Source organism: Magnolia sinica, chromosome 17 (assembly GCF_029962835.1).
Source record: "Magnolia sinica isolate HGM2019 chromosome 17, MsV1, whole genome shotgun sequence".
Taxonomy (NCBI): domain Eukaryota; kingdom Viridiplantae; phylum Streptophyta; class Magnoliopsida; order Magnoliales; family Magnoliaceae; genus Magnolia; species Magnolia sinica.
In genome coordinates this window covers 71,153,366-71,263,849 of record NC_080589.1, presented here as the reverse complement: position 1 = coordinate 71,263,849, position 110,484 = coordinate 71,153,366, and the positions used below count along the sequence as shown (strand labels likewise).

The 110,484-nt window shown below is 40.9% G+C and overlaps 4 protein-coding genes and 1 non-coding gene across 10 annotated transcripts; 3 read left to right on the top strand and 2 right to left on the bottom strand.

Annotated features, from left to right (window-relative positions):
• Window positions 1-14,784: 14,784 nt before the first annotated feature.
• On the bottom strand, window positions 14,785-21,082 carry LOC131231492 (splicing factor-like protein 1). 4 transcript variants are annotated; one of them, XM_058227709.1, is made up of 3 exons: window positions 20,945-21,082; window positions 15,412-17,559; window positions 14,785-15,060 (listed from the first exon to the last, which is right to left on the bottom strand). In XM_058227709.1, the coding sequence occupies exon 2, from the start codon at window positions 17,532-17,534 to the stop codon at window positions 15,726-15,728; it is 1,809 nt and encodes a 602-aa protein (XP_058083692.1). In that variant the 5' UTR covers window positions 17,535-17,559; window positions 20,945-21,082; the 3' UTR covers window positions 14,785-15,060; window positions 15,412-15,725. The 4 variants fall into 4 exon arrangements, with proteins under 4 accessions (XP_058083692.1, XP_058083693.1, XP_058083691.1 ...); XM_058227710.1 differs by having other exon boundaries at window positions 15,412-17,577; window positions 20,945-21,076; XM_058227708.1 differs by lacking the exon at window positions 20,945-21,082 and having other exon boundaries at window positions 15,412-18,111.
• Window positions 21,083-22,162: 1,080 nt separating this feature from the next.
• TRNAP-UGG (transfer RNA proline (anticodon UGG)) lies at window positions 22,163-22,234 on the top strand. Its single transcript has one exon. It is a non-coding gene; the product is annotated as a tRNA-Pro (tRNA).
• Window positions 22,235-31,361: 9,127 nt separating this feature from the next.
• Window positions 31,362-33,695, top strand: LOC131231456 (isoleucine--tRNA ligase, cytoplasmic-like). Its single transcript, XM_058227647.1, has 3 exons — window positions 31,362-32,062; window positions 33,287-33,352; window positions 33,486-33,695. The coding sequence occupies exons 1-3, from the start codon at window positions 31,529-31,531 to the stop codon at window positions 33,678-33,680; spliced, it is 795 nt and encodes a 264-aa protein (XP_058083630.1). The 5' UTR covers window positions 31,362-31,528; the 3' UTR covers window positions 33,681-33,695.
• A 1,941-nt stretch (window positions 33,696-35,636) lies between these two features.
• Window positions 35,637-98,524, top strand: LOC131230772 (isoleucine--tRNA ligase, cytoplasmic). 3 transcript variants are annotated; one of them, XM_058226738.1, is made up of 27 exons: window positions 35,640-36,331; window positions 37,556-37,621; window positions 37,755-37,898; window positions 49,775-50,001; window positions 50,759-50,924; window positions 56,493-56,606; window positions 62,064-62,161; window positions 66,537-66,615; window positions 71,511-71,669; window positions 75,110-75,199; window positions 82,702-82,835; window positions 87,171-87,330; window positions 87,763-87,846; window positions 88,013-88,225; window positions 88,322-88,447; window positions 89,702-89,839; window positions 89,933-90,036; window positions 90,126-90,189; window positions 90,874-90,962; window positions 91,060-91,201; window positions 92,141-92,204; window positions 92,286-92,353; window positions 96,657-96,779; window positions 96,853-96,918; window positions 97,559-97,670; window positions 97,774-97,865; window positions 98,206-98,524. In XM_058226738.1, exons 1-27 carry the CDS (start codon window positions 35,798-35,800, stop codon window positions 98,308-98,310), a joined length of 3,561 nt encoding a protein of 1,186 aa, XP_058082721.1. In that variant the 5' UTR covers window positions 35,640-35,797; the 3' UTR covers window positions 98,311-98,524. The 3 variants fall into 3 exon arrangements, with proteins under 3 accessions (XP_058082722.1, XP_058082723.1, XP_058082721.1); XM_058226739.1 differs by lacking the exons at window positions 92,141-92,204; window positions 92,286-92,353; window positions 96,657-96,779; ... (2 more) ...; window positions 97,774-97,865; window positions 98,206-98,524 and adding an exon at window positions 91,417-91,497 and having other exon boundaries at window positions 35,637-36,331; window positions 91,060-91,273; XM_058226740.1 differs by lacking the exons at window positions 92,141-92,204; window positions 92,286-92,353; window positions 96,657-96,779; ... (2 more) ...; window positions 97,774-97,865; window positions 98,206-98,524 and adding an exon at window positions 91,413-91,445 and having other exon boundaries at window positions 35,638-36,331; window positions 91,060-91,273.
• A 1,947-nt stretch (window positions 98,525-100,471) lies between these two features.
• On the bottom strand, window positions 100,472-109,216 carry LOC131231293 (proliferating cell nuclear antigen-like). Its single transcript, XM_058227436.1, has 4 exons — window positions 108,532-109,216; window positions 105,867-106,019; window positions 101,971-102,068; window positions 100,472-100,869 (listed from the first exon to the last, which is right to left on the bottom strand). The coding sequence occupies exons 1-4, from the start codon at window positions 108,848-108,850 to the stop codon at window positions 100,651-100,653; spliced, it is 789 nt and encodes a 262-aa protein (XP_058083419.1). The 5' UTR covers window positions 108,851-109,216; the 3' UTR covers window positions 100,472-100,650.
• Between the last annotated feature and the right edge of the window lie 1,268 nt (window positions 109,217-110,484).

Genomic DNA, 110,484 nt, shown 5'->3' with positions numbered 1-110,484 from the left:
AGATCTCTCCGTTTTTTTTATTCTCTCATTGTTTATCCACTCTTGTGTGAGTGAAGATGGTTGTAACGTTCTACTTCATAGTGGATTATTGATCTGGACGAGGTCCCGTGGTTTTTACCTCTTTGAGGGTTTTCCACGTAAAAATCTCTTGTGTGATGTGTGGTTGATGCTTTGATTTATTTCATTGCTTTATTATTCCATAACTCTGGTTTTTTCTGGAGGGTTAGATCCTAAGGTTTGTTCAAGGCCCCCAACACTCTCCTAGAATCCCTAACCATCAGCTCAATGATCGCAACAATTCAAGGATTATGTTCTTGAATGAGACGCTTCAAAGTCCTAATGGTGGGTAGATTACCCACGCCATGGGCATTCCACACCAAAAATTTATCCATCATGGGCAACATTGTTTTTCACAACCCTTCTCTGTAGATGCCTCAACCTGGATAACCATTCATCCCTGGAAACTGCCCTGCTGGGCTTTTGAGAGATCTCTTAGCCCCTTTCTTCATAGGCAGAATTTGCAAAGAAGCCTCAGCTCTTTTTCTGGTTGTAAAATGTTCATTCAAAATCTCCTGATTTCTATGTGGTGCCTACATCTCGCCCTCCTCACACTTCGAGGTCCAATTAAGAATAGGTACATTAAGAAAAGCACTTCAATAGAAAATTACAGGAACATGAAAGGAACATCAGCATTCTTAGTTCATATTATTTTCGCCCATGCTACATACCGATGGAGCAAAACTCCATGTGTGCTCAATGGTATGTCTGGCAACTCCCCTCCATTATCTCAGTTAGTTTGTTTGCCCTTTGGAACATGCGTGTATTAGTTGGGCTAGGGGTTAGTACTGGGTGCATGGTACTATGTTGACATGTGAGAGTATTATCCATGTGAGACTCTACCATGGCCAGCCAGATGTAGAGCCCAGGCCCTAGCTAGGTAGAAGAGGAAGGTAGATATCCAAACAGTAAATGACCATAAAACTTTTGCCAATCGACCATTCAAAATTGGAACTCGAACTGGGAAAAAGGCTAAGATGGAGGTGGTGGTGTGATGGTGGTGGTGGTGAATTTATGCATGTCATTAGAGAGCAATTAGGAGGTGCATTACATGGAGACATGATAAAACCAATACTCATGCTGCTCTGTATTAACCCCATTGCATGTGCCAAACACATTGATATGTGTGCATGTCACTGTTTCTGTATATTATTTCATACTCCGACATATCTTGAGTCTTGCAAAGCTCTTTTTTTTTTTTCTTTTTTTTTTAAGTTTGTAAAGTTCAATAAAAACGCCTCTAATCCATATCTGCTATGTGCTGTGTCAAGATTAGACAACATGAAGTTTGTGTGGTTATTGAATATATTCTCAGGACAAAATGAGACTAAACTGAGAATATCATAATATTGCGCACAAATGGCAAAAATGTGGTGTCTTGTTACTAAGACAATTTCCTAGTGAACATAGACAAGAAAAACAAATCATTTGAATCACATGTAGACTTTGAGAAGGGGCCAAAACCTCATGAACATATGGAGAACAAAATTAAGAAAATCAGCTGGAACTTAGAAACCATGCATGTAAAAAGGAAAGAATTGTAAAAGCTGAAACTACTCCACATAATAGATGAAGAAAGGTGCCACAAAACCCAAGGTAATATCTATCTAATCCAAGCCTTGAAGTACTCAGACCCAGCAAGATCCAAACCAGGTTAGCTTGAGTAGGCTACTATAGTGCCAGACTTGAACCCGAGCCTTGAACAACCCTACTTGGCCCCCTGGCACACCACAACATGCTCCACTACACGTTACAGACGTGAGTAGAAATATGTCATATCCATGTGAAAGCTGAAAACATCTTCTGAAAATAGAATTAAGAAACTAGAGAGAAGGAATTCTAGGATGCCATAGCCATGTAAAAGTCAAAATATGTTCATTGCAGTTCAAAGACTAGTTGCTGTCAACTAGTCCCCCTATCAGGATCTAGGCTAAGAGGAAAAATAATGGCTGCCACTGTGTACCAACAACCATCATGCTGAGTATTTCAAAGACTGAAACAATTGAAGAAAGAAGTGCCTGAAATGTCCGTTCTATTGGCTTTTATAACATTTAATGGCTGATATAAAATTTTCCGTTAGGTAGTGAGCATTGTTTAGGGTGTGTTTGGTTGCACCAAATCAGAAATTTCATTGTATTCAAAGATTAATCAGTCCAATTTGGTGCAAAACTTCATCATATTCAATGATTAATCAGTCTAATTTGGTGCAGAATTTCAAGATATTGGGTGTAAACAAACACACCCTTAGAAGAAGCCATGTCATGGGAAACCCTTTTTCATTTTCCTTTCCTTTCCTTAGAATTTCTTTTCAACTCAAGCTAGAGTAGAAGCATGAATCCAGAGAGCGACTAGAAGCAGGAGCGTCACCTGGTTAGAAGGATCTTGCAACTGAAAGTGGAATACAACGTAGGATAACCACAAGCCTTGTATGTAGGGACTGACAACAACGTTCTTCCATTGCATGCCTTTTCTCTACCTAGCCAAATACTTGTGCAGATAGCTTCCTTCTTCTTCTGTTAAAAACAGGAAAATTTTGTAAAGTAGGTGCAAGCAAGCCCTCTTTTGTCAGGTTACTCTCCTATCGTGCCTAGAATAAACTTATTCCATTACTACTACTTGTCTTTATCCGTGTGCCCCACCGTGATTTACGGAACACATCCTCTCGGTTTAGAAAATCGGGCTGATCGAATTGGTCAGATATTAAAAATATCAATCCATTTAAAAACTTCAGTGGAACATACCACATGATTTTACAAGTTTTTAAGCATGATCTTAAAAGATGTTGCTCATGCTTCAGTGGGAGACTCACAAGAGTGTGTTAGAGTGTGTGGGTGGTGCGAGTGCGTGTGTTAGAAGAGAGAGAGAGATATTCTACCATAGATCCCCAAAAGATGGACGGACCTGATTGATAAATTACCCTGTCATGTGTACTATGCTGAGATGTCTCTACGATTTCACGTCCTTCTTCCTATTCTACCTAATCTTTTTCGAGGCAAATCTTGACACTTTGGCAGCACGTGAATTTTACAAGTGTCACACGGTACGCACGCACTGTTGGTGAATTTTTCAACGGTAGGAATTTAATCCCACTGTGTGATCCATTTGAGCATTGAATATTCTCTATTTTTAGTATCATAATCTAAAATGATATGTAAAATTGGAAAATATGGACGCCAGTAATAAAATAAAAAATTTAAAAAAAAAAAATCACAAGCTTTTCGTAGATTTCTGAATTTTTTTTATGATTTTCTTTATTACATACATTTAACTAAGATAATGATAAAAACAACTCTTAAGTCACGATCAGTACTTTATGTTGCTAGAGTCAAAGTGGGTGGCTAATTGTTGAGTTCACTTCATCTTTTTTGGCATGTTCACATGAATTCTATAAGCGTCATAAATGGTTTGAATTTTCAAAACGTGTGAAGGACGCACGGATCTCTGACACGTATACACAACGTGCCAAGCACCTACTGCATCTCCCTCGCGAGGCTACCTACGCGCGTAAAGAATCTTTCACATCCAAACGCGATCACACATTGCAATACCGCATGCTTGTGTGAAATCCGAGCTTTCTATCAAGTGGACCACACCATTTAAATGATATTCTTAAATATTAGGCCTTTCGCCTCTTCAGATAGTGGGCCAGTGTACAAATTGGTATGGCAAAAATAAAATATTTTTCAGCCAACAATATCTTGCCTACACTGCGCCTTACCTGACGAGTGAGACAGTACATTTTTAAAAAGTGTGGCAATCGGATTTACCACACGTGTGCCGCATTCAAATGTGCTGTAATGAATGGATGGAAGGTTCTACGCACGTGCGGGCTCAGCAAGATGATTGGATGAAAACTTTAATAATCTAACAAAGCCTTAAAGATGACAGAGGAAATCATGGGATGAAAAGAAGAATAACACAAGAGGAAAACTTTAATATTCTGGGAAAGTGTTAAAGATGATACGCAGATACTTAGAAAGCCCATAAATGGGACATAAATATGTAAATAAAATGGTCTAATGCATGGTTTTCACTTTAACCATCATGAATCAAATATCAAGCTTATATAATATTCTGACTATTGGATTGGCAGACATTTATTGAAGGATTTAAAAAGTATCCAATGATCCTTTTAAAAAAAGTGTCCACGAATCAAAGGTTAGGATATTCCAAAATCTATCTCCTTACAATATCCATTAAATATAAAGCTTATATAATAATTTGACTATTTGATTGGCGGACATTTATTGAAGGGTTAAAAAAGTATCCAATGATCCTTTTAAAAAAAGTGTCCACCAATCAAAGGTTAGGATATTCCAAAATCAATCTCCTTACAATATCCATTAGCACACGAACTTTTCAATTTTAGTTTCATCGAATTAATTTGAGAAAATACATGCCACGTGTATAATTTTAAAGTGCCTGCGTATCCAGCGTCTCATGTGCTGGCTGATGTCATATAACTCCCTTAATGGTATCATTATTCCCGACAAACGCTTCGGTCGGTTGGCGATTTATCTAAATTTTATAATAATGAAGGTGCTTTTTATGTACAATACTTTATTTTCCCACCAACAACTCACTCTAGATAGGGTTAAATAAGGCATTGAAATGTGTTTTAAGAGTTTTGGACGCGGATTGCGTCCTACCCCTGGGCAGGGATATGTGGGGTCCACCATGGTGTAAGTGTTTTATCTATGCCGTTCATCAATTTTTTCATATCATTTTAAGGTATAATCCAAAAACTGAGGCAGGTCCAAGGCTTAAGTGTACCACAAAGCGATGAACAGCATGGATAAAATACTTACTTCACGGTAGGCTCCACAGATCCCTACCCTGACCGATTACCGTCTGGGAGGGGGGAGGACCTAATCCGCGTCCATACAAAATACATACATTAGGGTGGGGCCCATGGTAACGGGTAGGACCAACTTCGGTACAACATTGGGTAATACTAAAATGATCCTATCCTCATGCAGTAGGCCCAATTGTATGTGGGAACGTATGTGCACCACACCATTTCAGATCTTCATGATCCAAACCATCCATCCAAATTTACTGAAAATTTTATGAAATGTGTCTAGTATCTATAGGAATCAAAAGATTAAGTGGACCAAAGCAAACAGATGGCTTTTAATGATCCAAAAACTATGCATATCCACCAACAACTCAGATCCGTGTCGTTTTCCATCCCATCACGAAAAGGGATGGACGTGGATTGCGTAATCCGTCTGGGTAGGGATCTGTGGGACCCACCATGATGTAAATGTTTTATCTACACAATTCATCGTTTTTCTAGGATCATTTTAAGATATGAACTAAAAAATGAAGCAGGTTCACAGCTCCAGTGGACCACACCAAAGGAAGCTACAGTGATAATGACACTCACAGTTGAAACCTTTCTAAGGGCCTCTGTGATGTTATTTTACCATCCAACCTATTCATAAGGTCATGTAGTCATGGATGAAGTGAAAACACAAATATCAGCATCCGAAACTTCTCCAGCTCCCAAGAAGTTTTTAATGGTGGACGTTCAATCCCCATCTTGTGGTCCAGTGAATCACTAGACCTGCCTCATTTGTTGTCTCATAGCTTAAAATAATCTGATAAAAATGATAAACGGCGTGGATAAAATACTTACATCACGGTGGAACCCACAGATTCCTATCCATACGGATTACCGTCCAGGCGGGGGGTAGGAGGCAATCCGCGTCCAAAAGGGTTATACAAAGAAAAGTATGAACGGTGTCGATGAATACCGTTTTTAACGAAGGTGGAGACTATTTCACCATTGTAAAGGACCGCCCGATTCTAACGGCATGACTCTAACGATGAAATTTTAAAAAAAAGAAAAAAACAGTGAAAATAGTAGAACTGCGAGTGAGTGCCGCCTTTGTTGTTGAAAGGACCAAAGTACCGTCGCTTATCAGATAAGCTATCCGAACGCTTGTACTGGATTCGCTCCATTTTACAGCAAAATTAAAAAAGCAATAAAAATATCAACGAGAACAAACACTACTACTACAACAACAAGATACAAACAGCTACAGAGAAAGAGAGTGAGAGAGAGAAAATAAAAAAGAAAACCACAAGCGATAGTTAAAAGAAAACCACAAGATACAAACAGCTACAGAGAAAGAGAGAGATCCTACGCACAAACGCTTACTCTCCATCCCTCTTAACTCCCTTGATGATCAAACACAAGTCATTATCTCCGCGTCTGAAGAAATACATGCGGATGGAATCACCTTCCTCCAATACGTAGTTCTGCATGATATGATTCCAGTTTCCTTTGAGCACGTATTCGTTGATGCTGGAGCACCATTTGATGACCACTTCATACTGCTGACCTGTCAGATCAATGGCCACTACTGGGAGGCCCTTACGTAGACGATTCATCAGCAACACCTCCCTCCCCGTCATTGCCGGGATGAGGTTGGTATTCATCTCCTCCTTGTTGAGGATGACGTCACGACTTAGTCTTTGGTTTGCGTCAGAGATTGTGAGCTTCTTCTCAAGCAAGAAGAAGATATCTCCGCCATCCATCTCGCCATGGGTCCTAATCCAGGGGAACTCGAGCGGCGGGAGCTTCCTTGGCATTCTTGGGTCCTTAGAAGATGAGAGGAGGTTTGGAAAGAAAGATGTGAGGACGTTTAATATTTATGGACGATCAGATGACATTAGGTTATAGATAAGATTTTCATTTGGTCCTATTGAATTAGATATGTTGGACATGTTGGAACCTTTCCGATTAGATATGAGTTTCTTCAACCCTTTCAACCCTGCAATGCCATTGACAAATTGTCATGGTGGCCCCCGTCAAATTATGAAAGGGGGAGTGATGGCTGATATGGTGGTCCCCAGTAGGATGTGTACGGAAGCGGATTGCCTGTTGAGTTAAGCTCTCTGTGGGGGGTTAACCTAATTTATGTATTTTAGCCTATAGTAATTAGATGTTTCTGAGTCACTGGCTTTGGTGGATATTTAAAATAACCAAAATGTTACTATTGTTTGTTTTTTAGCCGAGTCATTGGCATGTAGAGATAGATATTCCTGAGCAGTCTGCCTTACAATCATCGCTTTGGAGGTCATTTAAATTGATCAGAATACCACGACTGTTTGCTTTAGGGCCAAGTCGGTGACATGTAAAGATGAACGTTCTTAAGCTATGGGCAGTCTGCCTTACAACCATCATTTTAGCAGTCATTTAAAATGACTAAATTGCTACCATTATTTGCTTTTGGGCCAAGTTATTGGCATGTAGAGATAAATGTTGTTAATATTGGACTAAAAAGTCTCTTGATATACATTTACATTGATACACCACACTCTAAAACGGTTGTTTAACATGGTATCTAAACGGAAAGTCCTGTCTTCGAATCTCGATAGCATATATTATTCAAAAAGTACGTGCTTCTCCTATTTCACCCACGGGGTCAGGTGGTGTGCTTGACGGGCGGGGTGGAACGCTTGGTACCCAATCATTTATGAAAAGACAAAATAGCGACGCTTGATACCCAATCATTTATGAAAAGACAAAATAGCGACCCTTTGGAACCCAATACATTGAATTTGTATGGTTATTGTAATGTTATTGGACAGTGTGCTTGTTGAATACATTGAATTTGCATCTCTGACTGAGACGGACCAATCACTATACAGCAAAGGAGGAAAAAAGCAGGAAAGTCATGGTTTTGGTACCCAATCATTTATGAAAAGACAAAATAGCGACCCTTTGGAACCCAATCATTTATGAAAAGACAAAATAGCTTTGATAATGAATTTCCCTCACATGTGCACCTATCCTTTAATGATGACTTTCTCTTTCCTCCATGCACACCTACGCTTAATGACTAATGCACACCCGTATATTATTCTCCCACGGGTCAGGTAGATGAGTCAAGGCTCATAATTATTGACTTTGTGAATATTACTATGTTAAATGTCCTAGGGGCTTTGTATAAAATTTTATGATCTAGCCTTCCAAAATAAATCAGAATTATAGGATAATAAAGTAATGAAATAAATTAAAGCACAAATCACACGATACAAGAGATTTTTACGTGAAAAATCCTCAAAGAGATAAAAATTACGGGACCTCGTCCATATCAATAATCTACTATGAAGTAGAATATTACAACCTTCTTCACTCACGCAGAAATAGATAAATAATAAGATAATAAAAGAAAAATGAAGAGATCTCACAGATCATGGGGACGTAGAAGCACTAAGATGTCGAGTACACTGTAGATCACCTCTACGAGAATAACCTCCCTTCCACAAGCTTTTTTTCTCCCTTTCTCTCTTTCTCACCTTTGATAGCCCTAAATCATTTAACAAACCCTTACAAGGCTTTAAAAAACCCTCTTGTATTACCTAGAAAGGCCTTAGGCACTCCTATTTATAGTTTAGGAAACTCTCTTTCACATCCCTTACGAAAGGGCCTCAGATTTCAGCAGTTCGCGCAAGATCCGAACTCAAATCTGCATAACCTCGACTAGTCGAGCAGGTTGCTTGACTGGTCGAGACTGTTTGCTCGACTGGTCGAGCACTGTTCACTCGACCAGTCAAGCAGTGCGGTGATTCTGCTGTTTGTGACATCCGAACCGCACCACATCTCCTCTAACCTGAGGAGGAAAACCTCATCAAAACGCTAGTCCGTGATGATGTGCCACTTATTTTGCATCAAACAAGGTTTTTTAGAAATTCCATACATGCGATATAAATATGTAAATAAAACGGTACAACGTATGGTTTCTATTTTAGATGCATCACGAATCAAATACTAAGCTTATATAATAATCTGACTATTGCATTGGCACACATTTATTGAATGATTAAAAATGCATCCAATGGTCCTTTTAAAAAAAAGTGTACACGATTCAAAGGTTAGGATATTCCAAAATCAATCTCCTTACCATATCCATTAGCACACAAACTTTAAAATTTTAGTTTCATCGAATTAATTTGAGAAAATGCATGCCACGTGCCTGCGTATCAAACCTCTCATGCGCTGGTGGATATCATATAACTCCTCGTAAAATGGCATCGTTGTTGGATTTTTCTAAATTTTTTTGAAGAGAAATGGTCAGGTACAACAGTTCATTTCCCACCAACGACTCATTGCATTAATCACCGCAACCATAAAATAAATGCGGGCTGTATAATAAAGAATACAAGAACGGTCCAGATTATACGAAAATGATCCCATTTGTCAGGATTAAAAGGTCACATACAGTGTGAAAAACTAAGCGGCGGCGATGGATCTAGCCTACTCACCTCGCACGTAGAAACGAGACACATGTACAATATGGGGTCCTCTCAAAGGCGACCCCACTGTATCGACGCCATTTAAATCATACTGATATGACGGTCAGGTTGGTCACACGTGAACGGATGTAATTTGATAGTAGGTAGGTGCTTGTTATCTGAAACCGTCCATATGGTGGGATCCACTGTATACAGATCAAAAGCCTGAAATCATATTTTTGTACCATTCTACTCTCCGATCAGTGGCCATTTATTAGTAGAAATCTGGACCGTCCTTTAGTTTAGAGCTGATCGCCTACAGCCGGCAGTTTGTTAATCAAACATACAGTCATGCTATCTCTGCCGATGTATCATAGGTGGAGGACATCCAAGCCGTGGAGACGAAAGCCACCTTGAAATAAAATACGGCTAGTCCACTCGTCAGCCAGTCCGCACTGTCAAAAACCGATGTCCGCACAGGTATTGAGGTAGAGTGACGAATTCTTGACGCAAATGCACCAAGGAAGGCATAGTCCATGCCCCTCAAATCGGGCCTAGTCATATTCATATACAGGGCATGTCATAATTGATGAGACATGTCTGGTTCAAATAAATTCACTAAATCGCCGCAACTTTTGATTAGGTATCATTATGGAACACGACCTTTTGATATTTATGCAGCGGGCCATCTAGGGAAAACCAACCCCAATAGGTAGAAAACACATCCTTCCAATTCAAAATTACAATTCTAATAAAAATTTGCTATTTTTAGTGGTATATGTTTATTTTAAAATTTTAGATTTTCATCTTTTTAGAAATTATTCGTAATCATACCGGAAATCCTATGGCAAGATTAATCTAGGATTTTCTATTTTTGACAAAACTAACTATTTTGGGTGGGTTTTATTTTAGTTAAATTAGGACTTTTATTAGGGCTTGAGTCTTTCCTATAAGTGGTGTAATCAAACGTTTGAAAATTATTATTAAATAATACAATTCTAAATTTTTATTTTTTTATTTTTTTTCTAATGGATTTAAGAACTACATTCTTAATTCAAGGTTTTACCTACTTGAAAATAGTATCTGCACAATTCAATCAAACACGAGGCCGCATGTGTTAACGAAGGCTTATATTCAGTTAATGTGTGCAATTAGGATAATACAAACTTACCAGAGTCGTACTCAACTTGAGTTCAATTTAATGTTAGTGACCCCTATGTTGAGATAAATTAATTAAGACTAAACTCATAAGATTAGCTACCCTCTCGATCACCAATAGTTACAACGATCAAGCGATTTTAGAATGGTAGAGGTTAATCCTTCGAAATGGATTCTTTTTGCCTTGTGTCAAGGATTTTTATTAGTGATGATAATTTTTGTATTTCTCAACAGAACAACGATAAATCGAACAATTAAAACTAAAGGCTAAAAATTATGGTTGAAAGTTGGGCGGGTTCAACCTGACTGACGCGTGACCGACCCGACATTGGGTTGGGCTCGAGCAGGATGTATTAGGTTTGGTCTCAAGCTTGGGTTAAATAAACACCAACCCGATAAAAGTTTGTTCGGGCTTGGGTTGAAGTCTCGAGTCACCCAACCCAACCCAAACCCGATGGATATATAAGTTATAAATTATAATTGAGTGTGGATCGTCTCTATTGAAGGCAAAAGAAATTCTAATGTCGTTGGGTCTCGTTGGTCCACGCCATTTTCAATGACTTGAGCTAACAAGATACGCCGGATTCCTCTCTCCCAAATATAAATTTTAGCTTGTTTGTTTAGAAAAAATGAAATTCTTTACGATAAATAACTACATATATAATTAATAAAATCATAAGTATAAAAAATACGACGTTTATTGAAATATAACAAACTAATGTAATAACGATAATATGATAATATTAGCATGTATCCACCCGACCAACCCGACCGAGCCCACTTGGGTTGGGCTTGGGTTGAGAATTCCCAACCCGAGGTTGGTTGGGTTGGGTTAGGGTTGAGGTATAGGAACTTTGGGTTGAGCTAGGGTTGAACACCAACCCGCCAGAGTTTCAGCCCTACTAAAAATGTCAATTTTATAAATATGAAATTGAAGCTCATTACAATTGGCAGATAAACAAAATAAGCGGAGAAATAAATGAAAAATAAATACTTGTGATTGCCTATGTGGACAAACAATCGAGGCAGATTGGTCAGTAGAATGTGACTAGGGAGTGGTTTTCTAAGTAAGGACCCATTTGATCAGGGATCCAATGATAGTAGGTCATGGATATTTATATTACTCATAAGTGTACTAGAATGATGGCGTTGGACAGAAGTGATCTAAAGCTAACATAAACTCTAAATGTTCTGCATCGTAACTAGATAGAAGTGAAAGAACTATAAACTAAGATAAGCAGTGTTGAGCTATGTAGGTTGGTTGTGTTTGGTGTGGGCGTGGAGCTTGTCATCACATGCTCCTTATATAGCTTTGGAAGGCAACAAAACTGTTATTAGGTTTCCTTGTTGATCCAGGATCCTTGGAAGTCACAGCACACAATTGCTTTTCGATCATCCGAGCCTAGCCAAAGAGATCTCCGCAGATCGGAAATGTTGTCAGATTTCCTTACTAGTGTGGCTGCAGAGATCCATAGACGTTTAGGATCATATCTCATTAGACCTAGATTTATCTCTGCATCTTTGGTTCCCATCCACTTTGATATAAATTCGGCTTCTCGAACCTTCATAATCGCCACGAGAGCATCGATCATCTCTAGGAGGATCTCTTATTAATTTAGAAGACTGTGAGACAGCTTTGCTGAGCATATCTAGATTAATTTACTATAAGATCTCTATCTCAACGAGTCTTTTATAGTTACATGTGTCATTCATGTTAGAGCTATGTGTCACTTATCGCAATCCATTTTCTATTGACATATGTACGCTTAATGTCGTTCTGCTTCTGGCAAGTGACGTGCCACCAAATGAGGTGAAGTGAAAGATATCCTCGGGATGCGAGTAAGATTTCGTCCATCATTGTGCATGAAGTGCTAACACGTGACAGCATCTCATTGGTCCACATGGATATGTCAAAATATGTATAAACAATGCCTCCATATCCCTTCACATCAAAAGATGTGATGGGAGACATTTGACATTTTAAATTTGGCATTTGCTCCAACGCACGACACTTGGCGGCATGGGGTTCGCGCTCATCCAATGCTCGTCCGTTGTATGCATTACTACTGCATTAAAAATCTCCTACCATGATTACTCGCTTTTAATTTAGATGTGAAACCCGACGGCCATTTTCATTTTTAAACGATTTTATTTCCATTCTTTTTTATCTTTTTTTTTAAACCACCTTTGCCTTCTATTTCTCTCTTCTTTTGTTTCCATTATTTTTATCGCATCCTCCTCCGGTTTTGGGCCTTGATATAAGTGGTCTGGTCATCAAACATCTTGGGGGCTATGTTCTCCTTGACAGTCTTACTCCTTACGAGTCTCCACTTCCCAAGAGATATTTAGTCCAGCATTTCATCCATCTCTCGTTGGCGACCTGACCTCTCTTACTTCTTTCTTTCCTCTATACCTTGAGGAAATGCTTCTTTTAAGCAGTCCCTATCTGAAGTTGTCTTTATGGAATCCTATAGGTTACAGGCACTAGCTTTGGCACTGCCTTACTCTTAATTGGATCAATTCTTTGGTTAGACATGGTTAAAGTCACATTTGAGCAATGTCGGAGAGATGTTGGGATTTTAAATTTCTTTACTTCATCCTGCTATCTCATTTTGACTTGGCCATGCATGCTACCTTATTGGTTGCAGCTATCTGCTTTTGGAGCCGGTTGTCTAACACCTTTCACTTTCCTTGTGAGTTTATGAGTCCCATCATTTATTTATGTTTGTGCCATTACTGGTCTATCAACCATCTGCGAATATGTTGTGCCTTCCAGCTCATGGCCATCTCCTTCCTTCAATGACCAAAATGTCAGTGTTGTTTACAACACCTATCTCAGGCAGGAAACGGGTTAAGGCCATGTTTTCCATCAGGAAATTTCTACCCTCCTTCTGATGTGGCTGGGCACTTGCTCATCCTCCCTTAATTTTTTTTTCCCTCATCTCTAATAAACTCTCCACAAGCTTGGTGAAAAGTATCTTCATAGTTGTGCGGGGCCACTTTGGCTCCTTCAACTATAGCTTTATAAATACTTTCTTATTTTCTGCTCTAGCATCATTGAGCTACTCCCTCCTCATTCTGCTACTAATGGTCATTGTCATTTATCCCATCACAGCCTTTATGAACAGTTGTCCGGGGAGTGCTTGGAATTCTACCTTTTTCGGGTTCAGAAAGTACTTGGATGGAAAATGAAAATGGAAAGTGCTTCTTCCATTTCCATGATATGACTCACGGTCCCCCCTAGTTTAGGTGTACGAGACACGACCCCTTTAACGATGATAATGCTAGTCTTTTATGCCAGTTGAGGGCTACCTATTTGATGTCTTGAAACCCCCCAAATAGAGGGGCTTTCACGGTCCACGGACTTAACATGAAAATCGGGGTTAGTTCTATCCTGCCTCTTTTTGCACTCGCCAATTTGGGTTGATGATAGGCATCCTTCTTCCTTCGTGTTACTTCTCTTAAAAAAACATACACCCTCTCTCAAGGAGGGTATTCCATGTGCCGAAGGAAATCGTGCCCATTTATCAGGATATTAAACATGCAATCCAATGGCTTACTTTTCCGTCTCTCATATCCTTTCATCCACACGCCACTTCTAGGTTCCATGAGGTAGGTGGGACCCGACTGTGGAGACCATTGTGATGTATTTGAATACATCCATGCCGTACATCTATATTGAAAGTTCATTTTAGGGTATGATCCAAAAAATGAAACAGATCCAAATCTTAGACGGACCATAGTATATGAAAGAGTGGTGATTGACCATTAAAACCTTCCTGTGAGCTACTTTGGATCAAGATGATATTTTTGTTGTCTCTTCGTAAACGTGTTTTTGACATTGTCATCAGGTTGGATAGAAAATAAACGTTCTGATGGAATCCATGAAGTTTTTAATGGTGAAGATTCAATCATCAAATATTTCCTGTGGTGTGGTCCACCAAATATTTGAGTCAGCTTCGTTTCTGGGATCACGATGTAAAATGAGCTGTCAAAATGGTTGGACAGTGTGGATTTAAGGCACATACACAACTGGGAGCCCCACAGACAGGGGTCCCACCCACCTCGGTGGAGCCGGGGTCTCACCTAATCCGTTTTTTTTTATGCAAGATTTTTTCCACGTAAAATTCGGATTACCTTCTTGTTGGATTTGTTTGTGCGATTGTGGTTACTTTGCTTGATTCTACTCTGTGGTCTTCCCCAAGTCCCAACATAGTAATCCTGTTTGCATGGTTGAAACAGGGATCCCACTCACTCTTGGGAAGAGTTTCAGGATTCCATTTTAGATTTGCATAAGAATTCCCACCCATCATCAATGAGTGTTGCAAGTTCTTCTAAAACAATTCATTTGCTCCAATGGCTAAAAAAGTCAACATTCTCATTCATGAGCATGCATTTCATGTATAAGATAAGCAGATCTATGCACGTCACTACAGGGCTTGTGTAACATAAGCAGGCATGGTTGCGACATAAGCATGCATTACTAACATCTTACAACCAAAGGAAAGGGAGTTTTGCTTTACAGTCGGTGGCTCGAACAGAAACCAAATGCCAGTGGAGCTTCGAAACACCTTATCTTCAGCAAATCCTGCATAACTTCATAACACAAATAAAACATGATTAAGTGAACCACAAGAAACAGAAGCTATACCAAACACTTGATGTCAACCGTGTGTGATCTGGGCCACTCATCAGATTGGCCCCACCATATATGCACACTGGCCTAGAAATCAGTCATCAGGTGCCACATGCATATAAACAAAATGATTAAAAAGGAATGACCAGAAGACTGCATTTCATGTACATTGTACACTTGATGAGCCTGATCCTCAGGCCACAGCAGATGCTTTGTGACCCACCTGATGAATGTCCACAATCTCACAGCCCACTCTTAATGAGTTGAGCATTTGCATTTCTTAAATTCAGATGATCGACTTTGGTAAATACCTTTGGAGAAAGCAGCTGCCCATTGGGACACATTGGAAAGAGAAAAGCCTGTATCAACTGGGACACCATGATCTACGGTGAAGATATGCCAACCGTCAGACATCTCCTACGTTTGGATCTATCTACCAGAAATCGCCCAACTGCCAAGTGAGGAAGCAGTAAGGACCCAGACAATTAGACCTCTGCTTGTGCTACCTTTACAATGCAAATCCAATGCCGATGGATGGCTGCAAGACTCCAATCAGTATAAAAGGCAGTGACCAAGGATTAGCCAAGGACATGATTTCCATCATAGGTGGATTCTACGGTTTTGGTTATCTTGCCCACGAAGGCGAACAGCTGCCCAAGCTCCAGGAATTTGGCTGGCTGTACATTGGTGGAGTGAGATAAACACATGAAGATGGACAGCTTTTCGGAGTAGTGTAGAATGGCTGATATTGGCAGGGGGAGCTGCTGGGATGATACAATGGTGGCCCACAAGATGAAGGCAACTGTCTGCTGAAAGGTCCAGTTTGCACTGAGTAGACAGGCGAATGAGACGGTTTGAATGCATTGCTATTAGTGAAGGCAGCATGAGATCTTGGCTGCATCAGCGCTGGTGGGCCTGGCCAAGCTGGTTGGTCAGGATTCTCTGGGTGGACAGACATGGGGCCAAGATAAGTCAGCGGGCGACCTGCTAGCCTAACCACCAGTGTCTTCCCATCAATCTTGTGTCCATTCATGTGGGCCGCAGCCTTCGCAGCATCGACAGGATCAGCATACTTAACAAAGCCAAAGCCTTTGCTTAAACCTGTCATTTTGTCCCTGACTAGTTTCACACTGATGATCCTGCCGAAAGGAGAAAACAGCCCGATCAACTGATGATCATCCACAGCCTGAGGAAGGTATGCCACGTATAGATTTGAATCAGCGATATCCTTGTCGATTCTGCTCTCAAGACCAAACTGAGGATAAGGGCTGTAGCAAGGCATAGTACTATAAGCAGGCCGTCCACCAAGATAGCTATGGTGTAGGCTGACCATTTTACTCCCTGGGCCAGATGCCATCGAAGGGCAATCAGCAGTAGCACCACTGCTGTATGTTGAATTTCTACTTGGGCATGTATGTTGCCTGTGCCCCAGCTCACCACACGTTTTGCACACGACATTCAGTTCAGCGAGCTCTTTTAACTGGGCAGTTTTATGCTCATTCGTCACCTCATCAACTGGAACCAGTAGCTTCTCAACCATTCCTACTGCAGCATCCAATGATTCCTTGTTATCTGCTTCTACCAAGACATGAAGGTCTTCATTTTCTGACGGGTCAGGCTTCATGTCCCGCCTATGATGAGCTTTCCCTTCCTTCACTGAGCCTTTCCCCCGAATGAGAATTCTAGCACCAGATTCCTTCTCCAGTCTCTTCTGGGTATTGCCGCGGGGGCCGATTATGAGACCAATGAAGTTATACCCAGGGTATTCTTTCTGTGGTATGTAGAGCTTCTTGTAAAATTTCCGGGGCTTGTAGTTGGGAGGATGTTTGAAAGTGGGGTTCATCCGAATCAATTTCGAAATGATCCGTTGCCTCTGCTGGATGAGTTGTTCGCGGAACCTAACCTCCCTTAAATTTATTTGGGTTCCCAAATGATCATATACTGGCAACGGTGATGGAGATCTTTGTTCTTCCAACCTGTTGTCGAGCACACCCGATCCCTGCAGCTTCCTGTTTATCAGCACAAGCCGCATATTCAATTTACGAATTTCAGTGCTGAAATCAGCTCCAACTGTAGGTTCCTTCACAAAATCAGGAAGTTGTATAGGACCCAGCATTTTTAACTGGTCATCATCACTGGCCCATCTGATCATCCTCCTTTTGCTTCTCCCGTCACCTTCAACAGTGTCCTCATCCCCTACTGGCTGTGGATCCCATCCATTTCGCCTCCGCTTCCCAGAACTCCCTGTATTTTCCTTTCCCTCAGAAGCAGGCCGGGGCACAGATTTTTCCTCACTAGGTTCTTCTCTTGCCCTTATGCTTGCAGAATCAGGTTCCTCAACATTATTGTCTCCTTCTTGAGTATTCAAACCGCCTAAAGCCTTCCGTTTCCCCATGTTTGTTTCATATAACATGTTCACATCTGCAGTAAACATATATACGAGCTCAAACTAGATATCACTGTTGGCATCAGAAATACTAGAATATGTCAAAAAAAACAAAAAACAAACAAACAAAGAGCCAAATAAGAAAAATATAGCAACAAGCATCAAACAAAAATAAGTTAGATTTCATTTAATGCCAGTGCCATTTCTATTTTGGTCAGCACTAGCTGCAACATGTCGGTAAGCCGGTAGTCTTCCATAATCGCATATTATCTTCCAACATTCAATTGGATTATAGTGTGTAAAGATATCAACAAATCAGTTATCCTGTGTCATCTTTGTCAATTGTCCAAATCCTAATCTTGACAATTAAGAACCATGAGCTAGTCAGTTTCAAAGGTTTCACCCAGAATGTAAAGTCTCATTACTCGTTAGTGTTTCATAACATTCATATATAGAGAATATGCCCTGCTTTTCAGTGAAGTGGATTCTGCTACCTTGTCCATATCAAGTTTTGATACTAGGTTCCAGGTTGCACTCACGCTCTGTAACCATTACAACTAGTTTGTTTTGGCCAAGTCACCTCATCCCAAAGAGCACATGTTTTGCTGGGGTAGGGGCAACACCATTCATTAAGAGCACATGTTTTGCTGGGGTAGGGGCAACACCATTCATTCTATGATGAAACTGAAATAACTATTTACTCCAAAAGCTTAAGCTGTTGGAGTGTGGTGTATCAATGTATATCAAGGGATGATTATTGTCGAGACCTTTTTCTTGACTGCTAATTCATTAACCAATCAACTGACCTCAAAATACTTTTTTTTTTTTAAATCTACTGACTTTAAAATTCAAGAATCTGCTCTTCTCAAACTGAAACCTAAAGAAGTGCATTCATAAGCTTAAAAAATCTGTTGTTCTTAAATGAAATTTCCATAAAATGCTCAAAAAATTTTCAAAATGGTTTTTTTTCTAATCAGCGTGTTCAATCGAGAAACGTTCTATTTTATCAGGTGAAAAAAATGAGCAAGAACTGTACTACCACTAAAGGTTAATAACAATGTCCATAACATTCTTGAATAGATATATTCAAACAAAAACTGCACTAACCCTAAAAATGAGGAATATTTCCTTTATCTTGAACTGAAACCTATAAAGCCCATTTTTATTCATTATTCTAAGATGAAATTTCCATAAATTGATATTAAAAATAATAAAAAATAAATAAAAATCCACAAAATGCATGTATTTCAGAACAATGACCAAGAACTCCTTGCTATTCATGCCACCTTTGAATAATTTATATTCAATCAAGAACTTTACATGTCATAAAAGTTTTTTTTTTTTTTCCTCAAATTGAAATCCTAAAAATCGCATTCCTCCTAAGAGCTAAAATGTACTGTTTCTTAAATTGAATTGCAAAAAATAATAATAATAATAATAATAATTTAATAAGTAGGAGGCTAATCATGCATGCGCATCCAGAGATGGGTCCCCCATGGATGTGTGATTAGAGGATCCTAACCATCTATCTGGTGGGATTTACTGTGTATGGTATGGACCACAGCCCAAGAATCATGCTTACCCCTTATTCGTAATCATCTGTTCACTGGCATTCAAACAGTGTTACAAACAAGAAGAAATAGAAGTCCCTCAACCGATGGACTATGATTGCCCAACTGGCATGCTTTGTAAAATGAAGTCAATCCACAAAAGGGCCATCCAGATGGACATTTTGGATCATCTGATGATGCAGCCATGTGAGCCCCATTCATGGACGATCCAACTATCCAAGCAAACATACAGTTTCTTAAGTTTTGTAAAAATTCACTTTCCTCTTATAAGCTAAAATCCACTGTTTCTTAAATTGAATTCCATAAAAACCAAGAAATAGGAGGTTAATCAAGCTTGCACATCCATAGATGGACCCCACATGGCTGTGTGGTTAGAATATCCTAACCATTCATCCGCGGAATTTACTGTATATGGTCCACACCCAAGAATCATGCTTAACCTATATTCCTAACCATCAGATATCCCCAGCATTCAGATTGTTGCAAACAAGAAATAATGAAGAAGTCCATTGATCGAAGGACTAGGATCGTCCAACTGGCACATGTTGCAAGTCCATTCAGGATAGGGCCCACAGATGGACATTTCAGATCATCTGACAATTCAGCCATATGGGCTGATCGGCACCATCCATGATGACCCAAGCAAACATACCAAATGCATATTGTTCTTGATTCCAAAGCAATTAAAAAAAATTACACCAAATTCAAACAAGAAACAATGAAGAAGTCCATCGATCGATGGACTAGGATTAACTGACTAGCATGCTTTCTAAAAATGAAGCCCATACAGGATAGGAACCACCAGATGGACAGTTCTGATTATATATCGATGCATCAATGTGGGAACCATCCATATATGGCCCAAGCAAACATACTAAACGCATATCGTTCTTGCCAAAGAAATAAATAAATAAATAAATAATGCCAAATTCAAACAAGAAACAATGAAGAAGTCCATCGAGGACTAAGATTGTCCGACTGGCATACTTTGTAAAAATGCAGTCCGTCCATGATATGGCCCACCAGCTGCACATTTTTTTTTGTATCATCTACTGATATAGCCACATGGGGCCCATCAATGGATGATCCAACCAAACGTACCCAACACATATTGTTCTTGATTCCAAAGAAAAATAAAAATAAAAGATGAAATAGTGTGCCAAATTCAAACTACAAATAATGAAGAAGTCCATTGGACGAAAATTGTCCAACTTGTATGCTTTATAAAAATGCAGTCCATTCCATGATAGGGCCCACCAGATGGACATTTTAGATCATCTGACAATACAGCCATGCGGGCCCCATCCATGGATGGCCCAAGCAAACACACATCATTCTTGATTCCAAAGAAATAAATAAAATAATAAAAAATGACACCAAATTCAAACAAGAAACAATGAAGAAGTCCACTGATCGATGGACTAAAATTGTCCGACTGGCATGCTTTGTAAAAACACACTGCATACACGATAGGGCCCACCAGATGGACATTTCGGATCATCTGGCAATGCAGCCATGTGGGCCCCATTCATAGATGGCAAAGCAAACCTACCAAGCACATAGAGTTATTGATTCCAAATAAATAATAAAAATAAAAATTACGCCAATTTCCACGAATTTTGAACAAAAGCAGCATTACAGAGGATTCGATTTCCACGAATTCAAAGAAAAAAGGCAAAAAATAAAAATAAAAAAATTGAAGGAAAAAAAAAAAGTACGAACATGAAACGAAGACGGTTAAATCTAAAATCTATGTAAATTGCGCATTTTCTTGAGATTTTTACAGAACCCTAGAAACAAGAAAATTCCCATTTCTAGATTGAGCGATTCCGGAAAAAAAAAAATAGGAAAAAAGAATATCAGGAATGATGTCGAATGAGAGAGAACCTGATTCGAGGTTTCGGAGATCGAGATCGACGAATCGAACGGCTAGAAATCGTTTTCGGATTCGTGCGATGGATGCGGATTTCGCAGATCTTTGGGGAAGTTCTATTTTTTTCTTCGGACGAATGGAATTTTTGTTTTCAAACGAGAACGAAGAGAGAAGATAGTAGCGGGGATTTTAAATTCAGACTCCTGGACACACGTGCCAGTTTGCACACTTGTGTTGTCATCCGGCACGTGCGAGTGAGACGCCGCTTGTTCACACAGAGACACAGCACGTATATACCGCACGTGTGCCACTTTTTCCGCCGATATCTTGCCAATCCTGACCATTCAAATCGTGGGCCATATTTCGTATAGGGTCCAATAAGACGAAATCAGCCTTTGATTTCACGCAATTAATTGACCCTGAGTAGTTGTTAACCGTCCATTCAGTGGCTGCCGATTGAATGGTTAAGACCGTCCAATCGCTGGGAGCGTAGGCTTTTCTTCATCCAGAATGGGGGCCATGATCTGGAAGGATTGGATTTGCTTGCATGTATGTCCTGTGTCCCGTTGACGGGATGCCACGTTTTAGTACTTTGAGTGGAATGAACGGTGGAAATCTGGCCATGTTTCTGTGGGATGTACATTATCCTTCCGTGCATCAGGCGAAGATGGACCAATCCATGCAGAACGCACATTCAGGAGTCCATCAGTCCTGATTATCTCCGGTCCATTCATAGGTCTCTGATTGGATGGTTTAGATTGTTTAATTAGTCAAATTTTCTACGGTCAAAGAGCCACAGTCGAACCAACGTGATCAACGATCCTGATCACAGAGATCGGTACCGTTCATCCTATTTGTTTTGGGCGATCATGTGTAGGTGATTGATCCGCTATTTATCTCCATTGTGATAAACGGTCCTGATCTCTCTTGTGATATGGACCCAAAAAAGTGAGTTTCCAGCGCGTGCCTAATGCGATTACTGTTTGCCGGTCCACTGCACGGTCCCACCATCCTCAACGTTCATTTGGCAGGCTCTAGAAAGGCCCACCCAACGGATAAATTGACGGTTGAGCATGGACCAGGTGGGGATCTTCACCGTGAGCTGGATAGTTCATCTGGTGGGTCCCCTAGTGGATCACCACGACTTGATCCTCACCGTCCATATCGAACAAGGACAGTTGAGCATTTATTTTAGATTCATGAATATTTATTCGGATTTTCTATCCAACACCGGGCGTTTGGTCTAGTGGTATGATTCTTGCTTTGGGTGCAAGAGGTCGCGAGTTCGATTCTCGCAACGCCCCACCCCTTCTTTTTATTTTATTTATTTTTATTTATTCAACGCTGGTTTGCCGGTGTAACTCCGTGGGCCCTCCGTCATCTATGTGTCCTCTCCACGCCGTCCATCCTTTTTAACAGCTCATTTTAAAAGGGCATGAGCCCAAAGTTGAAGCATATCCAAAGCTTGAGTGGGCCATACCATAGGAGACAGTGGGATGATGACATCCACCGTTGAATCCTTCCTAGGTTTCCCGCTCTGAAAAAAGTGAGGCCCACCTTCGGTAATTCATCCCAGGGGAGCAGATTAGGTGTTACCCGGCCTTACTGTGGGGGCCACCTAGATGATGTGTTGTGCATCCATTTATCCAGCCAATTTTACGATGTTTTGCAAAAAATTAAGCAGATAAAAATATCAGGTGGACCACACCACAAGAAACAGCGCTGATTAAATGTTTCACCATTAAAAACTCTAAAGGGCCATCATAAGGTTTTCATAATGTTTATTTGCCATCCAACATGTTGATAATTTCAATAATAACTGGATGAAGGTAAAATACAAAGATTAGTTTAATCTAAAACTTTTTGTCTCACAAAAAAGTTTTTAATGGCTCTTCATCACTATTTCTAGTGGTATGGTCCGCCTAAGGTTTGGGATTACCTCCTAAAATAAGATGAAAAGACAGATGGAAGGTGTGGATACAAATATATGTATATATAAAGGTGGGCATCCACTAAAGTGTTTCTGACTAACAGCTAATCCACTCCCAAATGCAAGGCCTCGCCTGCCAAGACTTAAGACAACGATAGAGAGTTGGGGTTCGTTACCTGAGTTGAGGTAGACCCCGTGTCATGCCCCGAACTCGGAAACCAGGCTCACAAAATTTTCGATCGCCGAATCCGGGGCTAACAGCCTCCGTAGAACCCCATTCTCAGCTCCCGGCACCCATTCACCAGATTCCGATCTTGGGATACTAAAAGGAGGATTTATAATCATCAGTCTGATTCATAATGAGCATAACCAAAAGCATAACCCGCGAACAATAACCACAAGAACATCACCACAAAATCCACTATGATAAAAAACTTTTGAGTACAATGCGTCTGAAAGGGAAAATATAATGTAACGAAAGTAACAAAACTCCATAAGCTTGGCTACACGCTCCAACTACGGCGAGACTATGGCTGCGACTGCGTCCTAGCGTCACCTGCACGCATCAATCATGCATAAGCTTATAGAAAGCTTAGAGGGTGGTGTAAGTGTGTGCGCAATATAAGCGTGCTTAGAATGCAAGGTCAGAATAATGCGGAATCATGGTGATGAGTACATGAATGCAATCAGCCATACTAAGGCTATGCGGTGCAAGATATAAATGTTATCGGCCATAACACGGCCATGCGAATCGAGATGCAACTCAAGCATGCCAATCCTCATCATATATCAGTACAGTTCTCATTCTGGATAATCTCTGGGGTTTAGTATACTCCAAGAGGCACTGCCGCTCTCCAAGCCACACAGTCCAAGTGAGCGTAAGAAACCTCACTATCCGCCTGGCCAATAGTCTGTCAATACCTATCCGGCACGTCGATAGCGGACCCATTCACGAGCTGGTCAAACTCAGCCTAGTATTGCCCCCTACTCTCGGGCGAGTAAGGCCACATCCCTTTCCAACCGACCACGACACAGTGGGAGACGTGGTCTCCTGGTATTCGGCCCTCGTGCGCTCATATATCCACTCGGTCTCGACGTTGGAGTCATCCTCTGGTACCATTGGGTTTAAGAATTTTCACCTAGGGACATCTATAGTGCCCCTATGCTAGAACTAAACATTTCTGGTATCCAATCTAGTCACCCACGATGTGTCTGTGGAGGCTATGGCCCTGATGTTGCTAGGGCATACAATAATCATGATCACACAAATACAAGTGCATGAATCACCCTACCAAACATGCAACAATCCTGCGCGTACCGAGCGCTCATGTGGGACAACTCCGCCTATCAGGAAGCCCATAACAATCTGCCCGAAGGCATATGCTATGATCAGTCACTTCTCATATCAGGTATACATATGATGCGTATGATCATGAATCATAGATCTATGATATACATGTTATATGGTGATGGGCTCTGATCAAAATAAAGATGAGCCTAGACGGCCTATATACTACAGGTATGGGCCTATTAATGGGCCTTAGGAAGAGTCGTAATGTGGACATTTAATCAACATTATCCTCACAATGTGGACATCAAACCAACATTGCTCCTAAGGGACGGCCTTCCATGAATCACACATTACAATGGGCCTTTTGTACATCCTATTGGGCCTCGACCCAATGACCCAAATACATCAAATGGGCTACATAGCATGAGCCCCGTATCTATATCAAGGTGGGCCTCAATGGGCCTCATAATATGGGCCTTATACAAATCAAGGTGGGCCTTGTATGTCTCAAGGTAGGCCTCAACGGACGGCCCACAAACACACCAAGATGGACCTTATCACATGGCCTTAAAATATTTTCCAAAATGATTGGATGGTTTGGATGAAACACATGCATCATGGTGGGGCCCACACTAATAGAGGGTGTGGACTACAATACATACTTAAGTGGGTCCCAAGTAGGGCCTATCATAATGTTTATTTTCCATCCATTCCATTGACAAGGTCACTCAGACCTGGGGCCCACAGTAATATTTATTTTCCACCCAACCTAAGCCCAATGTAATGTTTATTTGCCATCTAACTGTTCATAAGGTCACTTGGACCAGGTAGGGCCCACTGTAATATTTATTTTCTACCTAACCTTTTGATAAGGTCACACGTGACCTGGGCCCACTGTAACGTATATTTGCCACACAACCCGTTCAGGGCCACGTGGACCTGGGGTAGGGCCCACTGGACTGGGGCCCACTGGAGTGTTTATTTCTCACCCAAGCTGTTTATAAGGTCACACGGTCAGGGGGTAGGGGCCCACCGTAATATTTATTTATTTATTTATTATTATTAATTTATTTTTATTTTTTTTGTCATGAGGATAGGGAGCCCACCGTGATGTGGTTCACAAATCCAGCCAACTCATTGGGTGCGTCCCACTTGGTCGAGGGTTCAAGCCAAGTTTCAGCAGCATCCAAATTTCAAGTAGGCCCCACCAAGTGTTTTTATATGTTTAGGCATGTCTTCACACGATTTAAATGACGTGGCCCACCTGAGTTCCATATACGGCTGATGTTTGGGGTGGACACCTGGCCTGTGGGGACCTATCAAATGCATGGTGTTGATTTTCAAAACGCATCACGGTGGGGCCCACAACTGGAGCTGTGAGGGCCAGCCCACCGTCCGTTCGCTAGCGACGCAGGCAGTGCCTACGCGTCCCTGGCATGTCAGCGGCAGCAGCGCTGCCTGCTTGTTTGGTTTTTGTTTTTTTTTTTTTTTTTTGAAAATGAAAAATTCGATGGTTTTTCCCCTGCAGGGCCCACATTAGATGAATCCACTCCAACCATTGGATTCCATGGTCCAATAACGACCAAATGAGTCCAATATGCGGCCTATTTTTGGCGAGAAACATGATCCAGGTGGTTTTCAACGGTAAACACCACTATTTCCTATGGTATGGCCCGCTCGAGAATCGGATTGATCCCAAAAATTGGCTCAACGCCTAAAATGATATGAGGAAGAGGATGGATGGCTTGAATTAAGTACCTGCATCAAGGTAGGGTCGGCATGGATAACCCACTCCAAAAAGGCCCCTTTTTTTGTTTTTTTTTTTTAAGCTTGTAAGTACACACCACTGTCAGTATACACACTCTGTATTGGCCACGCCCGTCCTCATGTCCAGCAGCGTCTCTGGACGCTGGACGGCATGGATGTTCTCAGCATCGTGGTGGGCCCCACATGTACGTGGCCCGCCTGCATGTATATAAATATATAATATATATATATATGTATATTATATAATATATATAAAGAAAGGTGTATTGGATCCATCTGAACAGTGGATGGTGTGGATCATTACCTGCAATAGGGTGGGCCACACCATCTGATGCTGATGGACGAGGTAGATATAACACATATTGGTAGGATCCACACCATCACAATGAAAAGAGAAAGAGAGAGAGAGAGAGAGAGAGAGAGAGAAATATACGGTGAGATAGAGGGACCCCGCCACTATGGGCCCCTCTTGATTAAATCACATACATCAAAGTGGGTCCCACCTACAAGTGGGCCCTAAAATCAAAAATAACGGTAAATTACACACCTTTAGGCCTTCTCCTTGCTCCCTTAGGCTCCTAAGCTCCTTGCCTTCAACTTTGATGGAGGTTGATGGGGTTTTGATGGTTGAGATGGAAGATGAGAAGGTGTAGATGGAAGATGAGAAGGTGGACCACACTTGGGAGGGAGAGGGAAGCTTGGACGTATGGAGTGTCTTGGGTTGCTTGGGAGAGAGCTTAAGAAAATGGAATAAATGAATAAAATAAGAAAAAGAATAGATGGTATGGGGTGGTTTGAAAAATGGGTAAAAGAGGGATGGTTTAGTTTGAAATTTTTTTAAAGAAGGAATGGTGAGGGAGAGAGAGGTTTGACTCGTGGAAAAAGGAGGAGTGGGGTGGTTGTACGTGGATAAGGGATGCATTTATGGTTGATTGATGAGACTTGTTGTAGAAATTTTCTCGAGATTCGCAACGCGTGGCGTTTCTTTGGAATAAACGCAGACCGGCATCTTCTAGCTTAGGTATCGGGTCGGTGCGTGTGTCACGGCGTTGGAACCGCGGTGACGACGTGGTCGCTAAGGTATAGGTTTCAGTTCGAACCGACTTAGGTATGCGGGACCCGGTTTAGGATCGCGCGCAAATGTCGGATACGGTGCGAAGGTTGCCGAAATTCGACCGGAAGGACCGCGGAAGCTAATGGAACGGTACGGACTAGGACACGGGTCTTACACCTCTAGCTAGGGTGACCAAGGTCCAAGCAAATGGGTTATAGATACAGGGTGGGCGGTTTCTCCAACTCGAAGACTAGTTGTCAAGCTGAGCTACCAAAGGACGTGACTCAATAGAAGAGAACTCGCCCCACCAGGAATATCTATAACATGGATGAAGAACCCGAGAGGAAGGAGCTCAAGCCTCGAGCTCCTTGGCATCCTAATCTAACCAAGTCGACCATTGATAGAGAGGCAATACAAAGAATTTTAAGGGAATCCCGCAGAGAAAGATCTGGCCCGATCTCGGTCGAAGATCACTACAAGAAATCTGGGATAAGAATCCTCTCAAAATAGGACTCTGTAGCTATCACATTAGTATATGGAGATACGAACCACCCCTAAACTCTATACGTACGACTACTCTGAACCAGAAGATAGTGGGAGATGTGGGATCTAAACCATAATATGCACCTTTGATCGAAAGGTCCACAACCGACTACCGACAACACCCCCCACGGCCCCTCCTCTCTTACCTAGATTTTTCCAATCCATCGGAAGGCGCACACTTCTACATCAAGCTTATCTGTTTGCCATAATCAAGTGACAGCGGATGGGTGCTTCGGCACGAGGACTCCAAAGGTAAGAAGATATCATGAATTGGGAAGACAATGAAAGGAAGAGCAACAACAGGCTAGCATAGCTCAGACATTTCATAAAGTGAATGAGTAAAAATAGAGGCAAAATCGGGTATTTATAGACTCCCAACATACTGGAGTTACTCCCATACAACACCATGCGTTAGTGTGGGATTAGAAGATGACTTCTTGACTAACGTGACTCTCCATGTGGCGGCACAGGATTTGCCCAAGCAAAGGCATGAGTACTTTGTTGATAACTACACCCCCTTAATTCGCTCAAAATTTGACGCAACATTTGCATTAATGACATGCGTCTCTGTTTTTTGCACCATCAATGATGCCTTTTCAACTTCCGCGCCTCCCGCCGACTGTTCAACTCCCGCCGCCCCTAGCTAGCGAAAAAATCTCGGCTGAGTTTAAAAATTGAAAATTGAAATCTCTCATATATTGACTAGTTTAAGATCTCACTTTTGGTCTCATGCAGCCAAGCTCGAAAAGGGGGGGAGGGCAACTATTGTGGGGAAAACTGGAATGGTCCCTCACATAAGAGGAACGGCCATTTAACTACAAGTGATATGCCTCCAAGCTGAGGTAGAGCTTGAGATGGGGTGAGCAAGGTCAAAGCAAAAGGCCCATCGACACTAGGCGGGCAGTACCTCTAGCTCGAAGACGAGCTGCCGAGCTCAGCCATCATAGGACGAAACTCGGTAGAAGAGAACTCGTCCCGCTGTGAATATCTACAGCATGGGTAAAGAACCTAAGGGGAAGGAGCTCAAGCCCCGAGCTCCCCTACATCTCGAGCTGACTAGGTCGATCACTGTCAGAGAGGCAGTACGAAGAATCTGGAGGGAATCTCACATAGAAGGATCCCACTTGATCTTAGTCGAAGATCACTCAGGAAATCCGAGATAAGAATTCCATTAGAATGAGACCCTCTAGCGTATCACATTAAGAAATTAAGATACGAACTGCCCGGAAGTGTATATACAACCACTTTAAGGAGGGGGAGATGCGATATTTAAACCCTAGTCTATGATAATCATTTACAAGCCTAACTGAGCATCAAAGGCTCTACAACCAGCTATAGGCATACCCCCTGTTGCTCCTCCCTTCTCTGGCTTTTGCCGGTCCATTGAAGGGCACACTTCTACATCGATTTTATCTGTTCACCAATTTACGACAGCAAGAAACCTCATTCCATTCAAGTGGGGTGTGAAAGTTGTTTATCTTTTGCATAAAAGTTTTTCACCTTTTACTCTTTTTTACCTGTCCACTTAACTAAGCCCAACATGGGAGCATCATGCCATGTGTGCTCCATCCAACCCGTGCATTAAGTCAGTCCCACCATAAGGATGATATGCTTAAAAATTCAGACTCATCTGATCATTAGGTAGGGGACACCATAGAAAACAAATGAACTATTAAAAAACCTTTAAATTCACGACTTTCACAGTGGGGCCACCCTTCCTTACGGGTTGCATACCATACGCACAGACGGTGAGCCCCATGCACAATAGGGGTACAATCAGGTGGCTTGAGGGACAACTTGAGCTCGCCCAACCCAATCCAATCCAACCTCAAGGGTACCAAACCTGAACTGTATTCCTACCCGAGGCATCGAACACGATCCCATCCAAATCTTCTTTGTGCTCAACCCAACTCGACCCGACCCGACCCACATAAGTGTGATTAGAGCTGGGCAGAATTCAACCCAATCCGATCCGAACCAAAGGCTAGGATCGGGTCAGATCGAGTAGGCTCACTCAGATCTGATCGTACATCGAGTCGAGTTCGGATCAGTGGCCAATCCGAACCGATCCGATCTGATTGGTGGGCCATGAAAAATGAAAACAGTTTCCTTGATTTGCATTTCTCTCTGCTATGGTCGACCAGAATTTTAGATTAGGGTGAAAATTCATCTCCTGGCGTTTTATGGGATTCCGCGTCTTATGGACCGTTAGGATTAGACGCCCATAACACATGTGCATAGGTGTGCACGTGTGTAGGTGCGTAGGTGAGCATGCCTCTGTGTGTGTGTGGTGGGGGGGGGGGGGCAAGCTCATGGGAACTTCACATGAGGTCGAGCTTTGTGGGCCCCACTATGATGTGTGTCAAACATCAACACCATACATTTGATGGGTCCCCTTTAAATTATGGGATATCCCAAAAAATCAACCGTATACGGAACTTTGGTGGGCCATACCATCTAAAATCATGTGAAGACATGCCTAAAACATATAAAAGCACTTGGTGGGACCCACCTAAAATTTGAATGCATCTGAAACTTGGTCTGACCCCTCATCCAAGTGGGACACATATAATGGACAAGCTGGATTTGTGAAAGACACCTCGGTGGGCCCAACAAATGATTATAAATGTTTTAATGGGACGGTAACTGTAACCCACGTTTATGCGTGAAGCTTTCACGTGGAAGTGGCGGGTAGGTGTACCAACGCGCAGCGCAGGTGATTTGATGTCGCAAGTTCGTGGGTTCCATCACGAGGTATGTGTTATATCCAAACCATCCATCCATTTGGCGGGCTCATCTTAAGGCTTAAGTTGAAAAATAAGACAAATCTAAGGATCAAGTGGACCACAATGCAAAAAAGCAGGGATTGAACATATACAATTGAAATAGAGGATTCGATCCGAACTATACCCAACCCGTCAGGCTCGGTTTTCTTGCAGAGCATGACTCAGTTGGGTCGGGCCAGGCAAGTGTCGGATCGAATCGAGTTAGAGGACCCAAACTCGATCCCGGATCGGATCGAGTTCATTCATAGATTGAAAATATCAGCTTGATCTAAGGGCCTGTTTGGGCGGTGGGATTAAAAGGGATTAAGGGGGATGGGATTCATCTAGTCCTGTGCCAATTCCACTCCATGTTTGGGAAGAATGGAAGAGCCTGGTATCAGAACATATTGGAATTGCATTGGGTCCTATGCCAATTTCACTCAATGTTAGCAAGTTTTGTAGGCCCCAACATGATGTGTGGCCTATATCCACACCGTCCACCCATTTTTCGAGATTATTTTAGAGCATGGGCTAAAAAATTAGATAAATCTAAAGCTCAAGCGGACCCCACCATAGAAAGCAATGGGGATTGAATACTTACCGTTGAAAACTTCTTTGGGGCCACATAAGTTTTGGATCCATCTCATTTTTAGGCTCATGCCATAAAATGAGGTTACAAGACAAATGAACAGTTTAGATACAACACATGCTAGTTATTCTCATTAATTTCAAATAATGGTGGGTATATCCATTCAATATACCACTGTATTACCAACAAAGCATGGCATTAATGTTATCCCATGGGAATAGGGGATAATCCCTGCCATAGGTAATTGTGATGTCTTTTGAATCCCATCCCACCAAACCCAATCCGGTCCGACTCAGACTCGATGCCCACCTCCATGTGATTATTCCTAACCTGCCCGAACCCGACTCGAATCGTCTTAACCCGAACTCAATCTTAACTCAAATCGGCTGGCGACCGAATCCAACCCGAGAAACCCGAACTTGGGTTGAGTTAGTCGCGTTCGAGTAGACCCGAACCCAAGCTGAAGCCCTAGCGCAAGACGCTTGTTGAGTAAGCTGAGAATCTCTTTCAACTCCCTTTCGCTGTAGTCTCGTAAAACTGCCGCGAGAATAAGTCCCCATTCCAGTCGTTCCAAGCTTCATTTCCTCTCCATCTCTGCAAAAAACCTTACAAAAACCCTCATTTTCCAAAACCGCCTCCATTCCCAAATCCCTTCCGCCATGGATGAGGTCTGCGAAGGAAAAGACTTCTCCTTCCCGAAGCAAGAAGAGAAGATACTTCAGATGTGGGAAGACATCTCCGCCTTTGAGAACCAGCTCAAACGCACGGAATCCATGCCCGAGTACGTCTTCTACGATGGCCCGCCCTTCGCCACGGGCCTGCCGCACTACGGTCACATCCTCGCCGGCACCATCAAGGACATCGTCACCCGCTACCAGACGATGATCGGCCACCACGTCACCCGTCGGTTTGGGTGGGACTGCCACGGTCTGCCCATCGAGTTTGAGATCGATACCAAGCTGGGGATCAAGAGCCGGGATGATGTGCTCGCGATGGGGATCGGGAATTACAATGAGGAGTGCAGGAGCATCGTCACGAGATATGTTGAGGAGTGGGAGAAGATTGTCGCTAGGACGGGGAGGTGGATCGATTTCAAGAACGGCTACAAGACAATGGATCCATGGTACATGGAAAGCTTGTGGTGGGTTTTCTCAAAGCTCTACGAGAAGGGCCTGGTGTATAGGGGGTTCAAGGTACGTGCATTTCTGCCCCACCGTCTCTTTCCCGTTGAAATGCTACCCTACGCATTGATTCTGTATGCAGCCTACATATCTCTCAATCCAAACCGTCCCAAATGCGGGACCGTGTTAAACTGGCCGTAGCACTGAGACATTTGTTGGTTGGGTTTGGACCATCACATTCTTTCCGTATTGACTGCCCATTTGATGGCAACCGACCAGCAGTTATTGAATATGGCCCATGCCAAGTTGGATCCATGATTTGTACGGTTTGGATTAAGCTATATATAGGCCACATGTGTAGAGGCTTCTGGGCATGTATAGAAATAATCATACTTTGCAGCATTAATAGCTCCATTATGTTTTATCTTTTTCTTTTGTTGGGTTGGTATGATGCTATGAATCATAAACTACATAATTGCGAATGCTTATACATTTTATTTCAATGATGGATTTTTGGCTCATTTTGTTTTTGCAAGGCTAGACCACAGTTAGAGGGAGACCTGTTTCTCCTTTCAAACACCTTTTCTTGTTTCCCATTACCCATACACGTTCCTTTTACACTCCCAAGTGACTTCTATAATAACTTTCATCCAATGGGATGTTTCCCTCATCTGTTTCTCAGTCAGACAACCATGGGCTAGACTACTATGTACATTTTCCTCCCTTTCTTTGATGTTTGCGACTTATTATCCATACGTGTGGCATATATGCGAGTCAATCCAGGTTCCAGATTGCCACCATCGTGGGAACTGGGATGGATTGAGTATGTCCTATAGATTGCACTTATCAAATGAGTCTATGTGTCCAATTTGTGACTACTAGATTTACAGCGAGGAGAAAATGGTCCTAGGTTCAAAAGTGGTCAATGTTGGATGGTTAATGATGTCTGCTAGTTTTATTTTCATTATATGGTCCGCCCACAATGGGGCTGATGATTCAGTCGGTCTGGATTGATGTACACGTGTGCCATGTGGTGAGGACCGTCCACCACTTAATGAAGGGTGAAAATGTACATGCTAGCCTGCTCCGTTCTTGCTTCAAATGTTTATTGTGGTAAATTAAATTGAACACTGCATTAGTTGTTTATTTGTTGTTCATGGGTACATGGAAATTAATATCTCTCCGCATTAATTTATCTTTGCATGGATTAGTTTTGGTTTCTTAACTGCTGGGTATTTACTTGTGTACCACTGTACTGGCATCTGGGTAATGTGCGATTCGAATGTTGCTTTGCAGGTTATGCCATACAGCACTGGCTGCAAAACACCACTTTCGAATTTCGAAGCTGGGTTGAACTATAAGGTAACGTGCAGAGTTTTCTATGATGTTTCTGGTGCAATCCTTTTAAAGATATCATAACCTTCATGACTTCATCATACGCTTCCATCATGTCTTTTTTTTTTGTTTTTGTTTGCGGCTGTTTTGAAATTTGTAGGAAGTAGATGACCCTGCAATCATGGTTTCCTTTCCAATAGTTGATGATCCAGATAATGCAGCTCTTGTGGCGTGGACGACAACACCATGGACTCTTCCTAGCAATCTCGCTCTTTGCGTCAATGCAGATTTTGTCTATGTAAAGGTCAGTTACATCCATTTTCGTGATTACATGTTACATGTAAATTTTGTGTGAGGAGTGGTCTCTTTGTTCGTTTTATATGCAGTAAGAGATGCGACAATAGCTAAATATCTTACCCATTTGAGTTGCAACTTGCAAGGCATGAAGACTAATGAGATGGTCAAAATTATAAGTATGTCGTAAAGCCAATTGGAGGAAGACTTGTAGAACCAAATTCTGGCATAAATGATGGGAGATTCAAGAAGAAACCTCGTGTAGAGGAAGAGGAGATGAATTTCTGAATTCTTTTTGTCAACTCCAGAAAACTAAAGGAAGATAACAGTATTACATCGCAGGGGTTCCAATTTCAGTTATGTAGCATAAAGCTTTCGGAGAGTAAAAAAGAGGTAGCATATGGTGGATGTCTACATTCCATGCAAGAAGGAAACAAGTGGAGCTGTGGAGCAGAGGTTTCACATTTGTCAGGTGGCTTGAGGGACAACTTGAGCTCGCCCAACCCAATCCAATCCAACCTCAAGGGTACCAAACCTGAACTGTATTCCTACCCGAGGCATCGAACACGATCCCATCCAAATCTTCTTTGTGCTCAACCCAACTCGACCCGACCCGACCCACATAAGTGTGATTAGAGCTGGGCAGAATTCAACCCAATCCGATCCGAACCAAAGGCTAGGATCGGGTCAGATCGAGTAGGCTCACTCAGATCTGATCGTACATCGAGTCGAGTTCGGATCAGTGGCCAATCCGAACCGATCCGATCTGATTGAATCCAATCCGATCCGCACAATGTTCATTCAACACTATTTCTTATAATGTTGTCTACTTAAGATCGAGATATACCTCATTTTTTGTTTAATACAATAAAATGATCTAGAAAAATAGACGGACGACGTGGATGAAATAAATACATCATGATGGGTCCATAGAGCACTGACCGTCAGCCATGGACCAGTTGCAGGGGAGTAGCCAATCCCTCTCTCAGCTCATGGCTCGAGATGCATTGAGCACCGAGCTCTGACACAGAGAGAGGGAAATAGTTTTATGCTGTCGAGTTCATGGGAACTTCCCATGAGGTCGAGCTGTGTGGGGCCCCACCGTGATGTGTGTCGAACATCAACACTGTGCATTTGATGGGTCCCCTTTAAATTATGAGATATCCCAAAAACTAGCCCTATATGAAACTCAGGTGGGCCATACCATCTAAAATCATGTGAAGACATTCCTAAAATATATAAAAGCACTCGATGGGGCTCACCTAAAATTTGGATGCACCTGAAACTTGGTCCGACCCCTCATCCAAGTGGGACACAAATAATGAATGGTCTGGTTTTGTGAACCACACCTCGGTGGGCCCAAAAAACGACTATGAATATTTTAATGGGAGGGTAACCCGTAACCCACGCTCGTACGTGAAGCTTCCATGGACTGAAAAGTGTACCAACGCGCTAGGTCAGCAGGTGATTTGACATCAACAAGTTTTGTGGGTCCCATCATGAGGTATGTGTTATATCCAAACCGTCCATCCATTTGGCAGGCTTGTCTTAAGGCTTGAGTCGAAAAATAAGACAAATCTAAAGATCAAGTGGACCATAATGCAAAAAGTAGTGCGGTTAAACATCTATCATTGAAACAGAAGATTCTATCAGAATTGTACCCAATCCGTTCCGACTCGATTCAGGTCAGGCCAACAGTGTGACGGATTGGATAAAGTCAGAGGACCTAGACTCAGTCTTGGATCGGATTTAGTTCAGCCAGAGTATTGAAAGTTTCGGACTGAGTCAAGTTGGACCCAATCCGGTCCGACTCAGACTCGATGCCCACCTCCATGTGATTATTCCTAACCTGCCCGAACCCGACTCGAATCGTCTTAACCCGAACTCAATCTTAACTCAAATCGGCTGGCGACCGAATCCAACCCGAGAAACCCGAACTTGGGTTGAGTTAGTCGCGTTCGAGTAGACCCGAACCCAAGCTGAAGCCCTAGCGCAAGACGCTTGTTGAGTAAGCTGAGAATCTCTTTCAACTCCCTTTCGCTGTAGTCTCGTAAAACTGCCGCGAGAATAAGTCCCCATTCCAGTCGTTCCAAGCTTCATTTCCTCTCCATCTCTGCAAAAAACCTTACAAAAACCCTCATTTTCCAAAACCGCCTCCATTCCCAAATCCCTTCCGCCATGGATGAGGTCTGCGAAGGAAAAGACTTCTCCTTCCCGAAGCAAGAAGAGAAGATACTTCAGATGTGGGAAGACATCTCCGCCTTTGAGAACCAGCTCAAACGCACGGAATCCATGCCCGAGTACGTCTTCTACGATGGCCCGCCCTTCGCCACGGGCCTGCCGCACTACGGTCACATCCTCGCCGGCACCATCAAGGACATCGTCACCCGCTACCAGACGATGATCGGCCACCACGTCACCCGTCGGTTTGGGTGGGACTGCCACGGTCTGCCCATCGAGTTTGAGATCGATACCAAGCTGGGGATCAAGAGCCGGGATGATGTGCTCGCGATGGGGATCGGGAATTACAATGAGGAGTGCAGGAGCATCGTCACGAGATATGTTGAGGAGTGGGAGAAGATTGTCGCTAGGACGGGGAGGTGGATCGATTTCAAGAACGGCTACAAGACAATGGATCCATGGTACATGGAAAGCTTGTGGTGGGTTTTCTCAAAGCTCTACGAGAAGGGCCTGGTGTATAGGGGGTTCAAGGTACGTGCATTTCTGCCCCACCGTCTCTTTCCCGTTGAAATGCTACCCTACGCATTGATTCTGTATGCAGCCTACATATCTCTCAATCCAAACCGTCCCAAATGCGGGACCGTGTTAAACTGGCCGTAGCACTGAGACATTTGTTGGTTGGGTTTGGACCATCACATTCTTTCCGTATTGACTGCCCATTTGATGGCAACCGACCAGCAGTTATTGAATATGGCCCATGCCAAGTTGGATCCATGATTTGTACGGTTTGGATTAAGCTATATATAGGCCACATGTGTAGAGGCTTCTGGGCATGTATAGAAATAATCATACTTTGCAGCATTAATAGCTCCATTATGTTTTATCTTTTTCTTTTGTTGGGTTGGTATGATGCTATGAATCATAAACTACATAATTGCGAATGCTTATACATTTTATTTCAATGATGGATTTTTGGCTCATTTTGTTTTTGCAAGGCTAGACCACAGTTAGAGGGAGACCTGTTTCTCCTTTCAAACACCTTTTCTTGTTTCCCATTACCCATACACGTTCCTTTTACACTCCCAAGTGACTTCTATAATAACTTTCATCCAATGGGATGTTTCCCTCATCTGTTTCTCAGTCAGACAACCATGGGCTAGACTACTATGTACATTTTCCTCCCTTTCTTTGATGTTTGCGACTTATTATCCATACGTGTGGCATATATGCGAGTCAATCCAGGTTCCAGATTGCCACCATCGTGGGAACTGGGATGGATTGAGTATGTCCTATAGATTGCACTTATCAAATGAGTCTATGTGTCCAATTTGTGACTACTAGATTTACAGCGAGGAGAAAATGGTCCTAGGTTCAAAAGTGGTCAATGTTGGATGGTTAATGATGTCTGCTAGTTTTATTTTCATTATATGGTCCGCCCACAATGGGGCTGATGATTCAGTCGGTCTGGATTGATGTACACGTGTGCCATGTGGTGAGGACCGTCCACCACTTAATGAAGGGTGAAAATGTACATGCTAGCCTGCTCCGTTCTTGCTTCAAATGTTTATTGTGGTAAATTAAATTGAACACTGCATTAGTTGTTTATTTGTTGTTCATGGGTACATGGAAATTAATATCTCTCCGCATTAATTTATCTTTGCATGGATTAGTTTTGGTTTCTTAACTGCTGGGTATTTACTTGTGTACCACTGTACTGGCATCTGGGTAATGTGCGATTCGAATGTTGCTTTGCAGGTTATGCCATACAGCACTGGCTGCAAAACACCACTTTCGAATTTCGAAGCTGGGTTGAACTATAAGGTAACGTGCAGAGTTTTCTATGATGTTTCTGGTGCAATCCTTTTAAAGATATCATAACCTTCATGACTTCATCATACGCTTCCATCATGTCTTTTTTTTTTGTTTTTGTTTGCGGCTGTTTTGAAATTTGTAGGAAGTAGATGACCCTGCAATCATGGTTTCCTTTCCAATAGTTGATGATCCAGATAATGCAGCTCTTGTGGCGTGGACGACAACACCATGGACTCTTCCTAGCAATCTCGCTCTTTGCGTCAATGCAGATTTTGTCTATGTAAAGGTCAGTTACATCCATTTTCGTGATTACATGTTACATGTAAATTTTGTGTGAGGAGTGGTCTCTTTGTTCGTTTTATATGCAGTAAGAGATGCGACAATAGCTAAATATCTTACCCATTTGAGTTGCAACTTGCAAGGCATGAAGACTAATGAGATGGTCAAAATTATAAGTATGTCGTAAAGCCAATTGGAGGAAGACTTGTAGAACCAAATTCTGGCATAAATGATGGGAGATTCAAGAAGAAACCTCGTGTAGAGGAAGAGGAGATGAATTTCTGAATTCTTTTTGTCAACTCCAGAAAACTAAAGGAAGATAACAGTATTACATCGCAGGGGTTCCAATTTCAGTTATGTAGCATAAAGCTTTCGGAGAGTAAAAAAGAGGTAGCATATGGTGGATGTCTACATTCCATGCAAGAAGGAAACAAGTGGAGCTGTGGAGCAGAGGTTTCACATTTGTCAAATTCAGATTCCAAGACGATGCTGAAAAATCTCTCCTTCAGCCTCTCATCCATTTACCACGTTCCACCCATTGGTCTAACCAACCACAACCCTCATTTGACCAATAAATTCCTAGCCACAGTTCATACACTCAACTCCAAACATATTGCCCATTAAACAATCAGTACTGAAACCTCTCCCAAAACTTATCTCTAAAATCAGTCCATTTACTTGCTTGTAGACGAATCCATAAATCTGTCCCTAAACCAGTCCTTAATCTAGCATGTCATCTTAGTCCAATCTCAGCTTAAAAACCCTTCCCTAGGCCAAATACTTAAATCAATCTTAAAATCAACATTTGTCGTGCCCCCCCCCCCCCGGTGAAGGATAAAGAGAAATATCATTTTAACAACCCGTTAGCAACGGTGAGATGGGGAAATGATACAAGGGGGGAAAAAACTGTCACAGCCCGAAAAAAGCATGGGTTGCTCAAGGGACAAGAAAGACAACTTGCAACTAGAGCTGGGTAGGGGACGACTTGACTCGTTCAGACTTGACTCGACCTGAGCCGAATGGGTGAGTCGGTCCGAACCGAGTAGGCTTCGCCCAATCCGAACTCAATCGAGTCGAGTTCGATTTATCCAGTAACTTGACCCAAAACTCGATCCGGTAAGACTCGCCTCGATTCAAAACCGACTCGACTTGGATTCGGGTATATGTTATAAAAAACCATAATTTTTAAGTATCTCTAACCCTATACGCCGCACTTGACCCTACCCTGACCCGATCCCAAACTCTTTCTTCCTCCCTCATCCTCTTCCAATCTTAGCAACCACCCACCACCATCACCACCCTCCTCTATCTATCTCTTCTCTCTTCTCCCTCCCACTCTCCTCTTCCAAGCCCGACAACCATCCACCACCACCCTCCTCTCTCTCTCTCTCTCTCTCTCTCTCTCTCTCTCTCTCTCCTCTCCACTCCCTCCCTCCCTCATCCCTCGATCCGAATCGGTACCAACTCGAACCGACTCGGTACTTTTTTACGGGGTCGGACTTGCTCCAGATTAGTACAAGCTAGACTTGGATTCGGATCGGTTTAGGCATGCCGAACTCGGTACCAAGTCGAGTCGAGTTTGGGTCAAGCCTATTTCAAAACCAGATCGAGTCAGGTCAACCCTAACTTGGTCTAACTCGACTCGATGCCCAGCTCTACTAGCAACCCACTTAGAAACAACAACTTTGACGACTTTTACCACTGCCTTGATCGATGTAGAAGTGTTATGAAAGCATCTTGTATTTCCCTCTCCCCAAATCTCTGTCCTAACACAAACTGGCATAACCCACTTCACCCTGAAAGCCGCAAGAAAGAAGTCCCATACTTTTGAGGAGAAAGGGCACAAAATGAATAAATGGTTGATGGATTCAACATCTTGCTTCCATAAACAACACATGTTCAGGATAGGCAAGGAGTGCTTTTGGAGATTGTCTATTGTGAGGATCCTCTTCCTTCCCACCAACCAAGTGAAAGCAACCAACTTGGGTGGGCTTCCATAGAACCAGAAGTGGAAAGCATGACCCCCATGGCCTTCAAAGTCCTTAGCTTGGATTAACTTGTAGGACTTAACTGAGAATTGGCCAAAACTATGCACGCACCACACCATTGCATTTGCCTCATTAGGAGGGACAACATTTTTCAAGTAAAAAACAGAGGAACTCTTCCACCTCGATGTTTGACAGGTTCCTCCTACAAGGCGGGGACCAACAAATTGAAGAGCCGCTAGCAAAAAAAAAAAGTCCGCTACCTGCTAACTAGGTGATGGGGGCTAACTGGGCCTAAGAATGGAAATCAAGGCGTAATGGGGAGTTGCCACGTCAAGGGTCCCCCCACAAATTGATCTTGGCGCACCATTGCATCTGCCTCATTAGGATGGACAACGTGTTTCAAGCGGGCCAAAAGAGAGAGGAACTCTTCCACCTCGACGTCTGACAGGTTCCTCCTACAAGGCGGGGACCAACAATTGAAGAGCCACTAGCAAAAAAATAGTCCGCTACCTGGCACCTGTTGACTGGGTGATGGGGGCTATCTAGGCCAAAGAAGGGAAATCATGGGGGGGGGGGGGGCAAGGGTCCCCCCCACAAATTGATCCTGGCACCATCCTTCAAAGAGAAGGATAAACCATGAGAGAGCCGTGCGAAGTACATAAATCGATCTCTATATACGAGAAGCCCTATACATAGAGGAATTCTTTATCCGTCATCCCCCCTCCTTGAGTCCATATTTGCTATAACCTCTTCACCAAAAAACATCCTTCCTCATTCCTAAAGCGTCATAGCCTTTTGCCTAAAAAGGCCTAATTCATACTACGGAGATCCTGCATCCTCCTCCCAATTTAAGAGGTGGAATTTGTTACCTTCTTTGGATCCCCTACATAGGAAATCCCTTCTCAACTTATCCAACCTCTTCCACACCGAAGGAGGGCACTTGAAGAGAGATATGAAGTAGAGAGGCATGTTGAAGAAGGTGGCTTTAATGAGAGTTACCGACCACCTAAGAGAGATAACAACTATTTCAAGTGGATAATTTCCTTTCAATCCTCTTAACAACCTTGTTCCAAAGGTGTTTAGTAGATTTCCCTAAGCATAGAGGAGGGCCCAAGTAGGATGGAGGGAAAGAGCCAGGTTTGTATTCCCAAAAGACGAAGCAAACGAAGAGACTTCAACTTTGGATAAGTGAATACCGAACATCTCGCTCTTCCCCACGTTTATTTTCAGGCCTAAGATTGCCTCAAAGCACAAAACAACTTTCCAAAGATTGACAATGTGAGCTGGGTTTGTCTTATAGAAAATAATTGTGTCATCGCCAAACCGAAGATGAGAGATTTGATCCCTTGCCATGGCCACCTCGAAACCATTGAAAAAACTGACCTTTTGTCCTTTAGTTAGCATTCGACCGAAAGCTTCTGTCATGACCAAGAAGAGGTATGGAGAGAGAGGGTCCCCTTGCCTATGGCCCTTAGAAGGCTTGAAATAACATTTAAGGGAGCCATTCACAAGCATCGAAGAAACAGGAAAACTAACACAAGCCCGAATCCGCTTCATCCATTTTTCATCACAACCCTGCCTTCGCAACATTTAGTCCAATAAATCCCACTCAACGTGGTCATATGCCTTCCCCATGTCCAGTTTGCAAATGATCCTAGCCTTCTTAGTGTGGAAACGAGAATCTATGCACTCTTGTGCAAGAAGAGCTGTATCCAAAATTTGTCTTCCGCGCACAAAGGCCCATTGTTTGGGGTAAATAATGCTTCCCAACACTTCTCTAAATCTCAAAGGAAGCACCTTAGTCAAGATTTTGTAGGGGCTCTTGATTAGGCTTATGGGTTTGAAATCGTTCAACCCTTCGACTCCTTCAATCTTATGAGTAGTAGCAATAAACAAAGCCCCAAATTTGGAAGATAACTGACCTTTTGAGAAGAATTCCTTGATGAAGTCCACCATGTCGACTATTACCACGTTCCAAAAAACTTGGAAAAAGGCAAGCGGGAACCCATCTAGGTTGGGAGGTTTGTCTCTTCCCAGATTGTCTATGATTCCCTTAGCTTCTAATTCAAAGAGGACCAAGTGAGTTTTTTTGAGGACTCAGCTTGCAAGCTATATGCTTTAGCTCGGAAGGTAAAGTCCCTTCCCCCCACTCTCACTCTTAGAGACAATCCTTGCGGAGCAGCTACTTAATTCCTCGATCCAGGAAACGTCTAGGGTTGTCGAAGTGGAGATAGTCTAATCTCGGTTGACTCCAACTGTCTTTAGATAAGAGTTTTTGATAGTAGCCCACAATCTCTTCACACCCTCTCTTTCTTCTTGATCCTCGAGCCATCTATAACTAGAGACCAGATTCCATTATTGTGAGCTCTTGTTGATGCAATACCATGGAAGAAATGCATATTCTTATCGCCTTCTTTTAACCAAAGTGGCCTCGAACGTTGCCTCCACTCGATCTCTTCCTCCTTGGTATGCATAGAGTAATTTGACATAAGAATGGAGCGCCTATCTTTCTCCTCCAAAGACAATTCTCCCCACTCCTCCTGAGATCTAATGTGTGGAGCTCGTCCAAGATGCTAGCCAAGTATGCCTCCCTGGCCTTGAAGACTTCTTGCTTCCAAGCCTTTAGGTTTTCTTTGAGAAGTCTAAGCCTTTAATGAAGTCTGATGCACGATGAGCTAAAAATCTGGAAAGACCACCACTAGCTCTCCACAAGCTCAAAAAGACCTTCATCTTCCATCTACATAAGCTCGAATTTGAATGGTTTGGGTCCTTAGCTCTCAGACTCAGCTTGGAGGACAATAGACTTGTGATCAGAGGTGGGCCTAAACACTGGACTAGCATATATCTATCGATCCACTTCGATGATGTGAGGAATTTGTCTAGCGTGACATAATCAGGGAACTTTGCCCATTGGATAAGGTATATTTGGCTCCTTGCGTAGGGATGCCCACCAATTCAAGACATTGAATCGAGCCCGCAAACTCCTTCAGACCTCTACTCAACCGAGAGCTAGGAGGTTTTTTGAACGTGAAGTGGGTAACGTTGAAGTCGCCCCCTAAACACTAAGGAAACGACCACTTCATAGGTGTTAAATGGTTAAATTGCGCTAATCTTATTTCTGACTTCATAGGAAACGGCCACTTCATGGCGTTTATTTCTAAATTCCACGATAGGATTTATCTGTCTAAAGAGCTGGGAGTAGCCTTTATCACCCTCATTCCAAAAAAACCAGGTGCAGTGGCTTTGAAGGACTTTCGGCCGATCAATCTTGTAGGAGGGCCTTACAAGATATTGGCTAAGATCCTTACAAGATATTGGCTAAGATCCTTGCCACTTGTCTGAGAGGGGTTATGGGGAAGATTATTTCTGAGAATCAAAGCGCTTTCATTTCGAGTAGACAGATCATTCATAACGCCTTGATTGCATTTGAATGTCTTGATTCTATCCACAAAGCCAAGTCCAAAAGTATTCTTTGCAAATTAGACATTGAGAAGGCTTACGATCATGTACAATGAGAATTCCTTTAGTATATGTTGCAAACAATGGGTTTCGGTGCGAAATGGCGCGGCTGGAATAAGGAGAGTGTGGGGACAACGTTTTTCTTGATCCTCCTCAACGGATCCCCCAAAGGTTTTTTTGCCAGCTCCAGTGGCCTCCGACAGGGAGACCCTCTGTCTCCTTTTTTATTTCTAATTGTGGGTGAAGCCTTATCCAAAATGTTGCATAAAGGCTTAGACGCTGGTATTATTGGAGGTGTTCAAATCAAAGATATGCCTCCCATATCCCACATTCAGTACGCGGACGACACCCTTCTCTTCTGTGAAGCCAATTTAGATAAGGCGAGCAATCTCCGTACTATTATCCGTTGTTTCGAGGCAGTCTTGGGTCTAAGAGTTAATTTGGCCAAATCCACTATCTTTGGCGTTAATATGTAAGAATCGGAGGTCTCCGAGTTTGTAGATCTGTTTAATTGCTCGATCGGCTCCCTTCCTACGATGTTCGCTGGCCTTCCTCTTTCAGTGGGTAATCCTACCAAATTGATGTGGGATAGAGTTATCGATAGATTCGAGAAGTGTCTTGCCTCTTGGAAATGCAAGTATATATCCATAGGGGGTCGTCTCACAATGATCAAAGCTGTCCTCTCCAGTCTGCCGTTATACTACATGTCATTATTCAAAGGCCCAAAATCAGTTTTGGACAAGCTAGAAAGTCTAAGACGCGGTTTCCTTTGGTTTGGTAAAGGGGATAAGAAAATCTCCATCTGGTCGACTGGAATACAGTGTGCCTTCACACCAGAGATGGTGGTGCAGGTGTCAGAAAGCTGAAGTGGATGAATCGGGCTCTGCTCGGTAAATGGACTGGGAGGCTCGGGTCCGATCCCGGGGCCTTTGTGGAAGACATTGGTTAAATGCAAATATGGTCAGTCGGTTGGAGGGTGGTGGACCAAAGATTCAGCAGCCTATAGAGCGTCGACATTATGGAAAGGGGTGTTAGAGATGAAACAGGAAGTTGTTAATGGGATCCACTTCTCGGTTGGCAATGGGAACAATATTTCCTCTTGGAATGACATTTGGATTGGAGATATCCCCCTTAAAGAAGCGTTCCATCTCATCTTTCGTCTGGCTCTTAATCGGGCGTTAACAGTTTCAGACAGTTTCTCCTTTCTTGGCTCCCAAGTACGTGTGGGATATTCCGTGTCATAGAAATTTGCAAGACAATGAAGTCGCTGAGCTAGCGGCCCTGTTATCTCTCCTCAACAGCAGCAATCCAGATCAGAGTGTCCCGGGCAGTATCCTTTGGCATCAAGATAAAAAAGGAATTTTCTCTGTCAAATCCCTATACAATCACATTCTCAACTATCCCCGCGGTTCGGCAGTTCCCTTGGCAGATCAAATGTGGAAATTCAAACTTCCGCCAAAGATTGTGGTCTTCAGCTGGCTGGTTAGTAACAGGAAGGTCCTGACAGTAGATAATCTCAGGAAAAGAGGCATGTGTATTCCTAACATCTGCCTTTGCTGCATGGCAGAAGCAGAATCAGTGAATCACCTCTTTTTTCATTGCCCCCTTACGCTTCAGTTATGGTCAGCGGTTTTTTCTTGGTTCAATATCTCATGGGTCCTCCCCTCTTCTTCCGTCAGTTTGCTTAAAGCTTGGCATGGGGCAGCTTTCGGTAAGCAGAAAAATCAGGTTTGGAGAATGTCGTTAGCGGCAATGTGGTGGGCGATTTGGGAAGAGCGTAATGGGAGATGCTTCAAAGGGGAATCTCATCTTATTAAGAGGGTTCATTTCCTCATAGTGGAATGGGCCTCCCACGCGTTGCAGTTAGGCAGTAGCGATTTGTTTTCGTTTCCTTCTTTATAGGTGTTTTGGTCTGCTATCTCAGCGGGCCAATCCCCCTTTTATCTTTTTTTCTTTTATGATATTTCATCACTTCTCAAAAAAAAATAATTGTGCTAATCTTGAGGGCCTATGAGAAGCTACAATGAAAAGAAGACGAAGGAGAAGAAAGATGAAAGAGAGACAATGAGACAGAGAGAGCGAGAGAGAGGAGAGATGGTGCAAGAATATGAGATGCTTAGGGTGTATTGAAACCCCAGCCTTCCACTCTTATTTATAATGGTAAAATCGTGAATGGGGCCTATGGGCCTTATTACATGGGCCCAATAGGCCTTATTCAACTATCAACCTTTCAACACTCAAGTTGGAGCATCCTAATGAGGTCTAGCTTGGAACAGTGGCTAAAGTGATGAAACCTAATAAAGAAAGAAATTCTTCTCTAACATAATCAAACCTAAGAGAACAATTATGCTCTAACCCAACTCCTCCAAACTCAAGGTGCTATGAAAAGAGGAGCTTGAGTTTGGGGAGGCACATAAAAGATTTCGTAAAAGCAGAAAATAAAAAAGTAGCGTGGTTTTGGAGATGAGTAGTGCTGGCCGTGACGAGAGGCGAACGAGCAAATGAGAAGTGGAGGTGATCTGACCACCAATACTTTTAGGTGAACCGGCACTCAACAAAGGTTGAGCCAACTGCCCAATACAATCATAAGTTCAGACAATTATTCAGAACAAATAAGAATGGACCAACTGTCCAACATAAGCAGCGAGCCTGGATCAACTATCTAGCTCAACCAAGGTTGGTCCAACTGCTCTGAATAAATACTGGTCACATCACACATCTTGGCAAGGAGAGTTTGAAATGAAGAAATTGCTACTCGTCAAAGGAGGTGGTGGAGAAAAGACGAGCACATGTCACATGGCAAGAGACAATGCAGTAAAATACTTCCAACCAGACAACGAAAAAATAAGCAAAGGCTTCAACCACACATCAAAGAGGCTTCAAATCCAGCAACACATGAGCTAGATCACAAAAAACCTTCAGCCGATCAACAAAGGGGCTTCGAATCCAGCAACACAATTTAAAATCCTAAAAATTCCAGCCGCAAGCCACCCCTCTCATGAATCACAACAAGTCAAAGAGGAAAAGGCCCCACCCCACGTCTCTAAAAATAGAAAAAATAATGAAAAAGAAGAATGAATGGTGAAGAGAAAAGGGCTAATAAGAAGCTGTTGTTGCGTAGGCCATGGGGAAGAAAAAAAGGGAAAGAGGAAAGAAATAAAAGAAGGTTAGGAAGGGAAGGAGGGGAAACACCACTTGTTGAGAAAGATTAGAAGAATAAAACTCATAGAGTTAAGAGGAAGAAGAAAAAGAGGAAAAAGAAGGAAAGAAAGAAGAAAAAGCAAAAAGGAAGGAAAGGGGGGAACCATCGAGGATTAGAAAGGGAAACACAAAAAATACTCAAAAAAATTTGTGTTGATAGAAAAAATCAGCAAACCCTATTCAAAGCGATGCAAAAATTTGCTTCAATAGGAAAAATCCAGCGGACCTAGCAAAGGCAACACAAAGATCTGCTTCAAAAAAAAAGAAAAAAGAGTGAACCCTTGCTAAGGCAACACAAAAATCAGCAAGTCCAAATTTTTTTATTCAAAAAAGGAATTGAAGAAGAATAAGAAAAAAGGTGAAGGGAAAAGAAGAGGAAACCCTAGAAGAAGAAAAAGAAACCCTAGGATCACTTAGGCTCTAATACCATGTTAAACGACTACATTTTGCGAATCTTGAGGGCTTATGAGCTACAATGAGAAGAAGAAAGATGAGAGAGAGAGAGAGAGAGAGAGAGAGAGAGAGAGAGAGAGAGAGAGAGATGCTTAGGTTGTATTGAAACCCCAACCCCTCTACTCTTATTTATAATAGTAAAAACGTGAATGGGACATATGGGCCTTATTACACGGACTTGGGCCCAATGGGCTTATCCAACTATCAACTTTTCAACACTCCCTTGCAAGTTGGAGCGTCTTAATGAGGGTAGACTTGGAACAAGGGCCAACATAATCAAACCTAAGAAAGAAAAATTCTTCTATAACATAATCAAATGTAAGAAAGAAAGAAATTCTTTTCTAATGGTAGGAATGGCCTTAATCTCCTCTTGAAACCCAAACCTCTTGATCGGATTTGTAGGGACCATACACTGAAGTAAACAACCACTTAAATCTTGTCACAATTTCTGATAGGACCACCGAAACTATAAAATCACCACACCAAATATCCTTTGTCCTCCAGATGGATGAGTTTCAAGCCACCGGAACCCCCCTCCTACTGATCCCACTGTGTCTAGGCTGACAAAATCTTTCAACTTAATTCCCCACGTTGAGTCCATAGTAAATCTGTTGAAGGAGGATAACTTGGTCTCCTGAAGCGTGATAATCTGAGCTTTAGACTTCTTGCACATCTCCTTGATTTGGGATCTCTCGTTCTTGCACCCTAGCCCCTTGACATTCTTACTGAGACATTCATCAGGAAACAGACCTCGGCCTCTTGCCCTTGGGTGGCCTGCTGATTTTGCTCCCAATCTCATAGTTAACTGAGCTTTTGAGTCTAAGAAGTTTCCTATGACCTTTCGAGCTATGCTTTGAAACTAACTTGTCTGCCGAACTCCCTCCCATTCAATGAACTGGAAAAGAGCCAAGGCTTCTTCATCAAGTGCCTGAAGGGACATCCCTAATTTCCTCCCCACTCTATCAATGACATTCTCCGTCTAATCAATCTCCTCTTCGATATTGTCTACTAGCTCCTTGTCATATGGACATTCCGCCTCGACCATCTGGAACTTGCCTGCTTCTGGACCTGACTCCCTGTACACTGTTCCTTGCAATGGCGTAACATCTAAAGTCTCCATGATGCTCACCCATGAGAGTCAACATACCTTCATCTAAGGGTTCAACTAGAACAACCATTAGGGCCTTGGACTCTTTTGCGGTATGGAGAACAGACGTCTCAGCTTCTTCATCATTGCCTTCTCCTAGAGTTTGGTAGCATGAAACTTCCCTAGAAGGACCAACTTGGACTTCACGTCGTCGACTGTTCAGGGTGGAAGCCGTTTTGGAAGGGAGGGCAGGAGTGTCACTTCAAAGGAGAACCACTCTCGTGCCTCCTCTACTATAGGGGAGCAGAAGTCTCCTCTTTGGAGATAAAATGAGCCTTAAATTAGACCCCTCACAGGTTGTGGATGGCACGAGGGAGGTAAAGTGGGCAGGGCTTTCGCATACCGACCCAAAAGGCTTAAGAGACTGGCCCATTGACAAGAGTCATGTGTGTTGCACGTGTCGGCAACCTTTCCTTTAGAAGTAGCAACACTGCAACTAAGGGTCGATGTTGACATCACACTCAATTCGCTATAAGGCTCGAGATGGACAATTGTCGTCTGCTCAACCACCTCCATAGTAGCTTCGGCTTCGACCTGAAGGCAAGAGCGATTCCGAACCAACCATGTCACTCCAAACATGAACTTGGCTCCTTGCTTCGGGTTGACCCTCATTCCGATCCTCTTCGGATTTGGAGGAGAAAAAATCTCCCTAGCATGAGTCTCTGCATCGCCCTCGTGCGAGTCTTCTCCCGATCCCACGTAGCGTACAAGAGGTGCACCACACCCACCCGATGCTCCCTCAGAGCACTGAAGCCCAACAGATGGTTGTGATTGCACCATCTGTCCCACTACCTCCTGCGGGTGCAATGTCTGCGTACACCTCCTTGCTCCCTCGAACGAAGCTCCATTGGACCATGGAAAAGGTGCTTCATCTTCCCGTGCGTAGTTTCCGGCGACAAATGGCTGCCACAGTTCTTCCCTCCACTTCTAGGCCTGCCTCCACCTGCATGGAACCCCCTACTGCCATTCCTTTTCCACCCTAAGCTGGAGACATACCTCTCCTACGCTGAGAGGGACAAAATCCCACATCAGAGCAACCTTCCTCTTGATCCTCAGGCGGGTAGCACTGAGGTCTTCATCGACTTCTGAGGCTTCGACGATAACCAGGATCTCCCCTATACACTCACCAATGGCAGTGAGAACGTCCTTATTCCAGAGCTCTAAGGGAATGCTCCATATTAAGTACCAAGCAATTTCAGTCCCGAGAGGAGACCCGTCTTCTGGATTTCAGCACTTCTGAGCGAGATACTATTGTTCAAAATATCAGTTTAATCCCATCTATCCTATATCTTTATTTTGGATCCAAAAATCTCCTTTTGCTGCATCAGTTCCTGACCTCGACTGTCTTTTTTTTTTTGAAGGATTACTGACCTCAACTGTCTTCATATCAGAATTTGAATGTTTTGTTTCTTCTGGTCATTCTTATAGTAATGTTTGCTGAAAGATTTCTTTTTATATTGTACTTCACCTTACTAAAAATGTTATGTGGTTGAGTTCAGCTTGTGTAGTATGAGAATAATGATATCACAATCTGAGAATAGCTACTGTGACCTTCTTCACATGCATTCTTTGACTTGTTTAAATCTATGCTGCTTTCTGTTAGTTGATTATCTCACTGGAACTTCAAAACAACAGGTTCGGGACAAGTCAACTGGGTCAACATACATTGTTGCAGAATCTCGGATGTCCCAGTTGCCGAGCAAGAAAACCAAATCAGACGCGCCCAATGGGTCTGTTAAAGATGCAAAACCTCCAAATTCAAAGAGCAAGGGGTCCTCAAGTGAAAAAGTGAAGAGTGGAATAGATACTGGATCCTATGAGCTGCTGGGAAAAGTTTCAGGTGCTTCCCTGGTGAGGTTGAAGTAAGCTCTCTGCACTTCTTTTAGATTAATATTGCATATTCTTTATCATTCACTGCATTTAAAATTAATTTACGGATTGTTTCAAGTGGCCATATACACTCATGGAATTCTTGAAAAAATTACGGGTAAGAAACCAGCAACGAACTGGATTTCCTTCCTCCAGATTTTTTATGAATAGATATTAGGACTGTGGATTAATGAGTTCTTAGCAACTCATTCCTTACAGAGCTGTTGGTTCTTCTTGAATACATGGTACAGGACCATTGTCAAGATTTTAGGAGTTAGTTTACTTTAGCTTTGGGCAAATTTTTTCCCACAATTAGTTTTTCGACTTGCCAAAATCTTGCCTTATGAAAGGACATCCGAAGGGTTTTAAATCTGATTTGAACGCACTTAGGGAATTTAGAAAGTATGGCTGTACTTCTCTATCCACCAAAGAGAGCTAAACTAACCTCTTAAAAAAGGAAAGAAAAAAGGGGCTATACTCTTCTGATTCACCATCATTTTAGAAAGTTGCTTATCTCCTTACATTGACGACTCAAGTACTGCTATCTACACCTCCCAAGTTTTGGGTCACATTGTGGATGGGGCATCTCTCTATAATCACAAAAATCAAGCAGTTCTACTCCAGATAATGTAAATGCAGCTATTTGTTCTGGTACTTTCACTTTGTTTGCATCTCCAGCACTACTATTCTTCATATTCTAAGATGACGTTTGGTTTGTATTGTCCTAATAAAGGTAATTGATCATTCCAGGTATCTGCCGCTGTTTGATTATTTCTCAGAGCTCTCAGATGCAGCATTCAGGGTTGTTTCAGACAACTATGTTACTGATGATAGCGGGACTGGGGTTGTTCATTGTGCTCCTGCATTTGGTGAAGATGATTATCGTGTCTGCCTTAATTCAAATATTATCCAGAAGGTTCAGCTCATGCAAATGCTACTACTTTTTATCTTTCTGCTTGTCAACTAACATCCTAGTAAGGGACAATGCTGTTAGGCTTATGCACTGAAGTATCTGAGATACTAAGTCAAATGAAATATATTCTTGCCAATTCTTATTTTATGTCAGTGTTGGACACGAGTCACACAAGATTAATTTTGTAAGTGTATATGCTAGTTTTTCTACTGATCGTTCTCCTAGGAAACAGTTCAAATATTCAGATTTTCAACTGACATGTGCAATCTGAAATCTTTTGCATTTTTGTATGTTTTTGTAAATGTCCTTATGCATGCATTTGGCAATTGCTTTGCATTTTGAATCAGGGATTGTTCTCCATGCCTGGGTTAGTGCTCATGTTGTTTAGGAACCTGGTTAGAGTAGTGCTTATGTTGTTTAGAAACCTGGTTGGATTAGTGCTATGCATGTTGCTTGTACATGGTTGTACACGTTACGCAGGTCTACTTTGCACTGATGTAGGGCATACCTCTTAACATGAGGACTGAACGGCTTCCACTGATGTGCACCTAACTATTATAGCTGAAGAGGGTTAAAGAGGGGTTGCTGGTGGTGGTAAAGGAAGGGTGGAATGAAAGGTATAAAGGGGTAATAGCAAGGTGTGCCAAAACGGTTACGTATCGGCCGTTACGTAACGGTAACGGTAGGAACCGTTACGCGTTTCGGGGTCGTATCGGCCGATACCCGATTTTGTACCCGTATCGGCCGATACGGGCCCGTTACGGGGTGTAACGGCCGTAACGGTAACTTCTTTTTATTTCATTTTTAGCTCTGTTTTAGGAAAATAAAATCATTTTTAAGAGAATTAATATAAACTTAGCTCAAAGGAACAATTTCTTGAAATCCTTTTGAATGCTTCCAAACTGTTTCTCACTCCTTCTACTACTAATTTCGACCAACCTTGGCTAGGTTTTTGAGATAAAAACACATTATATTACAGATTTTTTTGAATCAAAGCTCGGTGGGCCATTTTTCAGAAATTCGTCAAAAATAGGTATTTATACTTTTTTTTAATATGTTTTGCTGTTTTAATCATGTCATATGATGTGTTAATCATAGTAGAACATGTTAATGTGCATTTTATAGATTTGGGGTGCCATTTAATAATTTTTTTATATTTTTTTCTATTTACGCATGAATTTTGGCCCCTTTTTTTAAAATTCGAAAAATCAATTTTTAATGGTTGTTTTGCTGTTTTAATCATGCCATTTGATGTGTTAATCATAGTAGAACATGTTAATGTGCATTTTACAGATTTGGGGTGCCATTTTATATTTTTTTAATATTTTTTTCTATTTACGCATTTATTTCGGCCCTTTTCTGAAAATTCAAAAAATCATTTTTTAATGATTCTTTTGCTGTTTTAATCATGTCATATGATGTGTTAATCATAGTAGAACATGTTAATGTGCATTTTACAGATTTGGGGTGCCATTATATATATTTTTTATATTTTTTTCTATTTACGCATTTATTTTGGCCATTTTTTTGAAAATTCGAAAAATTATTTTTTAATGATTCTTTTGCTGTTTTAATGATGCCATATGATGTGTTAATCATAGTAGAACATGTTAATATGCATTTTACAGATTTGGGGTGCCATTTTATATTTTTTTTAATATTTTTTTCTATTTACGCATTTATTTCGGCCCTTTTTTTGAAAATTCGAAAAATCATTTTTTAATGATTCTTTTGCTGTTTTAATGATGTCATATGATGTGTTAATCATAGTAGAACATGTTAATGTGCATTTTACATATTTGGGGTGCCATTTTATATATTTTTTAAATTTTTTTCTATTTACGCATTTATTTCGGCCCTTTTTTTGAAAATTTGAAAATCATTTTTTAATGATTCTTTTACTGTTTTAATGATGCCATATGATGTGTTAATCATAGTAGAACATGTTAATATGCATTTTACATATTTGGGGTGCCATTTTATATTTTTTAAATATTTTTTTCTATTTACGCATGAATTTTGGCCCTCAAAAATAATTGCAAACACCTAAATGTAAGATATTTTCATATTATATTCATTCTAATATATCTATCATTGATAGTAGATAGTTAGAAAATTAAATATATGAATTTTGTAGTCAAATTCAGGTTATCTGGTTCATAAATTTATCAGACAGTCCGTTACAACTTCTCACCAAAGAGTGGACCGTTACACTACCATAAACATGTTTCAATTTATAAATGAATGCATATTTAGAATGCTTAGAATATTCCGGATTTAATCCATATTTTTTCATATTTTTTTGGCAAAAAAAAATATTTTGCGCCGTTACCGGCCGTTACGCCCCCGTATCCGTATCGGTTTTGGAGGTCACCGTTACGCCAACCGATACCGATACGGGACACCTTGGGTAATAGGGGAAGGTTTATGGAGAAGATTTTAGGGCTTGAAGTTAAGGGGGCAAGAAAATAATAAGCAGAGAGACAGAAAAGAGTAAAAGAGTGGAGGATATGCCTTGGAGTCTCACTAAGGTTTTCTAGGAGTCTCATCTAGAAGAATATAATGGAGTTTCACCATTAACAAACTGTTCATTCAACCTCAGATTTGGAATGGTTTACAATGCCATGGACTTTTCCTTCTATAGATTCAATAGAACTTTCCTACATTAACTCAAGGATTTAGGAAAACTAAAAGTCACTCTAGTTTCAAGGAGAATTAATAACTAAAGCATTAGTCTCAAAGAGGAGAACAATTTCCTATGAATATCTTTCTAGAACTCTAATTTCAAAACAAAGACTTGGCTTCCTAGAGAATCCTTGAATGAAAACAACTTCTAATTAAGATATGAAGCTTATAGGAAACAGTTTGAATGACTTGCTGGTGTAGTAGAATATGGGCCCAATCTATGGGTCTTTTGGACGGTCATGGGCCTTATTGGGCTTGCGGCTATAAGCCTTAAAGCTTATGGGCCTGTCTTTGTCAGTGGGGCCCACATCACTCTCATTCATTATTTGGAGACTTGTCATCATGGCTTGGCTAGTCCAGGAAAGCTATTTGGAGACTTGTCATCATGGCTGTCTTTTTGAGTTATTTGGGGAGCTAGAAATGGGCGTTGTTTTAGGAATTAATGTGAGGGTGTGGACAGGGTCATTAGAAAAGTCAAAGGTGTTGTCATAGGTTGGGCTGTCTATGTAAAGGCCGCCTTGGCTGGTTCTTTTTTTTGAGCTTTTTGTTTTTGTTCGGGTTGTATTCTTTTATCGCTTGTTGCAAGTCTTCTAATAAAGTTGCTATGATCTCTCTCTCTCTCTCTAAAATAAAAATAAAAATCATTCTTATTAGTTTTCTTTCTCCTGACTTAACTTTAAGGGTTGATCCCCATCACACTAAATCCTCTTCTTCTCTCCTTTTAAAGACAACTAAAATGACCAATCCCTCCCTTTTCTTTTTTAAAGGAACTTATCTCCTTAATTAGTTTATCCTCTCATCCTTAAGTGTGTACATGTAAGATAGCTTCTTTTTGGATGTCACTTGTAATCAGACAATTTGAGGGAATATAAGAGTAGCACCAATAGGTATGTGTAAGATAACCGAAAAGAATGAATGTGTTCAATGGAACATAGTAGCACCACCAATAGGTGATAAGATGAGCTAAAGTAGACTTAGATGGTTTGGTCATGTGCAATAGACACCCAGAACCATGCTAGTTAGAAGGAGTGAGTTGGTACAAGTTGAAGCTCTAAGAGGGCTAGGGGAAGGCCCAAAAGGACGTGGATGGAGGTGGTAAGAAAAGACTTGATGATCTATGGTCTAACTAAAGGTATGGCTCGTATGGCTCTTGATCGAGTCGAATGGTGGAACAAGATTTCTGTATTTAACCCCCAATTAACACACTCCTTCACCTTCTCTTGTCCTCAATCTATTTTAAAGATCATCATAAGCCTCAAGTTTAGCCTTAGTACCTTTTTGGCAATCTTTTTGACATTTCTATATTGTTCAAAATTTTCATTGTTTCTAGTCCCCTGCCAAACTTTGAGACATGAACATTTCTCGTTAATAGCTTTTTGTACATTGTCATTAAGCCAGCAAGTTTCTTTATATGATTGGCCCTTTCCTTTTTGTACATTGTCGTTAGTAGCTTTTTAGTTGCTATGGAGATACCCCGTTGGTCTAATTCCACGACGGAGACTTAGCGTGGTGTAAAGTGAAGGTCGGGGGGAATAGAGCAAAATCCCCTTTGTGTGTATTACGTAGGTGTAACCTTGGCAACAAAAAGGGTCCTGGTTGATGTTGAGTTGTTGACTGCATGTTCTATGTTGGCGTGTTTGTTTTCATTATGGTTTAGTTGCAAACTCGCACTTTGATAGTCATGTTTGGGGGAAGGGGTTTACAAGTAGAACCTCAACAAGGACATGAAATGTTCTAGAATTGAGTCTACTTAGTCTAGTAATGAGCTGAGCAAACCATCTACTTGGTCGAGTACCTTAGTTTTTTATTTCTTCAGTAAAGTTTGTAGTAGTCTCCATGAACGGATGAGAACCCCTCACATCTTTCAAACTTGTAGAATGTTTTTATTTTATTTTTATAAAAAAATTTTCTCAGTCAAGGTCATATGGAGTTTCAAAAACTCTATTTGACTCATTACCAGGTGAGCATGGCTCGATTGTCTCAGACAGACTTCTTGAGTTTTTGAACATTGCATTCAAGAGATGGCGGTCATAAAAACTTTCCACAAATCTTCCTTTCTCATATTCTGTTTTCTTTTCCATTCTAGAGCAGCACCTTTTTTTTTTAAAATTTTTTTTATTTACTTCAGGGAGTCAAATTTTGTTATGCCCTCATGGTTCTCTCCTTTTATTTCTTCTTACTTTGACTCGTTTTCGGAGTGAGTATTGCCTTTTTCAGGGGTAGTAAGTTTTGTTTGTCTATAGGTCTTTTTTTTTTTTGAGTTTTTCTTTATGGATTCTGGTTAGGTAACGCCAGCCCCCCAACATAGAGGAATCCAGCTCTAATGATATGACTCTTCCCTTCCTTCCTTCCAGGGGCCTGGTACTACTCCTTCACTTAATAGTCTCACTCAAAAGCCTAACACCAATACCCTTGTATTAAGACCGAAGGAAGACTAGCCACTCATTACTCTAATCCCCCGTGATTTTTGATGGCTGCTTTCACCCTCCTCTTTTAAAAGATAGGTAAGTCACTATAACCAGAAATGGCTCGACTAGACTAGAAAGGACTAGCCAGCTCAACAAGCGGATGCCTTTTTCAGGGGTAGTAAGTTTTTGTTTGTCTATAGCTCCTTTTTTTTTTTCCCTTTCTGGATTCTGGTTAGTAAATATTTTATCAAAATAATATTGTAGGATTGTGTTTTCAATATGATTTTTTGTCATTTTGTTCATCATTCCCTAATTTTAGATGCTTTGCCCATGTTTAATATCTGAATGCTTGACCTTTTATTTATTTTTTCACTTCCAGAAAAGGACATTTGAGTTGTGCATTGAGTATTTGACAGTCGACACAATATGAAAAACATGTACTAGGGTTGACTTCGTTTCTCGTGTTGGCTTTTTTCAGGGTGAGGACCTAGTAGTAGCAGTTGATGATGATGGGCATTTTACTGGGAAAATCTCTGACTTTAAAGGCCGCTATGTGAAGCATGCTGATAAGGATATTATAACTGCAGTGAAGGCAAGAATAGCAGCTAAAACTGTTTAAAAATCTTTCCAAGCATCCCCAATTTGGCTTATGAACATTTTAATTTAATGGTTTTTCTTGCTAGGAATGGGATGAAAAGCATATGTCATCATTAGGGATAGGAAGAAAAGCAAGATAATATATGCTCAAAATAAAGGATTACTAAAGAAAGAAAAGCAAAACTGTTTTTCTTAGAAAGATGATGCAATATTATTTAGGGCAAAAGCCAAAAAAAAAAAAAGAAGGAAAAAAAAGAAGAAAATGAAAAGAAAAAGAAAAGAAAAACAAAGCAGAAAAAAAGACAAAAGAAACCAGAAAAAGGAAAAGAAAAGAAAAACCTAAAAACTAAAAACTAGGGTTGGGTTGTCGTGGGTTCTGCTAGGGGGGTGTTTCTGGCTTGGAATGAAGATGTTTGGAGGAAGTTTGATTGTCTGCTGGGTTATTTTTCGGCCTCAATCCTTCTCTCAGAGGTTGCATATGGATTTCTTTGCATTGTTATTGCGGTTTATGGTCCATGTTCTAGTAGTTTGAGGAAGGACCTTTGGATTGAGCTGGATATTGTCAGATGGAAATGGGATTCCCTGTGGTGCTTAGGTGGAGATTTCAATGTCATTTGTTTCGGGTATGAGAAATCTCCGGGGGGGTTGTATCCCCAACGGTATGAAAAGGTTTTCTGAGTGGGTGGGCAAGCACGATCTAGTGGATCTTCCCTTGTTAGGTGCCAAATTTACTTGGGCGAATGGTCAACACAATGCTGTTTTGTCGAGATTGGACATGTTCCTAATGTCTCCAGATTTCAACGATCGCTTTCCTTTGCTCAATCAACATGGCTCGCCTAGGATTATTTCTGATCATCACCCTATTGTTTTGGATGTTCCATTTAACAATTGTGGCCCCAAACCTTTTAGGTTTGAATTAGCCTGGCTGGAGAACGATGATTTTAAGGACCTCGTTGCGGAGTGGTGGAGCTCATTGATAGTTGAAGGATGTGCATGGTTTCAATTACACAGGAAGCTCAAGTATCTTAAAGATAAGCTTCGTTCTTGGAAAAAAGAGGTTCTCGGGGCCCGTGAAGTAAAATTTGATGAGATGGCTACAGAAATTCAGGAGCTAGATCTTAGCGAGGAAACGGGCAACCTTTCAAAAGAAGGGCGGGAGAAGAGGGCTGTTTTGCAAGCTAAGTATGCAGACCAGGCTAAGGAAGTTGAAATAAAGTGAAGACAACGTTCCAGAGCTATTTGGTTGAAAGTGGGAGATAAAAATACTCGTTTCTTCCATAACTTTGCCAGTGCCTGACCTAGACGCAATCGTATTTCTTCTATTATCGTTGATGGGGAGGGAGTTACAGACAAGAACAAGGTGTGTGATGCTATATTCTCCTTCTACAAAAGCCTCTCTCTAATGATAGTTGGAATAGGCCGCGCCTTAACTTTCTTCATTTCGATATGCTTTCTGAAGAGGATGCCGCCTCTCTCGAGGCTGATTGTTCTATGGACGAAGTGAAGGGGGCTACTGATTCACTTGGATTTGATAAAGCCCCGGGCCTGGTTGGCTTCCCGATTGCATTCTTTTAAAAATTTTGGCATGTTATAGAAAAAGATGTTATGGATTTCATCGTCGAATTCTTTGAGCGTAGTAGTTTGTCTGTTGACATTGGGGCTTCTTTCATAGCTCTCATTCCCAAACTTAAAGGAGCTGAGTAGTTGTCAAATTTCTGCTTGATAAACTTGTTAGGAGGTCCCTACAAAATTCTAGTGAAGACCCTTGCCATTTGTTTTCAAGGTGTGCTTTCTAAAGTCATTTCGGCAAATCAAGGGGCATTTGTAAGGGGTAGGCAGATCGTGGATTTGACGCTTATAGCGCCGGGGGGGGGGAGGAACTTCTTGTCCATGTTTAAATGCCCATCCTTGGTGCTTGCTCGTCTGGAAAGATTAAAGAGAGACTTATTGTGGAAAAGGGCGCTTGATAGCCGGAAGTTCCATCTTCTTAGTTGGTAGGAGGTTTGTAAACCGAAATATGGAGGGGCGGGAATTAGGGATTTGGGGATGATGAACAATGCTCTTCTTGGGAAATGGCATTGGCGTTTTGCGTCGGAGTCGAGAAGTCTGTGGAGAGAGGTTATTGCTAGTAAGTACTGTATTCAAGATGGTGGTTGGTGCACTAAGATATCGTCTTTGTATCATGTGTCGAGCGTTTGAAATGTAATCATGTTGACAGAACACTTAATGCGGGAGGGTATCACCTTTATCTTGGGCAAAGGGGATCACATATGCTTTTGGGTGGATGTGTGGTGTGGAGATAGGGCGCTTCAAGATATCTTTCTGAGTCTTGCAAACTTAGCCCAGATTGTTTCATCCTTGTTTCCCATTGCTAAGATTTTTTTTTTTTTTTTGGGGGGGGTGCGTGGTGCCCCTCCTTGTTGTAGAAATTTTTCTGATGGTGAAATTGGGGAGCTGATTGGATTGTTAGATTTCTTTGATAACGTGACACCTTTGCCCCTTGAGGAGGACTCGCTGTATTGGAAAAGGCACAAGTATGGGATCTTCACTATTGCGACCTTTTTATGGTTTATTGTTGGTTCCTCTTCTTATCGAGGTTCTTCCTATCCTTATCTTCATTGGCACTATGGGACCCCTCGTGTGGCGGGTTTGTGTGGCTGTTAGGCGAAAGAAAATTCTCACAATTGATAATTTGCAACGGTGATCCCTTGTTCTTCTGAATATATGCTTGATGTGTATCAATCACGTATTTATTCACCGCACCTTCGTTTGGGAAGTGTAGGATTTCTTCCTCACGGCATCTAATGTGGCTTGGGTTATGCCAGATTCGGTTGAGGATCTCCTTTGGGCTTGGCGTGGGGGAGGAAGTGGGAATACTGGTAAAGTTTTGTGGAGGCTCATTGCTATGGTAGTGTTATGGGTAATTTAGAAAGAAAGGAATGCGCAGTGTTTTTGTAATGTGATTTCATCCACTCACGGAGTGATTGCTTCTACTATTAATCTTGTTATGGTTTGATCCCCGTTTGATGTAGCAGCTTTGGTTGCCTATTTTGTTTGTGCTTTTTGATGGCGTTGTATTCTTTCCCCGTCTTTCTGCAGGTTTCTTAATAAATTTTGTTGTCTCTCTAATAAAAAACTAATACAAGGGGCATATCCCCACAATAACCACTTGCTTTAAAAGTTCAAACTGTTAGAGTATGGCAAATTAATCCTTTTATCTTATAGCCCAGTCCCCACATCTCATAGTTTAAGACCTCGGCTGAACCCCCCTCATGGGCCTCAGATCACATGGGCCTCCCACCTCGAGTGTGTCTTCGCATCCCTTGAGCTAACCCACTCGAGCCCCTGTGAAATGCGGTTAATCACCCGGTGAGGAGTCAAGAACATAACTTCCTATTTGCAACGGTCCATCCCGAGTGTTCTTCGAATCAAACAAGTGTATGACGAGCCGGAGTGAAAATGCACTGCATTATTTCTTCCTCACGGCATCTAATGTGGCTTGGGTTATGCCAGATTCGGTTGAGGATCTCCTTTGGGCTTGGCGTGGGGGAGGAAGTGGGAATACTGGTAAAGTTTTGTGGAGGCTCATTGCTATGGTAGTGTTATGGGTAATTTAGAAAGAAAGGAATGCGCAGTGTTTTTGTAATGTGATTTCATCCACTCACGGAGTGATTGCTTCTACTATTAATCTTGTTATGGTTTGATCCCCGTTTGATGTAGCAGCTTTGGTTGCCTATTTTGTTTGTGCTTTTTGATGGCGTTGTATTCTTTCCCCGTCTTTCTGCAGGTTTCTTAATAAATTTTGTTGTCTCTCTAATAAAAAACTAATACAAGGGGCATATCCCCACCCAACCGGCCCTAGATACAAGCTAAAGGAGCTCATTCCTTAATAAACAAGCAAAACCTGATTACAAATCCCAATCTCAGATTCCTCAAGACGACAAAAACAACGATTGTTGCGTTTGAGCCAAATGGACTGCAAGAGGGCAAGTAGGGCCGGCCTTCATCTAGCACTAGCAGTCCCGAGAGAATCACCTCCTCCAGAATGCCAAGAACAAAATTGGCCTTCAATCGAACTAGGCATAACCCGACACATGTTCGCAGATCTACAGGTACCAAACCACACTACTCGGGAGAAAGAACAATGGATGAAGAGGTGGTCGGCAAACTCCTTGGGATCCAAACGGGAAAGATAAGCATTGGGCAACACCATGGGTCTTTTACACAGGTTATCAATCGTGAGAATCTCATTCCTTCTAGCCAGCCACACAAATGCCACAATTTTCAAAGGAGTTCCAAAGGATCAGAGAAAAGTGGTGTGACTCCAGCAGCTACAAGACATAGGTTGCGATGGCCAACGAACACACTGAGAAAGAACCTGACCTGCTGAACCACCACACCAAGGAATCCTTTACCCCTAGAGTAGGCGAAAACCCCTTGCAAATGCGATAAAAGACACGAATCAAGAAATTCAGAATCATTCAAGTTTCGACGACGGGGGATCCACACCACCAAAATCTTGAACTGAGAAACAACTAGCAACTGAAATATCTGCCATCAGGCAAAGATTGGCAAGGGCAGTGAAGGCGAAGGACTCACAAAGTGGGGAATCACCACACCACAAGCCTTCAACAATAGACAGGGCAACCCAAACCACTGATTTCCACAGAAAAGAGGCCCTATACAGAAATGAGTCTTTGATCCACCAACCCTTGGGAAGGAACCATATTTGGCAGCAGTGATTCTCCTCCAGTGGCTAGACTCCTCTATCTTGAAATGCCACACGCACATGCCTAATAGGGCAGGATTGATCACATCAAGGCAGTTGATCCCAACTCCCCCTTAATAGGACAAGAAACTTCTTTCCAATTAAGCAGATGAAACTTCTTAGAGGAGGTACCACCTTGCCAAAGAAAATCCCTCCTAAGCCTGCTGATCCTGGCAAGTAGGAGAGGAAGGTACTTTGGCCAGGAGTGGAATATCAGCTTCTTTGCTTGCAGTGAACCCCCCTTAATAGGACAAGAAACTTCTTTCCAATTAAGCAGGTGAAACTTCTTATTAGAGGAGGAACCACCTTGCCCAAGAAAATCCCTCCTAAGCTTGTTGATCCTCGCAAGCACTGACTTTGGACACTGAAAAAGAGACGTGAAGTAGTTTGGGAGATTGGACAGAGTGGCCCTGATGAGAGTGAACCTCCCACCTAGAGAGAGCAGCTTACTTTTCCATAGAGACAACTCTCTCCAATTTCTCAACTACCCTGTCCCAAAGATTAAAGCTACCTTTCCCAGGCACAAAGGAAGACCCCAGGCAAAGAAAACCAAAACCTGTACTGTTACCAATTTTTACTGGATATTTACACTACTTGTATTTGTCATGTTTCACAAATCTTGAGTACCCATTATTCTTGGGCATCTTGTACTTTTTTTGAAGAAACATTGTAAATTTATGACAGGGAAAAGGCAGGCTTGTTCATATAGGAAGCATTAAGCATTCTTATCCATTTTGTTGGAGATCAGAAACTCCTCTTCTTTATAGAGCTGTTCCAAGCTGGTATGTGAAGAATTCCATTTTTTTTTTCCTTAATTAATTCTTCTGCACATTTCGAACTGAGGTTATGGCCTTTAATAGCGTGAATGGTACCAATGGTTCGTCTAGCCGGCCCAATTAACTGGGATTAGGCTTAAGATGACAATGACGACAATGATTTTGCACATTTCTGCAATGTTGCTGGTTGTGGTTCCTGATTGTGTTTTTCAAGAGATAGTTCTGGCTGATTTAATTTGAACATGCACACAGATACACACACATTGTTTCTCATTCTTCTTACTAGATTTTTAACTCTTCTTCCTTTGGTTCTGTATTAATTATAAAGTCTCATGTTCACTCAGACCTGTTGTTTCTCTTTCTTCTTATTAGATTTTTAACTTTTCTTCTTTTAGTTATGTATTAATTATAATGTAGCATGTTCTCTCAGACCTATCTAGAAGTGTTTAAATTGCTTTTGGGATTATAAGAAACTGTTTTCAGTCTACTGGTTCACTAATGAGCATAGTTTCGAAACACCAAAAAACTCAGACTCCTCTGAGTTGATTCGGCTCTATCATATTTCATTCAGGCTTGAAAAAAAATTCAATTTGGTCATGACTTCAAGACTAGTTCAAGACTCCTGTCTCGACCAGCAAAATTCGATGAAACTCAACTTGACTCATCAAGACTAAATGATTATAAAATCTTGACTTGACTCATCAAGACTACATGATCATAAAATTTAAGTAGAAAATAGACTCCAAAAACTTGATCAAGTTACTGTACTCGACTTGATAGATTTTCAAGTCAGGTTTTTAAAATTGCCTGACATACATGTTGTCATTGTCTGAAAACCCAGATCAGATAATGTCACATCTCAGTCCAACTTCCGTCCCAGTTGCTCCGGCCCTCGATGTTAAAGAACAAATGACAGGTATTTGTCAACGAAAGCATCCATAGGAAAGTGGTTAGGACATGAATTTGTAAGTAGGAGGCCATGGCTTGGACTCCTATCCAGCTTATTGGATTTTTTATTTATTTATCTATTTGATGTAGAAAAGTAGATGACCGGTTGACCCAGGTGGTCTAAACGATTTCTTGTTCAAAAGGGGTTTGTAAGTGACTCAGTCCACTATTTTGTCTGTTTCCAGTTCAAGCTGGTATGACACAAGGTTTTAAATCTTGGTTATGGATTGCTACGTTGTCTCATGTCTGAGACCAGATAAGTCTCACCTGGCCATTACATAAAAATAAGAAAAAGAAAATTAGTAGTAGTAAATTGTTCCTCCTCTCTCCTCTATTGGAAGTGTGTGGGCTGTAGCACAGAGAAAATAATACAGTGAAATAGCATTGTTTTCCAGCCAGAAGATCTAATCAACGTGTCTGCTATGATAGGAAGCTCAAATCTTGCACACGTGTACCATACTGGCATGGCTGAAGGCGTTTGGTCTTATAGCACAGAAAGAAGGAAAGAACACAAACCTTGTTTTGTTCGTACTTCTTGTCTTCCTCTCCTTTGTCCAAACATCGTATCACCTGCTATGCTTGTCCCGTCAAATAGGCTTAAAGAGTGTGAGAACTCGAATACGGCCATAGACATTGTGGTGCACACTATGCTGCACGCACACATGCGAAATTAACAAACCTGGTTGAATGAGTTTTATCTCCTCTAAAATTACCTAGGTGATGATTCACTCTGAATCATCCTGACTCATCAGGGCTTGCCCTGGTTCAGTGCGACACATCACAATACATTACAAGTTGTATTTGGGTAGAGGTTAGTCTTGTAGCAGGGGCAGAGCCCAGATAGGTATGGATCAAAATTAATAAGACTTGGCCAAAACCGAGACATATCGGACACTATTTTAAACCATGATCTGATCGATCACTTTTTTTTTTTGGATAAGATGAAATTTATTTCAAAGAAAAATGCGGATACAGATTTAGCCATCAACTAGTAGAAACAAAAACTAAAGCAGACCAACCACCTTCTGGTAGATACAAGAACCAGACTGCATTCCCAAAGCCCAACCACCTCTGGGAGGAAAGGAAAAGCACAACAGAACTGATACACAATATTGGAGCATGAGCAATGGAAAGTTGGGTCGGGCTACTAAGATCACAAACTTCGTCAACCATGTCCACAATCCTCTAGGGGCACTGAACTTTTGACCATGAAATTGCAGTTGAGTCGTCGCCTTCATCAATGGCTGGTAATAGCGGAAACTGCACTGTTTATTTACTAATCTAAAGGAGGGCCAAGGCTTCATAAGTAATTCCGATGTTCCCTGAAATGTCACCAGGATGCTACTACTGCTATTGGGAATCAAACCCCCCACTCCTGTAGGCCCTGGGTTTCAGAGGGAACTGCAATCAAAGTTCCCTTTATACGTCCCAAGGGGTGGACTCCAGGAGGCATGGGTGGGATAGTGAGCTTACTGCTGAACTACACATCTCTCGAGCTATGCTTGAGCATTGTCGAGGAGAAGCCTAAGTCTGAGGTCTGCTCTAGCACAGGCGACAATGGGATTGTGGATCCTATTTGCCACCACTGACTGAGGAGACTTCTCCTTAGAAGATTCTCCTTTTCTTTTTGAGCCAAAATGACCACAATGTCACTGGGATGGCCATGTTCCAAAATACAAACACAGAAACCCCAGGCTGAAGATGACTGGTTGCTAATGATTTCCAGAAAAGAACTTGAAAGCACCCAGGCCACCTCAGACTTTGAAATAATCCCAGACGATGGAGCTAGAGAAGCTACAACTGATCAGAAGGTGGTTAACCGAATTTTCATGCTTACAACACTGGAAGCGTCTATTAGGCATGGTAAAACCACTCTTTCTGAGGTGATCAATATTCAATTGTAAGCATCTTGTCAAGGCCACACTGTCCACGCGAAAGCTGATTTTAGTGGGGATGGGTAAACCAAATTTTGTGAAACATTGGTGCACTAGATGCCTCCAGACTCTAAATCCTATGATCAAACCCGGAAATAAGGACATAAACCTTACCTAGCAGCTCTGCTGATTTCATCATCGCTCAGAATTTTGCAAAAAATCATACACCAGACACTCAGTCTGACTACTCCATCTTGGTTTTAAAACACTTTCTTTGGCTGGTGTCAAAATTAATTTCAAGTTGAAGGGCAGAAAAAGTATAAACCACTAAGATATTAAATCAGAAGATCCAATGTACATGGAACATCTAAAGACTGCTCATTTGGATAGAGAATAGAAATCCTCTATAAATTTAGCTGCCCTAGGAACATGCTGAAAAGTGACATCTAAAGGGTGACTGGAATTTTCTGGAGTTGATATGAAGGCTAATTCCTAGGAAGGATTGCAATTCCCTGACGCCCAAGGGATAACATTATGCGACTCACCCTCCACTATCACCAATCATCCTACCCTGTAAACTGAGATCGTGATCCTGTTTTCATGGCCAACACAGTTCTACTCTATCTGAACTACTGGGATTAACCAGTCTATGGAAAGTAGACATAATAATGCCTTTGTTGTCTTTTAAGGCCTGTTTGGATTGGTGGAATCCAAAAGTAGATTCGGAAAGGACAACGTCACATCTGAGGAAATCTGTGGAAAGAATCCTAAATAACTTGCTTTTTCAGCATTCATGATTTCCATGGCAATATGGATAAGTCAATGGTAAAAAGTAAGAGATATCTCTCAAGAATCGTGGAAATATCTATTTCTTAGTGTTTTTTTTTTTTTTTTTCAATAAAGGAAATGGAAATCACCATTTTTTTTGAGGAAAACTGTGTGGAGGTCGATTTCCTTAATTGCCTTGTTTTTGCAGACGGCGGAAAACATCAAACCTGAGGAAAATGATTTCTTTTCCATGATAGAAAAGAGGATTCCACCAGTCTAAACGGGTCCTTAGGATTCCCCAATCCTTGATTCCGGTGGGGTTCCTTCCAAAACTCCTAACTATATTTAGTTGCCACTTGAGAGCTTGAAGCTTCTAAACAAGAATACCTGTGAAATGCACTGAGCTTGAAAACCTATTTGCAATTATGTCTTCTGATTCCATACCTTCATATTTCATTCATCTTCTCTTGAATGCTGACTACTTTCGGTTTTCCACTGTCATGACTTATGATTAAGTGTTGGAAATGTGTGTATGTGCCTTGGCTACTTTGTCTGCAAATGTAAAACTTAACCGTAGTACGTAGTGTTATTATGGTTCTTGTGAACTCCTGTACATGACGTTCTATCAGGAGCTATGAGGAATGCTTTTTCTTTGTGTAATGCATAACAAAATGCGATCCACTGTTCTGAAATGAAATGTGTCATGATTCATGCTTCACTTTGTTTGTTTTCCTTATGTTGTGGTTTTTAATAGGACATTCATACTTTGAGCTGAATAACCTTTACTGTAGGTTTGTTGCGGTAGAAGAGATTAAAGAGCAATTGCTAGAGAGTAATAAACAGACATACTGGGTTCCTGATTATGTGAAGGTTTGAAATTTAGTTTATATGTTATCTTAAGTTACTTTCTTCTCAAAATTATTTTGTAGTGACACAATTGAATTTGTATTTGTCTGATTTGAATGCTTTATAACTGTATTAGATGATTTTAAGGTGTATTTGTCTTGGTCGGCCTTTGCCTTTCTTTTTCTAATAAATTTTGCTTACCTTCTCCCCAAAAAATAAATAAAAAAAAAAAATGAAGGAAAGAAAGAAAAAAGGGGGATGATTTTAAGGATTTCAAACATCTAAAGCTGCCTCTTTTTGGGAGTGATCCATTTTTCGTGTGATTCAGGTTTTGATCTCTGGTCTTGTAAACGTTAACCCCCCCCCCCCCCCCCCCCCACAAAAAAAAAAAAAAGAAGGGAAAAAACTCTTTTGGAGAGGGAATCATGTTTAGCAAGTTGCGGAACTACTAGAATGGAATAATAAACGTTTATCTATGGCTGAAGCCTAGGAACTCCTTAGCTAGAATACTGCCATGGACTTAGCTTTTATAGAGACAGCTAAAGGCAACCTGAGAAGAGGCCAGCCCTTTAATCTCATTGACGATAAAGCACATCTTCCATGCACCCATGCATTTTCTGGTAGCCCATGCATTTGCATTTGACATACCCACTTCAATCACGGCTTGCTTGGAGAAGTGATTGTGAAACAAGTAAAGGCACGTTCTTAGGGCCTCCAACTCAACATGTTACTTTCACCAGCCATTTGATGGAGGAGAGCATCTGCCTTTTTAGGATGCCTCTCTTATGTCGCTAAGGACAACATTCCAAGTCCTTGGAATGTCAAAGACAGATATGTGCCTTTGAGCTCCTTGGAAACATGACCCTACTGATCAGGAGTACTTCAGAGTTCTCCTTAAATGCAGTCGGTAGAGAGAGAATTGTCGTTAACAAATTCTTTTATTTCCCTCATGCTCAACATTTTCAAAGAATCCTGTCACTCATGTTGACAGGCCTGGTATATTGCATGAACTTTATTTGCACTTGCTGCTCCTCTGAATTGCACTTCAGACATGCACTCTTGCTCTTGTTTACATTTTCAAACAGACACTCTGCTACGCCAATGTCCAATATTATTGCCACTTCCTTTCATGCTTTGTGCAACTATATGACAGTCTGTCCTTGGTCAAGTACTTCTTTAGTGTTGCCATGTGGGAGACTGATAATGACAAACATGAAACATGGTTTAGGACAAGTTTGTTCAATTTGGGCTCCATGAATGAGATTCATTCTGGCATGGAAGTTGAGGTTTGGGACTTGGATGAACATCTTAGGGTAGGACTATGCATGCAATTGAATCTTCAAGGGAAAAGAATGTGAGTACAAGAACAATCGAAAAATACAAGGTGTGGCTTGTGACTGAGTGCCTTTCCAAGAATGCCTCTATAACCTCTGTTGAGATGGCTGTCAAGTGCACTCCCTTCTGCTTGGATGCAAAACATCTGAGTGATGGGTGGCTGAAATATTGGAATCGTGAGATAAATCACATCTGGAGTTTCCTCTAGAACTGCTGACATCCTTTCTGTGTTCAAATAGATGCCTGGACAATGATCTGCATGTTGCCTTTTGCTGTTGTCCTTGATAATACCTTTCCCTTTATCCATCCTTCCCTTCTCTGCTAAACCTTCTTACCTGTCTTTCACTTTCTCATTCGCCACTGAGTACTCAAGAGCAGATTTCCTGGACGGAGCTTCTATCGTCACACCTGATCTAGAAGAAACAGGTGAGGGAGATCTCCTTCTTCAATGTTGCCTCTGAGAGACTCCGCTCTTCTCTCTTCAGAGCTCTCTTTTCCTCTCTTGAGGAAGTTCTCTCAGAGATTCTCGGGGGATCTTACAGATACATTTCATGGAATTGTTGAAAGCACAACCTGCCCAATATTGCCATGTTTAAACTTTGAACCTAGTTAGCCACGTCTTCAACACCTTTGACATTGTATCCTTAATTGACCATGCCACACTGAATTGTTTATAATACCGGCACCATAGATTCGATGCTAATGATCAATGAAGAAAGAGGCGTTCAGGCTTTCTTCATCCCTCATAACGTAACTGCACCCACTAAGATTAACTCTGTTCCCAAGGTGGTCAATCATTAACACTTTATCTCATCCCACTAGCTACCCAAAAGCTATGACTCTGGAAGGTAATTGAGTCCCCACAGCCACATGTCTAGTTGCACCACGGCCTTCCTCTACCATCTTTCTTTAAAGTGAACACAGAAATTTACAGACTTCTACCTCCATATTCTCTTGTGCTGCTGCCCCAGTTGGCTAAACACAAAACTCTCTAGCACACCCAGCTGTTTGTCCAACTCGTCTCTTTCTTCCTCCGTTAGATCCATATGGAATGTAAGAGACCAAACTATTTGGTTCCCAATTCAGTTGTAAAGGTCAACAACTTTTCATGACAATAGCATGGAAAGAGCCTCGGACGATCTAGGTAGTGGACCCTGTCTACTCGAACAACCCTTCCATAAATGGACCCTCAGGGCATTTCTCAATTCAAACCACATGCCTATTTCAATTATATTTTCACTGAAAAGGTTATATTTCAAATCATTAGAACTTTGTAAGCCATATGCGGAGGAATGCCCTTGCTATCATCCTCCATTCCACGCTTAGCTATGGACATGATTCATAGCTTACAAAAGATTTAAATCCACATACTCTCGGTTTGATTGGGTTGTAAACCACTTTCCTTTAAGTATGTGATATTTATGTTTTTCCTCCATCCTGTTACACAGAAAGTCCTTTGGATTCATTCCGATCTACTGACAATGCTCTAGGGCATTGGAACATTGGCATGAAATACACCAGAATTGCCATAAGGGACAATTTAATAAGAAGAATACTGCCCCTGATATAATATATTAACCCTTCCCTTCTCTTCAGGAAACCCTCCTTTCCACCCTTTCAGTAATGGTTTCCCAAAGACTTTTTACTGGTTCACTCACAACGGCTACCCAAAAGAGGCAGAGGGCTGTAACCGTACCTTAATGGGTTCCACTCTTACTCTCAACATCCCTCTTTTGACAGGTTTGCTTTTAGCCCCTGCACCAAATCTTGTTGTTTTCTGCATAAAAAATAAAAAGCAAAGTTTCATCTGCAAAGCACATATGAGAAAGCTTAAAAATCCATGAGGTCCACCCGGAATTCACCTGATCAGTCCTTCCTCTCTCACCTTCTTCAAAATTTTCCTTAGTGCTTCTGCCACAATGGAGAAGTGGAATGAAGACGTTGGATCCCCATACTGTAACCTCCCTAGACCCTCTGAAGTAGCATTTTGGGAAGCCATTCACCAAAGCCGAGAACTTTGCTAATGCTACGCACTCCATCCAACAACTCCGTTGGATCCAAATCCTAGTAATGTGTATTGTAAGAATTCCCAATCTATATGATCATATGCCTTCTCCAAATCCAGTTTGCAAACACTTACCAGTTTATGCAATTTGTCCCTTGAATCAATGCACTTATGTGCCAGTGGTGTCTTATCAAGAATCTGTCCCCCTTGGTAGATCCACATTGGATAACGAGATATTGAATCTAATGGTATGAAATCTTGAGGTTAAAATTTTGGCTTGGATCTTTTGTGGATTACCAATCAAGCTTATGGGCCTAAAATCCGACAGACTCCTAGTGCCATCTTATCTTGGAATAAACTTGATGAATGAGGCACCCCTATCTTTCCCTGTCCTGCTTTAATGGAACTCAACCATGGAGTTCATCACCCCTTTAACCTTGTCATAGAACACCTGGAAGAATAGAATGCTATAGATTAAACATCTGGCTGACAGGCTTTGTCACATCCCAGCTGGACTACTGCCTCTACATTCTCACTGAATCAGTTCAAGAAATCTGCATCTGCCTCATCATTTTACCGAACTCAAGATTCCGTCTCTACGTTCTCCTGAATGCAGGCCCCTAAAGAAGTCAAATGCTCAAGGTTCACTAAGCTGGGTAGTCTCCACTCTTCTCCTGAATGGAGGCTTCTAAAGAAGTCAATGGAAGTTTCATGAATCTCCTTGGCATTTTCTATCTTCTCCCCATCAATTTCCAGCCTATGAGTACAATTTATTTATTCTTCTTCTGGCATTTGCCATTCTGTGGATGACATTTTTCCAGGCTATGAGTAGGATTTATTATTCTTCTGGCATTTTGCCATTCTGTGGATGAATTTTGTAATTCTAGCCTCCCTTTTTTAGCTAACCCTATACGATTTCTTCCTCCCTTGCCTTCTTTTTTAACTCATTTGAGCTCTTTTCACTGATTTTACTCTGCCATGAAACACCTGCCCTCTTCCCTTCATGTTCATTTTCTGAGTTTCATCCAGGATCATTGACTTCACTTCCTCAATCCTCGAAAAATGGGCCTTAAATCCACCCTTTTAGCATCTTGAGCTTCACAATAGCTCTCTACCTGCAATGCTTTCCATAATGAATGATTGCCTATCATGAACCTAATGATATCATTTTCTTCTAGCCACATAAGATGAAATCAAAATGTTGATGGGCCCCAGGGATCTAACTTTTGAAGTAAGCACGCTAGTGACTTGGTCTGAAGTAGGCCTTGCAATTGCATCTATGCGACCTCTTGGTATAGGTCCTCCCACTCCCTCGATCAGTAACCTATCCAGTCTGGGTAGGAGACTATCAGCTTGATTGTCAGGTAAGTACTTCTCAATTTCCAATGAAACAAACATGTAATGCACTCATTTAACTTAATATGCATTCTTCTAGCTGTATATTGCTTTCTTGTGTTCTTAATATTGTTAGTCTTTTGCGGTCTTATCTATACATGGACCAGGCACACACAAACACTCGACGCAATGTAATCTGTCTATTTGCTTCACTTTCCCTGTCGCTGTGACTGTTTGATTACAGGAAAAACGTTTTCACAATTGGCTGGAAAATGCTAGAGACTGGGCAGTTAGTAGAAGTAGATTTTGGGGTACTCCTCTTCCTGTGTGGATTAGTGAAGATGGCGAGGAGAAAGTTGTTATTGATTCAATTGACAAACTTGAAAAACTTTCTGGCGTTAAGGTTTGTTTTTAGCTCTGGTTCATTATTTAGAGTGCATATTTATTCCTCTTAGGAATTTCTCACTTCTTCTCAGTGCCCTGGTTACATTTCGATCATGTACTTTTCTTTAATTTTTCATGTTTTCATGACAGATCTTTGAAATTTCTTCATCAGTGAAGACTTTCTGTTCTTGCTCATTAGTGTGTGTATATGTATTTCACGCATGCATGCCTCTCTCTTCACTAGCAAAACTTATCCTTGAAGACTATGCTATTCTTTCATTAACATGATCCTCTTCTTTGTACTCATGTTATCATGCTTAAATTACACAATAGAATTAGATTTTGGGGTTCTCTTCCTGTGTGGATTAGTGAAGATGGCAAGGAGAAAGTTTTTTATTTTTTGAAAGATGATACTTCATTGGTCAAAAACCAAAAAAGAAAAAGGAAAAAAAAACCACAAATAAACCCTAAGCTAACAATCAAGGTATTTCGTAACGGTAACAGTGGCTGTAACGGTCACCATTGTTACCTTTGCGATATGGACTGTAATAGTTGTTACGACCCCCATAACGACCATTATGGTCTTTTAAAAAAAATAAATTGAAAAACAAACTTAAAAAACTTGTGTCGGTCTCGTCATGGACTGTTACAGGGCCATTACGGCTTTTATGGGGGGCCTTTACAGGTCATTTTTTCTGTAACAGCCGTTGCGACCATTACGACACACCATGCTAACTATCCAACAACAAAACAGCCCTCGACTGCAAACCCTAATAGGCTCTCCTTAAAGGCGCCAGATCCCAAAACAGCCTAACAACTTGATTGAGAACCCCTGCACTCGTGATGCTTTTGTTGTGAAAACATCGATCATTCCTTTCTCACCAAACTGACCACAATAATGCTAAGAGGGCAAATCTCCATCTTTTCCTCCCTAGCTTCCCTCCATCCATTGAATGCCAAGGAAGTGGTCTTCGATGGAGCGAGGCATGACCCAAGAGACTGATGCCATACCAAGGACCCTTGCCTATACATCAGTTGTGACAGGACAATGAAGGAAAATGTGATCGGTCGACTCTGCATGGTGATAACACCAAAGGCAAATTTTGGGAAGAATCATTCTACGTTTGCATAGTTTGTCAATCATTAACACTTTTTGCTTGCCCATCAGCCAATCAAATGCTGTAATTTTGGGAGGGAGCCTTGTAGGACCAGACCTCGTTGCATGAACTTCAGTGAGTAATAAGACTAGAATGCTCGAGCTCCTTGTAAAAGGATCACATTAAGAAATACCCCAATGTTGAGTGAAGCAAGCTTCAGAAAGGAAGTGGACAAGGTGATGCAGGACAACTAACCACTTGCTCTAAAAGCACGAATTGATAGACCATGGCGAATCAATCCCTTTATCCGATAGCCCAGACCCCACATCCATGGGTTAGGTCCTCGGCCAAACCCCTCTCCTGGGCCTCAAATCATATGGGTTCCGCCCCCTCTTGGGCCTCACATCACATGAGTTTTGCCTCACATGGGCCGCCCACCCCGAGTGTGCCCCCACAACCCACATGCCACCCCACTCGAGCCTGGTGTGAAAATGCCCCTGCATTAATCACCCCCAATGAGAAGTCTCGAACACGAGACCTCCCACTTTGATACCACTTTGATGCAGGACAACTAACCACTTGCTTTAAAAGCTCGAACTGATAGACTACGGCGAATCAATCCCTTTATCTAATAGCCTAGGCCTCGCATCCATGGGTTAGGTCCCCGATCGAACCCCTCTCATGGGCCCCACATCACTTAGGTTCAGCCTCACATGAGCCACCCGCCTCACACGGGCCGCCCACCCCGAGTGTGCCCTCACATCCCACAGGCCACCCCACTCGAGCCTGGTGTGAAAATGCCCCTGCATTATAAGGTCTGATCATCTATTCAAGAATCAACCCAAAATATAATTCTTTTCCCATCTCCCACCAAGAATTTCGTTCTTTAAAAAACCGGAAGAGCAATCCTGTTTATACCTTTCCATATGAATGACAACCGATGAAAGGAGGATTTTTTAACCCACCAACTCATCAGGGTAGTCCCATACTTGGCTGCTAAAACATCTCTCCATAAGCTGCTCTCCTTGGTTGCAAACCGCTAAACCCATTTTCCTAGGAACGCTTCATTAACTAAATCAAGGTGTTTTATGCCCTACCCCATGGAAGGCAAATCTCTTTCCAATTCTAGAGGTGGAATTTTTTTCCTCGTTAGATCCACCATGCCAAAAGAAATCCCCTCCTAAGTTTGTCTATTCTAGCTAACACCGATTTAGGACGTTGAAATAGAGACATAAAGTAAATTGGAAGGATAGACAAGCAAGCCTTGATTAAAGTTAATCTACCTCCAAGGGACATGAGTTTACCTTTCCAGGAGGATAGCCTATTTTCTAGCCTCCATAATTTTATCCTAGAGAAGTCACGGAGGCTTACCAATACATAACAGAAGACCAAGATAGGAAGTTGGGAGAAAAGCCTATCTTGCAACCAAAGATATTGGTGAGGAGAAAGTTGTTATTGATTCAATTGACAAACTTGAAAAAACTTTCTGGTTTTAAGGTTTGTTGTTAGCTTTGGATCATTTTTTAGAGTCCGTACTTATTCCTCTTAGGAACTTCTCGCACCTTCTCAGTGCTCTGTGGTTACATTTTGATCATGTACTTTTCTTTAATTTTTCATGTTTTCATGACAGATCTTTGAAGTTCCTTCTTCGGTAAAGGCTTTTTTTTTTTTTTCTTGCTCCTATATATATAATGTTTGTATGCATGCATGCATGCCTCTTTGTGTGCGCGCTTGTCTGAGCCGTTTCTCTTCATAAGCAAAACTTATCCTTGAAGCCTATGCTTATCATTCATCAACATGATCCTCGTCTTTGCACTCATGTTATCATGCATAAATACAAATGCACAACTTACTGGTTCGTCAGCTATTTTACCCACTAATTTGTATCTTTAAGAAAGCTAGGGTATTTTACTCATTTTGCAATTCTTTTGAAAGAAAAGGAACACACAAATATCTAGTCAAATTGGTCACTCTATGTCTATCTTGTCATCAGGATCACCTCTTTTGAATAAAACATTGCGAATGACTGAAATGATATTTTTCCGTTTTAAAACTAAAAGCAAGGATACTTTTGTCCAATAATAAATATGGTTATGATGCCATATGCATGCCTATTCATAATGGGAGTGTACTTTTACATTTCTTATTGGTTTTGGCCAAAATTTCCCTAGTTTACAAATAATGGCATTTAGTGACTTATTTTCAATTTCATTTTCCTTCCCTTCTTCTCATCTATCCTTTTTGTTTATCTCATCACGGTTGTGTTTTATTTTTGTTTTTGTGTTTCTTGTTTAATGTTGGATGTTCGCTTATGCACATGCAGCTATCTTAATATTTTTAATTGTTGTTCTTTATGGTACAGGTTACTGATTTGCACCGTCACAAAATTGATCATATCACCATTCCCTCCGAACGTGGCCCTGAATTTGGCTTGCTTCACCGTGTCGATGATGTAAGTTCATTTTGTGGTAGCGCATTCACATATTCTCATACTATTTATGATAGGTGGAAGCTGTAATACAATAATTTTCTTATTCGGTTTGCTTAGAACCAAGTGTTTGGCATGAACCTAAGAACCTTTTCATGTTTTGGATTGGGAACATCATAATAATTAAATCAAGGTGGCTCTGAATCATGTTACCTTGACACCTCATATCCAAGTGAAGGATAGCATCTCAAGTGTACTCAAGCAGTGTTATCTGTAAACTGTGTTTTAGGATTTTGCTGTGTTGGCACTTGGGGATTCTAGGATGCTCCATGACCAACATTTCAGGATGGATATGATGATATGTTCTGATGATGTCATAAAAGAGTAGTGTGTCATACAATTCAATTGAGCTGTCTTGACATTTATCCTCTGACAGTTCTCTTTTCCTTTTGATTTCTTTTTTATGTGCCATTCCATCAAGCAGGTTTCAATTGTGACAAAGTTAACAATTCTCCTTTCTTCACTGCACTCAAGTCTGCCTAGTCCAAACTCTTTGAGTGAAAGGTTAACTCAAGTGTGCCACTGAGTGTTGAATATAACTTTTAAAAAAGTCAGATGTCAAAGGTTAACCTGTTCATTTCTTCTTCTTCTTCTTCTTTTTTGGTTATTTGGTGGGATTTTCTATTCTTTTGGGATGCAATTGATGTTCATTGCATGGTGTTCATGTAGCTGCACTTTTTTTCTTTTTCTTTTTTAATAGTTAGGTGTAATTTTTATTATTTGTAATTGTTCATTTGAGGGGTAGGTTTTTAGAAGTTGGTGTTGATTGCATCTGAATATCTAGAGTTTTTTTTTTTTTTTAGCATACAAAAGTGCTGTCCATCTAGTTTTTTTTTGGGCACCAGTGCTGGATAGTTGAGGATACTAAGACATTAGACGCTATGGACTCAAGCAATGAAATTGAATTAATTGTGTATGATAACAAGAGTTTTTAACACGAAATATAAGTTTCACCTCTACTACGGTTGTTTAGCAGTCGTCCAATGATGATTTGTTTTAAGGTGAAACTTCTCTTTAGATGAATTACAACATAGTTGCATCTTTCCACCAGGTAAGAGATCTGTTATTGGAGTTGGTGCTATCAAACTCAAAACTTGGCAATTCTTCCTCTCTTTGAGTGTAGATTGATGATGTGACTGGTCTGAGCCGTGATCTGTTGGCATATTGAGTCAAGTTGGAGGTGGATATGGGTGACCATAAGAACCATTTAGTGACCTTGCTCATCATTCCAAAAGGTTGTATTGTGTTTTTGAGCTGTGGGAATGGTGAGTCACTTGTTCATTACTTCATGCATGAGATCCTTGTGGTGGTTTGTCGTCGTGATTCTATGTGTAGTTTGGTTTAGACGCAAATCGTAGAATATTTAGGAATGAGTGATCATCTTCGAAGGTGGTCTCTCTAAGGCTGAAGGGCCCATTGTTGAGTGGGCTACGTCTTGCAAGGATTTAGAGTTTGGGCTTATTGCTCTGTTTAGTGGGTCTTGGGGGAACTTATCTTCTTTGCATCATAAGATGATTTCTCATCATACCCTTTATCTTGCTCTTTTTACTTTTTTCTTAATAAATTACCTTGCCCCTTGGGGAAAAAAGAGAGTTAGAAGTGGCATAATTTGTGAACCTTGATAGAAACTACTAATGAAGTCTGCTTAGTTCACATGCATGTCCAACCCTGCTCATGTACATAGCAGCACGTGCCAGCATGACTAATATGTGCAAGATCTGGACTTTGCATGATGCCTGCCACACTGTCCAGATCATATGGCCTGTAAATCAGGCCGGTTTACTCCTTATGCGTGCCATAGTATACAAACAATGGGTCTTCAAAAAGTGAAATAGTATAAAAACAATGGGTGGCTAGAAAAAAGAACCATTTAAACCTTACGTTTGTTTGAGATACTATAGTCTACCTTAGCAGTAGAAATGTGGACCATCTAATGGAAAGTCTAATCTTGTAAATATGTGCCATATTGTCACGTGCAATGGTGTGTACATGAACAACACTGTACACGCATGTGGGCTTAGAAAACCTCACCAATAACAACTTGCTGGTGGTTTATTGGTGTCTGACAATTGACAAACAAAGTATTATCTGATGCAGATAGTTATCCAACAAAAATGCTTCTTTTCCATATTATTTGTTTTGTTTTGTTTTGTTTTATTCTATTGTTTGAAATTCTTGTGTAACCTCCAAATCTCGGCATACCTTGATTTTCTTTACAACGGTTTGGATCCCACATCTCTCCTGAAACTGAAACTCTTCCATCCATGCATGGAAGCTTCATGTGGAATTATTTATTCTTCTGAAAATGTTTGTACTACCCACCTTTTATTTTTGAATGACCAAAGGGAGTCTTATAAATGATCACAATATAATCTTACATTGTTAACAGAGTTTGTTCATGCAAATAATCTGATGTCATTAAATTAATTTGTATGGGGTAGTTTGATCAGTTCGAAATCATGCTGCCTAGGCAAGTGGATGCATACTGTTTTACTAAAGATTGATGTTTGGGGATGGATACAACTGGGTTTTTGAAGTGCCCTTAGAACAGATTCAGAATATTCACAGTAGTATTGGTAATTCCATTTATAATTAGGGTTGTTTTTGGACCTTTTGGTCACATCTTTTGGCAGAAGGTACAGTTAAGGTGATCATAACTGGATGCTATTGATTTGATCACAAGAGAATGGGTTATTAAGTGTTTTTGTTGCTGTGCTGAAGGATTGCTTGCCATGGTGTCATTGGTATTCCTTTTCTTTAAGTCATGTGAACAAAATCTGCTGGAAATTTCCCTATACCCAATAAAGTCATCGTTACTGTACCCTTGAAAGTTTTCCTAAAGTTTCATTGAGAAATTCCACCATTTCCCCTATGCTTCCGTAATGTTTCCCTCAGCCAGCTATACATTTTCAGGGATCTACGAGAATATCAGCAATATCGATACATATTTCCGTATCCCCAGCCAGCGATACATGTAACAATACCGATACTATGAACGCCAGATGGGCATATCTCTAAAATCACTGATCAAACAATCCTAACCTTGCAATTGATGACTATGAAATGGATGGTTAAAAATAAAATACGAGTGGTCCAAACTTGAAGGAAAAATTGAGATGGTTAATGATATCTTCTCAGTGAAATTTTTGCTTAGGCTCCATCCATATTTGGGTTGGCAATTTGGACTCTCTGGATTGCCCAATAACCACGCCATGTGTACATTTGAAGAGTCACCACCATTTTTGAAACGGTGCAAGACTAACATGGGACTCTAGTCCTGACTATTCAGGAGGTAGACCTTTTTCAATGGAAGAAAAAGGGTAATGAGTGACGGTGTAGATATCCATCTGCCTTTGGCTATACAATGACAATTTAGATGGAGGGAGGGACTACCTTATTCATTGGGAAAAAAGAAGGGTAATGGAGGTTTTGATATCCGGCTGCGTTTGCTTTGCGATGAATATTTTGAAGCGAGGGATCTTGTTCAGTGGAAGTAAAGGTAATTGAAAGTCTTGATATCCTGCTGCCATTTGCTATGCAATGTCTATTTATGGAGGGTGGGAGAGAGGGAAGGAGGGAGGCGGATGCAAATAGAGAGCCCCAACAAAAATTAGGCTTGGGGATAGAATCACCCTTCTTCAGTTTGCGGATGACACACTCTTGTTCTCAAAAGCAGATGAAATAATGGTAGATAACCTCAGAAAAATCTTGGGCTTCTTTCAAGTAGTATCGGGGTTGAAAAGTAATATTCACTAAAGTGAAATGCTCGGTATAGGGCTTTCTAGCAAAGAGGTATCTTGTTTTGTGAGAATATTTGGGTGTGGTGTGGGATTCTTTCCATCCACCTATTTGGGCTTACCTCTTTGTTGGGGTGCTCCTCCCAAGCACTTGTGGAATCGGGTGGTTGAAAAGTTTTAATGGAGAATGTCAAAATGGAAAAAGACACATTTATCTATGGCTGCTTGCATCACTCTTATTAAGGCAACCCTCTCCAATCGTCCTATCTACTACATGTTTATACAAGTGTCCAAAATCCATTTTAGAGAGATTGGATAAATTGTGAAGGGATTTTCTTTGGCAAGGAGCCGATGACAAATACAAGTTTCATCTTCTCAAGTGGGAAGACATTTGCAAGCCATTACTGGAGGGAGGAGTGGGTATGAGGGATTTGGAAACAATGAACAAGGCATTACTTGGTAAATGGCATTGGAGATTTGGAGTTGGGGACGGGAGACTTTTCTAGGCAAGTTATTGCAACAGAGTATTGAGTGGAAGAGGGAGGTTGGGAGATTAAAAGATCCTCTCATTATCATGTTTCGGGCATTTGGAAAGTTGTTGTTTCAGTGCCTCCTTTGGTCAAATCGAGTTTATCCCTTGCTCTTTGGTCTAGTAATCAAATTCGTTTTTGGGCGGACCATTGGTGTGGTAATGGTCCCCTGGAGATGGAATTCCCCTCATTAGCGAAATTAGCCCCGTGCAAGGACATATTTGTGGCAAATTGTTTTTCCGTTGATGGGGGAGGAGAGGTATGGTGCCCCCCATGCCACAGGTCCTTACTAGATGAGGAGGTGAAAGAGTTTGTCAGACTCTTGGCAAGATTTCAACGGTTCCTTCCTTTCCCAATCTTCCTTGACTGCTTAGTTTGGAGCGCATCCTCATTGGGTATTTTCTCAGTCAAATCTTTTTATAAGAAGATCCGCTCTTCAGGAAACTTGTGTAGGGGAGCCTTCTTCCATGCCTTCTGGTCCTACAATGCTCCCCCAAAAGTGGCTTCTTTTGCTTGGTGGGTGAGCCGGAAGGGCATTCTTACTGTAGATAACCTACATAAAAGGGCCATGGTTCTCCCCAATGTATGCCTTATGTGCATGCATGAGAGATGCATAGTCTATTGATCATCTATTTATTCATTGTAGCTATATTCAACAATTGTGGTCTCAGTTGCTCCTATCTTTGGGTTCAGATTGGGTGATTCCTTCTTCAATATATCTTTTGCTCAAGATGTGGCATGGCATGCAACTTCCTAAGAAGAGTTGGCTGTTTTGACGCTTAAGAATGCTAACTGTTCTATGGAACATTTGGGGGGAGCAAAGTTGATGTAGAACCCAAAGAAATGCAATAAAGAAAAGGAAAGAAGAACTTTGTTGCTATAATTTGGATCAAGAGTACATAGGCTAAATGGGATTAAGAAAACAGATAACTTGGGGACTCACTCACCCAAGGGGTTGGCGAATCACTCACACACCCAAGGGGTTGAGGAGTCACTCACCCAACAATGGATAGCTTGAAGACTCACCCAAGGGGATGGGGAATCACTTACCCAACAAGATAGGAATCACTCCACTCATAAATACAAAGCTTGTAAAAAATCACTCTAGAATGCCGTTTTTTATGGAATAACTACTACATATATAAGTGGAAAACTTGAGTATGATATAGTGCTTTTTGGTGTACTAGCTTTTTGGTGCTCCAGCCTCCAAGGGCTGCATCAATCTCTTCCCTATAAAAAGAACTCGTCCTCGAGTTTGACCTGGTAACTCTTTTCCACATTTTTTTGTCGAGATCCCGTAACTCATCATCGATCTAAGTATCTTCGTATCGGGGCTTGTTCTTCTACCAGACAAGATATTTAGTATAGATATCTTTCCATGTGCTCACGAACCGTTGGTAGAATGTTGCTAGACCATGGAAGCATTGTACTTCGGCAACCGATTTTGGAATCGGCCACTCCACATTTGCTATGGGTTTCTCTTCATCTACTATGATGCCTTGGTATGAGACAATATAGCCCCAAACGACTACACTTTCAACCATGAATGAATATTTTTTGAGGTTGACATATAACTTTTCTTCACATAAAACACATAGCCAGTGGTCTTCTGGTGCTTGAAGAGCGGTCAAAACTTTGTAAATAAAAAGACTTTCACCTTCATTCGGTCCGGTCATTTTATCAAGCATTTCATAAGAATCTTTGGCATAAGTTGGCTCATCATCATTGAATTCCATATGGTCTTCTTTCACTCCACCTTTTGGTTCAGTCATTTCACCAAAAACTTCATCGACATTTCATCATAAATCGGACCATCATCATTAAATTCCATGTGCCATTCGTTTACTCCACCTTCATTTGATTTGGTCATTTTATCAAATACTTCATATGCATCTTCATCATAAATCGACTCATCGTCAACAAATTTCATGCGGTTTTTGTTACCTTCATTCGGTTCGATCATTTCATCAAACACTTCATAGACATCTTTATCATAAATCAGAATACTTGTGGAGGCTTGTGCGGGGAAGTCTTCTCAAAACGTCCTTCATAAGGCATTGTAGATTGTTGTTAGCATGCCTCAATTCTTTAATTTCTTCACGAAGGTGAATATCTTGATTTGAAGCCATAATTTCAACTTGATTTCCTCTTCCCCTTGCCACAAGAAATCAAGCCTGATCCAAGAATCAAACTTGCTGTGATACCACTTGATGTAGAACCTAAAGAAATGCAATAAAGAGAAGGAAAGAGGAACTTTGTTGCTATAATTTGGATTAATAGTCATAAGCCAAATGAGAATAAGAAAAGAAATAGCTTGGGGACTCACTCACCTAAGGGGTTGGGGAATCACTCACACAACGAAGGATAGCTTGGGGACTCACTCACCCAAGGGGTCGGGGAATTACTCACCCAACAACGGATAGCTTGGGGACTCACTCACCTAAGGGGATGGGGACTCGCTCACCCAAGAAGAGAGGAATCACTCTACTCACAAATACAAAGCTTGTAAAAAATAACTCTAGAATGCCATCTCTTATGCAATAACTAATACATATATAAGAGGATAACTTGAGTATGATATAGTGTTTCTTGTTGTACCAGCTTTTCGGTGCACCAAGGGTGGGTCCATAGGAAGAAGGTTTTTTTTTTTGGAAAATTAGGAGGGATGTTAGAGAATGGGCAGCTTCTTTTTGTAGTTCTGAAGATATGGTTGTGCATCCTCTATTCGATTGTAGGTAGTTCCTGTTGTATTGTTTTGGCTTGATTTTCAAGCTCAGATTAATAAAATTATATCATTATCCTTCAAAACACCAAAAAAACAAAAAACAAAAAACAAAAATTAGGCTGCTCCATTCATCAGATGGGCAACACCATTGAAATAAATGGACGGTGTACGGGTGTGGTCTGCCTAATGAGTGGATTGACCTGATTTCCAAAATAGGATCTTCATTGCAGGCCCTAAATTTTGCACGGGTGAGTCAGATATCCCACAATTCAACATGTTAGGAAAAAATAGGGATGCATGTGAAGTTAGCATATAACAGGCTATGGTGATCTACACATGCATATATACATACACAGATACAAATACACACATCGTCAGTCTTTTATATCATCTTCTTTTCTTTTACATTACTCAAATCTTTCATTGCTTTTCTACACTAGTTGAAACCATATATGGTTGGTTTTATCGATGCAGGTATTCGATTGCTGGTTTGAGAGTGGGTCCATGCCTTATGCTTACATCCACTATCCATTTGAGAATGTTGAACTTTTTGAAAATAACTTCCCTGGACACTTTGTAGCCGAGGGGCTTGATCAAACTCGTGGATGGTTTGTTTCTTATCCCATTAATTTTCCCTTTCATTTTTTTTTTTCACTAGTGCCAGTCACTTAAATTTTACATATCTATAGTGTTGATTGTACGGCTTTACTTTCCTTGTATTAATGTTTGTTCATTACTGAATTGTTTGCATTGTGCATGTTTGCCATAATTGTTTGGATGCGTGGAGCTCACCATTTGTCAAGGATGATTAGTTCCAAGAAAGAGAGATTGATGGATAGAGACATCTTGCTTTTCTAAAAGAATCAACTACTGCTTGACACTGATTTAAGAGAGAGCATGAAAAAATCATCTGTATGGACACTGTTGGACAGACTGATTACGCCATAGCTGCATTTGTGGTAGTTGTCTAAAATGATTCTAACCATTATACACCAATTCGCTGTTACAGAGCAGATGCTGAATCATTTCCACTGAAGGTGACTTAGTACCGCAATAGCACTTTGAAGCCAATGTTATTACTTTTCTTTGAACTTCTACTGAAATGCCTCTCTTTAACACCTTCCGTGTGAAGAAAGAAATCTTCAGTGGGCTTAATTGATTCCAAATCCAATTTGAATCCTCAACCGATTCCTGCTTCAAACTCCATTATATTCCGAGCAAGATAAGGTAGTTGCATCAGATGTTATATGTTGTGTGTTGCATCTTTATTAGGATATCAACTTGGGACTGCTAGAGATTTGAGTTGTAGCTGTCATGGTTTGTGGAAGATGCTCAAGTTGTTATTCTTGTGGGCATAACTGCAACTGACATCAAGGGGTTGAAAATACCTTGGCTGTCATTATTACTGAATCAACTTCAGCTATTATCTGAATGTCCACCATGAGTTCCACTGCTTTGTTGAGCAACGAAAGCAAAAGAGGAAGGATTAGCTCCTAGGTGGTGGATAAATGGGCTTCCTGATTATGGAGGGGCTTCTTGATTGTGGAGGGGCCAATGTTCTTCAAAATTGGAAAATGACATGTGGATGTTGACAGATTTAACAAAAGAGTCATATTTGTTCAAAGACCACTGAAGCATAGGGAACTTTATCTGTGTCAGGAACTAGTAGTTGAATGTTTGCCAACGCTTCAGATATAGACTTCAATTTGCCTAAATATTCAGAGATGGCAGAGCTATGCTTCAATGTTTGATGTTGGGACGTGTTGGATTGCATGGGCTATATGGAGCAGGATGTTTCAAGAGAAATACAAGATATTAAATGGCGTCAATGCCAACCACTTGTGCTAACACGCCATTCGTGGTTGGTAGCATTCATCCAACTTGGGAGTATTTGGTCCTTTTTAATCCAAGTATGATATGTCGTATTGGGTTTTGGGGATGTATTGTCAATGGCAGAAAGAAAGAGGAGATGTAGGAATGGGTCCATCAACAGAGACCATGTGATGATAAATTTGGCTTTTCTAAAGAAAGGTAATTAGAACCATCTAATTGGACATACACAAGAGATGAGAATGTTGGGCAAGGAGGAAGAGATGGGTTCTTGGCTTCCTTATGTTAAGGGTGGAAAGTAAATACTCTTTTCCCCCCCCTTAATAAAAAGGTAGGGTAGGTTAGGGTTTCAAAGAAATGGAGCTTCTAATCTTGCAAGTAAAAGGAAGGTGATTTGATAGAAAAAAGAAGGGAAGGAAAATTCCTAATATTTTTTGAGGGTTTTGTTAATATTCCCACCTTTATGGGGACACTAGCAATGTCTACGAGATGCACAATCATCAATCGGGACCAAGGTATTTTGTAACGGTAACAGTGGCTAGAACGTTCACCACTGTTACCATTATGATATGGGTCGTAACGGTTGTTACGGCACTTCTTTTACTTTTTCTTTTCTTTTTTTTTGAAAAAAAAAATCTGTACCAGCCCCACTATGGCCGTTATGGGTCATTTTTTCTGTTTACGGCCATTACAACCCTGTAAGGTGTAACGGTTGCCACTGTTACCATTATGTAACGGCCGTTATGGCACACCTTGATTGGGATGGTTTATCTAGTATAAACCATAGCAGCAAGCTGTGGTGTAAGAATCATGCGGATTAGATGATCCTAACCCTTTGAATGGGGCAAATTTGTTACAACCATCCATTGTTTATGAGCCATTGATCACATGGTTAAGAATCATCAAATTGAAGTGTTATGTTGGAATCATAAGCAATAAAGAGGGATCTATCAAATAGATGTTTCAAGATGATGATTGGACCTATTTTGTTTCTCTACTCAAATCTTGACTGTCCATTGTCCATGCTATTGAACAGATGTTTAGGATCATCCAGTTGGCCCGATTTTTGCACTGTGGCTTGCTCTTAGTCGTATGAATGAATGAACACTTCATATCCATGATTGGGCGTCCTAGATGTCATTTAAATGGTTAGGGGACATTGCTAACTTCCCATGAAGGTGAGCATATTAGCAAAACCCATTTTAAAGTTAAGGGTGGTAGGTAGATAAGGTTCGATGTTAGGATTACGTTTTTTTGGAGTTTATGAGAGGAAGAATAGGGTTCCCTTTTTTCCTTTTCTGTAAAGATGGAAGAGATTGGGAAGAGGAGAATATGAGAAGAACAGAAAGTGGCAAGAAGAGAACCGAAGAGGAAGAAAATGAACCTTGGGGATGAGATTAGTAGGCCATGTGGTTGGTGATTGACAATTGACAAATTGTGATTGCTAAAGGATGGTGGGTATAAGACTGACGAGCCACATGAATGAAAAAAAGAGTTGGATTAGAGGACCTGCTCTGATCCCGTGAGGAAACCTAGAAAGGTTAAACGTTATCTTTAATTGAATGAAATGTAATGAATGTAAAGCAGTATTTATGCTTTTCAAAAAAAATAAAATATAGTACTAGTATAGACTTCTCAGGTCTATCTTGGAAGGTTCTAGAAATCTTCTCAAGCTTATCTAGGGCAGTCAAGGAAATAGAAGCCTATTTAGAATATTTACTGCCTAGGAAGCTTCTAGAATTACAGAATTATGAGAATACCCTCAGACTACACATGAAGTACACAAATATGCTCACAGTACATACTTGATCCATATAATATTAAAGGTTTCATAGGGAATCCAAGCTTGTTACTGACAACATTTTCTAGATTGATTCCACTCTTTTGATATCTCAGATAGGTGTTTTTGTTAAACAAGTACAGGGGCTATCAAATAACTGAAATGACTCACAGAGAACCAAATTCTTGTCATACTTCAAAACAATACCAACTCTGGAAATTCTAAAATCTCCATGTTAACAAAAACTTGATATCTAGATATACTTGTCAAGTCTTAGCATGCTGGTATTGACATGGTATGAAACTGATACTGGTCCTTGATGCTGCATAACTACTAGTACGTATAGTTTTAACTGTATCCTAACTTATTAACTTTCCAATTTATAAATTCCAGATGGCTTGCTCATTGTATTAACATGAATGGGGGACCAATATCATGTACTGTACCTGTAACCATGTCTGGCATCATTGACAGAGAAAGCCAATGGCAATGGATGTTTCACATTTTATGGGGAATTTCTTAAAATACTCTTGGCAATACCTTTTATAAAACCAGCTCTTGAGAATTTTTATGCGTTTATTCTTTATTGGTAGTTTACCTTCTGTTACTTTTGTCATGCTTTCTATACAAGATTTTGAATAATGGTGAGGGTGCATTGGTCAGGCCCAAAAACAATATGATATAGGGCGTGGCAGATCCTTATCATCCGAAAATTTTTAGCCAAAAAATCTTGAAAATTTATTTGGTGGATTATGGTCCATTTGATTGAAATATGACGAAAGATGGCGAAAAATGAAGAAAAGGTGATGGTTTGTCCCTTCTTCCAATTTTTCCTAAAATGGTCCATCCCACTTGGATTTTTCAGATCCAACTAAAATCTTGTGCTTTGATCCCCAAAATAGGCCTAGATCTAATCTGAAATAAGTTTCTAAGCTTCCTTTGCGATTGAAATATAGAAAAAAAAATGAAAAAATAAGAAAGGAAAAAAAACAAATTATGGCCATATCAGCACTTTTTTGGGCTTATTGACCCTGTATTGGTGGACATGCAGCCTCTACTGGAAGATATCGATTATGATACGGCCATATCCCGTATGGTAACTGTTTTCTAAAGAACTATGTTTTTCCAGGACTCACTGATCTATATAAACATGATCCCGAGCATGACAGATTGTTATTCTTTTCCTTTTTATGCAGTTAGGGTTCCTTGGTTTTCCATTTTTTCTTTTAAGTATGGAAGACATTGCAAGGTCCCTGTTTTCAGCATTTAAATGAATGTTAAACTCAGCTTCTCATTATGCTGGGCATTGTCGTGCCATTGCATATTGTTGCAGGTTCTACACGTTAATGGTGTTGTCAACAGCATTATTTGGAAAGCCCGCATTTAAGAACCTCATTTGCAATGGTCTTGTCCTTGCTGAGGATGGAAAGAAGATGAGCAAAAGGCTGAAAAACTATCCTTCACCTATGGAAGTCATAGGTGATTATGGAGCTGTAAGTTGATGTTCTCTAACAATAACGAAGTTGCTTTGTAATCATCTTTTTCTATGATTTTGTGGCACTTCAAAAATGAATCCTTTCATGGGCCTAACTTTCATAGATTGAAATGTGTCTTTTTCATCTACAGCTGATTCCTATTGCACAGAACCTTGTAGAATTTCGATATTTCATATCATGCCAGCAATATTTGACACAATTTTCTAATTTTGCATACCACCTGAGGGGATCTGTATGTACTGTTACCAGTACTATTTGTACTAGTGTTCGTTCAAGTTGAAGATGATTATTTTTAGCAGCTGCATGTATTGCATTGCCCTAGAAGGGCTCTTTCTGCTTGTTGTCTCATTGATCCCCTGCGATTCATAATTCGTTCCTTGGTTGTTGCTAATCCCAAAATTTCCTCCTTTTTTTTCTCCGATTACACAGGATGCATTGCGATTATACCTCATCAATTCGCCGGTTGTACGTGCTGAGCCTTTACGGTTTAAAAAGGACGGAGTGTATGGTGTTGTAAGTTTAATTTCATACCTTTTTTTTTTTTTTTTGGTTTTGTCTTGTGAGATGTAGGTTGCCCCGTCGGCTTTACTAATATAGAATTTTCTGGATTATTTCTATTGTCAATTGGTTTCATAGTCCCCATCCCTATTCATGATCTCTCATTCTGATGTTTATGCAGGTGAAAGACGTCTTTCTTCCATGGTACAATGCATATAGGTTCCTTGTTCAGAATGCAAAGAGGCTTGAGGTTGAGGGATCTGCACCATTTGTACCTACTGACCAAGTCACTCTTCAGACATCATCCAATGTGCTTGACCAGTGGATCAACTCTGCCACTGAGAGTCTTGTTCACTTTGTCCGCCAAGAAATGGATGCATATCGGTTATACACAGTTGTGTTCTTAGCTCTTTTGCTCACTGAACTGTGATATAGACATAGCTTGTGTTACATCATTGGTGCTAATTGTTTATTTCTTACATTTACATAGGTGGTACCATATCTTTTGAAATTTATTGACAACCTTACAAATATATATGTGCGGTTCAACCGTAAGAGGCTAAAGGGTCGCACTGAAGAAGAGGATTGCAGGATAGCGCTTTCATCTCTCTACCATGTATGAAGGTTCTACTTGTTAGCGAACCCTATTTAGGTGGTGAATTTAATAGTTCCAGTTTTTCTTTCTCACTCAGTGTGCAATTCAGTTTGGTGCTTGGGAAGATAATTTACAAATTTAATGCTTGTGTCTGAGCCTTTGGTATGCTATGGTATAGCACGTTTAGAATTGCTTTGCTACTATGCTCAGTTTACTACACATTGTCTATGTACTATTTGTAGCCCAAAACTCCTTGCTGCATCAAAATTTCCATGGAATCAGTTTTGTCCATGAGGTTTGAATTCCCAGCGGAGTCATTTTCATGTGCATGCATTCTTGTGCGTCTAATATAATTTTTTTCATATTCATCTGCTTATTTCTTTACCTCTTCCATGTATGCTATGTAACCTCTACTTGGAAAGACAACTTCTATGATCCTTATACTACGACCACCTACAATGTTTAGACTTCTCTTTTCCCTGTTCTCTTTGAAGAAGTGAAAACTAAAATTTTCTGATGAAGAAAGTTATATAGAAATTCATGAAAGTCCAAAAGGCTGCATAAATCACTGAATGGCTTGACAGCTACCCCACCCACAACCCCCACATTTATTTGAATAAAATGCTTAGCTAATTCCATTTGTTGAACAAAAAAAAATCCTTTCTTCTTCCAATTTTTCTATCTTCCATTCATTCCCATCAGCGGACCCTTCTTCCCATAATTCATTCAATTCTAACAATGAATGATCTGTAATAATTTGCAAATCCGGATTGTTCTCTGATAACACCTGCTCCAATAGAGATTTCTCGATTTCAAAATGTATCGAAGCCTTGGTTAGTAAACAAAGTGGGATTCTATATTTTGGGGATTGGATTTCAGATTCGAATGAACCTCCTAATGTTAGAAAGTAGGGCATGTCCCTTTTATATAATGGATACCATTGACCGAATCTCCTTCAATCCAATATCCTTACTACTACAGCTCAAGGCATGACACCCGTAACCCATTAAATGTCTCTATTAATTACTCCCTGTAAGTGAAAACTGGATGTCATTGAAAAAGTTCTGTATTTTTTATTATGGCAATAAGAGCTCTGGCCTTCGCTTTTCTGCTGCATAAAATGGCAATTAGGCAATTTTATTATCTGATTTTGGACCACAATTTGTTTTAGAGGGAGGGAGTTCCTTAGCATGTTGGTTATTTTCAAAAGTTCATTCTCTGCATAATCCAAATAGAAATTTCACGTATCTTATTTAATGGAATTATCGGTTTTAGGTTCTTTTAACTACGTGCAAGGCAATGGCTCCATTCACGCCATTCTTCACAGAAGTTCTTTATCAAAACTTGCGTAAGGTTTCAAACGGATTGGAGGAAAGCATTCATTATTGCTGTTTTCCTCATGCAGGAGGAAAGGTATTTTCATTAAACTTTTATTATTAAAATTCCATGTATAAAAAGTTGTTCAGGAGCTTCTTTGTAATTAACTTTTATCTTTTATTGTATCAGAGGGAGGAACGCATTGAACAAAGTGTTGCAAGGATGATGACTGTCATTGATCTTGCCCGAAATATTCGGGAGCGTCACAACAAGCCTCTGAAAACACCACTTAGGTATGATTGTAGCTTTCTCTTTGTTGATCTATGTGCTTCTAATTTAGCTATTTCACATGCTCAAATTCCATTTGTTTGAGAAACTGCAGGGAGATGGTTGTAGTTCATCCAGATACAGACTTCCTTGAAGACATCACTGGAAAACTTGGAGAGGTTTGTCATTTAAAAAAAAAAAAAAAAAACTTATTAACTGTATTGGACAACTCACTGTCTTTGTGTATATAATCGTTGCAAGAGACTTCTAGTGCGCTCTAACATTTTTGGCTTTATCATTTTGGGGAAATTGCTTAATTACAGTTTTGGATTGCCCATCCTTTACTAATTGATCTTTTCTTATTGTTGTCTTGGTGGCAAAGAACTCTTCAATATGCAATGCATTCATTCCACCCTTATGACTTTGAACGTTTTCTCTATCTCACATTATGGTGATCTTTTAATGTTTTTCTTCCCATGAAACATTTTTTTCCATCTATATTGTATACATCCATCCTTTGAGTTTACAATCTCCACTGTTTCTATGACTGCTTGTAGTTGTAAAGGAAAGAGAGGAAGGGATTGGTGCTATCTTTTAGTCAGTTTAGGAAGCTATTCATCCTCTAGCAGGCCTTAAGTCAGTTTGAAACCCTAAACCAACCGCTTTGATAGAAGTTTGCATCAAATGTTGTTTGAATACAGTAGAAGTAGAACTAGTTTTACACTTCATTTCTTCATTCTATGGTTAGCTTATCCTTGGTTTGCTTCTTCTTCTTCTTCTTCCACACACACACACACACACACACACACCTGTTGGAAGCTCTTATATAATACATTACTTATGGATATCAATTTGAAATGTAGTATGTGAGGGAGGAGCTAAATATCAGATCAGTGGTTCCATGCAATGATCCTTTGAAGTATGCTTCTTTACGTGCTGAACCTGATTTCAGGTACACATCAGACTCCTATTTCATTCCAGTTACTTAGCAATTAACATGTATTCCTATATAATACTGTTATTTTATAACTCGAATTATCTTCCCCTAGTGTATTAGGTAAACGTCTGGGAAAAGCGATGGGTGCCGTCGCAAAGGAGGTCAAGGCCATGTCTCAGGCTGACATTATAGCATTTGAGAAATCTGGAGAAGTTACCTTAGCCGGTCATTGTTTGAAGTTGACTGATATTAAGGTGCTTCATGTTTTTTCTGGATTAATTAGGCTCTTTCCATTTCCTACACTAGATGCACTTGTGTGTGCGTGGGTGTATGTGTTCACACACATTAAGGTGCTTCACATGTGTTTGTTTGTTAAGGTCTTTCATATGTTTTTGCTGGATTAATGCATCTCTTTCATTTGTTATACTAGTGGCATGTTTGGATACATGGAATCCAAGGCAACAGAAAGGAAAAAAACAATAGTTATCCAATGATTATTTCCATGAAACTACTGAAACACGTATTCCAATTTTGAGTTCTTATTTGGGTACTCGTATTCCTCTCACAATGTTCACCTAGTTTCTTCTGCCAACAATCCAATTTAGAGAAAAGTGTAATGATTGCTTGCTGGAATTCAGCATTTTCTTTGCTATCCAAACAACACAAATCCTCACACTAAAGGAAAATGCTTTTTTCCTTTTCTGCTGTTGGGCATGGAATCCATAGTTTCCAAGGATAACCTAGATTTTGAGTGTAAAAAAGGTGTGGATTAATGCATCTATTTCTATGTTATCCGTGTTGAGTTTGAATGCCTTCCCCTGTTTTCTTACTATTGAAACTGCCTTTTTCACTTGAGTGACCTTCCCTTTCCCAGTTAAAGAAATGGGATGTTGGCCTAGTCTGGACTTCCATCAAGGAGCTGGTCATTCATTAAATTGTATTTCACATTATAAGACCTTACTTCCTAGTTATGTTGAGTGTTAAAAATGATCTTTCACTACTAGATGTTATCTTTCATCTGTGCAAGGATGAATTGTCTTATGGTAAATCCTACAAACATTTTTTTTATAATGGGAAATCCAAAATTGCTTGTTTTGCTCGTTAAAACACTTACTGATCAGAAATTCAAACTAGATTGCAGGCTGCACTACTTTGATAAAGATGCCTTTCTCAAAATATTATTATACTTTCAGGTTGTTCGTGAATTCAGGCGGCCTGATAATGTGATGGAGAAGGACATAGATGCAGCTGGAGATGGTAGAGAAATAGACTTGGCCTTTTGTAAGTATATGTAATTGGAGAAATTTAGAATTTATAAATTGCTCATGTTCAATTCAGGTGACGTGTTGGTGATCTTGGATCTTCGTCCCGACGAGTCACTGTTTGAGGCTGGAGTTGCCCGCGAGGTAGGTCGCAAATATTCTGGTGTTAGTTGCTTTACTTCAAGTTAATCTTAGTTTATTCTATAACTCTCTGAATACTGTGATTATTCTTAAGCCTTTTTTTAAACATTTGATATGTTCATTGTTGCCCCTTCACCATAGGTTGAAGGAAAAATCTGCTTTAAACATTTCGTTTGTCTAAAATCATTCTCTTTTGCCTGCTTGCTAGTAGAGGTGGGCATTGAGTTGAGTCGGACAGGATTGGGTCCAACTTGACTCGATCCGAATTTTTCAAATGACTGACCCAAACTCGATCCGATCTGGGACCGAGTCCGGGTCAGCTGACTCGATCCAATCCGATGCCCTGCTGGCCTAATCCGAACCGAGTCCGACTCGGTCAAAGAAATCGTGTCGGATCAGGTTGGGTATGGTTTGGATCTGTGACCCACTTAACCATACAACCCGAAACAAACGATACTTCCAGATACATTGCCATATGATACGATCTTTATCGCGATATGATATACAATATGATACAATACGATATTTCGATTCTTTGAGAGTTCGTTTTGCGTCCGTTGCAACTCAGCTTTCAACGCGTGTTGCCACCATTGGGCCAGACATATTGAGATTGCACAATGACTTGAACTGTTTATATTCTTTCTACCACAATAACTACGTTGCCATATCATAATATCACTTGCTTGATAACCCTCGCCTTTGATTTCAAGAATTGAATTCCATCCATTAAAAATTTTCTGTAGATTGTTCTTATTTCATCCAAATATACTCATCATATTTTATTATATAAGATCTTATGACATAAATTACACAACATGGACGGTTCAAATCATAATAAAATAATTTTGTGGGCTTCCGGTGGGCAGTGGCACATGATTCAATCTTTAACTCGTGACGGACAGAAAAGGAACTCAGAATGGAGCAGTGGGGCAGAAAACTAAATGACCCTTTTAACCCTGACAAGGTGAATAGTCACAGTACAAAGTACAAGGGTAGAGTAGTCATTTAAAGGAGAAATACGGATGGGTAAGAGATGTCAGAGAGGCAAGGGAGATAAAGCCGGATTTCAAGAGAAAATTACGAAGGAAGTGATAAAGTGAGCGACGGGTGAATAAAAGTTATCTTTGGATGACTCTAAATAAGGAGAGAGAGAGAGAGAGAGAGAGAGAGAGAGAGAGAGAGAGAGAGAGAGAGAGAGGCATTTTCACAAGCAGATTGATCAAGATTTGAAGAAAAGGCCCACATCTTATGCATGCACGTGTGCACAAGAAAATGGCCGTTTCTGAGTGATGCCAGTTTATCTTGGAAGTCGGATCGGAATCCTCTGCCACAACCAAGTTCTAGCCTAGCATGTTGTGTTTGTTACATCCAATATGTCCATCAGGTGAGATCTTGGACACTTGGCCATGGAATAAAAAATCAGCCAGATTCTCTTTATAGGACCCGATCGGATCGGATAAGATCGGTTCGGATTGGCCACTAACCCGAACTCGACTCGTTGTGCGGTCGGATCTGAGTGGGCCTACTCGATCCGACCCGATCTTGGCCTTCACTTCGGGTCGAATCCTGCCCAACTCTGCTTGCTGGCATAAACTTGATCACCTGGTATGTTTATTCTATAGCTAACATTCTCGCAAGCACTCCAAAGACGTCTCTTGTAACTCCCAATTTTTATAATGTTGCAGTTTGTTGACAAAATAAATTGAAAACAAGTAAAAAGATGAACCAAGCAAGGGAAAGGGGCCAATAGTCAGTGGCAATCTCGTGGATCTGCCTTTTGCTAGTCTCTAGACCTATATGGTAGCATCCCTTAGAATTGAGGACCATTTAACCCCCCAACAAAAAGACGAGCAGTTTAATCTACTCAAAAGTGATTCCTGGGGTAAGGCCAGAATAGTGCTGAAACCATGATGTCCCTACCGCCAATACTACATTATGTGATTTATTTATTTATTTATTTTGGGGGGGTGGGGGTGGGGATATGGGATATGGCAGGGAGGTAGTAAAGGGTAGGGAGAGAAGCAGGGAAGTGCTAGGAGGGTCATGAAAAGGATACTGGTATGGGACCAAATCTAGGGGAGGGAGGAATACACTCCTATAGGGAGGCGTTTGTAGAGGGTGATAGGAGGGTGGGATTAGGGGTCAAGGTGAATGGAGAAAGTGGAGCAAAGGTAGTCTGGATAAAGAGTTCATAGAGGCTTAGGAGCCAAAGGTAGCAGCAGAGAAAGAGGAGGTGCAGGATAAGAGTCTGTTGTTTGATCAAGAGGAAGAAGGTTGGATACAAAACAAATGGGAGTTTGACAGGCGATGGCCTAGGTGCTTCGTAAGAAACTCCACACTAAGGGGGAGTTCCTTAGATTGGTGGTCATCTCTACCCGGGCGGGTGTTTCTATATCTGCGGTAAAAATGTGGCTAGATGAAAACTACGGAGTGGACAAGGAGAGCGGGACTTAGAGGAGACTAAATCAGTCGGAAATGCTCCTAACACTGAAATCGGAGAAAGACATCAACAAGATCCTGCTATCGAGGGGCATGTTCAAGGATGACTTGGTGAGAGGATTATGTAGGTGGGAGGTATGGTCGGTGCTTGGACATGAAGAGGTGTGGTTCGAGCTGTTGGACCTCCATTTGGAGTTATGAGTGTGAGACGTCCTGTTGAGTGTAGGGGCTTCTTAGGGGAGGTGGTGGCGATTGACTTCCACATGACGGAGTTCGTTGAACTTCAGGTGGCGCGTACATGTGTGAGAAGATATCGCTTAGGTTCGGTATGGGACCAAATCTAGGGGAGAGAGGAATACACTCCTACAAGGAGGTGGTTCGTAGAGCGTGATAGGAGCGTAGGATTAGTGGTCAATGTGAATGGAGAAAGTGGAGTATGGATAAAGAGACCATGGAGGCTCAGGAGCATGGGGGGCTGATCCTCCCTTCTCAAGAACGACAAGAGGCTAGGAACATCATAACGAGGGCGGCACATGGCATTGCCTACATTGAGGGAAATCAGGCGGATCTTGTAGGCGTCGCCTCGTGCTGGCTCCATTGGCCACATGTTGAATGGAGAAGGGAGGCTTCGGCACGTGATGGGGCATTAATGATGAAGGAGACATATCTCCCTCCATATGACGTAAGCAAGTCTCCGAGTGCCTCTCAAGACAACACGTGGACCACAACAGCAGGGGGTCTTTGTATGGATTGGAAATGGCAACACGACGAGCATACATGGCAGTGACTATGTATACATGTGCGGAAAGTGTGACTCGTGCGAACCCCGAGCCTATGGTGGTTCATGTGTCGGTTCTTGTAAGTGAACTCTATGTGTGAAGGTTATTTTCCCTCTTGCTCGATGGAAATGCTACGCTTAACATATCTTCTTATCATGAATTGGGAGCTTCCGTTTCGAGATTTGGAGGAGATGGGTCGAGTTTCAAAAAAAAATAAAAATTGAAGGAAAAAAGAAGTCAATTTCTCATAAATCGGTTTCAATCTGTGTCCAAATATAAAATCAAACATGTATGTAACCTGATCTACTGATTCTTCTTTTACTTTTGAATGGACTTTAAATATACTTGTATCAATTCAGTTAAACAACGCATAGATTAGGACCCCATACAAAAAAAAAAAAAAAAAAAAAAAAACCCTATTATATGCACTTGTTTTTTGTAATGTTTTAATTTACAAGTGTGTATCGATGTCTTTTTTAGCAATCACTGAAGTTTCATTGAAAAATTTGACCAATTTCTCAATGTTTTCCTATGTTTCCAACAACAACGATAGATTACGCGATACAACCGATATATCCCATGCGATAACTGATACGTATCCGTATCCCAAGGGTGCGATACGTAACGCAATACCGATATTTCGAACACTGGGTATAACCACCTCCACGAGCTTCGCAAACTTGTTGAAATGCCAATGAAAATTGGATGGATTCCATTCTTCAGTGAAACACTCTACAAACAGCATAAATGTTCATTGAAGAACATGCCTTCAACAAGAGGCCACTGGGTCACTGGCCTTCCATTACGCCCCTCCAATGCTTTATGCAACCTTCTTCTTTCTTTCTTTTTTTTTTTCCTCTCTTTTTTACTAGACATGGAGAACCATTTTTCAGCATTTGGATTCTCAAGGTTCTCCATATCTAATACTGATTGCCTATCAAACATGAACTTGAAAGCTGGGTTATAGTAGCAAGTAACATACTGAATGACATGCTACTCTACATATATTTTATGAAGCTGGGTTGTGCATTTCAAGTTTCACAAAGGTAACTTCCTTCTGGCCCATCTGTGAAATTTACCCATTTCAGGTCGTTAATAGAATTCAGAAATTACGCAAGAAAGCTGGACTGGAACCTACTGATATGGTGGAGGTCTACTTTAAGTCACTGGATGATGATAAATCTGTTTTGGATAATGTTCTGAATTCTCAGGTATGTTATTCCTTGATGGTTAGTTGCAGCCAATCAGACAGTTATTTTACCTCACTGTTTCTTTTATATGCAGGAAAACTATGTAAGGGAGGTGCTTGGTGCTCCTTTACTTCCCTCTGTGTTGACTCCACCAGATGCTGTGAGTAGGCGTGGATCAAATGCCCATTTTTGTTACAAGAACTTTGATATTTCTTATTTACGACCAGATATATTTAATGGACACTGTCAAATACTAAGGATTTCTCCAAAACACCTCAACCGACTTAACTCGATCAAGAAGCAAGCTCATGCCATGAATGAAGTGATTTAAGTTTCAACTCATTCAGGCTTATGTGTGAATGAGTCCAATCCAGTTTTGGTTCTTTGAAACTCAGTACCAATATCATGCTATCATCATCTGTTCCCCATTAGGAGTTTAAAGATTTCTTCGTCTAATACTCCATTGAAAGATAGGGTACCTCAGTACCATATATTGCCATCAACATCTCTCGCTGTTTGGGATTTCAAAGATTTCTTCTCTTATTTCCATCGAAAAGCTAGCTAGAAAATATCACAATTACATGTCTTGCAGATATATTTATTGTTTTTTCTCTATGCATGACCAACATACCTCTGTTTGCAATGACAATACCTATTGATTTTCTTGAGCACCAGTGATGCGTATTTCTATTGTCAGATAGTTTTGCCACTTTTCTTTTTTTTTCTCATCAGGGACGTGCACATATTCTTTTGTATCTCATTATATTTTCTTCAATTATTATACTGTTTACAACTTGCAGGTCATACTCTGTGAGGAACAGTTCCACGGAATTTCTGGATTGTCATTTGTTATTAGCTTGACAAGGCCGACACTATCATTCAATTCACAAGCTGTCCTCACACTATATTCAGGTCATCTCTTGAGACCTCTGTTTGTAACAGGATTACTGCCTGTGTGAGCAAAACTTTGAGTTTTCTTTTTCCTTTTCTGATTGACATGTTTCGTTAACTGCAGGAAATGATAAGCATGCCAAAGGTTTAAAGACGTATTTGCTGTCAAGGGATCACTCTAATTTGAAGTCAGAATTTCACCAAAGCAATGGCAAGGTTTGTTTGTTCGGCCTAAAACCATATCATACATTAGCATGTATCATCATGCTTGTATGTGTGTGAGATCAGTCTCTTCCCTCCCTTGGTTCTTCTAGGCTGTGTTTGGTTACACCAAATATCATGAAATTTTCATGACCCCCCTGTTTTTGGTCAAACCCGTAACCTCCAATGTTGAAACGCACTGTCTAGCACTGAGTAGACTGATTATCATGAAATTTCATGATGTTCGCTGCAATGAAAAGCATGCCGAAGCATTTGATGGTTAGGTTAGTCTGTCAATGGAGGTTGATATTTATGTAATGGGCTTGGTTGGAAGATAACTTGGTTATTATTGCAGATAAAGGTGGATTGCATTGAAGATCAGCTTGCTGTGGATGTGATTTTAGGGCAACATGTCTTTCTAACCGTTGGGGATTGTTATTTGAGTAAAAGAACAGACTAAAATTCCTCCATCGGAGGAGAAAAACAAGAGGAGAGAAAATAAAGAATTCTCATTGGGTGTGAGATTATATATAGAAACATTATTTAAATATTTGTCAAATACCTGTCAATTTTTAGGCACACCCGATACACATTGGCTGTAGCAACATCTTACATATTTGTTTTGTTGTAGAACACAATTAATTAATTAATATCATGAGATTTTTGAGTCCCTATTTCCAGATTTTATGTTCTTCAGGGAATTCTCTTTATTAAAATGGCAATTGATTTGTAGAGAAAGTTGTTTGTATTAGATATTACCCACATTTTCAATTGATTTGTGAATTCTCTAAAGCCACGGCAAATTGTTGAATTGTTTGGACTTAATAAATAAAAAAAATAAAATGGGGCTTTTGTCAAACCCGCATCTGTTCCAAAAGATTTTTGGCTTTTACTTTTCCTTCTTCCTTCTCCTTTTCTTTTTCTATTTTTGGAAAGTGGAGGAATTGTTTTGTATGATTTGGTTATTAAAACTAGAGGGAGAGATCTGAGGAGAGTCAGGAAGAGGGCTCTTTTGTGGGTGAAAAAATAGCAGCTGAGGGCCTTTTCAGCTGAAATCCCAACTGTAGCTAAGGCAGCTCTGTGGTCCATCGTAGAGCATCTGCTTGCCCTGCTTGACGCTCAACCACACCCAACACACTTGAGTTGTACCCCCTAGTTGGGGTTTTCCAACCCCAACTTGACCTGAGGACTGCTCATCAAAAAAAAAAAAAGACGACCTGAGGACTAGCAACCTGACCAAACTAAACAACCTGAACTCGGGTTGGGTCAATGTCAACGTGAACCCAACTTGCAGCCCTACCATCTATGGGGTTTCATCTGCAGAAGCAAAAATGGGCTAACTCATCTGTCTGTCGAGGCTGCTCTGCCTGTCCACTGAGAATGACCTTAATCCAATGCTCAGCCGATTGCCGGTGTAGCTAGGGCCTGGATGAACTCTTCTCTCCAGCAAAGGCATGCTCATTTATTCAGATGAGCTACAAGCATCGATATGAACTATTCCCAGACGAGAATCTTAACATGCATTTCAATTAGGACTTTTTTTAATTCAAACTTTAGACGGCAGGTAGAGAATGCTCCAGTTCCACAGGAGTTGCTTCAATATCTCCCAACATAATCCGCTGATATTTTAAGTTTAATTTCTGCCTATTTTCACAATCCAACTGAGGTGGTTAGGATGCAACTGGAGGAATGCTAAGTATACAAACTGAGTGCACTTAACCGGCACCTGCCTCCCACACTAGTGCTGGATTGAAGCTGCTCATCAGGCAGGCCTTACCGTTTGGCTGCCTTTACTAAAAGTTAGCCAAATTTGAGCCACACATGTAGATTGTATGTAGACTGTTGGTTTATTCTCTAAAAACCGACCATTCCGCATCTACACATGCAGCCCACCCGATGAAGAGATCAACCTGATTTTATTTTTAAAAAAAACAGGCATCTAAATAGTAAGGCCCACCTGATAAGCCACGCTTGGATCTTGATGGTGCGCCGGGGCAAAAATACATAGCAAAATGCAAATGACATGGAAATGATGGTGTATTTCAGTGGCTAGCTTTGGTGCTGATTAGAGCTGGGCATCGAGTCAAGTCAGACCGAGTTAGGTCTGACTCGACTCGATCCAGTTTTGAAATAGGCCTGACCTGAACTCAATCCGACTCGATACTGAGTCCAGCATGCTTGACTCGATCTGAGTCCGGTCTGGCCTGGACTGATCCGGACCGAGTCATATCCGGTAAGAAGTACCGAGTCAGGTTGAGTTGGCACCGAGTTGGATTGAGAGATGAGGGAGGGAGAGACAGAGAGAGTGGAGAGGAGGGTGATGGTGGTGGGTGGTTGGTGGGCTAGAGATTTTGGGATTGGGTAGGGTTAGAGAGTCGGGTGTAACCAGATCGAGTTTCGGGTCGAGTTACTAGGTAACTCGAACTCTACTCGATTTGACTTCGGATTGGGCGAAGCCTACTCGGTTCGGACCGACTCACCCATTCGGTTCGGTTCGGGTCGAGTCGGACGAGGCAAGGAGCCGAATCGAGTCGTCCAGTGCCCACCTATAGTGCCGATAACAATTTTCTTATTATCAATCTTTTTATTTCTTTGTTTCTTTAAAAACACCAAACCACACATGCCTGTCAATCTCTTTCTTTCTGTTATTTGTTGCCTCCTCTTTTTTTTTTTATGCTGAACATTTCCGAATTCTCAACAAATTTTCTTTTGATAATCCATCAAATACGATAGAATAAACACAAGAATATATGAAAAAGAAAATTTTTGGGGGAAAAAGAAGAAACAACAAATAGAATGGCTAGGATTGATCCTCCTCGTCTTCGATCTTGGGGGCCAAGTAATACCTGAGATAGCCCATTTCCGCGATTTTGTACTCCACAACAATGGGCAGATCAGAGGACATGCTGATGGTCACCATGTTCGACAGAGGCGTTGCCTTTGTAAATGAAATCATGTACCGGAGCGCAAATGTCAGAGAGACAGCCTCCTTCATTTGGATGATGGTAGCTTCCTCAGGCTGCAGAAGAGAAAATACAAGCATTTTGAATTTAAAACACACATTTTTACTTATTTACAAATAGAGAATAGAGGCTTTAGTCCTCCTGAGCCCCCTTAACATCTGTCATCAAGCAGGACGCAGGCCGCATCTATAGATACAATGGTCCATGAATTGGCCTGATCCACTCACTTCATGGAGCATACTGTATGAAAAAGAAAAAGAAAAAGAAAAGGTGGGGCCCACCTGATGGGCAGGTGGGCTTTTGGCATATATGGAGGTGTAAGTGAGGGGCTGCTTATACAGGCATACTGGATTAGAAACCTCACAATGTGGAGCTGCCGACAGAATGCTATAAGACCCATCAATGATTTCTTCAACATTCTGGTACACAGCTTTATGAGCTCCAGAGTGGCCTCTCAATCCACATGGTTACTGAAAACATGTTAAACTACTTGAAACCGGGTCATATGATTTCTTGAAGATGGTAATGAAAACCCGATGATTTTATGCAAAAGTCTATAATGAGAACACCCTGGGAACTGATACAAGCTAAATGCAAGTCTGCCAAAATAAACCTGACAACTGAGACAATGCAAAACCAACAGAAGTCGATGATGTCCATGTTATTAAAAATAAATAAATAAAAATAAAAATAAAAATAAAAAAATAAAGAAGAAGAAGAAGAAGAGGAAGAAGCTTAAGAGGAGACGGCCAATTCTTGAAAGCACTAGACATAATAGACTGTGTATGTAATAAGTGAAAAGGTCAGTGGTCCTCTGAAATTGTACTCCTGCAAGGACCACGTGCCCCAAATCTTTAAGTTGGTGGGTCAAAATGGTTCTATTGCAGCAGCAAATGGGAGGACCACTGTCCACTAGGATTATTAAATCGAGCCGCATTTAAATGGTGTATTTCTGCAAAGTTGACTCTTTTTTTTTTTTTCGAGAGGTTTCGGCAAAATCTACAAGAGTCTAATAAATTCCAAGAAACCAGAGGCTTTTTGGCCATCTGGTGATGGGTAGACTAACCTTTTGTAATTTTTTTTTCTAGAAGAATGACTTCCCTCTCTTCCTACACATCATAGAAATAATTGAATAAAAGGGGGGCTCACTTGAATACCTTGTCTACGGTGTTGTTCTGCCTGCATACTATATTTGCACTGCCAATATCACCTCTTGTAGAGAACTTTACGCCTTCTTTCGTCACTGATATAACAACTGAAATACAATGCACCACCTATTAGTAGGTTGTATGATAACAAAACAGCGGAAAGAATCTGATAGAATTGAGGTCAAAAGCATTGGGAAGAGAAACTCTAAACAAATGAGGATAGAGCTTGAAATGTTTCAGTTACACACAAGGAGTTGACTGTTCAGTACTTGGACTATTATTGGAGACATGGGCGAGAGAGGGGCAGAAGAAGAAGAAAAAAGAAAGAAAAGCCATATTACAAGAAAAAAGGAGCTTTGCTAAGCCTACACACATGCGAATGGTTGCGTAAAGGTACAGGATCGGACCATCCATCACAAGGGTCCCATTATGCTGACGTCCACAGTCTAAGAATCAGGTCAATCCAATAATGACGTGAGCCACAGATTATGAAACAGATATATGGCTAAAAAAATGCCGAATTTTTCTAAGCTATCCACCTGTTTCTAACATAGTCCACCTGCCTGCCATGATGGCAGATGCTGTAGCTTGTACATGGTATGCCCTGCACACACATGCGGCTTAGCAAACCTCAGGAAAACATCATCAATGTGACAATGTGTATCTTTTTACTGATATATCAGCTTATTTAAAGGATTTATGTAAAATAAAATAAAATAAAGAGGATGCTTTTTGTGCTGCTCTTGCGAAGCTCCCTTCTATTAATAAATGGTTGTTAATCCATTAAAAAATGCATATCAACATACAATCCTATGCAGCAAGGAGAACTACTGGAAGGCTCACTGCATAAGCAAACTGCTCTAGTGAAGGGACATTACACACCCAATGTCAGACAGCTCATTCTAGTTTTCAGTGGCTGAAGAAAATATCACAAAAAATGACGACAGTCAAGTGGGCTCCCATATCCATGTCCTGTATTTCCATTGCACAATGAACTCACCAGAAATGCAAAAAGATACCAGTAGTTCTAAGGAACATTTAACATGAGTTGTACCTATGCAATATCTAAGTAATGAACAACGATAACCCTCGTAATTACACTCAAGCATCACGGTAATGCTAAAACAATACAATTATGATGCGGACATCAGTAGTGCACCCTTTATAGTGTACCAGAGAAGGAAGCGTCGCTGACAGATTATCGGAGTGGAGGAGTTGATGTGGATGGACGCTGGGTCTATCAGACCCATTTTTTGACACGCTATGAGTGCAGGAGCGGCATGACCGCAGGCCCATGGGTCAGATTTCACACCCTGTAGCACGAGTATTTTAGTTTTAGGCATTTTTTGTTCTTTTTCCTTGTTTCAGGGACTTTATTATTTTTTTTAAATTTTTTTCATCTTTTTGTTATTTTTCTTGTTTTCAAGGGCTTTAGTGCACTTTTTCTTTTTCATGGCTTATATATACACTGAGAAATCCTACTTTATATCATAGAATGAATAAGAGTTCGTATGTGTTGTTTGTTCCCTCTTTTATCAAGAGATTAGGGTTTCAAGATTGACCCTTAGGTGTTGAGGATTCCACCCCAATTTCAGGTTTCATTCTTTCTAAATCTTCAAGGTACAAGAAAATGGAAGAATCATCCGCTTTCTTTTTTTTATTTTTCTTTCTTTTGATGACAAAGGATCTGTACTTTCTTCATCTCGAATCCTTGCTTCTTCATCCCTTTCGTTCCTTTCTGGATATTCTTTTTTAGTTTGAACGGAAAAGAGAGATGACTAGTCAAGAGAATTAGATCCAAACTTGACCGTGGACTGACTTATGTTAGACCTGGAATATACCCATATCCCTAGGTCCTCCATTTTTACCGTTTATGCAATTTTATGCTAAGGGGTATGATCCTGACGAAATGATCTCATCTTTGTGTTGAGATTTGCCTAATTTCATTGATTGAAAACGGTTAGTTGATTAATTAATTTATTTGAATATCTTCAACCTGATTATACATGCATCTAGGATTAGGTCATCACATGCCCCTGCATCAAATTACAAAGCCTAGATCCAAAAAATCTATGATAAAAAATCTCAATCCTGTGAAATGCATATGAATGAGAAAGAGGTAGTGTCCCTGAAACCCACATCTACAATTTGAAAGCTATTAGTTCACATAATATCCTAATTCCCATAGAAAACAAAATTCACCTTGAATCCTATAGTACCTAACAATAATCATACATAACTTACGTGATTTCTCAAAAATCAAACCGCCGGCATTCCCTGTGAGGCAGTGGTCTTAAAATTAGCATGATATTATGAATAAAAGGGAGAGGGGATAGAATTGCAGGTAAACCCACTAAGACTGACCTCTCCCCCACGTCTAATTAGTTTGGTTTCTATATCTTGTTAATTACAGTGATCACAATAAATTGACTAAATTTCTGTGGATATTTAAATATGGTTGACCTATCAATATCTTCTTTTCTTTTTTCTATATTAATTAATGTTACAAAAAAATATTTAAGTTGCAAATCTACAATTTGATTTTTTAGTGAAACGTGAAATTTTATTGAAAAGGAAAGAAAGCAAAAACAAAAGAGAGACACTCCAGGAAGAACACAAACAAAAAAAGGAAAACCCTATATATATATATATATATATATATATATATATAAGCATCTCAAAAGATACACTAACAAGTGTTCACTACACTCAAGCGTCAAAGATAACTGAATCAGCCACAAGCATCACCTTGACATTTCCATACAAATAGGAACTTGATTTCCAAGAGGTAATAATTCACCCTATTAGATTTCACAAACCTCCTACGAAGGGTAACTGAAATGTCTACTAAAAGGTGATCACAGACAAGTTTTCTGCATCTGGTTGGAAATTCACAAGGGAAACCAAAACCAACATTGCTGGAACCAACGATAGTTTGAACTTTGAACTATGAGAAAAACAAATGACTGTACAAATAAAATGCATTGACAAAAGGAGGATGCAAGCCTGCAATGCAGGAAAAAAAAAAGAAAAGAAAAGAGGAGAAAGAAATAGAAAGCCACAACTGTCATTACACATGATGCATTTTAAAATGAGTAAGATATCTTGCCAAATCCACGAATTCTATTTTTTCATGGCTTTCTGTATTCAGCATTGCTTACATATGCCAAAATTTGACACTTGTACTAGAAGCCCCATTCCCCAATCCCCATCATTCACAGATTGGGTAAGATAGTCATATAATCCACCATAACATGAAGTGAAACCAGTTAGACTAACATGGCCTTTACCACAAAAACATCCACAATAGATCCAGTGCGCTTGACAAGATATCCTTCTTTAATGGTGGTATCAGTATCACTACCAAAGACATCAATCCGGCTCTTGATCTGGCTCATGTGTCGGGAATTTACATCTGTAAAAGAAATGAGCTGTAGCCAGGACCTTTAAGCTCCCATCCCAATGCCATAACTAAAGGAGGGGATGGATGTGCTTGACATTAGCTGGTTTGGAAAGTCACAATTCAGTCAGTTGCGTATCTTTAGTCCCTGATGCCCATATAGGCATAACAGGTTTCTGGAAGAAAGAGTGGGCAATGCCATTAAAGACCTTTATTGAAAGGCTTTCTGATCATATCAGGTAATTACAATATAATATACATAAAAACAGAGAACAGCAAGACCTGATGCGGATTGCTTGACAAACATCTTGAAGAATAACCATCACATGGCAAAAGTGAAGATAAGAATATACTTGAATATTGTGTGAAATCAAGTGTATCATAGCCCTTTTTTCAAAATGTACAAACTTTAACAGTCCAGGTTATTGATAGAAGTCCAGGACAGATTCCTTTCAAAAAACTAATCCAAGAAATACAAGATAAGCGCAGAAATACCAATATATACCTGTGTCACCTATACTGCTCAGATCCTTGCATATACGTGCAAACTCTTGTGAAGGCATCTTGACAATCGATTGATATTCTGCTTCAGGAATACCCAAATGCTCGCTCTTGATATCCATCAATTTCATTTCAAAGTCTGCAATCTTATCTTGACCTGAAAAAAAAAAAAAAATCAAATTTAGTTATGGAATATGATGAGAAGATCAACTGATGGGTTCCTCGTATGTTTATGAACATGGCAATCTCAGAATATCGTAAAGATAACATGCCTTCCATAAAAGGAAGTAAGGAAGGAAGAAAGAAAGAAATTCTCAAAACTTTTTTCCTTTTTGTTTGTCAAGAGAAGTTGGTGCTGCAATCTAAGATTAACATCAAAATCCTTTTAAGTCAGAAAAGAACGTTTTTACATGCATCCACTAATAGGTGAAGGAATAAGGATTGAAGTAGAGAGTTAAATAGGTCTAGAAGTACTTTAGCTAACACACGCGCGCGCGCGCGCACACACACACACGGTATGCATCCACTAATTTAGTATGTATAGCTGACGCCAAAAAGCTGAGAAAGCTTTGATAATGACATCTAATACCACCATATTAAAAGATCCCAACTATTAAGTATTTGGCCTTTTTTGGTTGAGTAGAAACTGTTGCTGTATTTTCTTTATTAACCATCCATTTGTTGCCTAAATTCCACCAGGCAGCCACGCTCCTACTGGTCCCCAATCATGTAATGGAGGGTTGATGTCAAGTGGACAGCTGATCATTGAACTTTTGGGTTAGCTATCATTAAAAATAAGCCACCCCAAATAGCTTGGGAGAATGATGATTGTGAAGATGACGCATGTATTTATGCAGACATAAAGAATCCTGACACTATGGAAAAATGAAAATCTCTATTATACGCAGATTTAGGAAGGCTATGGCATTGATAGTGGATAGGGCTTTTACAGTTAATATTTAAGCATCAAACACAAGCTTGGCATGGTTACACGGCCCATTGCAGAGTATATTGTGCGCCATAGTTAACCAGTAGCAAGAAAAGAAAAATCTATTTCCCAATTGTACCATTCAACCTCTTATTCCAAATTCATTCACAATTCAAGGAACCACTGTTCTCCTGAAAACTGATCTTGATTTTTTTGAATTTCTCGACCCAATGGGATCCCTCCTGCTAAGGAATCATTGATTTCATTTATTTTATTTTCTTTGAAAGATGAAATTTTATTAAGGCCAAAAGCCGAAAAAGCAAACAACAAAAGCCAAAGGGACGCAGAAACAAAATAGAAAAAACCAAAAGAAAAGCCCTCAGGGAGCCAACTCCCTGATATACGAAGCAATGTTATCAGAAACACCAGCGATAGAACCCTTCAAGTTACAAAAGCAGCAGTTATTTCTTTCCAGCCAAATTGCCCAGAAAATCACCATCAAAGCAATTCCCCACTTCTTCTTGGAGAAAGAACCACCAGAATTAGCATGCCAGCTAAGCAGAAGAGCTTCAACCATGACTGGCATTACCCAAGATACGTTTGTTGATCTAAGGATCCCAGACAAAATGATATGAGAAAAGGAGCAATGGATGAATAAGTGGCCAACTGACTTCTCTGCTTGAAGGCAAAGCGGACACACATTCGAAATGACGAATGATCTTTTACGCAAGTTGTCGATTGTAAGAATTTTTTCATAGCCAGACAACCAAAATGAAAGCAGAATGCATATCAAAGAGACAAGATGTTGGTGGGGCATGTCCCCACCATACTGCATACAGGATACCTGAATTGGATAAGTGGGCCCCACCTCATCACTAAGGATCACAGATTGATTCAGCATACCAATTAGCCTATTTGACTGATTTCACTCTTAATTCTGCCAGAAATGTAGCGAATTGAACATGAAACAGATATGTGCTGTTAACTTGGTAGATCTATGACCATTAAATAGACGGGTCCCACTTGACACACACCTGTCCTGACCATCTTATCAAGATCAAGGACTTGTAAAAATGAATCAATTAGACGGGTAGGATTGTGTCCAGTTGTAGTGATGCTTCAGGCCATGGATTGATCAAGATGGGGACTGGCTATCCAATATTGAATCCTGAACCAGAACCTTGATTGAGTGTTTTTTCTGGAGTCTTAACACTAATTTCATGACAACAGAAGAAGAAGAAGAAGATGTGCAATGCAATCTCCCTTTTACATTTGAAGCACTTAAACTCAAAAGGCAAGACCCGATATGCACTCGATAGATCTACAGCCGCTGAATAGACGGGCCCCACTTTTGACTGTTCACAGCCCAACAATCCTCGCCAATTTCAACACCAAAATCTTAACCGTCTCATCAAGAACAAGGAATACAGAAGAACAAGTCAATCCGACGGTTAGGATTGTCCAATTGTAATGACATTCCTTCCCATGGATCAATTGAGGTGCGGCCTGGCTACCGAATTTCGAATCCCTTTAACATTTCAAAAATCACTTTAAATTCAAGAAAAAAATATCTATGTAATGAAGGAAATTGGCATTTACGCACACCCTTTTTTGACAGACTCACCCCTAATTCTCAATTCTTGGCAATCCATAACTACAACTGTGTACGATCGCAATTACTAAAAGTAGAATAAAAAGGGGAAGAATCGAAAAGATCGAGAAATGGAGAGGAATTACGGACGTGGATTCTCGAACATGAAGGTGACGGTGTCGCCGCCGTCATCGGCCTTGAGGGTGATGATATCGTCGTTCCCGGCGCACTTTAGCAGCTTGGACACGTGGCTGAGGTTCATGCCCATGGAGAGGTTGCGATCACAGCGGAAGTGCTCAAAGCCGTCGGATTTGAGGAGGAGGGCCACGAGAGCCACGTGGCTTGAATCCATGGCCTGGAGGGAGAATCCCGACGACGAGCAGTCGAAGTTGGCGTCCGTCACTAGATCTTTTATCGCTTCCAGAACCTTCTTCAGCAAGCTTCCTTGCACGAGCCGGAGTTCCAGCATCTTTTAAAACTACGGTATTGCCACGGGAGAGAGGGAGGGACGAGATCCGAGAAAATTACGGTATTGCCACTGGAGAGAGAGAAAGGGAGGGAAGAGATCGGCGAAAATTACGAAATTGCCAATGGAGAGTGGAGAGGGGCGAAATCGGAGAAAATTACGGTATTGCCACCGGAGAGAGAGGGACGGACGGAATCTGAGAAAATTACGGTACTGCCACCGGCGAGAGGGTCGGACAAGGAAAATTACAGAATTGCCACTGGAGAGAGAGGCGAATTAGAGAAAATTACGAAGCTGCCACTGGAGGGAGAGAGCTAGGGCAGATGAACGAGGGGAAGGGACGATGGGCTGGCGGGAAACCGTGGAATGGTATCGGGGAAAGAAAGAGTACTGATCAGTTACAGGCAAAGTACCTCAACTTGTGGTACGGACCATCTTTCCCGCCAATATATCATTTTTGTAGAACATCAGTCCCGTAAAAACGGTAGGCCCTACTCATTAAAATAATCTGGAGGAAAAAACAAGTGGTTCTGATCATCAGCTGTTCCACTCCATTCAAATCGATGGAAAACCGACGGTATGATTCGTCATTGTGGTGTGGCCCACCTGTCTATCGGATCACTATGATCTTAAAGAATGGATATTTTCATGGTGGAGCATGCTGTTTTCGTGGTACTGATTTCCTATATAAGTGGTATGTTGGCGGGTACGATTGTTCCGAATCGGATTGGCTACTCCCCTTGCCATCAGCCCGGTGGCTGGTGGTCGGTTCTCTGTGGGACCCACCACGATGTATCTGTTTTATCCATTCCGTTCATCCGTTTTTACATATCATTTTAGGGCTTGATACAAAAAATGAGAGGGATATAAATCTCAAGTGGACCACACACCACAGGAAAACAATAGTGGTTGGATATCCACCATTAAAATCCTCCTAAGGCCCACTGTACTGTTTATTTGACATCTAATCTGTTGATTAGGTCATACAGACCCATATGAAGGGAAAAAAACAAATATCGGCTTGATCCAAAACTTTCATTCAACACTGTTTCCTGTAATGTGGTCTACTTGATATTGGGATAGACCTCATTTTTGTTCTAATGCAATAAAATCATCCAGGGGAATAGCCAATCCGTTTCCGGATAGCGCGGGTAGTATGGCCTTCTCTCAGGAAGTTCCTGCGGTGAGAAGTTGGGTGGGGCACACTGTAATATTTGTGAGAAATCAACCCCGTCCGTCCGTTTTTTAAGATCATGTTACGATACGAACCCAACAATGAGGCAGATCCATAATTGAAATAGGCCACACGACAGTAAAAAGTAAAAGTAGGCAGGGAAATGCCTACCGTTGAAACCTCCCTGGGTCCACCCTGATGTTATTTTCCATCCAAACCGTTCATGAGGTGTGGACCATAAAATGGAAAATAGAGGGATAATGATTATCCGTCGTTGAAACCTTCCTGGGCCCAGTGTCATATTAATTTGTTATCCAACTAGTTCATAAGGACACACATAGGGGTGGGCATCGAGCCGGGTCTGAGTTGAGGTGGGCCAAGCTTGGCTCAGATTGTCCACCTAACTATTTCTTATGGTGTGGTCTACTTGAGCCGTGGATCTGATTCATTTTTACCTCAAGCC

What these genes read in the sequence shown, in the direction of transcription:
- LOC131231492 (XM_058227709.1), bottom strand. Translation starts at nt 17,534, where the DNA reads ATGTTTACTGCAGATGTGAACATGTTATATGAAACAAACATGGGGAAA.
- LOC131231456 (XM_058227647.1), top strand. Translation starts at nt 31,529, where the DNA reads ATGGATGAGGTCTGCGAAGGAAAAGACTTCTCCTTCCCGAAGCAAGAA. An exon ending in TGGTGTATAGGGGGTTCAAG is followed by an intron (nt 32,063 to 33,286) that starts GTACGTGCATTT and finishes GTTGCTTTGCAG; the next exon opens with GTTATGCCATACAGCACTGG. An exon ending in AAGCTGGGTTGAACTATAAG is followed by an intron (nt 33,353 to 33,485) that starts GTAACGTGCAGA and finishes TGAAATTTGTAG; the next exon opens with GAAGTAGATGACCCTGCAAT.
- LOC131230772 (XM_058226738.1), top strand. Translation starts at nt 35,798, where the DNA reads ATGGATGAGGTCTGCGAAGGAAAAGACTTCTCCTTCCCGAAGCAAGAA. An exon ending in AAAAACTTTCTGGCGTTAAG is followed by an intron (nt 71,670 to 75,109) that starts GTTTGTTTTTAG and finishes TTTATGGTACAG; the next exon opens with GTTACTGATTTGCACCGTCA. An exon ending in CGCTTTCATCTCTCTACCAT is followed by an intron (nt 88,448 to 89,701) that starts GTATGAAGGTTC and finishes TATCGGTTTTAG; the next exon opens with GTTCTTTTAACTACGTGCAA.
- LOC131231293 (XM_058227436.1), bottom strand. Translation starts at nt 108,850, where the DNA reads ATGCTGGAACTCCGGCTCGTGCAAGGAAGCTTGCTGAAGAAGGTTCTG. An exon ending in CTTCATGTTCGAGAATCCAC is followed by an intron (nt 106,020 to 108,531) that starts GTCCGTAATTCC and finishes TTTTTTTTTCAG; the next exon opens with GTCAAGATAAGATTGCAGAC. An exon ending in AGAACAACACCGTAGACAAG is followed by an intron (nt 100,870 to 101,970) that starts GTATTCAAGTGA and finishes TCTCTTCTGCAG; the next exon opens with CCTGAGGAAGCTACCATCAT.